The sequence below is a fragment of the Ranitomeya variabilis genome, chromosome 6 (genome assembly GCF_051348905.1).
Source record: "Ranitomeya variabilis isolate aRanVar5 chromosome 6, aRanVar5.hap1, whole genome shotgun sequence".
NCBI lineage: Eukaryota > Metazoa > Chordata > Amphibia > Anura > Dendrobatidae > Ranitomeya > Ranitomeya variabilis.
The window spans coordinates 90,282,980-90,427,158 of record NC_135237.1 but is presented as its reverse complement, the minus strand read 5'-3'; the positions used below and the strand labels follow the sequence as shown (position 1 = coordinate 90,427,158).

The 144,179-nt window shown below is 43.7% G+C and overlaps 1 protein-coding gene across 1 annotated transcript; it reads right to left on the bottom strand.

Moving 5' to 3' along the window:
• Positions 1–29,777: 29,777 nt before the first annotated feature.
• NPY (neuropeptide Y) lies at positions 29,778–112,909 on the bottom strand. The gene is made up of 4 exons (XM_077271873.1): positions 112,752–112,909; positions 112,019–112,206; positions 106,672–106,752; positions 29,778–30,284 (listed from the first exon to the last, which is right to left on the bottom strand). Exons 1-4 carry the CDS (start codon positions 112,869–112,871, stop codon positions 30,260–30,262), a joined length of 414 nt encoding a protein of 137 aa, XP_077127988.1. The 5' UTR covers positions 112,872–112,909; the 3' UTR covers positions 29,778–30,259.
• Between the last annotated feature and the right edge of the window lie 31,270 nt (positions 112,910–144,179).

Below are 144,179 nucleotides of genomic sequence, written 5' to 3'. Positions count from 1 at the left end.
TGGAGCTGAATTAAATTTTTTGTGAAAAAAAGTTAAATGTTCATTTTTATTTACCATTCCAAAAATTCCAGTGAAACACCTGAAAGGTTAATAAACGTCTTGAATGTGGTTTTGAGCACCTTGAGGGGTGCAGTTTTTAGAATGGTGTCACACTTGGGTATTTTCTATCATATAGACCCCTCAAAATGACTTCACATGAGATGTGGTCCCTAAAAAAAAATGGTGTTGTAAAAATGAGAACTTGCTGGTCAATTTTTAACCCTTATAACTCCCTAAAAAAAAAAATGTGGTTCCAAAATTGTGCTGATGTAAAGTAGACAAGTGGGAAATGTTACTTATTAAGTATTTTGTGTGACATATCTCTGTGATTTAATTGCATAAAAATTCAAAGTTGGAAAATTGTGAAATTTTCAACATTTTTGCCAAATTTCCGTTTTTTTCACAAATACACGCAGGTAATCTCAAATAAATTTTACCACTATCATGAAGTACTATATGTCACGAGAAAACAATGTCAGAATCACCGGAATCCGTTGAAGCGTTCCAGAGTTATAACCTCATAACGGGACAGTGGTCATAGTTTTAAAAATTGGCCTGGTCATTAACGTGCAAACCACCCTTGGGGGTAAAGGGGTTAACCCTAGAACGCATATTGGGGGCCTTTTAGGCCCCCATGCTTACATTTTTGCTATTATCTGCAAAATTACTTTAGTTAGAATTTTGAAACTCCAGGTATTCCTCAAGTATGTCGTTGTTGATGATTTCCAGTTGTTCATATAATTTTTTTCATAGGCATTATGGTGTAACAATGCTTGTTTGGTGAAAACTACATCTGTATGAATTGGGGGCCTTTTAGGTCCCCGCTATTTTTATCATGTTCTCAGTAGTGTTTGTGTCTCAAGTTACTTTATTTGTACTCAGTAATGCTGGTGGAGGGGCCAGGGTGTGGATAATAACATGTGAGGATGTCATGTGATTTTTGGAGGGAGTGATAAGGCCATGACTAGTGTTGAGCGATACCGTCCGATACTTGAAAGTATCGGTATCGGAAAGTATCGGCCGATACCGGCAAAATATCGGATCCAATCCGATACCGATACCCGATACCAATACAAGTCAATGGGACTCATGTATCGGACGGTATCCTGTATGGTTCCCAGGGTCTGAAGGAGAGGAAACTCTCCTTCAGGCCCTGGGAACCATATAAATGTGTAAAAGAAAGAATTAAAATAAAAAATATCGCTATACTCACCTCTCCGACGCAGCCGGGACTTCAGCGAGGGAACCGGCAGCGTTGTTTGTTTAAAATTCGCGCTATTACTTGGTTACGTGAATTCCCGGCTTGTGATTGGTCAGGTCGGCCATGTTGCCGGGACGCGGACCAATCACAGCAAGCCGTGACGAAATTACGTCACGGCTTGCTGTGATTGGTCCGCGTCCCGGCAATATGGCCGCCCTGACCAATCACAAGCCGTGACGTCACGGGAGGCTGGACACGCGCTCATTTTAAAATGGGCGCGTGTCCAGCCTCCCGTGACGTCACGGCTTGTGATTGGTTGCGCCGCGGTCAACCAATCACAAGTCGGGAGGCTGGACGCGCTCATTTTAAAATGGGCGCGTGTCCAGCCTCCCGTGACGTCACGGCTTGTGATTGGTTGCGCCGCGGTCAACCAATCACAAGCCGGGAGGCTGGACGCGCTCATTTTAAAATGGGCGCGTGTCCAGCCTCCCGTGACGTCACGGCTTGTGATTGGTTGCGCCGCGGTCAACCAATCACAAGCCGGGAGGCTGGACGCGCTCATTTTAAAATGGGCGCGTGTCCAGCCTCCCGTGACGTCACGGCTTGTGATTGGTTGCGCCGCGGTCAACCAATCACAAGCCGGGAGGCTGGACGCGCTCATTTTAAAATGGGCGCGTGTCCAGCCTCCCGTGACGTCACGGCTTGTGATTGGTCAGGGCGGCCATATTGCCGGGACGCGGACCAATCACAGCAAGCCGTGACGTAATTTCGTCACGGCTTGCTGTGATTGGTCCGCGTCCCGGCAACGTGGCCGACCTGACCAATCACAAGCCGGGAATTCACGTAACCAAGTAATAGCGCGAATTTTAAACAAACAACGCTGCCGGTTCCCTCGCTGAAGTCCCGGCTGCGTCGGAGAGGTGAGTATAGCGATATTTTTTATTTTAATTCTCTCTTTTACACATTTTAACATTAATGTTGTTGCGATACCCGATACCCGATACCACAAGAGTATCGGAATCCCGGTATCGGAATTCCGATACAGCAAGTATCGGCCGATACCCGATACTTGCAGCATCGGAATGCTCAACACTAGCCATGACATCACCTCAGGTCCTTCGGAACACAGTAATGAGCTGTGTATAGAGTAGTGAGGACAGTATACACTGTGATGATAAGCGAACTCGTGCAGCGAGGTTTGAAACAGACAAATTAGCCCCTATCAGTTATATCTGGAACATATTTATCAAAAATTGCACAAAACTTTACAATCCTAGTACTAATGTTACTGTAGATGAGCAACTTGTACCGTTCAGAGGATGCTGCAAGTTCATACAATACATGCCCAGCAAGCCAGCCAAGTACGGAATAAAAATCTTCTGGATGTGTGATTCTGCAAATTATTATGGCCTAAATGGCGTAATCTACTGTGGCAAAGAGGTTGGTGCACCAGTACAGAAGGATCTGGGGTCTGAAATAGTCAAAACTCTTGCTGTTCCAATATTCAATTCAGGTAGAAACATTACCATGGACAATTATTTCACCAATGTTGAACTAGGCAATTTTCTGCTTGCAAAAGCTATTACACTTGTTGGTACTATAAAGCAAAACAGACGAGAAATTCCAGAAGCACTGAAACACAATCGTCAGCGAGCACTTTATGAGAGTGTCTTTGGATTCAATAACAAAGCGACTTTGGTATCTTACAAGGCGAAGAAGGAGAAATCTGTAATTTTACTCAGTACCATGCATCACGATTAGTGTTGAGCGATACCGTCCGATACTTGAAAGTATCGGTATCGGAAAGTATTGGCCGATACCGGCAAAGTATCGGATCTGATCCGATACCGATACCCGATACCAATACAAGTGAATGGGACTCAAGTATCGGAAGGTATCCCTGATGGTTCCCAGGGTCTGAAGGAGAGGAAACTCTCCTTCAGGCCCTGGGATCCATATTAATGTGTAAAATAAAGAATTAAAATAAAAAATATTGATATACTCACCTCTCCGACGCAGCCTGGACCTTACTGCTGTGAACCGGCAGCCTTCTTTGCTTAAAATGAGCGCCTTCAGTACCTTCCATGACGTCACGGCTTCTGATTGGTCGCGTGCCGCTCATGTGACCGCCATGCGACCAATCACAAGCCGTGACGTCATCCCTCAGGTCCTAAATTCCTAGAAGGGAATTTAGGACCTGAGGGATGACGTCGCGGCTTGTGATTGGTCGCGTGGCGGTCACAAGAGTGGCACGCGACCAATCAGAAGCCATGACGTCATGGAAGGTGCTGAACGCGCTCATTTTAAGCAAAGAAGGCTGCCGGTTACTACCAGGGCGCGTCAGAGGGTGAGTATATCCCTATTTTTTATTTTAATTCTTTATTTTTTACATGGATATGGATCCCAGGGCCTGAAGGAGAGTTTTCTCTCCTTCAGACCCTGGGAACCATACACTGGGAACTTCCGATTCCCGATACCACAAAAGTATCGGATCTCGGTATCGGAATTCCGATACAGCAAATATCGGCCGATACCCGATACTTGTGGTATCGGAATGCTCAACACTAATCACAATTGCAGTGTTGACAGCAATGACAAAAAATTGAAACCAGAAATCATCCTGCATTACAATACAACAAAAGAAGGTGTAGATAAAATGGATGAAATGGTGGGAGAATATTCGTGTAAGAGGCAAACAAAACGATGGCCTGTAGTACTATTTTCAAATATGCTTGATGTAGCAGCCCTAAATTCATTCATTATTTATACAGAAACTCATCCGGAATTTCATGCACAGAGGACAGGACAGGAGACGCATATTCTTGAAGGACCTTTGTCATGAACTTGTAATGCCTCACATGATAGAGCGAAGCGATTTGAAATGCTTGCCAAAGCAAACTAAAGAAGCAATGAAACGGTGTGGCGTACAGTTTCAGATTATTCCAGAGCCAGGAGAAAGAAAACGAAAGCGTTGTTTCATGTGTCCAAGAAACATAGAGAGGAAAACTGAGCGATATTGTTCCACTTGTAAGGAAACTGTTTGCAAAGAACACTCTTCTGAAAAAATAACATGTCAGAATTGTTTGGAAGACTAATATAATAGAAAAGAAAGTTAGAATAAAAATGTAGCTGCAGCTAGTTTGCTATAGATTTCTATGCGTTTTTGTGTGTTTTCATGTCTTTGTGTGAAATTTGGGAAAAAAAAGATTTTTTGGTGTTTTCTGTGAAAAATTATAATTAAAATGTTGTCCACTATTCATATTTTATTGAGCAATTTTGAAATAAACTTGTGAAAGTTATTTAAGTGTGTTTTTCTACATTATGTGCATGGGGGCCTAACAGGCCCCCAATATGTTAATATGTATATTTTTAACGTCATGCGTTCTAAGGTTAAATAATTAAAATAACAGTATGGGGACCCCTCTATTCTTGATAACCAGCCTTGGTAACACTGACAGCTGAGGGCTGCAGCCAGCAGCTGTCAGTTTTGCCTGGCTGGTTATCAAGAATGATGCCACTTTTCCTGGTGTCTACTCCTAAATTGTTCTGTTTTGTCAGCTGTTGAACCTCCTTGAAGGTGTTGGCTATGCATTTGGTTTTGCCTCCCATTGAATTGAATGGTGTTCGGCGAACTGTTCGGCAAACATGAACATCGGGAAGTTCGGCGAACATAGCAGAACCAATTATTAAAAGGTTCGCTCATCTCTAGAGATGAGCAGCATTTGCCACCTCCTCACTGGAGAGAGCAGAAATTCAAACTTACTGATGCCTCCTCTCCATCCTAGCCACTGATAGGGGGCTTTGGTGGATATTACAGTATACTGTAGAGGAGCAGTGATGGACATCATACTGTGTGGGTGACTATGGGGACCATTATACTGTTACAGGGCTATCTTACTATGTGGGGTTGCTGTGGTGGACATCATACTATATATGGGGTGCTGAGGTAGACATATTGATTATGGCATGCTGTGGTGACAACATACTGTATATGGAGGCTTCTGATGGAAATCATTTTCTATTTGGGGCTGTGGGGACATGATGCTATGTGGGCAGCTGTGAAGGACATCATACTGTATATTGTGGGGCTGTTGCGGTTATCATACTGTGTCGGGGTTAGTGGTAGACATCACACTGCATATAGGGGCTGTGGTGACCATACTGTATGAGCTGTGTGGGGTTTGTTTGTTTGTTTTTTTGTACTAACCCCATGAATTTACCATATATTTTGTATAACACTCTAATTAACATTTAATGTTTTTAACCACAGTTATTCAATCCTTGCCAAAAGGGACTGGACAAGAATTGATAAATAGGCAGACATGCAAAAAACCTAATGCAACAGCAACATGGAAGGCTATATTGGTGTGGTGTGTTTGGGTGTCAGATTGGTTTAACATAAACAAAACCTGTGGAAAAACAGACATGCAGTTTAATGTATATATATTTTTTTATTATTTTTTTTAAGTAACCGAAAAGCTAGGTAGCTAGGTGCATAATGCAAAACGCAGCAGCTGGCGGCAGTATAGATGTGGTGGGTATGGTTGTCAAGTTGTAAATAGAGGCATGCCAAAAATCTTGTCTATGACATGTGTTGTAAGGCTGACCGTGGCAGTTAAAAGTCTGAATTTTGAGGATTTTTTTTCTTTGTATTTTTAAACAATTATTCCCCTCTCCACAAAAAGGATTACACAACAAATGCGAAACCTCAGTAAGTAAGCAAGCGCAACTTCTCTAACTGACATTTATTTATTTTTTTTTCTGTAAAACGTATTGTGCTTTTTTGCTGCTTTCTAGTGCAATAAAAAGAGAAGAATAAAATGTGAAGTGAAGATCCTGCAGGACAAATGCCAACTCCACCATATCACTGATCGATCACGCCAAGTCTGGCCCTGCTGCTGGCACCTCGCCTATCTCAACTGAATCTTTGTTTTATTCATAGATTACTACACTTATCTTCTTCACTGTTGCAGTAATACAACAAATTCTTTTCTGGAGTGTTAGTCCAATGTTATATTGTTTTCTCCCCATCTATCTATTACTGTGCTTTGAGCTCTGATGTACTTTCACTATCCTGAATCCCCGTGGACTGGTGGACCTACCCACTGCCCCCACGGGAACTACACTATTGGATTCATTTAAAACTACAGCTCTTCTTCAAAATACAAACAGCCCTTGCATTCTTATGTTAACAGAAAAATAAAAAAAGTTATGGCTGGAAGAAAGGGAGGAAAAACTAAGTCGTAAAAATGAAAACTGGTTGCGTCCATATGGCGTTAAACACTTGGTATGAAACCTAAGTGCTAATATATCAATGCAAAATTATAGGATTATCATAGATCATATCCATTGTCCAAACTATATAGTTTGTAAAGATTAATTGGAATTAATAATGTAAAATCATCATAATTTATGTGGAATGCTCTATTATTTATTTTTTTATTGTTTCATTAACGGTGCATAAAATATAAAAAATGAATAACCCAGAGATCACACTTTGGACATTGGTTCAACTGTGCCAGAATGCAAACTGCTTCTTACATGAAAATAATGAAACCTGTTAACTTGCAGTATTGGAAGTAATAGGAAATGAACAATGAATTTCTTACAATTGTAACAAAACTTCCAGGTAGATTATGCAAAAAGCAAAGAAATATAAATGAGTTAAAAGGTGAACTCTTTATCTATATTACTATGGATTAAGATTTTACCCTTTTGCTCATTTCTATTTCTCGAGTCAGTGGATGTAATTAAATCATTTTTTCATGATCGTTTTTGACACCTGCTGGTGATATGCGTGTAAATTGTATCACAGTAAATACAGTGTTATACAAATGATAAGAAAGGACAGAGACCTAGAATTATGCAAAAAATGTAAAAGAATAAGTTGAAAAATTGCAAAACACAGAGCTGCAAAATGCAAAATTTACCTAGCTCAGCCTCACCTCTTTAAACAGATCCCTCAATCCCCAGTTTTTTAGGAATCAGATTTAGGGTACGTGTCCACGGTCAGGATGGCCGGCGGTATCGCCGGAGCGGCGCCCCCTTTCTGGGACGCGATGATGCCGGATGTGTTAACTGTACACATCTGGGATCATCGAACCCTCGCATAGCGCCCTGTGATATTACTTGCGGCGACGCAGCGTCGCCGCAGGTAGCACGGACATGCTGCGATCTGAAAAGACGCATGTCCGGAGACGCAGGGAAGTCGGATGCGTGTTTCCACGCATAGTGGACACGGGATTTCATAAAATCCCCTCCACTATGCTGGAACATCTGGACGCTGCGTGTTTGACGCTGCAGCTCTGCGCAGCGTCAAACAAGCAGCGTTTTCTGACTGTGGACACATACCCTAAAAGGACCATTCCTCAGGAATACTGCTAAATGACTCATTCTTATCCTGTGCATTAGTCCATGGTACCTGTGTGACTATATGGACCATAGGTTACTGTTGGCTTTTTTGTTTACACACATAATACACTTCACTGAACTAAAATTAAGTTACTACTACATTTTCATTACATTTATATAAATCCCTCTTCATCATGAATTTTGGGACGTTTAATTCTTAAGAAGGTAAATAGTGTAAGGCGAGAAATTAGGAAAATTTGGTCATATATGACATTCCTCATTTAAGCAATGTTTAATTTTGATGGGAAAAGAAATGTGCATCCATAAAACATAATGCCAAGAGACAAAGAAAACCCTATATTAAGGGTTACCAATCTAACTCAAGAAGAGGTGCGAAACCAGCTAAATAAGATTAAAATAGGTAAATCTCCGGGTCCGAATGGCATACACCTACGAGTACTAAGAGAACTAAGTAATGTAATAGACAAGTCATTATTTCTTATATTTAGGGACTCTATGGCGACGGGGTCTATTCCAAAGGACTGGCGCATAGCAAATGTGGTGCCAATATTCAAACAGGGCTGTAAAAGTGAACCTGGAAATTATAGGCCAGTAAGTCTAACCTCTATTGTTGGTAAAATATTTGAAGGATTTCTGAGCGATGTTATTCTGGATTATCAGCATGGGTTTATGAGGAATTGCTCCTGTCAAACCAATCTAATCAGTTTTTATGAAGAGGTAAGCTATAGACTGGACCAAAGTGAGTCATTGGACGTAGTATATCTTGATTTTTCCAAAGCATTTGATACTGTGCCACACAAGAGGTTGGTACACAAAATGAGAATGCTGGGTCTGGGGCAAAATGTGTATGAATGGGTACGTAACTGGCTTAGTGATAGAAAGTAGAGGGTAGTTATAAATGGTATATTCTCTAACTGGGTCGCTATGACCAGTGGGGTACTGCAGGGGTCGGTGTTGGGACCTATTCTCTTCAACGCATTTATTAACGATCTGGTAGAAGGTTTACACAGTAAAATATCGATATTTGCAGATGATACAAAACTACATAAAGCAGTCAGTACAAGAGAAGATAGTATTCTGCTACAGATGGATCTGGATAAATTAGAAACTTGGGCCGAGAGGTGGCAGATGTGGTTTAACAATGATAAATATAAGGTTATACACATGGGAAGAAGGAATCAATATCACCATTACACACTGAATGGGAAACCACTGGGTAAATCTGACATGGAGAAGGACTTGGGGATCGTAGTTAATAATAAACTTACCTGGAGCAGCCAGTGCCAGGCAGCAGCTGCCAAGGCAAACAGGATCATGGGGTGCATTAAAAGAGATCTGGATACACATGAGGAGAGCATTATACTGCCTCTGTACAAATCCCTGGTTAGACCGCACATGGAATACTGTGTACAGTTTTGGGTACAGGAAGGATATAATGTAACTAGACTAAGTACAAATGAGGGCAACAAAATTAATAAAGGGGATGGAGGAACTACAATACCCAGAGAGATTAGAAAAATTAGGATTATTTAGTCTAGAAAAAAGACGACTGAGATCTAATAACCATGTGTAAGTATATAAGGGGACAATACAAATATCTCTCCGAGGATCTGTTTATACCAAGGAAGGTGACAGTCACAAGGGGGCATTCTCTGCGTCTGGAGGAGAGAAGGTTTTTCCACCAACATAGAAGAGGATTCTTTACTGTTAGGGCAGTGAGAGTCTGGAATTCCCTGCTTGAGGAGGTGGTGATGGCGAACTCAGTCGAGGGGTTCAAGAGAGGCCTGGATATCTTCCTGGAGCGTACAAATATTGTATCTTACAGTTATTAGGGTCTTTAGAAGGACGAAGATCTGTGGATTTATTCTGACGGAATATAGGCTGAACTGCAGGGACAAATATCTTTTTTCAGCCATGCTAACTATGTTACTATGTTACTATAGGGAAAAAAATAAAAATCCTTATCTTATATGGCAGGGGCGAATTAAATGTAATCTGGGCTTCAGACATTCAATTTCTTGTTGGTCCCTGAGTCACCTGATGTGTAAAGTAATGGGTCACCTATTGGGATAGGTCACATGTCCCAAGTTATTTCATGAACACACTGTTGCTCCGAAGCATGCTTGAGATGCAACAAAAGTGTGGAGATATATATTTTTTTCAAGTTGCATTGCCCTACATATGGCATTTAACTGCTAAAAATATAGTATATAGTAAGGAAGGGCACAATATAATTAGAGACTGCACAACGTAATAAGGGATGGAACTAAACATAATAAAATGTCCATAGGCATATAAGGTGGTAGAAGTTATGCATAAAGGGAAAATCTGCTAACAGGTTTTAATATATAATTTTCCATTGTTTGTCACACCCATTTAATTACCCAACATGTCGGTGCCTTTCCCCTCCCACCTATTTACTGCAAAGAAATAAGGAAAAAAAATGACTCCACTCCTAACCTTCCTGAACAGTACCTCGTTTTCAGAAGCCCATATTTGTCCTTATTATAATGTTCCCCTTTTAGGCGCCATATGAAAGTAGAAAGGTTAAAATCTGTTGCTGATTTTCTTGAGGAAAACTTTGTCACTGATGACTGGTACTCTTGGGGGATTATACTTTGAAGGGAATATTTGATGGGAAATGTTGAAGTCAATTAAGTATATATTCTGGAGGGATCTGGGGTTGTACTCTAAGAAAATTTGGAGCTGGCACTATGAAGGAAATCTATTAATGTGCAGCATTGTTGAAAATCTGTATGTGGTACTTATGGGGTATCTGGGCCACTGTTGTGGCATCTCAGACTATGACGCCTAATGAGCATCTGAAACACACATTGTTAATAAAAAAAATTCAAGAAATTTCAAATAGGAAAAATATATCTTTGTATGGTGTTAGCCAGTAGAGAGAAAAATATTCAAAACTGAGAGTGCTCTTTTAATGGTGAACTGAAAATATGATAACGAACAGCAAGCTTCTGAGAGTACGCAGGTCTTTTTACCAGGTCTCTTCATTAGGTTTGGTATGTCTGATGAAGTGACTGGTGTAACCTCGAAAGCTTGATGTCAGTTAACCATTAAAAGGTATCAAACAAATAGTAAAATTAAAGAAAAAAAAGTAGCATGGAGTTAGGAAGCAAACATTTATTTTACTTGAGGCAGATTTGGAACATAGAACCCATAGTGAAGACAAAAAGATGAATTCTCAAGTTGTGTTCCTCAGTAAACCAAATCACATTACTGCTGGTGATTTCATTCATCAACGTTCCGGAAGCAAAATTGTGTAATCCAGAATGAGTAAATATACAGTTTTTTGTATAGTATAATTTTTAGAGATTCTTGGCTGACCAACCCTCTCCTGTCCCAGAACTCCCTAAATGGTCTTCATAAATCTAGTTGTCTCAGAATGACATCTTCAATTGCCAAATTCCAATGCCAACCAGATTTCTGATACCAGAATCAACAAGCCATAAATTGACTCTTTTTTGTAGTATCATTTGGATGTCCATGTAAAAAGTGGATAGACTGGGTTCGTCAAAGCAGCAGCCAGATTTAGTAGCTTTCTGTTTAGGAACATGTAGGGTGATCTTCCACTATGACATTCAGGAACCCAATAGAATATATGGAAAGAAGTTGTCCCAGAGAAACAACTATAAATGTAAAACTGGACATACAAAATAGAAGATGTTAATCTTATATTGGTTGACATTGCATCCTTTGACCAAATGCCTGTTATGCATAGCAATGTGCATTATAAATATGATTATTGTAATAAACAATATATGTATCAGGGCTGAAAAAGGAGCATTATTCTGTTTTCTATATCTTTCGTCCTATGAATTTAACGAATGTCCATAGATGACTAGTCAACGTCATTACTGGTCAGTCCTTTATAACTGCTATGATTTTGTATATGACTGGTTGTTATCTGGGGAGCCCAGCATGACCACTACATCAAGCATACGTTATATGCCAGCAATATTCATGTGTCTTTATATGTGATAGTTTATCTTATTTATTGTCGCTCATGACCCAGGAAATCTGTTGTAAACCACAGCTGAAAATATATTTCACAACACTGGTTCCCAATTTCTGTAAACTTTAAGGCTTACACATTGTAAAACGGTAACAGCCAACACATGAACACATCCATGTGCATTAAGGAATGCAAAATACTTCTGGCCGAGGAAGATAAGCCAGTCAATTTAAGAAATTTATTTCAACCCGTTACATAAGTAGAAGTCATTTCAAATGTAGATTAAAATTAACCTCAAAGTGTTGAATTTACAGATTACATTTCTTACACCAAGCTAATTTCTCTGTCATCAGAATAATGGATTTCTTATCTTCATTTTATTTAAACACAATCCCGGGAGCTAATGACGCTATTTTCAGCCATGGCTCTAAAAGAATGAATATCATTACTAATTGACCTGTTTACGAGTGCTGACGGTAATCTGTCTTTGTTTTAAGCCAGTGTTGAATATTTATAGATGGGACGGTATCTGAATGATGCAGACTCCATTGTTTCCTCCATTCAGAAGGGTTGCTGTAGTCCCTTCTACAAGTTCTAAGGGAATCGTGATGTGAAAGGATTTTGATGTGCCAGTTCATTCAAGAATCATCATTTTTCTGAATTAAAACTTAAACTATAAGAGCAGAAGCTACTTTCTAAATGTAATATTATATAAACTACTATACTTCTAAAATCAAACTGTGCCGGTCCAGTACACTGTGGGACATCATTTAGACTAAATCAGCCATTTCTTATGAGCCAATAATAGAAGAATTAAACTTTTACAGGATTGGCTGAACTTCACCAGCGGGACCGGCACCCTCCATACAGTTTCCAACCTCCAGCGTTGGAATGCACGGCATGGTGAGCTCAATATCCCTCCTCTTTTTATAGGATTGCTTGATCCCGATTATCTGGTGGCATATACTGTACATGCTGGCAATCACCTGACAATATAGCAAAATTATTATTAGTTGGGTAATTAGATTTTTATGCATATATAAAAATGATCGTTATCGGCAGCACATTGCCATGTATAAACAGGTCATGTGCTGCCAATAATATATATTGAAAGATGGTATTACTGTGTATAATATCCCTATCATTGCTTATTGGCCATATAGACAGACCACAATATGAGTGACAAACAACATGAAAATAATCAATCAACATTTATGACTAGCCTGATATCACCCTGACAGCTTACAGTGAGCACAAATTAAAGAAAAATACATATACCAATATGTACATATTGGTGTTATTAAATAGTCTTTCAAGAAGTATTTTTAAAACCAAGCCACACTAAAGACCTTTTCACATAGGACGAATATTATTGCTCTGTGTAAATATACCAGCGACCAGACAAGAGATGAGCAAACACTTGTTTTTCAACTTAAAGTGATTGTCCACTACTAGGACAACCCCTTCTGAAACTAAATATTTGGCCCCATTAAATTAATAAAGCGTATACTCACCTCCTGTGCCGGTGCTGTTCCCACGCTGTTGGCACTCGTTCTCCCCAGTACTGTGTTGCGGTGTTGTGAAACATGACGCCGGCGTCCAGTCAATGTTGGCATCACTGTCTCCATCTTCGAACAAACTGAACATGAAAAGGCAGTGCAGGCTGCAGCTGATCACTGGCTTCCTTGTCATGTTCAGTTTGTCCGAAGGCAGAGACAGTGACGCCAACGCTGACTGGACGCCGGAATCACATGTCACAACACCGCATCACAGCCTCGAAGAGAGTGAGTGCCTACACCACGGGAACGGCGCCGGCATGGGAGGTGAGTATAAGCTTTACTATTTTATCGGGGCTGAACATTTAGTTTAAGAAGGGGTTGTCTTGTCGGCACTAGAAATATGCAAATCAAATTTGAGTTGAATTTTATGCCATTTTTTGGTCCTGTCGAAGTTGAACAATTTGCAATTAGATTTGTGTGAATTGCCCCAATTAATATTAGCTGATTTTTTACCAGTTTGAAAAAAAATTGCATCATCATACAAGGCTTACATGACTCCTGCGTGACTGCTCGATCTTCAACCAAAATGGCTTGCAGCTATCACATCACATGGTATAACGCAGCTAATCATTAGAGACTATCTCAGCTTGTATAAAAGTAGAGGCAGGGAATGCAGCAGCAATTTTAGGGAGATTTAAGATCGTGAGAGTTCATCATTTCAGCAATAGAGATAGAAATAGAAAGTTCTAAAGAACTGGACAACTACTCCAGGCAGTAATGTGTTGTACAACTACAGCACTGACACTGAAGAAAATGAGAGTAGTAGTCTGTCAATAACTCAGACATTCAATTTATAGTCGGAGAGAGAGATAGGAGAGGTGAAAGCAGCTTGAAAGACAATGGATAGAGTCCTAGGAAACCGCATATCATTACGTATGTCTTTTCAGCACATTGGAGGCTTTGCAGTAAGAATAATTTGAATGTCAAAAGATTCGATAATTTCTAGTCGGCACCACATTCAATTGAGTAAACCAGTGTAGTGTATTTGGGAATATATGTCTACAGTGGGGGAAATAAGTATTTGATCCTTGCTGTTTTTGTAAGTTTGCCCTCTGACAAAGACATGAAAAGTCTATAATTTTAAGGGTAGGTTAATTTTTACATTGAGAGATAGAATATAAAAAATAAAATCCAGAAAATCACATTGTATAAATTATATAAATTTATTTGCATTTTGCAGTGAGAATTAAGCATTTGATCCCCTACCCACCATCAAGAGTTCTTGCTCATGCAGACCAGAAAGATACTCCTAATCAACTCATTATCTGCATTAAAGACAGGTTTCTTACATAGTCACCTTTATAAAAGACTCCTGTCCACAGACTCAATTAAACAGTCAGAATCTAACCTCTACTTCATGGGCAAGACCAAAGAGCTTTCTAAGGATGTCAGGGACAAGATGATAGACCTGCACAAAGCTGGAATTGGCTATGAAACCATAAGTAAGATGCTAAGTGAGAAGGAGACAACTGTTGGTGCAATAGTAAGAACATGGAAGAAATACAAAATGACTGTCAATCGACATCGATCTGGGGCACAATGTAAAATCTCACCTCATGGGGTATCCTTTATCATGAGGAAGGTGAGAGATCAGCCTAAAACTACATGGGGGGGATCTTGTTAATGATCTCAAGGCAGCTGGGAATAAACCAAAACAAGAAAAAGAGACATGCAAAACTGCAGGGATCATCCAATATTCAAAATTTTATTAAGTCATAGTCCTTAAACCACACCACTCACAATATAAAAACATTTAAAATACATAAAACACAACCAAAAGTCTACCCAAGAGAATAGTGGGAAGACAGATCTATACACACAGGAGCGGACCCTTTTATATATATACCTCCATACTTATAATATAGCAAATAAATTTCCCTGAAACAAATATAGTAAGACTAGATTGGTACCCAATATATGAGCATACAAAATTCACTAGCTGAGACAATACAGCCAATTAGTCCTGTCTTAATCACTCAGACTACCAGTAAAGTGCCACAGCTAAATATAAGAAACATCAGAGATCAAAAAAAGTTATGGTTAACTGGCTGTAAAAGCAATATTATAGATCTAGTGGCAAATCCTGCTTCTGGTACAGAATATACATAGATTCCTAATGGACATGCTCATACCATGAGGGTGGCCAGGGAGGCTGGAATAAAGAGAAAAAGGGGACCGAATCCTGCGTGGTCGACCCGACGCGTGTCGTCACTACTGTGACTTCATCAGGGGTAGGTATAGTGCGGTAAACATAGGACCCCAATATATATAGTACTCACAATTTATTATTCATAATGCAGCTGTAGCTAAAGAGCACGCCGTCAGACATGCCAGTTCCTTCAGCGTCCCGGAAGTTGCTACTGCGCATAGTCAGGCGTTGTCAAGGAGACTCTGCAGTGCATGTAACACTGCGCAGGCGCCGTTTTACAGCTAAAAATAGTGCTGATAGATATAACGGCTCCTACGGCATACAACGATCCGCTAAGCGCATAACTAAGTGTTGCCAGGGAAACCCTATAATGCACATCTCATTGCGCAAGCGCTCCCACTAATATAAGATTATAGACGAACATGTTAACAAATATACCGGCTCCTGCGGCATGCCGGAAATTACTGCAGCGCATCGTGAGATGTTGTCATGGATACCTGGCCACGCATGTTACACAGCGCAGGCGCTCCCACTTAGAGAATTTAGGTATAGCCTTCCCCAATCCAAAAATGTACGAGACTGGCTACCTCCAAAATGGAAAAACAATGTCCTGAATTATCCCATCAGCGTTTTTTGGGAAGATTTTTTACTGAAGGCGGACTCCATAATAATTGCACATGGTAAAAAAAAGGCAGCTGGGACCACAGTCACCAAGAAAACCATTGGTAACACATTACGCCGTAAAGGTTTAATATCCTGCAGTGCCCGCAAGGTCCCCCTGCTCAAGAAGACACATGTGCAGACCCATCTGAAGTTTGCCAATGAATCTGGATGATTCTGTGAGTGATTGCTGTGGTCAGATGAGACAAAAATTGAGGTCTTTGGCATTAACTCAACTCGCCGTGTTTGGAGGAAGAGAAATACTGCCTATGACCCAAAGAACACTGTCCCACTGTCAAACATGGAGGTGGAAACATTATGTTTTGGGGGTTTTCCTCTGTTAAAGTGCACAGGACTACTTCACTGCATCAATTGGAGAATGGATGGAGCCATGTACCATAAAATCCTGAGTGACAACTTCCTTACTTCCACGAGGACATTAAAAATGGGTCATGGCTGGGTCTTCCAGCAAAACAATAACCCAAACATACAGCCAAGGCAACAAAGGAGTGGCTCAAAAAGAAGCACATTAAGGTCATGGAGTGGCTTAGCCAGTTTCCAGACCTTAATCTCATAGAAAACTTATGGAGGGAGTTGAAGCTCCGAGTTGTCAAGCGACAGCCTCAAAATCTTAATGATTTAGAGATGATTTACAAAGAGAAGTGGACCAAAATTCCTCCTGACGTGTGCAAACCTCATCATCAACTACAAAAAACGTCTGACTGCTGTGCTTGTCAACAAGGGTTTTGCCACCAAGTATTAAGTCTTGTTTGCCAGAGGGATCAAATACTTATTTCTCACTGCAAAATGCAAATAAATGTATATAATTTATACAATGTGATTTTCTGGATTTTATTTTTGATATTCTATTTCTCAATGCTAAGGTTAACCTACCCTTAAAATTATAAACTGTTCATGTCTTTGTCAGAGGGCAAACTTACAAAATCAGCAAGGGATCAATTAGTTATTTCCTTCACTGTATATTTTTGATAACATGTGACTCTTTACATGCCTGGACTGATCCACTTACCCATATGATGTGGGCTTTTTTAATGAATACAATAAAGACTAATTTTTATAGTTTTTTTTTTTGCTTGGTTTTTACACTTAATCAGACCATGTTTATTTTATCTTGGATTTTCTTTTGCAATACTAGAAGGCCCTAGCCGAACAATTAGTACCAACATTTCCATCTGACAACGCTGGCTGCAGAGGTCATAGATCCTTGGGCAACCAGGGAAGAGAGGCGAGGGAAACACACACAAGGTTTAACAGAGGCAGGGAAACACTTTCAAAGGTCTGGGACAGTTTCATTAGACCTTCCTAGTGCCCAGGGCCTTATTTGCGGGGTAGTCTCACAAAGAGGGAATAATTTCCATGTGCCCCTTCCCACCCAAAAAAGGGTATGCTGTCCGTGATTTCTTCTTTTTTCTTGTCCTCCTCCTCCTCCACCATATCAACAGGGTCTTCAGACGGCCCTCACTCGTAATTTTTGGAGGTTCAGCAGGTGGCCCTTGCTCTCTTTTAAGTTTTCCAGGGTGTGTATGATGATCTCCATCATAATTTTTACAGGATGTTTCTGAGGCCTACCTCTACAATTCTCTTAGGCTACTTTCACACTAGCGTCGTACGACGCATGTCGCAATGCGACGTTGCGACGTACCGACGCATACTGTGCAAGCGCCGCACAACGGGGGCAGAGGAAGCAGTTTTTCAACGCATCCGCTGCCCCATTGTGAGGTGCGGGGAGGCGGGGGCGGAGTTCCGGCCGCACATGCGCGGTCGGAAAAGACGGTCTCGACGCACCAAAAAACGTTACATGCAACATTTTTTGGTGGCGACGGACCGACGCAACACGACGCAACCGTCGCATGACAGTTGCGACGTGTGGCAATGCATCGCACTGTGTCGCTAATGCAAGTCTATGGAGAAAAAACGCATCCTGCAAGCACTTTTGCAGGATGCGTTTTTTCTACAAAACGACGCATAGCGACGTGCAGTGCACGACGCTAGTGTGAAAGTAGCCTTACATATACAGCTCTGGCAAAGACCACTGCTAAATGTTCAGTTTGTCTGATTTTTCTCTTTATAGGTATATTTTTGAGTAAATTGTTCTTTTATTCTATAAACTTCTGACAACATGTCTCTGAATTTTCAAACAATAATTTGGGTATTTTTTTCTGACAAAGAAAAATGGTCAAAATTAAAAAAAACAGTGCTTTCAGACCTCAAATAATGCAAAGAAAGCAAGTTCATAATCATTTAGAAACAGCAATACTAATGTTTTAACTTAGGAAGAGTTCAGAAATCAATATTTTGTGGAATAACCATGATTTTTAATCGCAGCTTTAATTAAGCAGTTTTTCTTTGTTTGATGGCTTGTGACTATCCATCATCCTCTTGATTACATTCCAGAAGTTTTTAATGGGGTTTAGGTCTGGAGATTGGGCTACCCATGACAGGGTTTTGATGTGGTGGTCTCTTAATTTTTGCCAGAGCTGTATATGTATACCCTCCAGAGGTTAATCTTTTTCAGCCCTTCGGTTCGGGGGGATATCACGGTGGCCTGACCCGGTACGTGGCCCTTTTGAGGGGTGTCCAATTATCATACCGCTGCTGCCGCCTCCTCGCTCGCTCCCGGCCTCTGCTTCTCATGCGCGAGCGCATACCAGGTTCAGTGCTGCGCGTGTGCACTTCTGATCTTCTGTCGGCGCTCCTCTTCGTCTCCTCTATGGTCCTGGAGGACTAGTACCCGGAAGTCGATACTCCTTATTGTCCTCTCTATGGTTCTGGAGGTCTGTTACCCGGAAGTGCTACCCTGCCTTTAGGTATTTAAACTGCTTCCTGCCGTCCCTCTGTGCCTGGTTATCATTTGTTCCTTCAGGTGTTCCTGGCTGCTCTTAGTCTCTGTGAAGTTCGTTTTCCCTCTGACTTTGGGTTTATCCTGTCTTTCCTGAATCCTGCTAGCCTCTACGTTCCCTCAGTTCCTCCGCCAGTCCCTGCACTGCTGCAGTTTTCCCACCAGTCCTGTGTCTCTGCAGTACTCACCTATCCTGTGGTCCTACTATCTCCGCCTCTTCTTGGTCTTCTCCCGTCCTGGTCCTCCAGCTTCCATGGCGATAGTCCCTCACGGGCCTGCCCCTAACTCTCCCTGTATAGGGGGAGGTCTACCTGGTCAGCTCGTCCGTGAGGGGTTCGTCGTCGCGGTCTAGAGGGTCCACTTTCCGTTTTCCCTCTTTGAATCGTCACACTCACAATAGGACTGCACTCGGATGACATCTGAGTGCGGCCTGATTCTTACAGCATAACACCAATTAAAGGTGAAGTTTGTCTAGTGTTCGTGACGCCACCTGTGGTATTCGGTCAGGGTGACCGACGCTGCTAGGGGTCCGCTCGGGTGATGGAGTGGCAGCTAGATGGTATACCTTCCCACAGGTGAAGTATGTCCCCAGGGCTTCCCAGATGTGTTGGTGGTGATGGTGGACGACGTAAGGGGTAGTGAATAACGACACAAGGTTACAGTCTCTTTACCTTTTACTGAAGACTTCAGCATCCACAGCCCAGAGTACCGATCACAGGGCAGGCAGAGTCCGGCCGGTCTGAAGGCAAATCCAGAGTTCTCTTATCCAGGTGGAAATCAGTAGCCTTCCTACTAGCACCTGTGTGTTGTAGTACTTCCCTGCTGAGCACCATGGGATAGTCCTCACAACCTTTGTAGATATTCTAAATGTTACTTCTTCCTCACTGTCCCCCAGATGGTATGGATAGGACAAACCCGTTTGACTGATGGCCTGAGGCTTGTTTATAGGGACCCTAGAGACGCCCTGACCCCCACAATTTGTCACTGTCTTCATAGGTATTAAGGTCGGGCAGCCAACTTGGAATTGACTGTCCTGCCGGTCTCTGAAGTAATGCGTAGAGTCAATTACTCCCTCGGTGTTCCGGCCACCGGCTACGTGCCTCAGAAGGAGGCAGCCTTTACAGGGCAGAACTCCTCCCGGTGTTTTCTCCTTGTGCTGTGACTTCATTTCTCACTCTCTACAACATAATTCTCTTCGTGTCCTTTCTTAGGATGCTGCCGCACGTGGGGCAGGCGCAGCTCCGCGTCTTTCTGTCTCGTGCTAGGCCTCTGCCAGGATCCCACCCCTGACAGGGACCCTCTGTCTGTAGCTCAGATGTTCCTCCTTTCCCCCTGTCTGCCTGACAGGTGTTGCCTGGGCTGAGCCCAGTCAGCTTCTCACTGACTAGATGTTACCTGGGCAAAGCCCAGTCTGCTTCTGCCTACCTTCCTATCCAACCCACCAGTTTTACCCTGCTGTGAGGAGTGCCCTACTAGATAGGAGCATAGCTCCCCCTGGTGGTTTGGAGTGTGAAGTGTGTTATGATGCTGTGATACCTGGAAAGATGAGCTCCTTTATTACCTTCAGACGTAATATCACTCCCCCTGGTGGAAGAATAATATTACTGCAGCAACCAGGACTCTGGGGCGCTGCACATACTCTTTACCAGTCTAGGCATCCACCTCCTTAAAAATGGGAAAAAAATATTTTCTGAGGCCCTCCTCTTTATGTCTTCCAGGGTGTATTGCATGCCCTCCTAATTTTTGGCAGCCCTTGTACTTACTGCATAGCCTTTACCAATCTAGGAGTCCAACTACCTAATAATTTTAACTCAATGTTTCAGAGGCCCTCCTCTACATGTCTTCCAGGGTGTATTGCATTCCCTCCTTCTAATTTTTGGCATCCCCTGCACTTAATGCATAGACTTTTTGAGTCTGAGTCCCACTACCTAACAATTTTAACTGAATGTTTAAGAGGCCCTCCTTTATTTCTAATACAGGGTGTATCGAAGTTCCTCTTCCTTCTAATTTTTGGCAGTTCTTGCACTGTCTGGATAGGCTTTGTGAGTTTCAAAATCCCTCCTTCATAAATTAAATAGTATGTGTCTGACGATGTCACACACACCATATGCCCAGATAAGATTGTAAACTGTTAAAATTATATTTACCGATGGGTGTAGTTTTATTTCCCTTCTCTACTATGTCATCTACTGTAGTCATAGGTGACAGGGAAATACTGTGAAAGATGGCTCGGCTATTGAGGGGCTTGTGGAGTCTTTTTTATTTTTTATTTTAACCCCTTAACGACCACCTATACGCCTTTTAACGGCGGTATTTAAGGGTACGCCGTTAATTAACATTGCTGTGGAAAAAGTGTATAGCGCTCCCCAGAGTTGGATTTTCTCAGGGGTCTTGGCTTCGGGTTTTTACCAACCCTGGTTTTGCAATCACTGTTATTAACAGTATAATGGCGACTGCAAAAAAAAAGGCCGATGTGCCATTTAATTTCTCTCTCCTCTGGGAAAAAATGGCGGCGCATGCGCAGTGCATCCGCCGAGATCTGCCGGCCGGCACCAGTAGGAAGATTTTTCCTATTGGTTAATTTTAGTCACTGTGATAGACCCTATCACAGTGATCAAAATAAAAAAATAAAAATAAACCCTCCCTTTATCACCCCCTTAGTTAGGGAAAAATACTAAAATAAAGAAAATATATTTATTTCCATTTTCCAATTAGGGTTACAGTTGGGCTAAAGTGAGTTGGGCTAAACTTAGGGTTAGGGTTGGGGGCTAAAGTTAGGGTTAGAGTTGGGGCTAAAGTTAGGGTTAGAGTTAGGATTAGGGTTAGGGTTGGGATTAGGGTTAAGGTTGGGTATAGGGTTAGGGTTGGAATTAGGGTTACGTTTGGGATCAGGGTTAGGTTTGGGATTATGGTCATGGTTAGGGTTGGGATTAGGGTTAGGAGTGTGTTGGGATTAGGTTTGGGATTAGGGTTAGATTTGTGGTAAGGTTTATGGTTAGGGTTGGGATTAGGATTAGGGTTGTGTTGGGTAAGGGTTTTGATTAGGGTTATGGTTAGGGTTGGGATTAGGGTTAGGAATGTGTTGGGGTTAGGGTTCTGATTAGGATTATGGTTGGGATTAGGGTTAGGGGTGTGTTGGGGTTAGGGTTTTGATTAGGGTTATGGTTAGGGTTAAGATTAGGGTTAGGGGTGTGTTGGGTTAGGGTTGTGATTAGGATTATGGTTAGGGTTGGGATTAGGGTTAGGGGTTTGTTGAGGTTATGGTTGTGATTAGGGTTATGGTTAGGGTTGGGATTAGGGTTGGAGTTAGAATTGGGGGATTTCTACTGTTTAGGTACATCAGGGGGACTCCAAACACGACATGGCTCCACCATTGATTCCAGCCAATTTTTGCGTTCAAAAAGTCAAATGGTGCTCCCTCCATTCTTAGCTCTGCCGTGCCCCCAAACAGTGGTTTACCCCCACATATGGGGCATAAGCATACTCAGGGCAAATTGGACAACAACTCTTGGGGTCCAGTTTCTCCTGTTACCCTTGGGAAAATAAAAAAATTAGGGTTAAAAAATCATTTTTGTGGAAAAAAAGATTTCTTATTTTCATGGCTCTGTGTTAAAATCTTCTGTGAAGCACTTGGGGGTTCAAAGTGCTCACCAGATATCTAGATAAGCTCCTTGGGGAATCTGGTTTCCAAAATGGGGTCAATTGTGGGGGGTTTCTACTATTTAGGCACATCAGGGGCTCTGCAAATGCAACATGACACCCGCAGACCATTCTATCAAAGTCTGCATTCCAAATCGGTGCTCCTTCCCTTCCGAGCTCTACCATGCGCCCAAACAGTGCCCCCCCCCACATTTGGGGTATCAGCGTACTCAGGACAAATTTCACAACAACTTTCCTGGTCCAATTTCTCCTGTTACCCTTGTGAAAGTAAAAATTTGAGGGTGAAAAATCATTTTTGTGGAAAAAATCCGATTTTTTATTTTCACGGCTCTACGTTATAAACTTGTGTGAAGCATTTGGGGGTTCAAAGTGCTCACCACACATCTAGAAAAGTTCCTTAAGGGGTCTAGTTTCCAAAATGGTGTCAGTTGTAGGGGGTTTCCACTGTTTAGGCACATCAGGGGCTCTCCAAACGCGACATGGCATCCGATCTCAATTCCAGCCAATTCTGCATTGAAAAAGTCAAACGGCGCTCCTTCCCTTCTGAGCTCTGCCTTGCACCCAAACAGTGGTTTACCCCCACATATGGGTATCGGCGTACTCAGGACAAATTGCACAACATCTTTGGTGGTCTAATTTCTCCTGCTATCCTTGTGAAAATAAAAATGTGGGGGCAAAAATCTTATTTTTGGGGAAAAATATGATTTTTTATCTTCACAGCTCTACGTTGTAAACTTCTGTGAAGCACCTGGGGGTTCAAAGTTCTCACCACACATCTAGATAAGTTCCTTAAGGGGTCGCCTAGTTTCCAAAATGGTGTCACTTGTGAGAGGTTTCCACTTTTTAGGCACATCAGGGGCTCTCCAAACTCGACACGGTGTCCAATCTCAATTCCAGCCAATTCTGCATTGAAAAAGTCAAACGGCACTCCTTCTCTTCCAAGCTCTGCCGTGCGCACATACAGTGATTTACACCCACATATGGGGTATCGGCATATTCAGGAGAAATTGAACAACAAATTTTGTGGTTCATTTTTTATTTTTACACTTTGGTTCTGAAGTAAAATGTTTGTAAAAAAAAAGGTAAATGTAAATTTTTTCCTTCCACATTGCTTCAGTTCATGTGAAGCATGTAAAGGGTTAATAAACTTCTTGAATGTGGTTTTGAGCACCTTGAGGGGTGTAGTTTTAGAATGGTGTCACGTTTGGGTATTTTCTGTCATATACACTCCTCAAAGTGACTTTAAATGTGAGACGGTCCCTAAAAAAATGGTTTTTGTAAATTTTGTTGTAAAAATAAGAAATTGCTGGTCAACTTTTAACCCTTTTAACTTCCAAACAAAAGAAAATGTGTTTCCAAAATTGTGCTGATGTAAAGTAAACATGTGGGAAATGTTATTTATTAACTATTTTGTGTGACATATCTCTCTGATTTAAGGGCATAAAAATTAAAAGTTTGAAAATTGCTAAGTTTTAAATTTTTTTGCCATATTTCCATTTTTTTCATAAATCAACACAAGTAGCATCGAAGAAATTGTACCACTAACCTGAAGTACAATATGTCCTAAAAATTTTTTTTCGAAATCACCAGGATCCATTAAAGCATTCCAGAGTTATAACCTCATAAATTGACAGTAGTCAAAATTGTAAAAATTGGCCTGGTCATTAAGCTGCAAATTGGCTCTGTCACTAAGGGATTAACATGCAAACAACCCAGGGGAGTAAAGGGGTTAAGAATATGTGCACACATTGAGTATTTGCATCAGACTTTTCTGCAGCAAAAAACAGTATTGGCTTGAAAAATGAAGAAAAACTGTTTGTTTTTGGATGCATTTTTAATGCATTTTTGCTTGTGCTTTTTCCCCATTGACATAAATGGATAGGAAACATTGCAAAAAACTTGACATGATGCAAATTTGACAAAACACTTTCATGATACAAAATATAAACAGCATGTGCATTTCAGAAATCTCATTCACTTTTCTACTATAAACCGCTACAAATATGCACTGAAAAATTGTGGAAAAATACAGCATGTTAAGCCATTTAGGGAGTTTTGCTCTGGTTTTCCCTATATAAGCTAAATCTAAGTTGTCCAGCAGTTCAGCAACCTGTTAATAAAAGCCCAACTCCCCAGCATATCCATGAAAAAACTTTTATAATCCTCCCATGCGATATCCTAATCAGGGCGGTCCAGTCTGATGAGTGTCACTGATCTGTGCTTGGTGCTGCCTCTATCCCCATATTCGCCCTCCCCTGCCTCAATTGAAGTGGTTGAGGTCCCTTATGTTAATCCACTGAGTCTGTTGTGCCTCGCTACTGAGCAAGGGCAGGAGAGACTGTGGATGACATTGGAGACATCAACCACATCAATCAATGCAGGCGGGCCAGGATGGCAGGGATAGAGGAGGTCCTGAGCACAGACCAGCAACATCCATTGGAGCGGACCGTGACTATTAGCACACTGCATGGGAGGAATGTATAAATGATTTTCTTAGATATGCAGTGAAGCAGGGCACTTATGAATAGGTTGCTGTTGAAGATGACTTAAAGGTGGTGGATTTAGTTTATATAGGGAAAAACTGGTGACAAGTTCCCTTTAAATTACTGTCTTACTTTTGGTGTTACAATTTTCAATGAATAAAAGAAATTTGATGAAGCAGTGAGGAAAAACCAACAGATTGTCCTTATATATTTGTCCATGTCAATTAATGTATTGTAACAATAATGCCTCCTTAAGGGTTTGTCCCAACAGCGCAAGCAGGAGCTCACCATGTCTGCAGCCTCACAACTTCTTGCTTGAGGTCAGCAACGTGGTTGATCGTTGTCCTGTTCACTCCTGTACACCACGGTTGTCAACCTGATTTTTTATTTTTTGTAGATATGTTATAAAAAATTACAGACCTCTAACCCTGTTTACAGCTATATTGGAGAACAGGGGCGGACATCCCATTAGTATAACATATGCAGCCACCCAAGGGCCCAAGAAGTAAGGGGTTTGTTGTTGTTTTTTACTCTACAAGCTACACAACTGATCCATGTAACAATGTGTGCACTATTTTCCAGATCAGTGAGCATATGAATTAAACTGTAATTTAAAGAGGATCTGTCACCAGGTCAAAATGGCCAGATTTTGCTCTTTTTTTTTGTCCAACTGCTCTCCTCAGCAATCCCCCCCCCCTTTTTTAAGACACTTTAAGTTCCAATGATGCAGGCCTTTTTATCAATTTTTTTATATTTACGGTGTCTACAAGGGGAAATTGCTCACAGGGCAATAATGCAAATCAAAGACACACCAACATGGAATACTGTGAGCACCGATCCCACGTAAAGACCATAAAATTCAGCACTAAATGAAAAAGCCCATATCTCTAGACCCGAATGTAGATTTAAGAAAAAACAACAAGAACAAATAATCGAGGGATCAGTGGGAATAAAATAGGAGCAAAAACTCAGTTTTGACCTGATAAGTCCTCTTTCATTTCTGCTTCTTTTTCCTCTCATGTCCTCTTTAAAGTGTCACATTTTTTGTGGATGTTTTGTATTGCATGTTTGTTTGGCGGGTCTCTGCTGAATGATACAGAGCTCCAGATCAGCTGTATACACATATTTAGTTGTTACCAACTTAGACATTTTTTGGATATGTCTAAAATTATATATATTTTGAACAGAGCCCTCGACCCCATCTTGAGGTCACTTAGAATGGAGAGTTGAAAGCGGCCACAGGCTTTTCCATTCACTTTTATAGGAGCTCTAAAATTAGCAGGTCATCATTTGGAAACCTGAGGGTCCATCCACATGAGCATACTTTCACTAATATACACTGCTCAAAAAATAAAAGGAACACTTAAACAACAGAATAAAACTCCAAGTAAATCAAACTTCTGTGAAATCAAACTATCCACTTAAGGTACCTTCACACGAAGCGACGCTGCAGCGATAGCGACAACGATGCCGATCGCTGCAGCGTCGCTGTTTGATCGCTGGAGAGCTGTCACACAGACCGCTCTCCAGCGACCAACGATGCCGAGGTCCCCGGGTAACCAGGGTAAACATCGGGTTGCTAAGCGCAGGGCCGCGCTTAGTAACCCGATGTATACCCTGGTTACCAGCGTAAAAGTAAAAAAAACAAACAGCACATACTTACATGCGTCCCCCAGCGTCTGCTTCCTGACACTGACTGAGCTCCGGCCCTAACAGCAGAGCGGTGACGTCACCGCTGTGCTTTCACTTTCACTTTAGGGCCAGCGCTCAGTAAGTGTCAGGAAGCAGACGCTGGGGGACGCATGTAAGTATGTGCTGTTTGTTTTTTTTTACTTTTACGCTGGTAACCAGGGTAAACATCGGGTTACTAAGCGCGGCCCTGCGCTTGGTAACCCGATGTTTACCCTGGTTACCAGTGTAAAACATCGCTGGTATCGTTGCTTTTGCTTTCAAACACAACGATACACAGCGATCGGACGACCAAATAAAGTTCTGGACTTTATTCAGCGACCAGCGACATCACAGCAGGATCCTGATCGCTGCTGCATGTCAAACGAAACGATATCGCTAGCCAGGACGCTGCAACGTCACGGATCGCTAGCGATGTCGTTTCGTGTGAAGGTACCTTTAGGAAGCAACACTGATTGACAATCAATTCCACATGCTGTTGTGCAAATGGAATAGACAACAGATGGAAATTATTGGCAATTATCAAGACACACTCAATAAAGGAGAGGTTCTGCAGGTGGGGACCACAGACCACATCTCAGTACCAATGCTTTCTGGCTGATGTTTTGGTCACTTTTGAATGTTCGTTGTGCTTTCACACTTGTGGTAGCATGAGACAGACTCTACATCTCACACAAGTGGCTCAGGTAGTGCAGCTCATCCAGGATGGCACCTCAATGCGAGCTGTGGCAAGAAGGTTTGCTGTGTCTGTCAGCGTAGTGTCCAGAGGATGGAGGCCCTACCAGGAGACAGGCCAGTACAGCAGGAGATGTGGAGGGGCCGTAGGAGGGCAACAACCCAGCAGCAGGACCGCTACCTCAGCCTTTGTGCAAGGAGGAACAGGAGGAGCACTGCCAGAGCCCTGCAAAATGACCTCCAGCAGGCCACAAATGTGACAGACATGACAGAGTCTGGAGACGCCTTGGAGAGCGATCTGCTGCCTGCAACATCCTTCAGCATGACCAGTTTGGCAGTGGGTCAGTAATGGTGTGGGGTAGCATTTCTTTGGAGGGTCGCACAGCCCTCCATGTGCTCGCCAGAGGTAGCCTGACTGCCATTAGGTACCGAGATGAGATCCTCAGACTCCTTGTGAGACCATATGCTGGTGCGGTTGGCACTGGGTTCCTCCTAATGCAGGACAATGCCAGACCTGATGTGGCTGGAGTGTGTCAGCAGTTCCTGCAAGATGAAGGCATTGAAGCTATGGACTGGCCCGCCCATTCCCCAGACCTGAATCAGATTGAACACATCTGGGATATCATGTCTCGCACCATCCACGAACGTCACTTTGCACCACAGACTGTCCAGGAGTTGGAGGATGCTTTAGTCCAGGTGTGGGAGGAGATCCCTCAGGAGACCATCCACTGCCTCATCAGTTCTATGCCCAGGCATTGTAGGGAGGTCATGCAGGAACACAGAGGCCACACACTACTTAGCATCATTCCATTGTCTTGAGCCATTTCCACTGAAGTTAGATCAGCCTGTAATTTGATTTTCCACTTTGTTTTTGAGTGTCATTTCGAATCCAGACCTCCACGGGATATAAATTGTGATTTACATTGATCATTTTTATGTTTTATTGTTCTCAACGCATTCCACTATGGAATGAATAAAGATTTGCAACTGGAATATTTCATTCAGTGATATCTAGGATGAGCTATTTGAGTGTTCCCTTTATTTTTTTGAGCAGTGTATATATATACAGCTCTGGCAAAAATTAAGAGACCACTGCAAAATGCTCAGTTTGTCTGATTTTTCTCTTTATAGATATATTTTTGAGTAAAATGTAAATTGTTCTTTTATTCTATAAACTTCTGATGACATGTCTCCGAATTTCCAAGCAATAAATTTTGAATTTGTTTTCTGAAAAGGAGAAATAGTCAAAATAAAAAAAAAATACAGTGCTTTCAGACCTCAAATAATGCAAAGAAAACAAGTTCATAATCATTTAGAAACAACAATACTAATGTTTTAACTCATGAAGACTTCAGAAATCACTTTGTTGTGGAATAACCATGATTTTTAATCACAGCTTTCATTCGTCTTGGCATTCTTTCCACCAGTCTTTCACACTGCTTCTGGTGCAAAAATTAAAGCAGCTCTTCTTTGTTTGAAGGCTTGTGACTATCCATCATCATCATCTCGATTACATTCCAGAGGTTTTCAATGGGGTTCAGGTCTGGAGATTGGGCTGCCCATGACAGGGTTTTGATGTGGGGGTCTCTTAATTTTTGCCAGAGCTGTATATATGATGTATATTAGTATTTTTCAAATCTGAAGTAAAGAGCACTAATTAGCATGAAATCTCAAAGACAAATATTAGCAAAAAATAAAATACCGTATTTTCTGGCGTATAAGACGACTTTTTAACCCCTAAAAATTGTCCCAAAAGTCGGGGGTCGTCTTATACGCCGGGTACGGCTTGTGCAGGGAGCAATCCTGGATGTTCCCAGGGTCTGAAGGAGAGGAAACTCTCCTTCAGGCCCTGGGATCCATATTCATGTAAAAAATAAAGAATAAAAATAAAAAATATGTATATACTCACCCCTCCGAGAAGCCTGGCTGTCACCACTGCAAGCGTCTGCCTCCGTTCCTAAGAATTGCAGAGCGTGAAGGACCTTCGATGACGTCACGGTCAGGTGACCGGTCACATGAGCGGTCACGGACCAATCACAGGACTGCGACGTCATCGAGGGTCCTTCATGCTCTGCAATTCTTAGGAATGGAGGCAGACGCTTGCAGCAGTGACAGCCAGGCTTCTCGGAGAGGTGAGTATATACATATTTTTTATTTTTATTCTTTATTTTTAACATGAATATGGATCCCAGGGCCTGAAGGAGAGTCTCCTCTCCTTCAGACCCTGGAAACCACACGCCGTATAAGATGACTGGGCGTATAAGATGACCCCCGTCTTATACAGCGGGCATATCCCAAATTCCATATTTTATATGGAAAAGTTGGGGGTCGTCTTATACGCCCAGTCGTCTTATACACCAGAAAATACGGTACTTATAAAACAGATTTGGTGACTTTCAAGCCTAATGTCATCTCAAAGGATATTACACGTAAAAAAAATACTTTATTTTGGGGCAGTTTTTGAAAAGGGTTTTAAAGGTTTTTATTTTGCTAAATTGTTTGACATAATTACCATTAACATACAGTATCTTACTTTGTTCCACAGAAAAGATACACATGATGGAGGAAATCCAGTCATTGATGTTACATTAGTGGACTGAAATGGATGATATTTGATCACATCTGTAGATTCATTTAACCTTTTCACTTCCAGAAGTGTTACAGCAAACATCCCTTTGATGTACTTCGTCTGCATCAGCACCCACGAGATAGGTCTCTTTAGTTTCTTTGTTGCACTTTCTGAGCACAAATTCTTTATTTCAACAATAGATATCTTTATACAAATGTAGTGGAGGAATAAAACAATTCTACAGAATTCAGCAAATGTCTGCATGCATTGGTCTTATTTTTGGAGGGTTGATAAAAGTCTGATTTGTCATATAGCAATGAAATGTGAATCAAAAACTTTGAAAAAGATTGATGATGGGGTTCCATTTTCATCACCACATAGGAGGGTCTTCAAATCTGAAACATATAAAAACAGAGTTACATTTTTTATTGCTGAATTGAGTTGTGTAACACCATTAACTAAATACAAGGTGAAGCAAATTTGGGAAACACCTTGATATCTTTTAGATAATTTTCAGATTGATTCAAGAGCATGGCACTGGAGTGCAGTGCATGTGCCCCAAGAGAATTGGTGCTGGAGGCACTTAGGGACAGTTGATTACAGAACAAGAATTCAATTTACGCACATCATTTTGCCCCCCCCCCCCCCCCACCTCCAGGACGGCAAGTGCAAAACCTATACAGAGCTCAACAATAGAATGACTGTGACATAGGCTCGTGTGCTCTGTATAAGCAGCAACCAAGATGAAAGAGTACTCGGTATAATGATTATACTGAGCACTGTCGCCTATGCAGAGTGTTCTGCTGTGCTACTGCCCAGGCAGCAACAGAGATACTGAATAACAGGATTGGTGTCTCTTATTAAATAAAGACTAAGGCCCTGATTCATAAAGACCAGTGTTTTCACGCCAATCTTGATGAGGTAGGATGCTGGAGTCAGACACTCCTGATTCATCAAGAGGCATGTCTGAAAGTGGCATGTGCCTGCATCTGCACCTCAAAACAACATCTTACTCCATTCAGTGACGGGAGAAAGATTTGTGGAGTAGCAAAGGCCGCCACTCGTCATGGATATGACAAGTGAGGGTGGTCACTTCCACGCCCTGCCACAGTTCCTCCCACTTTGACAGTGCTGGGTGAAAATAATGTGAGAATGGCAAAAGTTGCAAAGGATTTCTGTCTTAGAAGCTTTGATGAATCAGGCCCTAAGAGTGAAGACTGTAATAAGCAATGAGTGAGGCAGCAGAGGGCACTATTCTCAAGGCACACTGGGGTAGCAAGTGGCACTATGCTCAATAGGGGCAATAAACTCAGGGTGCGCTCAGTATTCACGTGCAGTCCAGCATATCAATCTAGCTGTCGATTACATTTAGACTTGGGGGGCACAAAATACTTCCTTTGGCTGACCACTGGCAGGGAAGTGCTAACCAGCCACTGTGCCATGGTCAGGTAATTAGATAGAGGTCAGTCAAGGTCAGCAAATTTAAGATTTGAGGGATTTTAATCCATGACGATGTAGTGTGTTACTAACGGTAATGTTTGAGACTGTGGTCCCAGCTCTCTTCAGGTCATTGATCAGGTCATCTCATGTAGTTCTGGGCTGATTCCTGACCTTTCTCAGAATCATCTTTACCCCACGAGGCGAGATCTTGCATGGAGCTTCAGACTGAGGAAGATTGACATTGTCATCTTATGTTTCTTCCATTTTCTAATAATTGAGCCAACAGTTGTTGCCTTCTCACCAAGCTGCTTGCCTATTGTTCTGTAGCCCAGCCTTATGAAGGTTTACAATTTTGGCCCTGATGTCCTTAGACAGCTCTTTGGTCTTGGCCATGGTGGACAGGTTGGAGTGTGATTGATTGAGTGTGTGGACAGGTGTCTTTTATACAGATAACAAGTTCAAACAGATGCAATTAATAAAAGTAATGAGTGCAGAGTAGGAGGGCTTCATAAAGAAAACCTACCAGGTCTGTGAGAGACAGAATTCTTGCTAGTTGGTAGATAAGAAAATACCTATTTCATGCAATAAAATGCAAATTAGTTATGTAAAAATCATGCGATGTGATTTTCTGTTTTTTATTTTTAGATTCTGTCTCTCACAGTTGAAATGTACCTACGATAAAAATTACAGACCTCTCCATTCTTTGTAGGTGGGAAAACGTGCAAAAACGGCAGTTCATCAAATACTTTTTTGCCTACGGTGTCAGACACTGGCTGTATGATTTCATCCATGCATGTTTAACTTTTAAATACTGCGGAGTTTCAGAGAAAAACATACATTAAAAGCTGCCGGGCACCGAGCCACATGAGAGATTAGCATGACATGTGGGTCCTTCTGTCGTGACAGGTGTTTCTCTGCATGCATGTATAGGGAGAAATCTGTTATTGCAGGGCAGTGGATGGCAAGAAGCCGCTGGGGACTCGCCTGTCCAACCCAACTTGTCTCCCGAACTGCTTTTAAAATATGCTTTTCTCTGAAACGCTGCAGCATTTCAGCATTAAACATACATGGCTGAAATCATACAGTCATGGTCTGGGACATGCTCCCCATCTTTAATGCAGCATGTATCAGCTGTTAGGTTCTCTTTAATACAAGTTCTATACTTTCAAATTGCATTGAGATCTTGACTTCTGACTCACAGCGGTCATTGCTTTATAATTACTGATAGATTTCAGCTGGCGTCATGACTTTACATGGATTTTTGAACCTCTCTTTCTTCGTGTACAATACTTTTTCCCTGTTTCGTTTCTCATTATTACACAACTTACTTTGTGCACATCTATGGTTTGATTTCTTTGCCTGTATGGATTGGATGGGTTGTTACCGACATCGGGTGAAAATTTCATGTCAATAGCCCCTTTAGAAATATATTTACTTAGAAAATTGGTGACGTGATAAATACGTACGGTATTTCACTCGCTAGATGTCATGGCTCCGTTATAAAAGGAACCCATGACACAAATGAGAAGCGAGATCTATCCTTTGCTATTGTTTGTTATGGTTATGGGGATGCCGTTTGTTGCTTGATAAATTATATTTAAAATACGGAGTTCTCATTTTTGGTGACCCAAAATTAATTTACTTTTATTAATTATATAATAGTGATAATTATATCATAACATGCATTGACTTAGTTGGTCTTGTGGAGTGACATGACTGCGTGTAGAGACGCATGTCATGACGTTGTAAGGAGTTAGACCGGACCGCGGGGACCTGCATGCCGGATCCGGAACTGAAAGAGCTGCATCTTCTGATCCCGAGGAGAAGCCTGAGTGGGGCGGACCCTTATGTGGGAAATATATGATAGAAGGAACCATTTTCGGAGGAATGAATATAGGAGGTGATAAACTAACAGATGGTAAATTAATTACGTAATAGGCCTGTCTTTTAGATGTGTATTTAAGGCACAATTAAAATAGTGAGCATTAGAAATTAACCTGATTATCTGGGGGCGCCACATCGTGTGTTAGGGTGCCAACCTCCACTGTCAGGTAGGGCACAGATCATTTAGGATCTGAACAGGGTCCTCTAGGCATTTGCCATTTTCCCCTTGGTCCGTGGTGTCCCTATTGTCGGCCCACCTACACCCAGCCCTTATTTTTGTTGGTGTTAGTTTTATATTTGAATTTTTAGAATTGATTAAATATTAAAAGGTTAAATAAAGGTATTTTTAAGGGTTTTTTTCTTTTTTGGTTGTCTATCTGGGGAAGTACAATCCAGTGAACTGGTGCAGCATGAAAAAGATTTAATACAAAATATATACTGTATATACAAATACATATACAAATGTCTTACTAGCTTATCTCAGATTTGCAAAATAATCTGTCTGTACATACCGTAATTAAACAATATATTAGAAATTTATATCGTTAATACCCTTATTGAAATCTATGACTCCTGCAACTCATTGTGATGCCTTATACACACTGATAATTTATGGATTCTTGATCAGATACATATTGCAGTGTCTGCAGCCTGTGCTTTGCCCATTACTCTAACAACAAATTTATAAAGAGACAAGTATTTTTTTCTGGTGTATAATTATATTCAGTAAACCCTTTAAGTTATCATATTCTACATGGGATTTGCGGGTGTTTTGTTTTATTTTTCAAGGGGCAATTATAGTGCTATGAAAAATGTCATAATGTACAGGAAAAGCCTGTGAACTTGGCCTTAGCCTGGTGGTTGCAATACAGTGATTAATCCAGTAAATTGTTCAAGAGTGAACATGCATCCATTAATTATTGAACTTATGTTTGTTTTAGTGTAAAACGATAGTGAGCGCCAAGTAAGTGATGCCAATCGGATTCAGGGCCGGTGACCACAGTACCACCGCACTGGTCTCCAGAAGTGAATATTCCATGTTAAAGCTGTAAATACATAACTGTAAGGCGGTGTGAAGCTGCTGTACTTGCAAACACATTGTCCATGGTATTACCTTCTAAGAGCATATTTTATGCTCATCAATTATTCACAGATGTGTGTATTAAAAGTAAGTTGTAAAGCGCTGCGGAATATGTTGGCGCTATATAAATAAAATTATTATTATTATTATTATTATAAGGATTTTTTATTTTTATAATAAGAACATATTTCTAGGATCTTGAATTCTGCTCATGACCCCAATTGTATTATTTGGAAAACCACTTAGAAATTGATCTCTCTCCGAAATAAAACAACTTTGTTGGGATTTCAGCAAAAATTTAGTTACCTTTAACACTGTATTGGATTTTATTCTCTGCTATTACAACTCATGTATCACAACCTGCGCGGGAGGGTGGCCAGCCATCACCAGCCTTTATGTCAGTTGGATGTGCCAACTCCCTACACTGCAATTCACGCCACCGACCAATCAGAGGCCAGATGATGACGTTGGCGTGTCCGTCATGAGGGCACATGGCAGTAACGTTATGCGCAACTTGTGGTTGGTACAGCATAGTCAGCTGCTGCTTTTGCATCCACTAGATAAGAGGACGCCACACGTCATGGGAGTGGGGAAAGGTAAGAAGAATTGTTCACTTTTTATGTTTTGAGATGAAAGAAGAACATTTTTTTACAGGAAGGAGCTCAGGGTGGGGGACAATATACCAGCAAGCGGCTCACAATGGGGAACATTATACCAGGAAGGGTCCCAACATGGGGAATATTATTACATAAGGGGTGAAAACTTATGTCTTTAGAGGATCTAAATCTCTACAAGGGTCCATACATCTGTCCAACATGCAATGGGAACCCAGGTCCAAATTTTGCACCAAAGCCAATCGGATTCTAGTTACACCACTGCATGTACATATTGTTATTATGGCCCTGAACAGTTTATTTGGCTCTTAAAAGAAGATTGCATTGATATGTAGCTCATTCGTGGACTTTCAGGATGGCATTGAATGCCATTCTTGGAAATAAATATGAGACTCATGTAAGCACAAATAATACATTTATGATCATTAGCAGAAAAATCAGTACATTCTGCCATTAAAAAGTTTGCTGTAGATGCAATGCCTAACAACTACCATTAATTACACTGGCTTACTTTACTTAGAGTTACTATATGAAGGTCCATTGCTATTAAAGAGGACTTTTCACCAAATTTTTCATGTTGAGCTGGACACAGGATGCAATAGTGGCTGCAGAGTAGAATAAAACTTTTCTGTTTATTTTTTATCTGCAGAGATATTGGCAATTCAAGTAATCATCACCTTGAGTTAACTTTACTTCCAAGTGGGTGTTATCAGATACTTTTAGCTGGGGGTGTATGTCTTTCCCCTGGTATGAGTTGTTTTCTCATAACTTTTGTTAAATCCAAGTGGATGTTATCTCATTGGGTACCAAATGTTTGATTGCCAATATCTCCGAAACAAAGGGTTGAAATAAAGAACAAACAGAAATGTTTTACTCCATTCTGCAGCCCCTATTACATCTTGTGTCCAGTTCAACATGAAAAATTTGGTGAAAGATTCTACAGGTCTGCAATCTATTTCTACACAACAATTTGTATTATAGACCGGAGAGGCAGTCACAGTCCTTACAGCTCTCCAGGCTAAAGTCTTAACTTTCTAAATCTGACTACTATCTACCGTACACTTGTTTTGAGGAATTAAATTATGTAATTGACAGTGCCAGTGGAGTGGTCTCCCTGGTATAGAGCCCTGAGGTTGGACTCAGGTAAATCTGCACAGTCTGATTCCTCATATCTCCCACATGGCCTCAAAAAATGAATTAACCATTGAATGAGTGAGTGAGTCTGGTGGTAATGAAAAGGTCCATGACTGAGGGTTCCCTCTGAGGAAAGAAATTATGAGGCCATCTCAAGTTTTTTCATCCACAAAGGACACCGGACGCAGTTTTTAAATAAAGTTTTCAACTCTTTTCAAAATTAGAAAATTGCTTACGATACCCCCAAAAATAATCTACAGGGGTGCCCCTTATGTAATGCTGCTGTGCTGTGTGGACTCCATGAGCATGGCTTTGACTATGCTGACCCACATTATTAGCCAGATCCTGGAACATTCCCAAGAGACCTTGCAATTAGTCAGCAAGCTGCATGATTAGGTCATTTTTTTTAAAAAGGCTGTTATATTATGTTATTATGCTATGTTATGTGCAGGAATAGCTACGGTACTCTGTAGTGACTCGTATCGGACCAGTAAAAGCGCAGTCACAGGCGCACCACTACTAGCCAAATCCTTAAGGGTCAGTATATTCTTCACCCACTGCCGAAAGGAAGGGGAGCTTTAAAGAGCCCTTCTCAGACTACTGTGGCAAGATAGCTGGCATCTGGTGACATGGACGATGTGGAGTCAGGTACAAGAGTAAAGCTGGCAAAAAAACTCAAATGAAAACAAAGGGAAACCTCAGAGCAATAGCTAATAAAGAGTAACCATTAACAACCATTATCAACTTCTGAGAAGCAACTAGAGCTTAACCTGGAAGCGCTCACCACCATACGCCTATGCAAGGTGACTGAACAAACAGCACTGAAACTAATTACAGTAGAATAAGGTTTTAAATAGTCAGCCCAAATCTGAGGATAATGATCAGGTGATGCATTCCTCTTAGTCAGGTCCAGGGAGCCAGTGACTGCTCACCTGCACAGCAGGGTTCACACATTATGACCAATGTTTAACAATAGGCAAGGCAGTGTCCTGCATTGTTTGGCAACTGGGAGACGCAGGGTTCCATGTCTCCGGGGCTGCAAAAACAGTGGGAGGCACGGTGTCCTGTGTTCCCACATTGCTCACCTCTTCCACACACGAGGTACCACTGTATGTAATTACACCACCCAAGTGCGCGCTAGCTCCGCCACCGGCGAAGACAGACACTGCGGAGCAGTCTGTAAACCAGAGGAGGCCGATTGCATCCATGGCAGGCCGATTGCATCCATGGCAGGCATTCCTAACTGAATGATGGGTAAGTGGGCACTGATCCTTCAGTGACAATTCTGGTCAGAAGCTCCATCGTGCTACAACACGTCAATGGTCTGGCAGAGTTTATTCGAAGTCTACAACATTAATATACAATTGACTTACATAAAATCTCAAGAAAGTCAGTCCAAAATAAAATGCTTATGATTTCTCTTCAGGAGTCTCCTTGTTTTCTTGAAATTTTTGAACTACAAAATGTTTTTCAATTATCTTTAGGGCTCATTCAAAGAAGTCTATTAAATGTTCATGTGCTGCACCCATTATAGCCATTGTGCTACTGCACATGGACAATATTCCACACAAACCATCAGTTTGCATGGAAAAAATTGCAGCATACACTATTACTAGTGCATGTAAATGGCAGACAGCTCCTGCACTTGTTTGATGTAAAGGATGAGCACATAGAGCTGCACACAGAGCTAGTCACATCCGCAATTTGTGGACATGACTGGCTTGAGTTTTTGTACAGCTATCTAAACCTGGGCTTAAAGTTCTGTTACATTAGTAACACATTTTTTCTGATGTTTTTCAAGTATTATAGAATTTTTTTTGGATATAAATGACAGTCAGAAATGCCATATCCAGAGTATGCTGCACTTAAAAATGGATGAAAAAAAAAAAGTCAGAAAGTTTGGTAATGAAAATTGCTTGCACACTTCAGTCAGTAAACCAAATTATAAGTGGTAGTCATCTGATTTCTACATGTTTTTTTCCAGCTTCCTGATAGGGAACTGAGGGGAGGTAGTGGGCAACAGTGTTCAGTGTTGGGAATCTTGGTCTGAAATGATTCATCAAGTCTGGCATTGTTCACGTTCAGTGTTGTGCGCCAATGTTAGGGCATGTTAGGTTAGGCTATGGGTTGAACTAGATGGACTTTAAAGTCTTCCTTCAACCTTAATAACTATGTTACAATGTTGCTATGTAATGTGCACTTTACGCCAAAAATCTTACTACAGTCAGAGACTGGAATCAAATTTCTGGTGTAACATACAGCTTGTTATAAATTAAATTAGGCTGTGGCGTCATGACCCCGTTCTGTCCCACTTCGGTAAAACTGGCATGAAAGCTCCAAAAAAGTTGGAGATTCAGAAGCCTCTGCTGATGCGACGGTGTGGAACTTCCAAGGACAATGTGATTGACAGCTGGCTTCCACAGTTAGAGGCAGTGACGATCTGGCTGTCAATCAGAGTAATCTCGACATCGACAGAGCAGACTGGAAAAGAAGCTTCCAATATAGACATGACATCAGCAGAGGCTTCTGAATCCCCAGCAGGAGCGATCTGTGACCGCTCTGTGCAGAGGAAGAATGGCGCCAGGCACAACCAGCTGCTAAGTTGAAATTACCTGCCTGTTAGTGGTTAGGTAAGTTTTTGTGTTTTTACAAGATATTAAAAGTCTGAACATAGGAACAGTAAGTCATTTTCAAGTGAAAATTAATAGAACCATTCTTTTGATTGTTTTGTTAGCATTTTTGCAGCCATTATTTTAAGCACACCCGCTCTAGAAATGTAAAAATAAAGTCAAAGTGTGGACATACCACAACACAGAAGTAAGTCGTTCCTTTTGGTAGCACCTGACCAATAGTGAGAAAAACAAACACGAAAAACTAAATAAAAAAATGCAAGTCAATCCAACATTAACCCCTTCACCCCCAAAGCCTTTTTTAACCTTCATGCCCAGGCCAAACTTTACTGTAATTGTTTGTGGGCGCCATGACGCACTGTGGGAGCCCCTGAGGTGCCAATACAGCAGAACCCCCCCAATAAGTGACCCCCATTTTAAAAACGACACCTCTCAATTAAGTCATCTATGGGTGCGGTGATCATATTGACACCACAGAATTTTATACCATTGGGCAGTGAAAAATAAATAATTACATTTTTTACCATCCAAATGGGTACCCATGGGACATGGGTAAAAATGGCACCAAAATTTATCTCACAATTTTTGTTGAATTTAGAAATACCCCATATGTGTGGCTGTACCGTACTGCTTAGCGATATGGAGAGACTCGGGAAGAATGGCTCACTACTTGCCTTGTGGGATGCAGATTTTCCTAGAATCGTTTGTAGACACCATATACAGAGCCCCTAAGAGCAGACTCCCCCTCAAGTGACCACATTTTGGAAATTAAACCCCTTTGGGAATTTATCTACAGATGTAGTGACGATTTTGACTCCATGGGTGTTTTCCAGAAACAAGCAGCAGTGGATGTTGCTGATTGAAAATTACAAACTGCCGCTATAGTGCCCAGTATGTTGTAGTGTCCAGTATGCTATGCCCAGCTTGTGCTTCTGTAGACACGCACCTGTATATTAGGCGGGCTCTCATTGCTGCGGAAATGCCAAACATGTGGATGCTACATGTGGTTTATGCACATTGGGGCTCAGAAGGGAGAAAGGCATTTGAATTTGGGAGTTCAGAATTCACTGGATATCTACGGGGGGGGGGGGGGCGAGTAGCCATTTAGCTTTTCCAGTGCCTTTGCACTGCCAGTAACGTGGAAGCCTCCTACATTTCTGCTACCAGGTAATGGACCTGACTGGGGATTTTCATTTTTTGTAAATTGATTTGAAACTTTTGTTGGGAACATTTTACATATCATTTTAGATAACATTTATCCAGCGCTCTACTCTGAGCACTTATAGTACAGACCAAAAGTTTGGACACACCTTCTCATTTAAAGATTTTTCTGTATTTTCAGGACTATGAAAATTGTACATTCACACTGAAGGCATCAAAACTATGAATTAACACACGCGGAATTATATACTTAACAAAAAAGTGTGAAACAACTGAAATTATGTCTTATATTCTAGGTTCTTCAAAGTAGCCACCTTTTGCTTTGATGACTGTTTTGCACACTCTTGGCATTCTCTTTTCAAGAGGTAGTCACCGGGAATGGTTTTCACTTCACAGTTGTGCTCTGTCAGGTTTAATAAGTGGGATTTCTTGCCTTATAAATGGTGATTAGACCATCAATTGTGTTGTGCAGAAGTCTGGTGGATACACAGCTGATAGTCCTACAGAAAGATTTTTCTGTATTTTCATGACTATGAAAATGTACATTTACACTGAAGGCATCAAAACTATGAATTAACACATGTGGAATTATATACTTAACAAAAAAGTGTGAAACAACTGAAATTATGTCTTATATTCTAGGTTCTTCAAAGTAGCCACCTTTTGCTTTGATGACTGCTGTGCACACTCTTGACATTCTCTTGATGAGCTACAACCATAAACGTTACATTTGGAGAAAGGTCATCAAGGCCAATGATGAAAGGAACACCATTCCTACTGTAAAGCACGGAGGTGGATTGATGTTTTGGGGATATGTGAGCTACAAAAGCACAGGAAACTTGGTCAAAGTTGAAGGAAAGATGAATGCAGCACGTTATCAGCAAATACTGGAGGCAAATTTGCAATCATCAGCCCGAAGCTGCGCATGGGACGTTCTTGGACCAAAACAAAAGGCTAAGTTGACCTGTCATTAGCTACAGTAGAACAAAGTGAAGGATCTGGAGTGGCTATCTCAGTCTCCTGACCTCAAAATCAATGAGCCACTCTGGGGAGATTTCAAGCGCACAGTTGATGCTAGACAGCCAGGAATTTATAGGAACTGGAGGCTTTTTGCCAAGAAGAGTGGGCAGCTTTACCATCTGAGAAAATAAAGAGCCTCATCCACAACTACCACAAAAGACTTCAAGCTGTCATTGATGTTAGAGCGGACAATACACAGTATTAGGAAATGGGGTATGTGAACTTTTGATTAGGGTCATTTGGATATTTTGGGTTGTCATTATGATTTAATAAGAGAAAGCACAGTAGTTTGACAATAAATGGCTTCACCCAACCACTAACCATGAGTGGAGAACAAGAGTTGGTGTTATCAATCATATTCTCTGAAAAAAGGCCAAGAAAGCAAAAATTCTGCCGGGATATGTAAACTTTTAAGCACAACTGTATCAGTGCTGTAGACACAAGTTAGTTGGATCATGCTCTGCATATGATCTAACTAGAACCTGGTGACCTGGATGCCATCATTACATCATTGTATCACCATGGTAATGATCGGGCCCCTGCAATGACATCGCGGGATGCCGATCGGAGGAGAGAGGGGGCGCCATCCCTCTGCCTGTCTTCTAAATTCTGCAATCGATATCGATTTCAACTTTTAGGGGATTAAACTGCAGAGCGTGCACCACTCCTGGCAGTGAGTGCCTGGTGGCAGCTGTGATATCAGCTGATTACCTGGCGGTGATCGTGTGTGCATAGCTAATGTGGTCGCAAAAGGGCCTGTATGTACCCAGTTCGTCCAAGGTCAGGAAGGGGTTAAAGGGAATCTGTTTCCAGTTTTTTGCCACCTAAACTGAGAGCAGCATGATGTAGAGACTGTGATTCCAGTGATGTGCCACATACTGGGCTGCTTGCTGTAGTTTTGCTAAAATTACTGTTTTATCCGCAGGACATTATCATTAGAGGACTAGTAAACCTCTTGTAATGTAATCCTTTGTATTTATGGCCTCTGATTAACCCCACCCAACCGATTGCCATTGTTCTGCCTATGCACAGTGTACAGAGCAAACTTATTTCTTATATGTAAATGAGCTGTGAAGATCTATGGGCCAGAGAATATTTCTCCTGAGATTATTTTTAATGAAAGGTGCGTTACCAAGGTGAGACATGCAATGACTGACAGTCTGCTCTCATAATCTCAAACAGCTCAGCAGTGAGATCAGAGCTAACACAGTACAGCAGAGCGAACACAGTACAGCAGAGCGAACACTGTACAGCAGAGCTAACACATAAGAAGTGAAGTTTATCTCATTACAAACATTTGCAGCAATACTTGTCCTCTCCTATTGTAGTCATCTGTGCTGCAGATGACTGGCTGATTATAACTAACACACTACAGAAGAGTTGAGCCTTGTAACATTACAAACACAACAAGCACATTTGCAGTTGTCTTCTCACAGAACTGTCAGCTCTGCTGTACCACCCACCTCCTACACTGGCTGCCTGTGAGATGGAAGCTGAAGCACTATGAGCGGACTGCAGCTGAAATGTTTTTGTAATGAGAGAAACTTCTTTTGGACTGCGTTAGTTCTGATCTCACTGCAGATCTGTGTGTGATTATGACAGCAGACTGTCAGTCATTACATGTCTCACACTGCTAACGCTCACTTTTAGTTAAAATAATCTCTGAAGGCAGATTCTCAGGCAGATCTAAGTCCAGCCCACAGATCTTAACATCTCATTTGCATGAAAGAAAACCGTGGATTTCGTCTTGAATGAAGCATCGAATCACAGACACAAAGGTATCACTTTATTCAACTTTCTATGACTTGTGTGCTCATATAGACAGCTTATAGAGGTTGATCCTACTGACAGATTCCCATTAATGTCAATGTTAGATTCCTAAAATTATTTGAAACTAGATCTGCCATCATCGTCATCATCATTCAACATGGACATTAACCACAGAAAAAAAACATTCACCAGAATGCTTCTCATTAAAAGACAAATGAATGTGTCATTTAATCTAAATATCTGTAGATTCTCCAGATTTCCACCTTAGCATATAATAAACCTTGGGTTTTTCTCGCACTGATCTTGACCTTTGGATGCACAGACCTGTCTTAAAGTGTCCATTAAGCTGTCTAATCCTCACTGATGATTAATAATTAAGAGTTGTGCTGCAACATATAACAACCTAGAGAAGGCAGCACCAGAATAACATAATGTCAGGCTTTAACGTAACAAATATATGCATAAAAAATTACATCAGCAATGTTTTTACAGATTGTTTTCCATTAACCTGTTACAAAAATTCTTCCTACAAGTATTATAATTATGGCTCCGAGCACTCATAGTGAAAAGTATTGATATGTTAAGTTCTGAGAAAAGATTACAGAGTCTGCCATGAATAATAATGATGCTCTTTTAGCTGAGACTACTGTAAATTACATCTTCTGAAAGATGGGATGCTTTAGTATGCCATTTTCCCATGAGATATTAGTTTATATATTTTTCCTAAAGCATTACACACTTATAGGGTCTCAAAGACCCCAATCATTGTAGCTATTTCCGACAGATAATTAACCAGTTACACATCCCGCTTCATCTACTTATCTGTGGCAATACACTTCATGACCCACAGCACAACCCCAAAAATTATTTTCCACTGCTACTGGGCAAAAGCCATGTTTCCTATACCAAATTGAGTCTACATACTCCTAATCCAAAGTCAGAATTGTTGTAACGCGTCAGGAAATTTTTTTCGTATGCATAAGTTTACCCAAATGTTTTAAGTACTTACAAGATTTACTTCAAGAGTTACCTGATCTGCATCAAAGTTTTCATAGTAAACAGTATATGAAAATGAAATGGAATGACAACATTTCCAAAAGTCTTACTTGAGTACTGTTAAAAGTGTTCCAGGCATCTGCCTTTGCGCTTGTGAGCAGTCATATGTGCCTGTTGCAAAAAACATTAGTAGTCCACCATCATGTTGGCATTCCAGGAGCCTTGATATCTGTTCTCCATTGTAGAAATATTTTTATGGCACCTCTCTCCATGATCTTCACTTATGTGTCCCAAATTGGGTGGAAAAAAGTCAAGATGGGAATGTACTAAATGCATTTTCAACGACATTCGGCAGACAAGTTGTTCATATGCTTTAAACTTTTACTAGCTCAGCATAGTTTTCAGCTCGTCTGTTCCCAACTAAGTTCTTCACTATTAGTGCAAATGTATCCCACGTTGCAAGTTCCAGAGGGTTATGATTTCTTCTGAATGTGTCATCATGCATTAGTTTGTTAATTTTGGGGCCAACAAAAATTCTGGCCTTTATTTTAGCCTCAATTTTCAGTGTGCTAAACTTCTCCCTCAAATACTGGAAACCATTTTTAATATGATCAATTGCAACTACAAAATGTTTTACTAAACCGATTGTAATGTGAAGAGGTGGAAGATAGACTTGAAATAGATGAATCAGTGATTTGTGTTGTGCAGCGCCCCAGAGTCCTGGTCGTTGCAGTACTGTGGCTCCGCCACTAAGGGGAGCTATGGTACGTCTGATGGCACTGAAGGAGTTCATCTGACCAGGTATCACAGACACCAATACATTTCACAGCCGGGCCTCCAGGGGGAGCTAAGGGTTCTATTCATTAGGCCACTCCTCACATACTGGTAAAACTGGGGGTCAGGCAGGAAGTTAGAACAGAAAGCTGACTGGGTTGGAACCAGGCAACACCTTGTGGCAGAGGGTGTTGTGGGAGAAGATTCGGTAGGGTCCCTGTCAGGGGTGGGATCCTGACAGAGGCCTGGCAACTTGAGAGAACGTAACGGGACCGTGCCTGCTCAGCATAGCGGCGGTGCCCAAGGAGGGATTGGAAGCGAGATAGATTGTGCTGAGTGAGAAACGAGATCAAAGCAAGAAGGAGAAAACCAGTAGGAGTCGTGCTGTGAGACCGAGGCAACATCCTACTGAGGCGCACAACCGGCGGCCGGAATGCCGAGGAAGTATTCATACACCTAGCTTCAAGCAATACTTCAAACCAACGGCAGGACAGTCAGTCATAGGCGGGCTGTCTCACCTAAATCACCTACGAAGACATAGGGGGCAACTTGTGGAGAGGGGCGACTCTAGGGTCCCGGAAGAGCTCCGAGCCTACCCGTCATACGGGTGCCGTCCTAACCGTAACATCAGGGAGGGACGGGAGATTTGCAGAACATCATCTAATCGAGTTGTGAGGGAACTTAAGAAACGGACACAACAGTTGTGGGGACTTTCCGTAAGCACAGCAGGGAAGGATCGCAACACATAGCGCTAGCAGGAAGGCACAGATTTCCACCTGCAAGGAGAACTCTGGAGGTGCCATTGGACCGGCCGGACTTGCGCAGCCTGGTTAACCGTATTCCGGATTGAGGACCCAGAGATCTTCAGTAAAGAGGTAAAGAGACTGCAACCTGGTGTCCTCGTTATTTACTGCACCGCACCACCACCACTATCCACATCTATCATTCACTGTACGCCCCTCAGCAGGGTCACGGACCGGGCCTAGCCACCATGACAACCCCAGAGCAGAGACTCAGAGGCCCGGTATCGGGTACCCCTCGGCCCTGCGGCAGTGGGGGCGCTACAGTTGTACATTGTACCGACAAACCACGTGCTTGACTCTGAGAGGCCATTGCCTCATTATGTAATGATTTCTGCCATCACGACTGTTCCATAGGCACAAGAAACACATATGCTTCATGTATCCTAACTGTAGGCCAAGCAGCAGAGCTACCACTTTCAGGTCAGCACAAATTTTCCATTTATGTTCTGAGAACTTGATCGTATTCAAAATTAACTACATGGGTCTCTTTCATTGCAACCACAGTAGCCAATGGAAGAGATGGTTTTTCTTTACCATTGTGCAACAAGAAAGCTTCAAATAATAATAATAATAATCTTTATTTATATAGCGCCAACATATTCCGCAGCGCTTTACAGTTTAACAGTTTCAAACACAACAGTCATAAGTAACAACGTTAACAATACAATAATTAAAGCAAAATAAGAGGACCCTGCTCGTGAGAGCTTACAATCTACAATGAGGTGGGGGAGCTACAAAGTACAGGTGTGTATTTACAATGATGTATTTACAATGATGGTCCAGCCATCTTCAGGGGGTGGGGGATAGATGGGGATAGTGAATGGGCTACACACACACAAATATATAATGAGTTTGATTAGTGAATGTGGTAGGCCGCTCTGAACAAATGTGTTTTGAGGGAGCGCCTAAAATTATGCAAATTGTGGATGGTCCTAATATCTTGAGGCAGAGCATTCCAGAGGATTGGTGCAGCACGGGAGAAGTCTTGGAGTCGGGAGTGGGAGGCACGGATTAGTGCAGAGGTAAGTCGGAAGTCATTTGCAGAGCGCAGAGGTCGGTTAGACCAATAGACAGAAATGAGGGAGGAGATGTAAGGGGGTGCCGCACTGTGGAGAGCTATGTGGGTGAGAACAAGTCATTTGAATTGTATCCTGTAATGAATGGGCAGCCAGTGTAATGACTGTCGAAGAGCGGACGCGTCCGAGTAACGATTAGCCAGATAGACGATCCTGGCTGCTGCATTAAGGATGGACTGGAGAGGGGAAAGTCGCGTGACGGGGAGGCCAATTAATAGAGCTTTACAGTAGTCCAGGTGGCAGTGGATCAGGGTGACAGTGAGGGTTTTTGTTGTTTCCATGGTGAGAAAAGGGCGGATTCTAGAGATGTTCTTTAGGTGTAAGAGGCACGAGCGGGCAAGAGATTGTATATGGGAGGTGAAGGAGAGATCGGAGTCAAACATAACAACCAGACAGCGCGCCTGCTTCCGGGGTGTTATTATGGTGCCACCCACGGAGAGGGAAATGTCAGATTTAGAGAGGTTAGTAGATGGCGGGAGCAGAAGAAGTTCAGTTTTGGAGAGGTTGAGTTTCAGATAGAAAGCGGCCAGAGTCTATGAATAACCTCCATTCATCGGGAACATGTGTACCATTTAACTTCATCTTTAGACCATTTACATCAGTATAGAAACAGACATTGCCTTCCATTGCATAGTACTCAGCCAAATTGGTGTGTCGATGACGAAAGTGTGACATTGTGATACCTCAGTGTGGCAAATTCCATTCCCACAGTCTAGAAGCTAGCAGCTCTGGCTTTTCTTTAGATAATGACAGATCACTTACTAGATCATCTAAATATGATTGGCTGAGCAAGTATGGCTGACCCTCCGTTTTGTTCTGGATTCATCAGTTTCAATTTCCGTTCCTGCTGCGGGAAAATCAGGCACTGGATTCTCTACATCGTGTGATACTGGTTTGAGAGCAGACAGAGTCAGAATACACAATTTGTGACTTATTTCTCTTTCAATATTCAGCGATTTTAGTCATGCAAAAATAACAGTCTGAATGGTGATTTTTCTGCTCATGCCAAACCATCGGCACTGCAAAGGCCATTACTTTCCTTTTACTATTCAACCGCAGTGTAACCAGAGTAACACAGTGTAATAAACATGATGTGCCCAGCTTTTCTCTTGATCTCCAATTTGACAGTCAAAGAAATACTTGTAAGCAATACGCACTCGCTTTTGTCAGATTCTTGCACTGATCATAAGTTGTGTATTTGCCGCATATGTAGCAGAAATTGTCCAGATTGTTAACACATTTGCATCTATCCATCTTAAATTTCAAAATTCATAGTGCAGCGCCCCAGAGTCCTGGTCTTTGCAGTACTGACGCTCCGCCACTAAGGGAAGTGATGGTACGTCTGATGGCACTAAAGGAGTTCACCTGACCAGGTATCACAGTCACACATTACACTTCACACTCTGGCCTCCAGGGGGAGCAAAGGGTTCTATGTATTAGGCCACTCCTCACAATCTGGTAAAACTGGGGGTTGGATAGGAAGTTAGTCAGAAGCTGACTGGGTTTGATCCAGGCAACATCCTGTGGCAGAGGGTGTTGCAGGGGAAGATTCAGGGGGGTCCCTGTCAAAGGTGGGATCCTGACAGAGGCCTAGCGAAAAGGACAGATCGTTACGGAACCGCGCCTGCACCTGATTGCGGTGGTATCTTAAGAAAGGATAAGAAGCGAGGTTTATTGTGGAGAAGTGAGAAACGAGATCACAGCACAAAGGAGGATAGAACCAGTAGGAGTCGTGCCTTAAGATCGTGGCAACATCCTACTGAGGCACGTAGCCGGTGGCCAGAACGCCGAGGAAGTATTGGGCTCCAAGCATTACTTCAAACATCGGCAGGGCAGTTGACTTTAGATTGGCTGTCTCACCTAAATCACCTAAGCAGACATAAGAGGCAATTGTGGGAGAGGGGCAACTCTAGGGTCCCAGAAGAACTCCAGGCCTACCCGTCATACGGGTGCGTCCTAGCCATATCATCTGGGGGACGGAGAAGAACATCAGAACAGAAAAGAGAGTTGTGAGAAAGAACATCAGAAACAGACACAACAGTTGTGAGGACTATCCCGTGGTGCTCAGCAGGGAGGTACTACAACACACAGGTGCTAGAAGGTAGGCACTGATTTCCACCTGCAAAGGGAACTCTGGATGTGCCTTCAGACCGGCCGGTCTCAGCCAGCCCTGTTAGCAGTGCTCTGGATTGTGGACCCTGAAGCCTTCAGTAAAGAGGTAAAGAGACTGCAACCCTGTGTCCTCGTTATTCATCGCGACTTGCACCACGCACCACCATCACACCTTTCATTGGACGCCCCTTAGCAGGGTCACGGACCGGGTCTAGCCACCGTGACAACCCCAGGATCGAGACAGAGAGGCCCGGTACTGAGTACCCTGAGGCCCTGCATCTGGGGGCGCTCCAACTTGGTGTCATGAACAGGATCTACTTAAGCCTGAAGAATCAGGTCATGTGTGCCTTGGAACTGTGTCTGAATTGTGCTTGAACTGTGATTTATTGCAAAGACTGTGCATTGCTGATTCTCGCCAAAACTGTCACCATTGCAGCGCCATGAGGAGCGCAGAGGAAGAAGAAGGGCGTGCCATGGGAGGAGACTATCAAAGCGGCGCCAAAAGTGGCGACCGCCCCCTCCGATTACTGCTGCAAGATGATGACCTGCCCCGAAGCAGAGAAGAACCGCCCCCCCGATTGCAATGGCGGGAACCAAGAGAAGAAGGAGCCCCACCTCGGAGAAATGGCGGAGCCAGGTGCATGTGCAGCTACCGACCTCGAGACCGCGAAGGTGACCAGCAAGTACCTGAACGACGACGGAGGGATCCCGGATTATCCCCACCGGCCAGAAGCGGGTCCGAACTCGCCACAGCTGAAGGACCTGAACTTCTCGGAGCCGCAGGAGGGGGAGCTGAGTCAACCTATCCCGGACATGGAACCAGCCGATGCGAAGCAATGGAAGTCGGAGTTGTGCCAGGAGGACGCCTTGGAAGAGCCGCGGTCCGGGCCGCAGCCGACTCCAGTGTCCTCGTCAGTGGAACAGATCGGCATTGGTGGAACCACATCAGACGCAGGTATGGAAATCGCCCCTGCTCTCCCGACCGATCCTGCTCCCATGACTGCTCCCCGTCCCGACAATGACCGATTCTTCTCCCCTGAGCTGGTGGTGATAACCCCCGACACTATGGAAAAGCTGGTGCCTCCGTTACCGACAACTATGGGAGAACCACTAGATGTGAGCTCGGAGGGGGTGATCTTCCAGTGGGATACCCCAAGGATTGGGCCAGACCGGGCCAGGCAGGAGGGCCTCAGCATTGCTGTGCTCACCTGGGAATAGTATAAAAAATGCTTAATTCTGCACTGGAAGAACCGAAAGGAGACTGAGCAAAGTGACCCACCGAAAGTACAAAACCTAAAGACTGCACATGGTAAGAAGGACTTGGTAAAACGGGGGACTGTACTAGCCTTTCACCCGAAACGGGGTTGGGGCTCTATACAAGAACCGGGACTGCCGACTGAAATCTTCCTTACCAGCTACAATGTGAAGACCCCGTTCCGCAATAGATGTGACAATCAGCTACTATGCAGAGGGGACCAGGTGACCTACACTCACCACCGGAGTGCGCAGGGGTGGTGCGCTCGAGACGTCCAACGATGCGAGCCGACAGTAGCGCCACCTGCTTTCCCGACTATGACTAACCCTGATTTGACAAATTCTACCACTCTCACTACGGTGTGAATTATCGCCGCTACTGAACTTGCAACCAAAGCTGACATCCGAATCCAGACGCCGGGTGACCTGACCGCACCTGGGAGACAAACCAATGACACCGACCCCGCATCAGCCGAGAACAAAGAACCGTAGCCCTAGCGGTCAGGAGGTGTTCGCCACCAGCTGATGCAGTGTAACCTACTGTGAGAATAGACCTCGGAGCCATGAGGATGTAAATAGTTAACTGTTTGTTTCCCTGCTTTTTGCTGCTAATACCCGACCAGGGTTGTCCTTAAGGGGATCCCTTTGTTTACCCAGGATCCCTATTGTTTTTGCTTTTTGTTTTTGCTTTTGTTCATCTCTGTTTTAAAGACTGCCGAATCATGGATGGTGAATGGTTCACAAACTGTGTTGTAAATAGTTTGCACCTTCTTAAAGGTGCCCCCTACTGGTTTTACGAAAAGGAGAGCTTTTTGAAGAGACTGTTCTTGAATACAGCGCAGAAGTTCTTGCCTTAAACGGACTTGCAGAAAGAGAGTCTGCACTACTTCAAAGAGAATTGAGTCCCTCTTAAAGGGAATGTTCATATGTTGCATTTAAGTATAATGTTACTTTAAGAATGTTGAATGATAATAGATAGTGTGTAGTTATTTAAAATAGAAAATATTTAATGATGTTACTAGAGATTGAGGACAGGAAAGAGTTGAAAGCCGAATTTCAATGAAAGTGAACCCGTAGGGGTTAGTGAGTCCTCCTGAAAACTATAGAGAGATGGTTGATTGATCTTATACTGTGAATAAAGCTTGCAAAAAGAAAAGAGGCAGTAGGCCCGGACGAGTAGCCAGGCGATCCTGCATGTTCCAAAATCAGAGAGTAAAGAGAAAATATTGCATAGAAAAGAAAAATAAAGATAAAGTTAATTTATATTCTAGAGTTTTATGGTAAGCCTTTAGTGGGTTCAGCTTATACGCCCTTAAAGGAAAAGTTAAATTATTGTTCCAGAATTTGCACTTAGTAGATAGAATACCCGGCTGGGTAAAGATGGTTATTTATAGACAGTCATTTAATTAGTGTTATTTAAAAACTTTAAATATGTTTCTGTTTGCAACGTTCAAGTGTCCTCACCTCCCATAAAGGGAAGCACTGTTAAATTTACTTGTTCATTGCATTTCAAAATTTTGTATGTCTTTTACTAACATGTATTGTTGTTCTTCTTCCCAGTCCGGGAGTACTGGATTTAACCGGGGGGGAGTGCAGCGCCCCAGAGTCCTGGAAGTTGCAGTACTGACGCTCCGCCACTAAGGGGAGTGATGGTACGTCTGATGGCACTAAAGGAGTTCACCTGACCAGGTATCACAGTCACACATTACACTTCACACTCTGGCCTCCAGGGGGAGCAAAGGGTTCTATGTATTAGGCCACTCCTCACAATCTGGTAAAACTGGGGGTTGGATAGGAAGTTAGTCAGAAGCTGACTGGGTTTGATCCAGGCAACATCCTGTGGCAGAGGGTGTTGCAGGGAAAGATTCTGGTGGGTCCCTGTCAGGGGTGGGATCCTGACAGAGGCCTAGCGAAAAGGACAGATCGTTACGGAACCACGCCTGCACCTGATTGCGGCGGTATCTTAAGAAAGGATAAGAAGCGAGGTTTATTGTGGAGAAGTGAGAAACGAGATCACAGAACAAAGGAGAATAGAACCAGTAGGAGTCGTGCCTTAAGATCACGGCAACATCCTACTGAGGCGCGTAGCCGGTGGCCGGAATGCCGAGGAAGTATTGGGCTCCAAGCATTACTTCAAACAGCGGCAGGGCAGTTGACTTTAGATTGGCTGTCTCACCTAAATCAGACATAGGAGGCAATTGTGGGAGAGGGGCGACTCTAGGGTCCCGGAAGAACTCCAGGCCTACCCGTCATACCGGTGCGTCCTAGCCATATCATCTGGGGGACGGAGAAGAACATCAGAACAGAAACGAAAGATGTGAGAAAGAACATCAGAAACAGACACAACAGTTGTGAGGACTATCCCGTGGTGCTCAGCAGGGAGGTACTACAACACACAGGCGCTAGAAGGTAGGCACTGATTTCCACCTGCAAAGGGAACTCTGGATGTGCCTTTGTGAAGGAACAAATTATGAAAGGTTCTCCATTTTGTGCTAGATTCTCCATTTTGTGTTTTTGACTCCATTTTCTTGTTGCTTAAAGATAAATTCTGTTATTTAATTAGGTAAAAGGTTACAGCTGCCATGAAGTAACTTTATCTTGTTCACAAGCCTGGTATGCAACTAGGCTATTGTTCATAATTGGTATAAAGACCTTGAGTCTTCTGTCTCGAGCCAGATAAGAGATTCGGGGGTGTATCACTATACAAGACTGAGGCATCTGTTAGAAAAACACATACTGTGCCAAAAAGACATGACTATATCTGTAGTTTCCATTTTTCCTGTATTCTCATGGGTTAAGTTTTTCCTACATTCTTATAGGTTAAGAACTGTGAGCGTGTTCTTATGCTGATTGGTTGAAGTATAATTTCTGTGACAATGAAAACTGATATACAAAATAAACGGAGGACAGAGATCAGCTCGATCCCCCATACAGAGACACACGTCTCCGTCTGGTCATTTTCAGTTGCCGGCAACACCTTGTATATTAATTTGGAAATCACTGGGTTAACCGTGAAGGATCAATTTAAATCCTCCCTCAACAGTTGGCGCTTAACGTGGGGCTCCAAGCAGGAACGCCTCTGCCGCCCGGAGGACAACAAGACAAAGGACCCTCGGACCGGACACAGGCACTGGAAAATTGGGACTGATCATCCCCCACAACAACCACGGTAAGTTGGCAGTTATACTGTTCAGACTGACCGTTTGGTGTGGTTTTCCTGTGTTTGTTGCTGCAAAGAGGATCTGAGGTTTGTCCCCGGAGGTGGGATGATTCTTGGGTGGAATCATATAGAGGTGTAGTTCCGTTGGAAGCCCAGTGCTCGAACCGTACCTCATAAGGGACGAACACCCCGGATTGACCAGTGATGTAATTCTCTTTATAGTCAAAATATCCTGAATTCCTGATCACTGTTAGAATCAGGCGCGGTGAGGTGATCGAAGATTGGGTAGGATGCATAACTCAGGAATCATATATTTATGTATTTCCAGGGGTGTCCGGAGGGTTAAGTCTAAGACGCCCTCCTCCTTTCACTGAGTACCGCGTTTTTGGGTTGTCCCAGCGGGGGACAGAGAGAGACCCAGTGGAATAAAACCGTAAGGCCGTCGGTATTATGCACAACTAAGAAGGATATTTAGCTCTAAAGGAGAATCCGTTTTTGTGGAAGGAAAAGAAGTCTTTGAAGTTGTATTATGAATCTGATATTGTTAGCCCAAAAAATGGGGAAAATATTCTCAATTATAGGTTTTTCTAAGGTGTTCTGGTATGTGAATTGTGTGATGAAGGTTTCGTAGAAATTAATTAAGTCTAAGAACTGCTATATTTTGTGTCTGTGTTTGTCTTTGGAATATCCGATGGGAGGGGTCGCGTAGCTGCGCTATTGCTTGTCTCTTTTCTCTGTGTAGAGGAATGCTGTGATCTCTCTTGTCTCTGTGTCCTTGGAATGGAGAGAGCACATACTGTAATGGTGTTCTCTGTATTTTCTCTGGTAGATCTGTGTCTTGTTTAAAGCGACAACATTGTTTTTAAGTATAAAGAAATATTATAATCTGGAATTTGAAAGTGAAATCTAGTGTCTAGTTTTGGAAGGAAATTTGTAAGTGACTGGTAAAAGCAAGTTGAGTGGTTGATATATAGCAAATTGAGGATCAACAGAGAAAATGAATTCTGATTGTTTTTTGCTACATTGAAAAATGAAAGCTGTCTACTCCTATGATAAAGTCTGGATGTTTTGTGGTGCAGGAAGGTAATGAGAAAGCGTTTGAGAATAATGTGTCAGAAAGACAAACAATTAAAAATGATGATCTGGAACAGGGGGTCTCCCTGCTTGATGATAAGGTCCCTCCCCAGCCCCATGTCAATTCTCAGATCAAGAGCTTGTTTTAATTAGAGTAGATGACAGACCCAATAAATATACTCTTATAAAACCTAACCCTGTGGGACCTTTCCCTGAAGTTACTGCTCAGTTCGTAATCTCTCCCTCATGTCCGGTAAATTTACTGGGGGCAGATTTATTATCACAGTTCCGCTCCAGAATACAATTCCAAGATGATGGTCAGATGGTCCTTACGTTATATAACCCCTATGCAGATGAATATAATGAGATCTGTATCCTACATGCCCTTCCCACAGTTATGATGGTCCTGATAGACCCAGATTCTCCCCCAATAATGCCTGTAGAACCAGTAAAAGTGTTTCTCAAACCTGGTGCCCCTTTTCCCAAAGTCCATCAGTACCCTTTGAAACATGATCAGGAGCAGTGCCTCAAGGGGCAAATACAAACGTTACTCGATAATGGTGTCCTGGTACCCTGTGTTTCCCCATGTAACACGCCCTTGTTTCCCGTTAAGAAAAAGACCCCACCCGGCCAACCCCCTGTGTACCGGCTGGTACAAGATCTACAGGCATTTAATGCAGTTACTGTTCCAGAAACTCCGGTGCCTAATCCACATACTCTTTTGTCCCAGATATCTCAGGATGCTGCTTGGTTCACAGTTATTGACCTTGCCAATGTCTTCTTCAGCATTCCATTACACCCAGATTGCCAGTTTCTGTTTGCTTTCACTTATCAGGGATGACAATTGACGCGGACAGTTATGCCACAGGGGGCCCAAAAAGAAGTCCCAATCAGTTTGCAAAAAAAATATGGGAGAGTGTCTTTTACCCTGGCAGTTAGAACACCCATATGTCACGCTGCTTCAGTATGTGGATAATCTTTTGTTGTGTGCACAGACAGAGCAGGAAACCATTGTTGCCACTGTTAGTTTTCTCAAGTATCTGGCAGATCTGAACTGTCGGGTTTCGGCCTCGAAATTTCGGTTCTGCCTTGGTCAAGTGATATTTTTGGGTCACTGTCTCCTTCAGGGTGCCAGACACCTCACAAAAGGAAGAAAAATAGCCGTCAGCTCCCTTCCTTTACCAAAAGATGAGACTGAACGCCAGCGTTTTCTTGGACTATGTACTTATTGTTGTCAGTGGATACCGGACGCATCCCGTATAATGCAACCTTTCTACAATGCCCTGAAAGACGGTTCAAGATATGCTGATGATTTTGGCAGATTCCACCCGGATACGCTGTTACTACGGAAGATACTGTAGTGCACGCAGCTGCACTCCCTCCCTCACTGTCAGCACAAGAAGTAGAACTTCAGGCCCTGTCTACTGCATGTGTTCTGGCCAAAGACAGGTGGGCTAATATATACACGGACTCACAGTATGCATTTGGTATTGCTCATGATTTAGGAGCCCTATGGGCCAATCGAGGGTTTATTACCACCGCAGGGACTCCAGTGAAGAATTCTGAAGCTGTTAAAACCCTCATGGACTCAATCAAATTACCCACTGATGGTCCATACCCCACACGATGTATATAGTATCCCTAACCAAGTATAATCTAGCCACATGTCCATGACCAGACAGCTGCGACTTCGGTGTGCTATTCTCATGCCTACTAATGTGACTTTGAAAAGGTGCACTGTCCTAAACCCCGTTACTCTTCTCCTAGTTCCTATGGATCCAAAGGGGGGAGGAGTAGGTGACATGAAAAAGGACACTCTTTTTCTTTCTAAAAAGGATCCAGAGGAACAAGATTAGGTTTCCAAACCATATGATGTCTAGAATTGATGTCTCAGGAAACGGCTGGTCTCTAGTGTGTCTATTCTAATGCTGATTTTGAGCTTTTTGTACATGGATCCTGTCACCAAGATGACCAAGGACGCTACTGTACCAGATATGCTGTGGTCTCAGAACATGAGGTAATCAAGGCAGAGTCAATGCCAGCTCATATGTCTGCACAAGAAGCAGAAGCTCAAGGCGCTTACAGAAGCGTGCAAACTAGCAGAAGGTAAGACTGTAAATATCTACACTGATTCCAGGTATGCTTTTGGCATTGCACACGATTATGGGCCTATCTGGAGAGCCAGGGCTTTCCTGACAGCAAATGGCCACCCCATTAAACGTGCTGAGGCAGTCCAGCAACTTATGAATGCACTACAGCTTCCCACCCAAGCAGGCATCATAAAGGTAAAGGCACATACCAAAGGCACTGATGGACGGACAAAAGGGTAACGCACTGGCAGACCAGGCTGCCAAGAAAGCAGCAAGCACTCCTGTGGCCTCTAGAGTACATCACCTAGACACCCCACCATCTCCACTTGTGTTGAAAGACATCTTAGCCCAGTTACAAGAACAGGCAAGTAAGGAGGAGAAAAATAGGTGGCAAAGGATAGGGGCTTGCTCTGATACCGTCACTGGGCTATGGGGGAGGGGTGAAAAGGTCTGCCTACCACAGGTACTGTACCCAATGATGGCACAGGTTCTGCACGAGAATGTGCACCACTCGAAGACGGCCATGTGTGACACCCTACAGAAACAATGGATTGCCCCCGAGTTTTCCACCTGCGCAGAAAGGCAGGTACAGAGCTGCATGATATGTGCCACACATAATCAGAGTAGGACAGTGAAAACCCCATCCAAGCACACTCCCCGGCCCTTTAACCAATTCCAGAGACTGCAGATTGATTAAATTCAGTTACCCAGGGTAGGGACGTATGAGTATGTGTTGGTCTGCATTGATTTATTTTCAGGTTGGCCAGAAGCCTACCCAGTTGCCAAAGCTACGGCTAAGACAACGGCGAAGAAACTGATGGCTGAGATCATATGCAGGTATGGAGTTCCTGAAGTCATTGAAAGCGATCAGGGTTCCCATTTTACTGGAGAGATCATGTCAGAGGTAATGGCAGCACTGGGGGTAAGTCAAGCATTGCATACTCCATCCGCAGAGTAGTGGAAGAGTGGAGAGACTAAATGGAACTCTTAAGCTTAAAATCCAGAAGGCAATGACAGAGACTGGTAAACCATGGACAGAATGCCTTCCTCTAGCTTTGTTTTCAGTAAGATATACCCCAAACAGGAAGACAGGACTGTCACCGTATGAGATTCTGTTTGGCAGGAGCCCCAATCTTGAATGTTTCTTTCCACAACAGTTGCAGCTCAAGTACCAGGACTTGACTAGCTATGTGCAGGCCTTACATGGACACTTTGCCAAAGTGCATTTAACTGTCTTCAGTTCTCTTCCAGACCCAGACAAGGTTCCTGGACACCATCCCTTTGTGCCAGGAGACCTGGTGTATGTGAAAAAGTTTGTGTGCAGAGATTGTCTCCAGACAAGATTTGAAGGACTCCACACAGTGATCCTGGTCACCCCCCACTGCAGTAAAACTTGAAGGAAAGAGCACCTGGATTCACGCTTCACACTGTAAAAGAGACCGAACCAGTGTTTAGTCACAGTAGTGACTGAAGGGAAATGTTGCTGTTGTTTTTGATCCTGGAACTGAGGGCCATCCTTGCCCCTACCTCTTCGGCCCCTATTGTAAATAAGAATTCTGGCCCCACTATTCTCTGGGTAAACCAAACAGCCCCAGTGAATATCTGGCGATTTGATTTCTGTGATGTAGTCAAGTGCCTTGAGACTGGACGGGTGGTAGAGGGAATCATCCAGTTTTATATATGTGTTACCAGAAATGACAACAATAACTGTTATTATTGGGCAGATGCTGCCTGGAATACGGGAGATGATTGGGGATATAAATCTAGTGAAGCCATGTTCCCAAGGATGGGACGGGTAGGAGTCTTCGTGAGAGAATGCATCTAACAGCCCTTCTGCAACCACTTAGGGGCTGTAAATGGGGTAAAAGTTGTCACCCCCTTCTCCTAAATCTCGAAAGCCCCCAATCTGCTGATCTGCAGACGTTTGTACTAGGAAGGCATTTTAATTATGTATTTAGTAGTGGATACCATGGGAATTTAGGCCATATACAGCTCCAGGATATTAGTTTCAGACCAACCAAGGACCCTGTTACCAGTACACCTAAAACAGGCCCAGGTGAGCGTTTGCAACATGTAGTTGTTAATGAAGTGATACCCATTCCAGGTCTCAGTTGGCAAGAGGTTTTCTCCATAGAAACACAAACAGCCCCAAGGAAAAACCTATGGTTAGAATGGGTGAGATACAATGTAAGAGTCCAGAATATCTCTGTAGGATGTATTGCTTGTGCTGCTGCGAATACACACCTATACACACATGCATTGCTTTTCCCTGATGACAACACCACTGCCTGTGTCATGAATTTGTTGAAAGGTTTGAAGTCCACTGATTGCCCAGATTATGTCCCACTAATTCATAAGGAACCTAAACTAAAGGTCCCAGGAGAAGTAACCGTATTAGCTGACAATTACACCTGTTATAATTCCCACGACACCACAGGTACACTAGTAGGGATCTTCAAGACAAGTTTCTGCAAATAAAACAGTCCTCTAGATACTGATTTGCTAATTAAAGATACACAATATATGTACACCAAAGATACCTGATGAACCTACCAGAAAGAGGAGAAGTTTTGACCAGCTCCACATGAGTTATGAAGAAGATCCACTAGTGTATATTGATGCCATTGGAGTGCCAAGGGGGGTGCCTGACCAGTTTAAAGCCCAGAACCAGATTTATGCCGGCATTGCTTCTATAATCCCACAGGTGCAGATTAATAAAAATGTTGAATGGATCAAATATATATATATTACAGTGAACAAAGATTTGTCAATTATAGCTGTGATGCCTTCCAGGGTATAGTTGAGGATTTGGGCCCTAACACTTGTATGACCCGTGCTGCAACCCGACCTAAGAGAATTACACTGAATCCTGTCCAGACAAGATCACATGCAGTGATATAAGAAGCTGACACAGGATTGTGGTTGGTGGATAGTGGGGACATTAACTTTTGGGAGTAGGCTGACAGTAATCCTTTTGGGAAGGAGCTGTAGACCAGCATGTCATGTCGCCCCCACCACCAGAGAACCAACCACATCAGGTAGGGCAAGACAGATACAGGAGTATTATCCCTGGAGGCCCTCTGACTAGCTAGCTATGCAAAAACAATTGGCTGACCCTGAGAACCAACCTTTCTCATTTTACAAACAAATAATGACAATATGATAGATGTATAAGTACACCTGGGCAGGCCTAGGTAGTTAGTGAAAGCAATCTCGACTGGCACCTTCCTCAATCAAGAAGTAGACCCACCAGAGTACGATGGTACTGATCCAAGGGAGATCCCTAAGTATGTCCCCCTCAAGAGAGTAGACAAAACCCCCCATTCTCAAATGATGCTAAGAGATTTAGTTTAGGGACAGTGGGAGAACTCCATGTGAGGTTAGTGAAGGGTTCAGCTGCCTGGAGGCCTCTCGCTAGGGGAGAGTTTCTGAGGTGTCTGGATGAAGAAATCCACCTCCCCTTTTCCCATCACATGGACAGTCTCGAAGGATCTTTCTTTAAGGGAAAAAAACTTAGTGTTTAGGGGGGATTGTCAAGGTGAAAATATATTTTCTTATATACTTTTTGTACTGCTATATCTTAGACTGTGAAATAATAAGATTTTTCCCTCGCTTGTAGATATTAATGAAACTGTATTTAAAATGGCTGGTAACATGGCACCAGTCATGTGAAGACCAGTACCCCTCGAGCTTAGAGCTCGGGATAGTATCTCTGATGCTGGACATTAATTAACAAAATTTATCTAGGGGGGAATGTGAAGGAACAAATTATGAAAGGTTCTCCATTTTGTGCTAGATTCTCCATTTTGTGTTTTTGACTCCATTTTCTTGTTGCTTAAAGATAAATTCTGTTATTTAATTAGGTAAAAGGTTACAGCTGCCATGAAGTAACTTTATCTTGTTCACAAGCCTGGAATGCAACTAGGCTATTGTTCATAATTGGTATAAAGACCTTGAGTCTTCTGTCTCGAGCCAGATAAGAGATTCGGGGGTGTATCACTATACAAGACTGAGGCATCTGTTAGAAAAACACATACTGTGCCAAAAAGACATGACTATATCTGTAGTTTCCATTTTTCCTGTATTCTCATGGGTTAAGTTTTTCCTACATTCTTATAGGTTAAGAACTGTGAGCGTGTTCTTATGCTGATTGGTTGAAGTATAATTTCTGTGACAATGAAAACTGATATACAAAATAAACGGAGGACAGAGATCAGCTCGATCCCCCATACAGAGACACACGTCTCCGTCTGGTCATTTTCAGTTGCCGGCAACACCTTGTATATTAATTTGGAAATCACTGGGTTAACCGTGAAGGATCAATTTAAATCCTCCCTCAACACCTTCGGACCGGCCGGTCTCAGCCAGGCCTGTTAGCAGTGCTCTGGATTGCGGACCCTGAAGCCTTCAGTAAAGAGGTAAAGAGACTGCAACCCTGTGTCCTCGTTATTCATCACGACTTGCACCACGCACCACCATCACACCTTTCATTGGACGCCCCTTAGCAGGGTCACGGACCGGGTCTAGCCACCGTGACAACCCCAGGACCGAGACAGAGAGGCCCGGTACTGAGTACCCCACGACCCTGCGTCTGGGGGCGCTCCAATAGCATGATAACAGATCACTTTATCCAACTCTGCCTAGCTTGCCTTATGTCCTTACTGCTGACATAAGCCGATAGACCTGTCTGAGAGCAGCCGAACAGGTCCGGGAGTGTATGACTGAAAATCTGGACGTGTCAGAATCATATTCAGAAACAGGAAGTTCGATTTTGTATAAATCACATGTTTTTCTCTCAGTAGCAAATTCACTGTAGAGCAGATAGTGAAACAGTAGTAACATACAGAAGATTTGGGCAGGAACTGTAGACTTGTGTAAAGTGAAGATTTTTTCATCTTTTTAAGTGTCAGCACGACTTTCCAGAGAATGTCATAAGATGATCTTTATGAGATGAGACTCCCACAAGATGCTATGATAATATATGTAACTGACCATTTAATCCCTTCAGTTTTAGCTCCGATCAGGGAATAAAAAATGAGCAGTTTCTTATGGCCACTACAGGGGTTGCCAACAAGACTATCCTAAATTAAAATGGACCAACATTATTTAGATGTGACTTAGAGCATTTTGCTTGAACTACGGCAGTCTTAAGCTGACTCTGCAATGGGGTGTTATTGAATTGCTGCATATTATTAGGCCATGATATGTGGTGATGAGATTATGCAGATTGTATTTGGCAATTTTATGCTATCTCTGATGTAGTAGTTAGACATTATAAGAATTATAATGATGAGCACAAATGCTCGTTACTCAAGTTAGCCGAGGGTGCTCGGGGGTGCATTGTGTAGCGCGGGAGCTCAAGTGACATGTTCAAGTCCCCGCAGCCACATGTTTCACAGCTGTTTGACAGACACAAAACATGTGGGGATAGCCTGACAAACATGGGCATAGTTCTTAAGACCGAGTTTAAGAATGCAATAGTTGTTCAAAACGCGTCCGGTTTCACCTCCTGGCACCCCTTAACCCCAATCATGCCTATGCCTAGGAATATTTTAGTGTTGCCATATCTATTTTAATCATGAAATAAAATGATTTGATTTTATGGATTGAAGCTGGACTCACTACCTTCACGAGCAATACCAACGTCTGGCGGAGATGAGACTCCGAGCTTCCCCACATCAGAATCTTACCTGGTTTACATCAGGGGTGAGCTGAATTTTTTCATCACTTGCACTCATCGCTACTTGTAACTGTATGGAAGAATGTTTTAGTCACTGTCACAGATTTTTTAAAATCTTGATCCTGATTTATGTCACTTTATCCAGTTGATATATACCATGAAATGCTTGTTACATATGATTTGAACAGCAAAGATTGTGGATTAGTATCAATAGGATTGGCAAGTCAAAAAAATCCTGCATTAAATTTCTTTTTAAAAAGTACCAAGTATAGGAAATTGACAAAACATCTCAGTCACTTCTTTTTTAAAGGGTTTCTACAATAAATATAATAATAAAATAAATAATACACATTTAAATATTTAACATTTTTGAAATACGCAAAAATATACACTTTATCTAGTACACTCTGTCATCAATTTACAAATGGCAACTGCCATGACACTCAGTAGGACTGCATGAAGCATGAGACAGACGCACTAAAACTATCAGGCTGATTGAGATGGATGTTCATTCTCAGGCAGCTAAAGAAGGGAGTTTATCTTCTCCTTTAGTGCAGTCAGTGTCCTGTCAGGTTGACTGAACAGAGGAATGTGTGTTCATGATGTCTGACCTGAAGCTGGTCTGATGTGACCTCTGTCTCCTGCTTCCACTCCTACTCCTACTATGCACTACTCCTATTAGGTGTCCTTTGAACCCTAGGACTGGGTGTAATTGGTGATAGCTACCATCTTAGAATCCTGACAGAGTGCAGTAGATAAAGCAGGAAAGATAAATATCTTTGTACCATGTTAGCCAGCAGATAGAAAAATATTTAGAATTGAGAGTCGTTAGTGGCTGATACCTTTTAATGGCTAACTGAAATTTTTTTAACAAATTGCAAGCTTTCGAGACTACTCAGGTCTCTTCAGCAGGCATAGACTAATACAAAATTTGAAGAATCACATATTTATACACAACACAGCACAGAAATAATGCAATAGATAAGACATGTGGCATGAAGCAGAACTATCATTATGGGAGAGGGATAAACAGTTGTGTCCATAAATATTGGGACAGTTCATAGATAAGGAGTGTGAAAGTTTTATTGTCCTCTGTTTGGGGTCTGGTTCTGTGTTGTGATGCCCCCAGAAGGTCTGAGGAGCACATTCCTTAATTGATGTAAAAAAGTAATAAATCCATGTGACACATTCATTCCTGCACTGAGTGTGTGAAAGGTTGTCATGAGTTTATACTCCTAGACCCTTCTGTCTCTCTGAGATTTGAATTTACCTTTTCATACACGTAATTTCATTTCTATGGTGCTGTGATCAGGGAGACAAAAATATTTGGCCACAGGTAGATCCATTCTTTTATCTCTTATTGTGTGGTGATGAGAATTCATCCTTGTTCTCAGTTTTTGCCCTGTCTCCCCTACATACAGACCCCCAGCTGGACATTTGGTACATATAATTAGGTACACCACATTAGATGTGATGCAGCTGAAAGTACCTGGGATCTTGTAGTCCTGATGTGAATTGGGGATCCTTATCTTGTCCGTGGTCATTATAAATGGACATGTTATACATTTTGTCTGGTTGCAAGAAAAGGTTCCTATAGCCGTTGGAGACGACAGGGTGCTTCTGACAATGATGCATCTTAGATTTGGGGGCTGCATGAAACACAGTAGTGGGGGTCTGAAATTATGAATTGTAATCGGCCATCTTTTTGTAGTAAAGGTTGTAATTTCCATGCAGCTCCCCTTAGCACTTCCAGATTTGGATTGTAGGTGACTACTTGAGGCAACTGGTTATTTTCTTCTTTAGCTTTGTAATGTAGAAGATGATTCCTTGATATTCTGGTGGCTCTTGTAATTTGGTTTTCAATTGTTCTTGGATGGTAGCCCTGATTCAAAAAGGTCTTTCTGAGGTGACCAAGGTGTTTGTCTCTATCTATGGGGTTGGAACATTTACGATTGTATCTGATGGCTTGGCCATAGACAATAGTTTATATGTTTTGGATGGAAACTGTCCCATTTAAGATATGTTGGATGGTTGATTGGCTTCTGATACAGGGATGTCTCTATTTCATTGTTCTGTAGCTTAATGATGGTGTCCAAAAAGTTAATTTTAGTACAGGAGTAGTTGAGTGTTAAGTTGATGGTGGGATGAAATTGATTAAACTGTTCATGGAACCTCTTTAGCTGTGTCTCAGACTCCGTCCAGATGATTAAAATATCATCAATGTAGCGGTAGTAGGCCAGAGGCCTGATGGGACATGAGGACAAAAATTCACTTTCAAGCTTTGCCATGAAAAGATTTGCATACCGTGGAGCCATTTTACTTCCAATTCTTGTACCAGTCTCCTGTAGATATAGCTTGTCATAAAATTCAAAGTAATTGTGGGTGAGGATGAATTTTGTAATTTTCACCACAGAATCAGCATCAGTACCTGTTGTGAAATTGGATTTTGGGCTCCCCCGGTGGCCACTGGTGGAATTGAACTTGTGTGCATCATCCCCTCTGTTCACCTGTTCCCATCAGGATGTGGGAGTCGCTATTTAACCTTGCTCCTCTGTCACTTCCATGCCGGTCAACATTGTAATCAGAAGCCTTTCTGTGCATGTTCCTGCTACCAGACAACTTCCAGCTAAGTCGGACTTTTGTCCTTGTTTGTTTTTTGCATTTTGTTCCAGTTCACAGCTGCAGTTTCGTTTCTGTGTCTGGAAAGCTCTTGTGATCTGAAATTGCCACTCTGATGTTATGAGTTAATACTAGAGTCTTAAAGTAATTTCAGGATGGTGTATTGATAGGGTTTTCAGCTGACCATGAAAGTACCCTTTCTGTCTTCCTGCTATCTAGTAAGCGGACCTCGATTTTGCTAAACCTATTTTCATACTACGTTTGTCATTTTCATCTTAAATCACCGCCAATATATGTGGGGGCCTCTGTCTGCCTTTCGGGGAAATTTCTCTAGAGGTGAGCCAGGACTATATTTTCCTCTGCCAGGATTAGTTAGTCCTCCGGCCGGCGCTGGGCGTCTAGGGATAAAACGCAGGCTACGCTACCCGGCTACTGTTAGTTGTGCGGCAGGTTTAGTTCATGGTCAGTTTAAGTTTCCATCCTTCCAAGAGCTAGTTCCTATGTATGCTGGGCTATGTTCTCTTGCCATTGAGAACCATAACAGTTTGACCGGCCCACAAAGGGTTAAATTAATTGGCAGAGAAAGGAGAGAAAAAAGAAGTCTGCTGAAAAATTTTTTTTTTTTTTTTTCCTTCAGTTCTGAGTGTGCTTTCAATTGAATCACTTGCAAGTCTGCCTATATTGCAGCCTTCCTCTCTCTCTCTCTTTCTAATCCTGGAATGGCTCTGTGTTCACCTGTTTAAAATGGATATTCAGAGTTTAGCTGCAGGTTTGAATAATCTCACCACGAAAGTTCAAAATTTACAAGATTTTGTTGTTCATGTTCCTATATCTGAACCTAGAATTCCTTTGCCTGAATTTTTTTAGGGGAATAGATCTTGCTTTCAAAATTTCAAAAATAATTGCAAGTTGTTTTTGTCCCTGAAATCTCGCTCTGCTGGAGATCCTGCTCAGCAGGTCAGGATTGTGATTTCCTTGCTCCGGGGCGACCCTCAAGATTGGGCTTTTGCATTGGCTCCAGGGGATCCTGCGTTGCTCAATGTGGATGCGTTTTTTCTGGCCTTGGGGTTGCTTTATGAGGAACCTCATTTAGAGCTTCAGGCGGAAAAAGCCTTGATGTCCCTATCTCAGGGGCAAGATGAAGTTGAAATATACTGCCAAAAATTCCGTAAATGGTCTGTCTGTGCTTACTCAGTGGAATGAGTGCGCCCTGGCGGCGAATTTCAGAGAGGGTCTCTCTGATGCCGTTAAGGATGTTATGGTGGGGTTCCCTGTGCCTGCGGGTCTGAATGAGTCCATGACAATGGCTATCCAGATCGATAGACGTCTGCGGGAGCGCAAACCTGTGCACCATTTGGCGGTGTCTACTGAGAAGACGCCAGAGAATATGCAATGTGATAGAATTCTGTCCAGAAGCGAACGGCAGAATTTTAGACGAAAAAATGGGTTGTGCTTTTATTGTGGTGATTCAACTCATGTTATATCAGCATGCTCTAAGCGTACTAAGAAGCTTGATAAGTCAGTTTCAATTGGCACTTTTCAGTCTAAGTTTATTCTATCTGTGACCCTGATTTGTTCTTTATCATCTATTACCGCGGATGCCTATGTCGACTCTGGCGCCGCTTTGAGTCTTATGGATTGGTCCTTTGCCAAACGCTGTGGGTATGATTTAGAGCCTCTTGAAACTCCTATACCTCTGAAGGGGATTGACTCCACCCCATTGGCTAGTAATAAACCACAATACTGGACACAAGTAACTATGCGAATTAATCCGGATCATCAGGAGATTGTTCGCTTTCTTGTGCTGTATAATCTACATGATGTATTGGTGCTTGGATTGCCATGGCTGCAATCTCATAACCCAGTCCTCGACTGGAACGCTATGTCTGTGTTAAGCTGGGGATGTAAGGGGATGCATGGGGACGTACCTTTGGTTTCCATTTCGTCATCTATTCCCTCTGAGATTCCTGAATTCTTGTCTGACTATCGTGACGTTTTTGAAGAACCTAAGCTTGGTTCATTACCTCCGCACCGGGAGTGCGATTGTGCCATAGATTTGATTCCGGGTAGTAAATACCCTAAGGGTCGTTTATTTAATCTGTCTGTGCCTGAACATGCTGCTATGCGAGAATATATAAAGGAGTCCTTGGAAAAGGGACATATTCGTCCTTCGTCATCTCCCTTAGGAGCCGGTTTTTTCTTTGTGTCTAAGAAAGATGGCTCTTTGAGGCCGTGTATTGATTATCGGCTTTTGAATAAAATCACGGTTAAATATCAATATCCGTTGCCACTGCTGACTGATTTGTTTGCTCGCATAAAGGGGGCCAAGTGGTTCTCTAAGATAGATCTCCGTGGGGCGTATAATTTGGTGCGAATTAAGCAGGGGGATGAGTGGAAAACCGCATTTAATACGCCCGAGGGCCACTTTGAGTATTTGGTGATGCCTTTTGGCCTTTCAAATGCCCCTTCAGTCTTTCAGTCCTTTATGCATGACATTTTCCGTGATTATTTGGATAAATTTATGATCGTGTATCTGGATGATATTCTGATTTTTTCGGATGACTGGGACTCTCATGTCCAGCAGGTCAGGAGGGTTTTTCAGGTTTTGCGGTCTAATTCCTTGTGTGTGAAGGGTTCTAAGTGCGTTTTTGGGGTTCAAAAGATTTCCTTCTTGGGATACATTTTTTCCCCCTCTTCCATCGAGATGGATCCTGTCAAGGTTCGGGCTATTTGTGATTGGACGCAACCCTCTTCTCTTAAGAGTCTTCAGAAATTTTTGGGCTTTGCTAACTTTTATCGTCGATTTATTGCTGGTTTTTCTGATGTTGTTAAACCATTGACTGATTTGACTAAGAAGGGTGCTGATGTTGCTGATTGGTCCCCTGCTGCTGTGGAGGCCTTTCGGGAGCTTAAGCGCCGCTTTTCTTCCGCCCCTGTGTTGCGTCAGCCTGATGTTGCTCTTCCTTTTCAGGTTGAGGTCGACGCTTCTGAAATCGGAGCTGGGGCGGTTTTGTCGCAGAGAGGTTCCGACTGCTCCGTGATGAAACCTTGTGCTTTTTTTTCTCGTAAATTTTCGCCCGCCGAGCGGAATTATGATATTGGGAATCGGGAGCTTTTGGCCATGAAGTGGGCTTTTGAGGAGTGGCGTCATTGGCTTGAGGGGGCTAGACATCAGGTGGTGGTATTGACCGACCACAAAAATTTAATTTATCTTGAGTCCGCCAGACGCCTGAATCCTAGACAGGCGCGCTGGTCGTTGTTTTTCTCTCGGTTTAATTTTGTGGTGTCATACCTACCGGGTTCTAAGAATGTTAAGGCGGATGCCCTTTCTAGGAGTTTTGAGCCTGACTCCCCTGGTAATTCTGAACCTACAGGTATCCTTAAGGATGGAGTGATATTGTCTGCCGTTTCTCCAGACCTGCGGCGGGCCTTGCAGGATTTTCAGGCGGATAGACCTGATCGTTGCCCACCTGGTAGACTGTTTGTTCCTGATGATTGGACCAGTAAAGTCATTTCTGAGGTTCATTCTTCTGCGTTGGCAGGTCATCCTGGAATCTTTGGTACCAGGGATTTGGTGGCAAGGTCCTTCTGGTGGCCTTCCCTGTCACGAGATGTACGAGGCTTTGTGCAGTCTTGTGACGTTTGTGCTCGGGCCAAGCCTTGTTGTTCTCGGGCTAGTGGATTGTTGTTGCCCTTGCCTATCCCGAAGAGGCCTTGGACGCACATCTCGATGGATTTTATTTCGGATCTTCCTGTTTCTCAGAAGATGTCTGTCATCTGGGTGGTGTGTGACCGTTTCTCTAAGATGGTCCATTTGGTTCCCCTGCCTAAGTTGCCTTCTTCTTCCGAGTTGGTTCCTCTGTTTTTTCAAAATGTGGTTCGTTTGCATGGTATTCCGGAGAATATCGTTTCTGACAGAGGAACCCAATTCGTGTCTAGATTTTGGCGGGCATTCTGTGCTAGGATGGGCATAGATTTGTCTTTCTCGTCTGCTTTCCATCCTCAGACTAATGGCCAGACCGAGCGGACGAATCAGACTTTGGAGACATATTTGAGGTGTTTTGTGTCTGCAGATCAGGATGATTGGGTTGCTTTTTTGCCTTTAGCGGAGTTTGCCCTCAATAATCGGGCCAGCTCTGCCACCTTGGTGTCTCCTTTTTTCTGTAATTCGGGGTTTCATCCTCGATTTTCCTCCGGTCAGGTGGAATCTTCGGATTGTCCTGGAGTGGATGCTGTGGTGGAGAGGTTGCATCAGATTTGGGGGCAGGTGGTGGACAATTTGAAGTTGTCCCAGGAGAAGACTCAGCTTTTTGCCAACCGCCGGCGTCGGGTTGGTCCTCGGCTTTGTGTCGGGGACTTGGTGTGGTTGTCTTCTCGTTTTGTCCCTATGAGGGTTTCTTCTCCTAAGTTTAAGCCTCGGTTCATCGGCCCGTACAAGATATTGGAGATTCTTAACCCTGTGTCCTTGCGTTTGGACCTCCCTGCATCTTTTTCTATTCATAATGTTTTTCATCGGTCATTGTTGCGCAGGTATGAGGTACCGGTTGTGCCTTGCGTTGAGCCTCCTGCTCCGGTGTTGGTTGAGGGCGAGTTGGAGTACGTTGTGGAAAAAATCTTGGACTCCCGTGTTTCCAGACGGAAACTCCAGTATCTGGTCAAATGGAAGGGATACGGTCAGGAGGATAATTCTTGGGTGACTGCCTCTGATGTTCATGCCTCCGATCTGGTCCGTGCCTTTCATAGGGCTCATCCTGATCGCCCTGGTGGTTCTGGTGAGGGTTCGGTGCCCCCTCCTTGAGGGGGGGGTACTGTTGTGAAATTGGATTTTGGGCTCCCCCGGTGGCCACTGGTGGAATTGAACTTGTGTGCATCATCCCCTCTGTTCACCTGTTCCCATCAGGATGTGGGAGTCGCTATTTAACCTTGCTCCTCTGTCACTTCCATGCCGGTCAACATTGTAATCAGAAGCCTTTCTGTGCATGTTCCTGCTACCAGACAACTTCCAGCTAAGTCGGACTTTTGTCCTTGTTTGTTTTTTGCATTTTGTTCCAGTTCACAGCTGCAGTTTCGTTTCTGTGTCTGGAAAGCTCTTGTGATCTGAAATTGCCACTCTGATGTTATGAGTTAATACTAGAGTCTTAAAGTAATTTCAGGATGGTGTATTGATAGGGTTTTCAGCTGACCATGAAAGTACCCTTTCTGTCTTCCTGCTATCTAGTAAGCGGACCTCGATTTTGCTAAACCTATTTTCATACTACGTTTGTCATTTTCATCTTAAATCACCGCCAATATATGTGGGGGCCTCTGTCTGCCTTTCGGGGAAATTTCTCTAGAGGTGAGCCAGGACTATATTTTCCTCTGCCAGGATTAGTTAGTCCTCCGGCCGGCGCTGGGCGTCTAGGGATAAAACGCAGGCTACGCTACCCGGCTACTGTTAGTTGTGCGGCAGGTTTAGTTCATGGTCAGTTTAAGTTTCCATCCTTCCAAGAGCTAGTTCCTATGTATGCTGGGCTATGTTCTCTTGCCATTGAGAACCATAACAAGTACCTGTGTTTTCCATGAAGACTTTGCAGGCATTTAATCCATCCTGATGTGGGATAATAGAATACAAAGATTCCACAAGCATGGTGGCCAGAATGGTTCCTTCTGGTAGAGGACCTATTCCTGCCCTTACTGAACAGGTATACGGATGAGTAGAGGGTATTCTTAAACCACTGGTAAAGGATACCCTCAGCTACAAAACTGACCTATTGAAAAAACTAGCAGCAATAGGTCCTCTACCTGAAGGAATCATCCTGGCAAAAAGACAGGGCAAAAATTTAGAACAAGGATGAATTCTCATCGCCACACAATAACAGAAAAAAGAATGGATCTACCAGTGGCCAAATATTTTTGTCTCCCTGATCACAGATCCATAGAAATGAAATTACTTGTATTAAAAGGTAACTTCAAATCTCAGAGAGTCTGAAGGGTCTGGGAGTATAAACTCATGACAACCTTTGACACGCTTAGTGCAGGAATGAATGTGTCACATGGATTTATTACTTTTTTACATCAATTAAGGAATTTGCTCCTCAGATCTTGTGGTGACATCACAACACAGAACCAGACCCCAATCAGAGGACAATAAAACATTCACACTTCTTATCTATGAACTGTTCCAATGTTTATGGACACAACTGTTTATCCCTCTCCCATAATGATAGTTCTGCTTAACATCACTTGTCTTATCTATTGCATTATTTCTGTGCTGTGATGTGTATAAATACGTGATTCTTCAGATTTTGTTTTAGTTTATGCCTGCTGAAGAGACATGAGTAGTCTTGAAAGCTTGCTATTTGTTACCATCGTTTCAGTTAGCCATTAAAAGGTATAAACCACTGAGGACTCTCAATTCTAAATATTTTTGTAGATAAAGCATACCATTTTGCTATATAAAGGTATTTAGGAAAAAAAATATTATTTAAATGTGCATTTTTTAATTAATTAATTTATTTTTGTTCATTTCTCAGAGAACGCCTTTAAAATTTTTCTTGTCTCATGTTGCCATCAAAATTAAATAAATAGTTCTATCTTCTGCCAAAAGATCAGCTATTTCCTCCTTCTCATTTCATATAATTCTGGTAAATAAACTGCTGACAAGTTAGCTGACTGCAGATGGAACCTCTTCAACTACTCTGTCTGCAAAAGGGTATCGAGAACATAAAGTCCTACCCATAGCTTAGCCCCATCCCACTAACCATTCTGACAGGTTTAAAATGAAAGACATTTTAAGAAAGTAACAAGATTTCTACAAGACCACTTGTTTTACGAACATGTTAAAAATCTTGCAGTTGAATAGATTGTGAAGCCAAGTTTACTTTTGTGTTTACTTTGACAACACATTGAACTCATTAAGTGAAAGACCCAATCACTATTCCATCGAAGCTTTAAGTCAGTGGTCCACCACTTTTCTGATCTTGAAAGCCAAAGTCCGCTAGGAAAGAGAGTTGCGAGCCACATTCAACTCCGAGAGAGGGTCATGAGTAGTGTTGAGCATTCCGATACTGCAAGTATCGGGTATCGGCCGATACTTGCTGTATCGGAATTTCCGATACCGAGATCCGATATTTTTGTGATATCGGGTATCGGGTATCGCAACAACATTAATGTAATAATGTGTAAAAAAGAGAATTAAAATAAAAAATATCGCTATACTCACCTGTCCGACGCAGCCGGGACCTCAGCGAGGGAACCGGCAGCGTTGTTTGTTTAAATTTCGCGCTTTTACTTGGTTACGTGAAGTCCCGGCTTGTGATTGGTCAGGGCGGCCATGTTGCCGGGACGCGGACCAATCACAGCAAGCCGTGACGAAATTACGTCACGGCTTGCTGTGATTGGTCCGCGTCCCGGCAACATGGCCGCCATTAACCAATCACAAGCCGTGACGTCACGGGAGGCTGGACATGCGCGTATTTTGAAAAGCGCGCGTGTCCAGCCTCCAGTGACGTCCCGGCAACATGGCCGCCATTAACCAATCACAAGCCGGGACGTCACGGGAGGCTGGACATGCGCGTATTTTGAAAAGCGCGCGTGTCCAGCCTCCCGTGACGTCACGGCTTGTGATTGGTTAATGGCGGCCATGTTGCCGGGACGCGGACCAATCACAGCAAGCCGTGACGTAATTTCGTCACGGCTTGCTGTGATTGGTCCGCGTCCCGGCAACATGGCGCCGTGACCAATCATAAGCCGGGACGTCACTGGAGGCTGGACACGCGCGCTTTTCAAAATACGCGCATGTCCAGCCTCCCGTGACGTCACGGCTTGTGATTGGTTAATGGCGGCCATGTTGCCGGGACGCGGACCAATCACAGCAAGCCGTGACGTAATTTCGTCACGGCTTGCTGTGATTGGTCCGCGTCCCGGCAACATGGCCGCCCTGACCAATCACAAGCCGGGACCTCACGTAACCAAGTAAAAGCGCGAATTTTAAACAAACAACGCTGCCGGTTCCCTCGCTGAGGTCCCGGCTGCGTCGGACAGGTGAGTATAGCAATATTTTTTATTTTAATTCTTTATTTTACACATTAATATGGTTCCCAGGGCCTGAAGGAGAGTTTCCTCTCCTTCAGACCCTGGGAACCATCAGGAATACCGTCCGATACCTGAGTCCCATTGACTTGTATTGGTATCGGGTATCGGTATCGGATTGGATCCGATACTTTGCCGGTATCGGCCGATACTTTCCGATACCGATACTTTCAAGTATCGGACGGTATCGCTCAACACTAGTCATGAGCCACATCTAGCTCCCGCCCCCCTCACAGTAGTGGCAACCAAAACTTCCATTTCTTGTATAATGATAACCAAAGCTTTTTCACAGAAATCACCCTGAAGCAGAATACCAATTTCCACTGGCTGACACAGACAGAAAAGGGCCCCTGTGCAAGGACAATATATGGGCCCTTTGCAGTCCAATAGCTCATCATCATACACAATTCCACCTGTATTGGAGACCTCTTGGGTCCCTGTGAAGCCAGCTGCACAGGTTGAACCAATGATATGTCCACCCCTGCCAAGATTTAGGGTTCCCACAATGCCCCTATTCAATATTCTTGCATCAAGCACTCCCAACACACTGCCGCATCCAGCTTCAACCACCTCCTCTGACAAGTAGTATCATACTGTTTCCAAAGTACCATATTTAATTTATCTGTAAACCTCTAAGACCAGCATATGTGCATCCAGATTTGCACTTCTGTGCACAGTTACTCACAAAAGTCACCATTTTGAGATGTGCTCCACCTGTTTGCTAGATCTGGAAATAAAGCACCAAGCTGGCAAATAGTCACGAGCCACAAATCATGGGAACGCGAGCCACACGGGGGCCAGGTTGGGGACCCCTGCTCTAAGGTCTGTAAATAATAGAGTTAAAAATTCCAAACTGTGCAGACTGTTATTGGGCTGGTGGATCCTAATTAGTATATATATATTTTTAACTGTTTTCATCCCAGAGTGTATATCTAAGCATATGTGCATATAATGTCTTTTCCAGGCAAGTCCGCTCTAAAACCGACATATAAAATCTCCCCAGTAATATTCAAAAACACAATATAACAACATGAATTTCTATGTCGAAAAGACGCAAAAAGGTTCAAAGAAGTGACTTTTCCAATCTTCTGGAAGATGCCACAAACTAAATAAAAAAGTCTTTAGGGAGCCCAAAAAGACAGATGACGCAGGGTGTCTTTTGTAGTGTTTTAAAAACACAGAAAAAAATGCTGGTGTTTCTTGAAAAACTCCATAGGTTCGCCCTTGTTTATTAGACGTCATGTGCACATACCCATAAAGGGAACACTTGACCCAATCACTGGCAGGAATATGAAATGTTCAAAGTGAATATTTCGGCATGCATTTTATTTTAAAGGGAACCTGTTGAGTGATTTATGCTGCCCAAACCACGACAGCATGAAATGGGAACGGGCTTCTCAATTGTTGACATCTATGCTTTACTGTGAAATACAGTTCAATGAAGTTTAATCAGCAGACGAGAATGAGTAGACAAGTCACTGTGGTGGGCGCCCACCAGCCCCTCCCCAGGTCACTTACCTAAATTGATAGGTCTTTCCCTATACACACAGGAAAGATCTGTCAATCAACCAGAGCCAGCAGGGAGAAGTAAGTGGGGATCCGTCCTGGTGACTACTCTCCTGTTCTTTTGTAAAAAGCCTCTGTCATATATCCTACACCACCTTATCTGAGGGTAACACAGGATATATAAGCTTGGAAATACAGTATATGTTTTCTATTATTTGATTTATCATTCTTAGAAAAAAACAGTTGAGTTCTGCTGTCTCTGCCCACACATTAATTGTCAGCTCTCTTTAAACATATGCAGGAAAAGCTATCAAATTAAGGAGGCAGTACTCAGACTTTTCTCATGAGTCTATTGTCTGTCACTTAAACAGCATTTTTATAAGGAAATGAGATGATAAGAAAATGAGTTGAATATTAAAAAGTTATATACCTACAAGTTACGGTAAGTGTATCTACCGAAAAGAACTGCTTTATGCCAAATATTGACAACTTCACAATCCCGTTGGGTCTGACTGATTTGAGTCAATAACAGAATTGTGAGGAGCCCCATCTGAATAAAGCGAAAGTTGAGCATGTCCTTCTCTGCTGCATTTATTCTTTATGGGACGGATAGGAAAAGTTACAGTACAGCACTCAGCAAATCCAGTAGCCGTATAGAGAATGAATGAAGCGGAGATGGCCAGGACGCACGAGCTCCTCTACATTCAGATGAGGCTCCTTAGAGCCCTGTTCTCGAGATTGGTGTGACTCCATGTTGTCATACCCTAAGTAGTCCTAATGTTATGCTCCATCCTATGGAAAGAGGAATAATTTCAAAATGTAATATAAACCCTGTAGCAGCACATAATGAATGCAATTCAAGGGTTTGGGAGTGCAATGTAAATGCCCAAAGAAAAACAGGCTCCCGACATGTTCAGAGTCTCCTGAACAGATTGACATATCTCTCTATGAGGCTGTTGAGTTTGGTTCAGAAAACCTGCAACTGTTCTGGAATTCACAGTCTGACTATGAATGTCGGATAAGTGAAACCAGCCTCACATAGCTCTGCTGTCTATACATTGCAAACACTGCTCCACTATGCACACATTTATTGTCACATTAGGTGGGAAATGGGAATGTATGTAATGTGTCCACAGTGTAGATGTATTTGCAGTGTGTAGACAGCAGAGCTATATGTGCGTGTAATACATAAGTAACAGAAGTGCGCATGCAATACCATTAGGCACCCGCACAAATATGGTGGCGTGGCACGGAGAGCATATCCAAAATTTGCTCTGGGGTAGATGGAATTCTAGTTATGCACCTTCCCTTTAATCTCATAGATTGTCATTTGTTTCTCTGCTAAAATTACTGGCATGACATAAATCCCTTATTCCATCCATCTCATCCCATTGACCATAAGCAAATTTCTCTAGCACTTATTATGATCCAAATGTTATGAACATCGATATGTATAGGGGAAAATAGATATGTACAGGTCCTTCTCAAAAAATTAGCATATAGTGTTAAATTTCATTATTTACCATAATGTAATGATTACAATTAAACTTTCATATATTATAGATTCATTATCCACCAACTGAAATTTGTCAGGTCTTTTATTGTTTTAATACTGATGATTTTGGCCTACAACTCCTGATAACCCAAAAAACCTGTCTCAATAAATTAGCATATTTCACCCGTCCAATCAAATAAAAGTGTTTTTTAATAACAAACAAAAAAACCATCAAATAATAATGTTCAGTTATGCACTCAATAGTTGGTCGGGAATCATTTGGCAGAAATGACTGCTTCAATGCGGCGTGGCATGGAGGCAATCAGCCTGTGACACTCCTGAGATGTTATGGAGGCCCAGGATGCTTCAATAGCGGCCTTAAGCTCATCCAGAGTGTTGGGTCTTGCGTCTCTCAACTTTCTCTTCACAATATCCCACAGATTCTCTATGGGGTTCAGGTCAGGAGAGTTGGCAGGCCAATTGAGCACAGTAATACCATGGTCAGTAAACCATTTACCAGTGGTTTTGGCACTGTGAGCAGGTGCCAGGTCGTGCTGAAAAATGAAATCTTCATCTCCATAAAGCATTTCAGCCGATGGAAGCATGAAGTGCTCCAAAATCTCCTGATAGCTAGCTGCATTGACCCTGCCCTTGATGAAACACAGTGGACCAACACCAGCAGCTGACATGGCACCCCACACCATCACTGACTGTGGGTACTTGACACTGGACTTCAGGCATTTTGGCATTTCCTTCTCCCCAGTCTTCCTCCAGACTCTGGCATCTTGATTTCCGAATGACATGCAAAATTTGCTTTCATCAGAAAAAAGTACTTGGGACCACTTAGCAACAGTCCAGTGCTGCTTCTCTGTAGCCCAGGTCAGGCGCTTCTGCCGCTGTTTCTGGTTCAAAAGTGGCTTAACCTGGGGAATGCGGCACCTGTAGCCCATTTCCTGCACACGCCTGTGCACGGTGGCTCTGGATGTTTCCACACCAGACTCAGTCCACTGCTTCCTCAGGTTCCCCAAGGTCTGGAATCGGTCCTTCTCCACAATCTTCCTCAGGGTCCGGTCACCTCTTCTCGTTGTACAGCGTTTTCTGCCACATTGTTTCCTTCCAACAGACTTACCATTGAGGTGCCTTGATACAGCACTCTGGGAACAGCCTATTTGTTGAGAAATTTCTTTCTGGGTCTTACCCTCTTGCTTGAGGGTGTCAATGATGGCCTTCTTGACATCTGTCAGGTCGCTAGTCTTACCCATGATGGGGGTTTTGAGTAATGAACCAGGCAGGGAGTTTTTAAAAGCCTCAGGTATCTTTTGCATGTGTTTAGAGTTAATTAGTTGATTCAGAAGATTAGGGTAATAGGTCGTTTAGAGAACCTTTTCTTGATATGCTAATTTATTGAGACAGGTTTTTTGGGTTATCAGGAGTTGTAGGCCAAAATCATCAGTATTAAAACAATAAAAGACCTGACAAATTTCAGTTGGTGGATAATGAATCTATAATATATGAAAGTTTAATTGTAATCATTACATTATGGTAAATAATGAAATTTAACACTATATGCTAATTTTTTGAGAAGGACCTGTATTTAAGAAAGGTTGTACAAAAAATATAAATTGTGGGCTTACAAAAAACAAAACCCTAAAGTTTTGTACTGTTGTAAAATTATTATCTTATTTTAATTTTGCAGATGCTATATACACTACGTCCTTCATTTTCTTTGCTTTTTGACAGAATGTTTGGGATGAAGATAATAGCGTCACTACCCAATGTGGTTATGAAGTCAAATGGGTAAATTATGTGATGGAGCATTGAGTGGTTTTGTTGTGTAAGTAGGAGATGACTGAGTTTTATATTTTAGCTTGCCATGCCAATAAATTGATGATTGTTTCATTCTATGTAATTGATTAAATATTCATTATGGTATCCAAAAATCTGACATCAAGTGTTTAGGGTATGTGCACACGTATTGTGGAGGACTGCGGATTTTTACGCAGCGGATTTGGGAAAACCGCAGGGCAAAACCACTGCGTTTTTTCCTGCGGATTTAGCGCGGTTTCTATTGCGGATTCCGCTGCGGGTTTACCCCTGCAGTTTTCTATTGGAGCAGGTGTAAACCCGCAGCAGAATCCGCAGAAAGAATTGACATGCTGCGGAATGTAAACCGCTGCGCTTCCGCTCGTTTTTTTCCGCAGCATGTGCACTGCGGATTTCGTTTCCCATAGGTTTACATTATACTGTAAATGCATGGGAAACTGCTGTGGATCCGCAGCTGCGGAAACGCTGCGGATCCGCAGCAAAATCCACAGCGTGTGCACATAGCCTTAATGTTCTTGCAGTGCCACCACCAGGAAACTAAAGCATTACAGAGTTCCTATAGAAAGGTGCCCTTTGTTTTAGCTCTCCTAGCTGACTATGAAAATAGGATTATAAACAGGGAAGATCTCGGTTATGAATATCATAACAATGTATTTGAAAATGTATTTTGGAAATAAGACAATCCCTCTAATTTTATACGTAAATGATATAATTAAATAGAGGGTTGCCCATACTGTTTGTAAATCTAGAAAAATTATCAAAGACAAAAGATATACATATGTCCATACAGTTGTGATATGTGTAATGTTCATGTTAGTAGATGAATGTGAAGCGCCCCCACCGCCGCAGGGCCGAGGGGTACCCGGTACCGGGCCTCTGAGTCTCTGCTCTGGGGTTGTCACGGTGGCTAGACCCGGTCCATGACCCTGCTGAGGGGCGTACAGTGAATGATAGATATGGATGGTGGTCGTGGTGCGGTGTAGTGCCGGTTGCAGTAAATAACGAGGACACCAGGTTGCAGTCTCTTTACCTCTTTACTGAAGATCTCTGGGTCCTCAGTCCGGAATACGGTTCACCAGGCCGCGCAAGTCCGGCCGGTCCAATGGCACCTCCAGAGTTCTCTTTGCAGGTGGAAATCTGTGCCTTCCCGCTAGCGCTATGTGTTGTGGTCCTCCCCTGCTGTGCTTACGGGATAGTACCCCACAACTGTTGTGTCTGTTTCTTAAGTTCCCTCACAACTCGTTCGGATGATGTTCTTCTCCTCCGTCCCTCCCTGATGTTCTGGTTAGGACGGCACCCGTATGACGAGTAGGCTCGGAGCTCTTCCGGGACCCTAGAGTCGCCCCTCTCCTAGTGCGCCCCCCATGTCTTCATAGGTGATGTATGTTAGACAGCCCACCTGAGACTGACTGTCCTGCCGTGGTTTGAAGTATTGCTTGAAGCTAGATATATAAATACTTCCTCGGCGTTCCGGCCGCCGGTTGTGCGCCTCAGTAGGATGTTGCCTCGGTCTTACAGCACGACTCCTACTGGTATTTCTCCTTTTGCTTTGATCTCGTTTCTCACTCAGCACAATATATCTCGCTTCTGATCCTTTCTTAGGGCACCGCCGCTATACTGAGCAGGCACGGTCCCGTGACGCTCTTCCTTGTTGCCAGGCCTCTGTCAGGGTCCCAAACCTGACAGGGACCGTACCGAATCTTCCCCCCACAACACCCTCTGCCACAAGGTGTTGCCTGGTTCCAACCCAGTCAGCTTTCTGACTAACTTCCTGCCTGACCCCCAGTTTACCCACTGTGGTGAGGACTGGCCTAATAAATAGCACCCTTAGCTCCCCCTGGAGGCCCGACTGTGAAATGTATTGGTGTATGTGATACCTGGTCAGATGAACTCCTTCAGTGCCATCAGACGTACCATAGCCCCCCTTAGCGGCGGAGCCACAGTACTGCAATGACCAGGACTCTGGGGCGCTGCACTCCCCCCCGGTTAAATCCAGTACTCCGGGACTGGGAAGAAAACAACAATACAGGTTAGCAAAAAGACATACAATTTTTGTGAGTGCAATAACAGTAAGCATATTTAAACAGGCTTCCCTTTATGGGAGGTGAGGACACTTGAACGTTACAAAACATGGTTAAATATTATAGCAACATGCTATAGACAACTTTCTTTTACCCAACCGGGTATTCTACTTAGTGCAAAATTGTTGAACAATAATGTAACATTGCCTTTAAGGATGTACACTCTGTTGTGAATTAGACTTTTGGCTCCCTCTTGTGGTTACTAGTGATATGACTCTGGGATTTTCTTCCCTCAGTTTGCACCCACCTGGGTCGTTAGTCCAGGGGTGTTGCTATATAAACTTCCTGGATCCTTAGTCCAGTGCCTGGCATCGTTGTAATCAGATCCTTTCTGTTTGCTCCTATCTGCTGGTCCTGGTTCGTGCAAAATTAAGCTAAGTCTTGCTTCTCTGATTTTTGGGTTATTTGCTTGCTCTCATTTTTGTCCAGCTTGTACTAATGTGATTCCTGACCTTGCTGGAAGCTCTAGGGTGCTGGTGTTCTCCCCCCGGGCCGTTAGTTGGTTCGGGGGTTCTTGAATTTCCAGCGTGGATATTTTTGATAGGGTTTTTGCTGACCATATAAGTTATCTTACTATATTCTGCTATTAGCTAGTGGGCCTCTCTTTGCTAAATACCTAGCTCATTCTTACGTTTGTCTTTTCCTCTTACCTCACCGTTATTATTTGTTGGGGGCTTGTATCCAACTTCTGGGGTCTTTTCTCTGGAGGCAAGAAAGGTCTTTCTTTTCCCTTCTAGGGTTAGTTAGTTCTCCGGCTGGCGCGAGACGTCTAGAATCAACGTAGGCACGTTCCCCGGCTGCTGTTATTTGTGGTGCTAGGATTAGATATATGGTCAGCCCAGTTACCACTGCCCTATGAGCTGGTTTTTGTGTTTGCAGACTTAGTAATTATTTCTGAGACCCTCTGCCATTGGGGTCATAACAGTATGCCAGGCCAACATTGAATGTTTAATGCATTGCAGAAGTGGGATATAAGAAAGGAAATTCTGAGTTGTTTTTCTTCTTCTTTCCTCTCTTTCTCCCCTTTACCTTTGAGTGGCTTGTGCTTGCTGCAGACATGAATGTCCAGACCTTGATTACAAGTGTAGACCAGCTTGCTGCTCGTGTGCAGGGCATACAAGATTTTGTTACCAGTAGTCCTATGTCTGAACCTAAAATACCTATTCCTGAACTGTTTTCTGGAGACCGATTTAGGTTTAGGAATTTCAAGAATAATTGTAAATTGTTTCTTTCTCTGAGACCCCGTTCATCTGGAGATTCAGCTCAGCAAGTTAAAATTGTTATTTCTTTTTTACGGGGCGACCCTCAGGATTGGGCTTTCTCGCTAGCGCCAGGAGATCCGGCATTGGCAAATATTGATGCGTTTTTTCTGGCGCTCGGATTGCTTTACGAGGAACCCAATCTTGAAGTTCAGGCAGAAAAAGCCTTGCTGGCTATTTCTCAGGGCCAGGATGATGCTGAAGTGTATTGCCAAAAATTTCGGAAATGGTCCGTGCTTACTCAGTGGAATGAATGTGCTCTGGCCGCAAATTTCAGAAATGGCCTTTCTGAAGCCATTAAGAATGTGATGGTGGGTTTCCCCATTCCTACAAGTCTGAATGATTCCATGGCGCTGGCTATTCAAATTGACCGGCGTTTGCGGGAGCGCAAAACCGCTAATCCTCTGGTGGTGTTGTCTGAACAAACACCTGATTTAATGCAATGTGATAGAATTCAGACTAGAAATGAGCGGAAAAATCATAGACGTCAGAAGGGGTTGTGTTTTTACTGTGGTGATTCTACACATGTTATATCAGCATGCTCTAAACGCCTAACAAGGGTTGTTAGTCCTGTCGCCATTGGTAATTTGCAACCTAAATTTATTTTGTCTGTGACTTTAATTTGCTCATTGTCCTCTTACCCTGTTATGGCGTTTGTGGATTCAGGTGCTGCCCTGAGTCTTATGGATCTGTCATTTGCTAAGCGCTGTGGTTTTGTTCTTGAACCGTTGGTAAATCCTATTCCTCTTAGAGGTATTGATGCTACGCCATTGGCGGAAAATAAACCGCAGTTTTGGACGCAGGTAACCATGTGCATGACTCCTGAACATCGGGAGGTGATTCGTTTTCTTGTTCTGCATAAAATGCATGATTTGGTCGTTTTGGGTTTGCCATGGTTACAGACCCACAATCCAGTCTTGGATTGGAAGGCAATGTCTGTGTCAAGTTGGGGTTGTCAGGGAATTCATTGCGATTCCCCGTCGGTGTCTATTGCTTCCTCTACTCCTTCGGAAGTTCCTGAGTATTTGTCTGATTATCAGGATGTATTCAGCGAGTCCAGATCCAGTGCTCTGCCTCCTCATAGGGACTGTGACTGCGCCATAGATTTGATTCCAGGTAGTAAATTTCCTAAGGGAAGATTATTTAATCTGTCTGTACCTGAGCATGCCGCAATGCGTTCGTATATCAAGGAGTCTCTGGAGAAGGGGCATATCCGTCCATCCTCTTCCCCTCTTGGTGCGGGATTCTTTTTTGTGGCCAAGAAGGACGGATCTTTGAGACCTTGTATTGACTATCGGCTTCTGAATAAAATCACTGTTAAATTTCAGTATCCTTTGCCTCTGTTGTCGGACTTGTTTGCCCGGATCAAAGGTGCCAAGTGGTTCACCAAGATAGATCTTCGTGGTGCGTACAACCTTGTGCGCATTAAGCAAGGAGATGAATGGAAGACTGCATTTAATACGCCCGAAGGTCATTTTGAGTACTTGGTGATGCCTTTTGGGCTCTCTAATGCTCCCTCAGTGTTTCAGTCCATTATGCATGATATTTTCCGGAAGTATCTGGATAAATTTATGATTGTTTATCTGGATGATATTCTGGTTTTCTCTGAAGATTGGGACTCACATGTGGAGCAGGTCAGGATGGTGTTTCAGGTTTTGCGTGAGAATGCTTTGTTTGTTAAGGGCTCAAAGTGTCTCTTTGGAGTACAGAAGGTTCCCTTTTTGGGGTTTATCTTCTCCCCTTCTGCTGTGGAGATGGACCCAGTCAAGGTCCGAGCTATTCATGAGTGGACTCAACCCACGTCAGTTAAGAGTCTTCAGAAGTTCTTGGGTTTTGCTAACTTCTACCGTCGTTTTATCGCTAATTTTTCTAGCGTTGTTAAACCTTTGACGGATATGACCAAGAAAGGTTCTGATGTTGCTAACTGGGCTCCTGCGGCCGTGGAGGCGTTCCAGGAGTTGAAACGCCGGTTTACTTCGGCGCCTGTTTTGTGCCAGCCTGATGTCTCACTTCCCTTTCAGGTTGAAGTGGATGCTTCTGAGATTGGGGCAGGGGCCGTTTTGTCACAGAGAGGCCCTGGTTGCTCGGTAATGAGACCATGTGCTTTCTTCTCTAGGAAGTTTTCGCCTGCTGAGCGGAATTATGATGTTGGCAATCGGGAGTTGCTGGCCATGAAGTGGGCATTTGAGGAGTGGCGTCATTGGCTCGAGGGTGCTAAGTATCGTGTGGTGGTCTTGACTGATCACAAAAATTTGATGTATCTCGAGTCTGCTAAACGCCTGAATCCTAGACAGGCCCGCTGGTCATTGTTTTTCTCCCGTTTTGACTTTGTGGTCTCGTATTTACCAGGTTCAAAGAATGTGAAGGCTGATGCTCTTTCAAGGAGCTTTGTGCCTGACTCTCCTGGAGTCGCAGAACCAGTTGGTATTCTTAAAGAGGGAGTTATCTTGTCAGCCATTTCTCCTGATTTGCGACGCGTGTTGCAGAGATTTCAGGCTGGTAGACCTGACTCTTGTCCACCTGACAGACTGTTTGTTCCTGATAAGTGGACCAGCAGAGTCATTTCCGAGGTTCATTCCTCGGTGTTGGCAGGTCATCCGGGAATTTTTGGCACCAGAGATCTGGTGGCTAGGTCCTTTTGGTGGCCTTCCTTGTCACGGGATGTGCGGTCATTTGTGCAGTCCTGTGGGACTTGTGCTTGAGCTAAGCCTTGCTGTTCTCGTGCCAGCGGGTTGCTCTTGCCCTTGCCTGTCCCGAAGAGGCCTTGGACACACATTTCCATGGATTTCATTTCTGATCTCCCGGTGTCTCAGGGTATGTCTGTCATCTGGGTGGTATGTGATCGCTTTTCTAAAATGGTCCATTTGGTGCCTTTGCCTAAGCTGCCTTCCTCTTTCGATCTGGTTCCTGTGCTCTTTCAGAATGTGGTTCGTTTACACGGCATCCCTGAGAATATTGTGTCTGACAGAGGATCCCAGTTTGTTTCCAGGTTCTGGCGATCCTTTTGTGCTAGGATGGGCATTGATTTGTCGTTCTCGTCTGCCTTTCATCCTCAGACTAATGGACAAACGGAGCGAACTAATCAGACTCTGGAGGCTTATTTGAGGTGTTTTGTTTCGGCAGATCAGGATGATTGGGTGACCTTCTTGCCGTTGGCTGAGTTTGCCCTTAATAATCGGGCTAGTTCCGCTACTTTGGTTTCGCCATTTTTCTGCAACTCTGGTTTCCATCCTCGTTTTTCCTCGGGACATGTGGAGCCTTCTGACTGTTCTGGGGTAGATTCTGTGGTGGATAGGTTGCAGCAGATCTGGAATCATGTGGTGGACAACTTAAAATTGTCACAGGAGAAGGCTCAGCATTTTGCCAACCGCCGCCGCGGTGTGGGTCCCCGACTTCGTGTTGGGGATTTGGTGTGGCTGTCTTCTCGATTTGTTCCTATGAAGGTCTCCTCTCCTAAATTTAAGCCTCGCTTCATTGGTCCTTACAAGATATTGGAAATCCTTAATCCAGTGTCCTTTCGCTTGGATCTTCCGGTGTCGTTTGCCATTCACAACGTGTTCCATAGGTCTTTGTTGCGATGCTACATTGTGCCTGTGGTTCCTTCTGCTGAGCCTCCTGCTCCGGTGTTGGTTGAGGGCGAGTTGGAGTACGTGGTGGAGAAGATCTTGGATTCTCGTCTCTCCAGACGGAGGCTTCAGTATCTGGTCAAGTGGAAGGGTTATGGTCAGGAGGATAATTCCTGGGTGGTTGCCTCTGATGTGCATGCGGCCGATTTAGTTCGTGCCTTTCACGCTGCTCATCCTGATCGCCCTGGTGGTCTTGGTGAGGGTTCGGTGACCCCTCCTTAAGGGGGGGTACTGTTGTGAATTAGACTTTTTGGCTCCCTCTTGTGGTTTCTAGTGATATGACTCTGGGATTTTCTTCCCTCAGTTTGCACCCACCTGGGTCGTTAGTCCAGGGGTGTTGCTATATAAACTTCCTGGATCCTTAGTCCAGTGCCTGACATCGTTGTAATCAGATCCTTTCTGTTTGCTCCTATCTGCTGGTCCTGGTTCGTGCAAAATTAAGCTAAGTCTTGCTTCTTTGATTTTTGGGTTATTTGCTTGCTCTCATTTTTGTCCAGCTTGTACTAATGTGATTCCTGACCTTGCTGGAAGCTCTAGGGGGCTGGTGTTCTCCCCCCGGGCTGTTAGTCGGTTCGGGGGTTCTTGAATTTCCAGCATGGATATTTTTGATAGGGTTTTTGCTGACCATATAAGTAGTGTTGAGCATTCCGATACCGCAAGTATCGGGTATCGGCCGATACTTGCGGGTATCGGAATTCCGATACCGAGATCCGATACTTTTGTGGTATCGGGTATCGGTATCGAAACAACATTAATGTAAAAATGTGTAAAAGAAAGAATTAAAATAAAAAATATTACTATACTCACCTCTCCGATGCAGCCTGCACTTTACCGAGGGAAGCGGCAGCGTTCTTTGTTTAAAATTCGCGCTTTTCTTTCCTTTACGTGAAGTCCCGGCTTGTGATTGGTTGCGTCGCAGTCACATGGGCGACGCAACCAATCACAGCAAGCCGTGACGTAATTTCAGGTCCTTAAGGATTTTAAAATTACGTCCCGGCTTTGTGATTGGTTGCGTCGCAGTCACATGGGCGACGCAACCAATCACAGCAAGCCGTGACGTATTTTCAGGCCCTTAAGGATTTTAAAATTACGTCCCGGCTTTGTGATTGGTTGCGTCGCAGTCACATGGGCGACGCAACCAATCACAAGCCGTGACGTCATGGGAGGCTGGACACGCGCGCATTTTAAAATGCGCGCTTGTCCAGCCTCCCGTGACGTCCCGGCTTGTGATTGGTTGCATCGCGGTCAACCAATCACAAGCCAGGAGGCTGGACACGCGCGCATTTTAAAATGCGCGCTTGTCCAGCCTCCCGTGACGTCCCGGCTTGTGATTGGTTGCATCGCGGTCAACCAATCACAAGCCGGGAGGCTGGACACGCGCGCATTTTAAAATGCGCGCGTGTCCAGCCTCCCGGCTTGTGATTGGTTGACCGCGATGCAACCAATCACAAGCCGGGACGTCACGGGAGGCTGGACAAGCGCGCATTTTAAAATGCGCGCGTGTCCAGCCTCCCGTGACGTCACGGCTTGTTATTGGTTGCGTCGCCCATGTGACTGCGACGCAACCAATCACAAAGCCGGGATGTAATTTTAAAATCCTTAAGGGCCTGAAATTACGTCACGGCTTGCTGTGATTGGTTGCGTCGCCCATGTGACTGCGACGCAACCAATCACAAAGCCGGGACGTAATTTTAAAATCCTTAAGGACCTGAAATTACGTCACGGCTTGCTGTGATTGGTTGCGTCGCCCATGTGACTGCTACGCAACCAATCACAAAGCCGGGACTTCACGTAAGGAAAGAAAAGCGCGAATTTTAAGCAAACAACGCTGCCGGTTCCCTCGGAGAGGTGAGTATAGCAATATTTTTTATTTTAATTCTTTCTTTTACACATTAATATGGTTCCCAGGGCCTGAGGGAGAGTTTCCTCTCCTTCAGACCCTGAGAACCATCAGGAATACCGTCCGATACTTGAGTCCCATTGACTTGTATTGGTATCGGGTATCGGTATCGGATTGGATCCGATACTTTGCCGGTATCGGCCGATACTTTCCGATACCGATACTTTCAAGTATCGGACGGTATCGCTCAACACTACATATAAGTTATCTTACTATATTCTGCTATTAGCTAGTGGACCTCTCTTTGCTAAATACCTAGCTCATTCTTACGTTTGTCTTTTCCTCTTACCTCACCGTTATTATTTGTTGGGGGCTTGTATCCAACTTCTGGGGTCTTTTCTCTGGAGGCAAGAAAGGTCTTTCTTTTCCCTTCTATGGTTAGTTAGTTCTCCGGCTGGCGCGAGACGTCTAGAATCAACGTAGGCACGTTCCCCGGCTGCTGTTATTTGTGGTGCTAGGATTAGATATATGGTCAGCCCAGTTACCACTGCCCTATGAGCTGGTTTTTGTGTTTGCAGACTTAGTAATTATTTCTGAGACCCTCTGCCATTGGGGTCATAACAACACTCTAAATCCACTAAAGACCTTCTTATAACACATTATAAGGCATTTAACTTCATACTCCTTCTTTAAATCTGCAGGACCGCCTGTCCTAGATGCTCCAGACCTACTGCCTCTCCTTTCTTTACAGGACCGCCCCTTTCAGCCCGGGCCTACTGTCTTTTTAACTACTATACACAGTATAGAACATAACATTACTTTCAGTTTGAAATCACTGAGTCATCCCTGTATGGCTCCTAAGAGGACTCACTGACTAACCCCGTACGGGTTCACTTTCTGTCCTCATCTTTCTATCAATGTTATCAAACATTTCTTACAATTTAACTAGCTAGTTACATTTAACTCTTACATATCAGCAGCATTACTTTCTCTTTTAAGACATCATTATCATTTTACTGTTTTAAGGCAGTATTACTCATAAGTACACAGGTGAACATCCCCTTTAAGAGGGGATCAAGTCTTTATGAGGTAGCACATCTTCTCAAGCTACCAGTCCATACTCAGCAAAGGCTCCGGTGCGGTATCTTCGCAAAGAGTCCTCCTTTAAGTAAAACCAGTAGGCTTCACCTGGCAGGTGGCCATCTGCGGCCCAGGCAGGTCGGACTCCAAGTTCACTCCCGCGGCCAGGTGCACCCCGTGGGTTCGGGTCTTCTGCACGACCAGGTCGTGCGCTGCAATAAGGGTATGTGTGGGCCGATGAATAATGCTGGCAGCAGCGGCGGCGGCAGCGGCGGCTTCAGCGGCGAGCTCCTCCCCCTCAGTGCGGGATACCGCCAGAACGGCGGTGCAGCGCTGCATATCCCGGGCCCACCAGCTACTCCCTTTTAGGTGCCGGCGGTACGTGACCACATCCCCCGGCTTCAGGAAGGACTTGGCGCCATCCCCGCACAGGCAGGGCTCCACTTCATCCCGGGTGATGTGGACTCTCAGGGTTGTCCCGATCTCCTGCATGAAGCCCTTTCCCGTCTGGGGCAGGTAGACGATCACGACGCCCCACTTCGGCAGGGAGCCCTTCAGCAGTTCTCCGCGCGCCTCCAGCTCCACTTCTCGCTGGAACTCTGCGATCAGGTGGTTTCGATATTCCCACCAGGGGAAGGGCCCGAGGTCATGCCCCCCCGGTGCATTGGTGCCAGACGGCGGGGACACTGGGACATCACTGGTCGCAACAGTGGCCGGGCCATGTGCAGGGGTGAGGTGGCCTCCCCGGGGGTCGTGGCACTGGGTACCTTCACTTGCGGTAGCTCCTCCTGCGCCGCTCCCCTCTCCTGTGGTTGGCGTATGAACCGGGGACCGTCCAGGCATGGGATGCCCCATCGGCAGCTCCCAAGGATACAAGTCCTCCAGCGGGGGCATATCGGAGTAATCCACTGGTGACGGGGTCGATGCGGGGCCATTCTTTTCTGCAGGCCTTCCCTGGTCTCCAGTTCCACCTCATCTGAGTCATAGTTTCGTTTCTTCGGTCTCCGCCCGCCATAGAAGATCAAGAGGCGGATCTCTCCTGTCGACGGACCCGCCCTTAGAATGCAACAATATTTAGACTGGGCGGTCATTGTCCTTCGCGCTCTTCAGCTTGTCTACGCCCACTCCACGCCCCTCTTTTTCTCCTACGCTCTCCTCAGCGCTATAATGGCGGCGGATTTTGGCGGCAAGTGGCACAGCACAGCCTTTGTAATAAAGTACAGTAAATCACAGTTCCAAGGCACACATGACCTGATTCTTCAGGCTTAAGTAGATCCTGTTCGTGACGCCAAGTTGAAGCGCTCCCACCGCCGCAGGGCCGAGGGGTACCCGGTACCGGGCCTCTGAGTCTCTGCTCTGGGGTTGTCACGGTGGCTAGACCCGGTCCGTGACCCTGCTGAGGGGCGTACAGTGAATGATAGATATGGATGGTGGTCGTGGTGCGGTGTAGTGCCGGTCGCAGTAAATAACGAGGACACCAGGTTGCAGTCTCTTTACCTCTTTACTGAAGATCTCTGGGTCCTCAGTCCGGAATACGGTTCACCAGGCCGCGCAAGTCCGGCCGGTCCAATGGCACCTCCAGAGTTCTCTTTGCAGGTGGAAATCTGTGCCTTCCCGCTAGCGCTATGTGTTGTGGTCCTCCCCTGCTGTGCTTACGGGATAGTACCCACAACTGTTGTGTCTGTTTCTTAAGTTCCCTCACAACTCGTTCGGATGATGTTCTTCTCCTCCGTCCCTCCCTGATGTTCTGGTTAGGACGGCACCCGTATGACGAGTAGGCTCGGAGCTCTTCCGGGACCCTAGAGTCGCCCCTCTCCTAGTGCGCCCCCCATGTCTTCATAGGTGATGTATGTTAGACAGCCCGCCTGAGACTGACTGTCCTGCCGTGGTTTGAAGTATTGCTTGAAGCTAGATATATAAATACTTCCTCGGCGTTCCGGCCGCCGGTTGTGCGCCTCAGTAGGATGTTGCCTCGGTCTTACAGCACGACTCCTACTGGTATTTCTCCTTTTGCTTTGATCTCGTTTCTCACTCAGCACAATATATCTCGCTTCTGATCCTTTCTTAGGGCACCACCGCTATACTGAGCAGGCACGGTCCCGTGACGCTCTTCCTTGTTGCCAGGCCTCTGTCAGGGTCCCAAACCTGACAGGGACCCTACCGAATCTTCCCCCCACAACACCCTCTGCCACAAGGTGTTGCCTGGTTCCAACCCAGTCAGCTTTCTGACTAACTTCCTGCCTGACCCCAAGTTTACCCACTGTGGTGAGGAGTGGCCTAATAAATAGCACCCTTAGCTCCCCCTGGAGGCCCGACTGTGAAATGTATTGGTGTATGTGATACCTGGTCAGATGAACTCCTTCAGTGCCATCAGACGTACCATAGCCCCCCTTAGCGGCGGAGCCACAGTACTGCAATGACCAGGACTCTGGGGCGCTGCAAATGATTGAATGTATCATAAAAAATGTATACATATACAGTACAGACCAAAAGTTTGGACACCCCTTCTCATTTAAAGATTTTTCTGTATTTTCATGACTATGAAAATTGTACATTCACACTGAAGGCATCAAACCTATGAATTAACACATGTTGAATTAGATACTTAACAAAAAAGTGTGAAACAATTGAAAATATGTCTTATATTCTAGGTTCTTCAATGTAGCCACCTTTTGCTTTGATGACTGCTTTGCACACTCTTGGCATTCTCTTGGTGAGCTTCAAGAGGTAGTCACCGGGAATGGTCTTCCAACAATCTTGAAGGAGTTCCCAGAGATGCTTAGCACTAGTTGGCCCTTTTGCCTTCACTCTGCGGTCCAGCTCACCCCAAAGCATCTCAATTGGATTCAGGTCTGGTGACTGTAGAGGCCAGGTCATCTGGCGTAGCACCCCATCACTCTCCTTCTTGGTCAAATAGCCCTTACACAGCCTGGAGGTGTGTTTGGAGTAATTTTCCTGTTGAAAAATAAATTATGGTCCAACTAAATGGAAACCGGATGGAATAGCATGCCGCTTCAAGATGCTGTGGTAGCCATGCTGGTTCAGTATGCCTTCAATTTTGAATAAATCCCCTACAGTGTCACCAGCAAAGCACCCCCACACCATCACACCTCCTCCTCCATGCTTCACGGTGGGAACCAGGCATGTAGAGTCCATCCGTTCACCTTTTATGCGTCGCACAAAGACATGGTGGTTGGAACCAAAGATCTCAAATTTGGACTCATCAGACCAAAGCACAGATTTACACTGGTCTAATGTCCATTCCTTGTGTTCTTTAGCCCCAAAAAGTCTCTTCTGCTTATTGCCTGTCCTGTGCAGTGGTTTCCTAGCAGCTATTTTACCATGAAGGCCTGCTGCACAAAGTCTCCTCTTAACAGTTGTTGTAGAGATGTGTCTGCTGCTAGAACTCTGTGTGGCATTGAACTGGACTCTAATCTGAGCTTCTGTTAACCTGCGATTTCTGAGGCTGGTGACTCGGATAAACTCATCCTCAGAAGCAGAGGTGACTCTTAATCTTCCTTTTCTGGGGCGGTCCTTATGTGAGCTAGTTTCTTTGTAGCGCTTGATGGTTTTTGCAATTGCACTTGGGGACACTTTCAAAGTTTTCCCAATTTTCGGACTGACTGACCTTCATTTCTTAAAGTATTGATGGCCACTCATTTTTCTTTAGCTGCTTTTTTCTTGCCAAAATACAAATTCTGACAGTCTATTCAGTAGGACTATCAGCTGTGTATCCACCAGACTTCTGCTCAACACAACTGATAGTCCCAACCCCATTTATAAGGCAACAAATCCCACTTATTAAACCTGACAGGGCACACCTGTGAAGTGAAAACCATTCCCAGTGACTACCTCTTGAAGCTCATCAAGAGAATGCCAAGAGTGTGCAAAGCAGTCATCAAAGCAAAAGGTGGCTACTTTGAAGAACCTATAATATAAGACATATTTTCAGTTGTTTCACACTTTTTGTCAAGTATATAATTCCACATGTGATAATTCATCATTTTAATGCCTTCAGTGTGAATTTACAATTTTCATAGTCATGAAAATACAGAAAAATCTTTAAATGAGAAAGTGTGTCCAAACATTTGGTCTATACTGTATGTATTGAACAAAAAAATACACTGAGGCAATAGTGTGAGGCAAAATTGCAAAGATGGATCAAATTGAGTGCGCTGCTGCACGTAGAGAAGCGAATCGCATACGGATGCGTAACCTGCATCTTAATGAAACAGAAGATGAACTGTCGAAGAACTGTTGATGCAGCCCAACAGAGGGCGGCCAGAGCAAGAGAAACGAATGAAGTAACTGAATCACGTAGAGCATCTAATGCTGCACGACAACAAGCGACAAGCAATGCACGCAGTGATACACATATTTCCAAAAAAAAGAGAACAAGATAAAATATGTGTCCAAAATGCAAGAGCCGATCAACAACGGCAAGTTACATTTGCCGCTAGAGGACTTCTCAATCAAATGGATGAGACACATATTGAAGAGCACTATGCTGGCGAACTGACATTTCGATGTCAGTTCTGCCAATCTAAAAATTTCAAAGACGAAATGGCGCAGGACAAAACATTCCCTTCCTGCTGCAAGAGAGGGCACATCCAATTACGTCCCATTCGTATGGATGATCAATTAGTCAAGTTGATGAAAGGAGAGCATCAGCTCACTTGCTTTGGCATTAATGGGAGCACAAGTGGCACCACCTCCTGGGCATGGTCCATACTGTTTTCGAATTCATGGACAAATTTACCACAGAACTGTCCCATTGCATCCCGCTCTGGGTAGTACTCCCAAGTTTGCCCAGATTTATATCTTGGACAGTGAAGAAGCATTAAGTACAAGAAGTCAAGCAAATCAAAAGTGCCTCCCAGCACTACTATCATCTCTTGGAGAGAAAATGAAAGCAATTAACCCACTCACAAGAGCCTTCACAATGATGAGGGTGAATTTGAAATAGAGGAAGAGAGGATTGCTGAATTAGAAAATTGCCATCCACTTGAACTAACAATGTCAATTATAAATGACTACAACGATGACTAGAGGCGCTACAATGCACGAAGATGCAATGAAGTAGCTATAATTTATCAAAATGCAATAGGTGAACCCCCATTTAATAGAGACATCAGAGTTCACCTCAAAAGTGAAAACCAAACTGTTCAAATCAGCTTTCTTCACAGAAAGTGTGATGCAATTACATATCAACTTCTATTCCCATATGGGGACAGTGGATGGACAATAAATTTGACAGCTCCAATTGCCCTAAGTGTGCAACATCAAGGAATTGGTGACATTCATCTACTATCCATACCAGTGGATCAAGATCGACAAGAAAAAATCACCCTGTTGCAGTACTATGCATACAGGCTTGCCATTCGTGACAAGTTCAATCCCCTTTTAAATGCTGGGAAGTTGATGCAACAATTTATCGTTGACAGTTACGTCAAAATTGAATCCGACAGGATCAAATATATAAAACAAAATCAAAAGGCATTACGTGTCAACAGTTATGCCAGCATTATGGATCACATCCATAATGCTGCATTACACCAAGGGCTAAAAGCTGGGACACCAGTAATTTTACTGTCCACTTTCATTGGAAGCCAATCAATGTTGAGATATGTGCTTCAATAAAAATTATGAAATATCTTTTCAAATATGTATACAAAGGACAGGACTGTGCCAATATCAAGTTTGATACATTAAACTGGAATGAACCAGCCATGTACCTAGATTCTCGGTATATAAGCATCCCTGAGGGCATGTGGAGAATCAGAAAAAATAAAATGCATGATGCTTCACATACCATTAAAAGGCTTGCTGTTCACCTTGAAAACATGCAGCAAGTGTTTTTCAAAGATGGTAATGTGGATATGGTTATTTCGGACTCAAAAGACTCTACTCTGCAGGCTTATTTTCAGCTAAACAGAGTTGACGCTTCTGCCCGTCAGTATTTGTACAGTGAAATCACTGAACACTATATGTCTGGGATAGAAATGCTGTGCCAGAAGGATGGAAAAAATGACAGGCTCAATTTGGGAAAACAATTGCCTGAATGTATACAGTCTCTTTAACAGATGGTGAGCTGTATTACCTAAGACTCCTTTTATTTCACGTAAGAGGAGCAAAGTCTTATGCTGACTTAAGGACTGTCAATGGAGTCGTACATGACACGTATAAAAATGCATGCATTTCTCTTCATATTTAGAAAGATGATTCCCAATGGGAAGACGGTATAACGGATGCAATCGTTTTCCAAATGCCGTACCAACTTTGCACATTATTTGCTATAATTTGTGTATATGGGGAACCAGCTAAACCATTGGCATTATGGCAAAAATATAAAACCGAATTTATGGAGGATTACACCAGGCGGTATACTCCAGAAATTGCTGAGCAACTGGCTCTTTGTGATATTAATGAAGTGCTCTTAAGCAATAAAAAGTCCTGTGCTGACTACGGATTGTCACCTCCAGTAAATGTTACAGATGAAATACTGGACCAACTGAATTATGCTGTAATAAAGCAGGAAGCTGAGCTATTGAAAGCTATGCTTAATGAAGCTCAGAAATCAGCTTTCGATGCAAATATGCAAGCAGTCAATGCTGCATCACAGCCAGACGACACTAGCTCACACTGTTTTTTTCTGGATGGCCCAGGAGGCAGTGGGAAGGTATTTTTGTACAATGCTCAGTAGCCTCCACTGTTTGGCGACTACATTACTACAAAACTGTAGCACCTACCATTCCAAGTTTGGCCTTGGAATTACAACAAATGGGACCACAGTGTCAAAAATTATGCCAACCTCACTTCAAGCAAAGGAGCTTAGGGAGTCATCTGTTGTTGTTTGGGATGAAGTAACAATGACTCCCTGTTTTAATATGTGTCACCTGTTGGAAGTAGCGATCCTACAAGTCACAATCAACCCTTTAACGAGTCGTGCAATATGACTTAGGATAAAAGCCAAATCAGCATCTCAATTCGCAGACACGGTGTTTCGGGCTGTTGGCCCTCGTCAGTGTGAAGCATGAGAACTAATTTGGCTAGGTGAGAGGCTCTGGACTGGGGTCTAAGGGGTAACGTTTCTCCTTATGGAGAGTGACATACCATCTCTGGCTTGTCAAGGTAAGGAGGCTTATTCGCCGTGCAATGCTCCTCTGGGAAATATAATATGCAAATTGCCTCTTCTGAGAAAAAGAGGACTTAAACTCTGTAGCGCCACCTGTTGGAAGTAGCGATCCAACAAGTCACAATCAACCCTTGACGAGGGCCAACAGCCTGAAACACCGTGTCTGCGAATTGAGATACTGATTTGGCTTTTATCCTAAGTCATATTGCACGACTCGTTAAAGGGTTGATTGTGACTTGTAGGATCGCTACTTCCAACAGGTGGCGCTACAGAGTTTAAGTCCTCTTTTTCTCAGAAGAGGCAATTTGCATATTATATTTCCCAGAGGAGCATTGCACGGCGAATAAGCCTCTTTACCTTGACAAGCCAGAGATGGTATGTCACTCTCCATAAGGAGAAACGTTACCCCTTACATCACAGTTTTAATATGAACGCTGTGGATAATTTGTTCCAAGACATATGTGGAAAAAAAAGACCATTTGGTGGAAAGGTTTTCATAAATGATGGTGACTTTCGTCAAACCCTACCAATGGTGGAACGTGGAAAAAGAGCCCAAATTGTACAGTCCACCATTAAATACTCAAAATCCTGGAATCAGTTTTCATGGTTCCAGTTACAACAGAATATGAGAACGTCTCAGGACGAAGTTGAGTACAACTCATAGTTATTGAAACTTGGCAATGGAGAGTTGTCAAATGTATATGGTCTACCAGAAGACACAATTGAAATCCCAAATTTTTTTTATTGAAGAGGGTGATTTAATTACAGCTATTTTTGGTGACTCAATTGAGATTACCGATGCAGCGGTAGAAGCAATTGCCAATTAAGCAATTCTTACACCATTGAATGATGACATTCAAGCCTTGAATGACAAAATTCTTAGTCAAGTTCAAGGTGAACACTCAACATATCGCTCCGTCGACACAATTGCGGAAGAGGAGGGTGTGATTCTCACAGATTACCCTGTAGAGTTTCTTAACTCTTTGAATCCCACAGGGATGCCTCCTCATGAACTAAAGCTGAAACCAGGAGCTGAAATTATGCTCCTGCGTAATCTTAACAGAAAGTGTGGCCTTTGTAATGGGACAAGGCTTTATGTGAAAAGCTTAAATGCAAATGTTATTCATGCCGTTTCTTTAAATGGAAAAGCAAAGGGTCAGACAGATGTTATTCCAAGAATTGACCTGATTTCCAAAGATAAAAACTTGCCAGTCCAGATGCGACGGCCTCAGTTTCCTGTCATATTGGCTTTTGCAATGACCATCAATAAATCTCAGGGACAGTCCTTGGATATTGTAGGAATTTATTTGCCTCTCCCAGTGTTTTCACATGGGCAGTTATATGTGGCTTTCTCCAGGGGAAGGAAAAGCCAACAAATAAGGGTCAAAATATTTGAGACACAGAAGCAAGGTAAACTTACTCCTAACGCATACAAATGGTTTACTGTCAACTGTGTGTACAAAGAAGTCTTTTATTAAACTTTTTAACAATTGCAAAAGCCAAAACATTTTGTACACAAAAGCAGGACTAACTCCTAGCCGCGGTCTGCGGACCAAACATTGGGCATGGGCAGGGCCTTGGGGGCAGATCCCAAGTGCGCTAAACCATGTGAAATAGCTTACGCTCAGGAACATTGAGGAATAGCGCTATCGGATAACTCTACCCATTCATTTCCTTTAGGAATAGGGCTATGGGATAGCTCTACCCATTCACTTTCTTCATGGATAGCACTATCGGATAGCTTTACCCGAACAGTATTAACTACAGAGCTTTTTCATACACAAGGTAGGAGTGGCAGGAGAGGTATACCAAGTATTTATGTTTGCTATCAGTCTGCACATACACTCACCGGCCACTTTATTAGGTACACCTGTCCAACTTCTTGTTAACACTTAATTTCTAATCAGCCAATCACATGGCGGCAACTCAGTGCATTTAGGCATGTAGACATGGTCAAGACAATCTCCTGCAGTTCAAACCGAGCATTAGTATGGGGAAGAAAGGTGATTTGAGTGCCTTTGAACGTGGCATGGTTGTTGGTGCCAGAAGGGCTGGTCTGAGTATTTCAGAAACTGCTGATCTACTGGGATTTTCACGCACAACCATCTCTAGGGTTTACAGAGAATGGTCCGAAAAAGAAAAAAAATCCAGTGAGCGGCAGTTCTGTGGGCGGAAATGCCTTGTTGATGCCAGAGGTCAGAGGAGAATGGGCAGACTGGTTCGAGCTGATAGAAAGGCAACAGTGACTCAAATCGCCACCCGTTACAACCAAGGTAGGCCTAAGAGCATCTCTGAACGCACAGTGCGTCGAACTTTGAGACAGATGGGCTACAGCAGCAGAAGACCACACCGGGTACCACTCCTTTCAGCTAAGAACAGGAAACTGAGGCTACAATTTGTACAAGCTCATCGAAATTGGACAGTAGAAGATTGGAAAAACGTTGCTTGGTCTGATGAGTCTCGATTTCTGCTGCGACATTCGGATGGTAGGGTCAGAATTTGGCGTAAACAACATGAAAGCATGGATCCATCCTGCCTTGTATGGAGCATCTTTGGGATGTGCAGCCGACAAATCTGCGGCAACTGTGTGATGCCATCATGTCAATATGGACCAAAATCTCTGAGGAATGCTTCCAGCACCTTGTTGAATCTATGCCACGAAGAATTGAGGCAGTTCTGAAGGCAAAAGGGGGTCCAACCCGTTACTAGCATGGTGTACCTAATAAAGTGGCCGGTGAGTGTACACCAGTCTGGTGCGTGGGTACACCCCATTGCGGGGTCAGTCTGCTGCGTGGTTACACCCCATTGCGTGGTTCATAATCACAGCATGCGCCCGAAGGGCGAGCAATCACTTGTAAGAAAGAAAAAGAAACCATGATCCGGTCATATCAATGTATAAAAATAAGTTTTATTACAAAACAATAGATATTATAAGCAGTGGATATGCAATGAAAGCTAAAGGAGGCACATATAATGAGAAAGGATTAATAATGAAGAAAAATAGAATAATAATATGGAAAATATGAGAAAAAAAGGGGACCTAATGTCAGATGATATGCCTGTATGTTTAGTCTATATAGTATAGTAAGAGTACTATGTATGTAACTCTATAGGACAATATGATGGAAACAAGTAATTAGATGCTAATTCATGAGTTGGTTAATCTAATCAGGTTATCAGCATTCAGGCATGACTATACATATTGAAGTGAAAAAAATCCCATATAGGTCCTTTTGTGCTAGTCAAATGTGCTACATCTGATCTCAATGTCCACGTATAGCCATGACTCATGTATTGTGCATAATAAAGTGCAAGTCAATCATTACTAGTGTATTGTAGGATTGAGTAGTCTTGAAAGCTTGCAATTTGTTACCATCTTTTCAGTTAGCCATTAAAAGGTATCAACCACTGAGGACTCTCAATTCTAAATATTTTTGTAGGATTTAATAATCCCTATATGGAGACACACAAATCGATCATGGACAAAAAATGGCAATCTGATAGAGCAAAAATACAAATATAATACAAAATATAATAGAGGGTTATGTATACCTGAGCCTGCAGCCCAGGCTGCATCCATGATATACGCCCACCCGATGCGCGTTTCGGCATATATTGTGGATGTAGCTGGAGGCTACTGGCCACAGGCTCAGGTATACACCCCCATCTATTATATTTTGTATGTATTTTAATATTTGGGGTTAAATGTTGATATCCACTTTGGGTCTATCAGATTGCCATTTTTGGTCATGATCTTTAGCTTTCATTGCATATCCACTGCTTACAATAACTATTGTTTCATAATAATATTTATTTTTATACATTGATATGATTGGATCTCAGTTTCTTTTTTATTCCAAAAAAACTGCTTAAAATGTTTTAAAATTTCATTTATTGAGCAAAACTTTTTCAGCTTTTTGGGTTTATACTCCAGCTTTGACAATTTTTTGAAAAGTGGGCAAGGCTTAGTGAAAAGGGGCACGGGCATGCATAGCCCATCCAACCATACTTATCAAGAATCCCTGAGTGGTCCACTTTTCTTTTGCTGCCGCACACCAGCTATAAGATGTACCAAATTTATTAAGAGGTAAATGGATACCTCTTAATGAATTTGTCATATCTTACTGCAGCGCGCACTTCATCATGAAAAATGCCAGTCTCGATGAATCGGGGCCATAATCTTGTAGAAAGTCGGCTGAGAAAACAGAGATAATTTTCTGCTAATCTGTCCCACTTTCAGCTAAAGGATGGCTCAAGGGTTAAGCTTAACCAAGGGAGATGGATTAATGATTTTACAGACTGGGCAGAGAAAGGAAGCTTCTGCCCTAGCCAGTTATCTTACAGCCAGACACATTAACAGTGCAGAGGAGGGGGACATGGCTACTCCTCTGGACACAAAGATTTCTTTATACAGTATATTTCCTAGTGATCATAATATGAGGTAAACAGGACTTAAAGTGAATTTTGCCACTAGGTTTCTGCTATGTAATCTGAGAGCATCATAATGTAGGGATAATGTAGCTTCTTGCTGTAGTTTTGATAAAATCACTGTTTTCTCTGCTGCATATTTACCAATTTTCTGAATGCTGAGCTCTCTATAACCCTACCCACACCACTGATTGGCAGCTTACACTGTGCAGAGGCAGAAAGCTGCCAATCAGTGGTGGGGGCGGGTGCACAGAACAGGAGAACTACATACATGAGAAAAGTATCATTCTAGTGATAATCTCCTGCTGATAAAACAAAATGTTTTATTGAAACTACACTAAGCAGTGACAGCTCTGAAATCAGGGTCTCTGTCCTATATCATGCTGCTCTCAGATTAAATATAAAAAACCTGCTGACAAATTCCCTTTAAAAATTGATGAGGTAATGGTGGAAGTGATAGGATTTTTTTTTCAGGCATTTAGACTTTAGGGTTCCTATGAAATTATAAAAATGTATATAAAAAGTATTTAGTCTGCGGGTCATGTGAAGATCGTAGTATTCGAGTTTCATCAAAACTTTCCAAAATGGAGTTTCATTCACAACACAATACTAATATAAGTAACAATTGGATTCCATACATTAATCATAACTTACAGTTACTAATTATCCGCAACCAAAACAGAAGTCAAAATCAGTGTCCAGATGGCATATAAAACAGCTCATTTACTATAAGTCTCTTATATAACTTATTATTACTGCAAATAGCTGACATGATTGGAAAAACACTGGTACCATAATATAAAAAAAGGACTTGCAGAAAGCATGTAAACATTTTATGCTTGATAATTTCACATTGTGAAGAAACCAAGTGGCCAAATGTGAGAGTGAGTGCAAAAGAAAAAAAGCTTTTGTATTATAGTTTGAAGTATTACAGTGCTGAATTCCATAGACTCGAGCTGTGGCACCGTGATGATGTAGGTGGGGTGGGGAGGTGACTTAACGACTAAATGACCACTATAAGTACAGCAAACTGCAGCAACCAAATAGCGCAAGCTAATATAATAAACTTTGTAATGTATTTTATCAGACAAATCTGCTTTTTACTCCACCTATGACACACTTCTTCCCCTTCCCTATGCCCTGTGCCTCCGGAACTCATCATCCACTCTGCAAAACAACTAAAATTCATCTTGGTTAATGCAGGATGGACTACCAACACAATGACATGTCAGGTTACAACTAGCTATTAAAACCTACAGAGAGAGAGGAAAAGGCAATAAGAGTGAGAAGCAGAGTGGGAAAGTAAGCACAAACAGAACAGTATGATTGTGCTGCAGTTAGTGAATGATGAATGATTCAGCTTATCCTAGTGCTGGATTCACAGCTACAGTCCTCAGTATTGCTATATATTTTTCAACTAGACTGCTTCTTCTACTCATGTACATGTTATAACAAAGAAAGATGTGCAACAAATTCCTCTTTTTCGGTGTCTTGTGTATGGGAGGGATCATAGCAACTAATTTCTACCCACTAGCTTAGAAGAACTGAAAATTAGAGATCGGTGAACCCGAATAGTAAAGTTCAGGGTCCATACCAAACACCCACCTTTTGGGCACAGATACTGAACACGGACTTCTCCAGGGTTTGGCATCCCAAACATCGGATGTTTTCCACACTGTCATCTGCATGACAGCTCAAGAAAGATCGGTGGCTCTGCTCAGTGGCAAAATTATTACCACCAGTCAGAGCGATGTGGCTCCCACGCTGTGACAGCATGATAATCAGCATGGCAAAACTGACAGCTGTGGGCAGCAACCTACAGCTGTCAGCTATGTCATGGCTGGTTATGAAGAACAGAGGGTTCCCCATGCCGTTTTTTTTTAATTATTTAGATAAATAATTAAAAAATAGAGTGCTAAAGCTGACAGCTGGGAGCTGATATTCTCAGGCTGGTAAGGGGCCATGGATATTACTCCCCCAGCCTGAAAATAGCAGCCCGCTGTCACTCCAGAAAAGGCACATATAGTTAATCTCCCCCCGCTTACCTTGATGACATCACTGCTGGTCACACTCGCAGCAGCTCATTCTCAGCCTTAACGATCGCATCTTGGCACCGTCCAGGTTGAAAACCATTTATAGCATTCATGGATTACGGCATTGGATTGTATGTGGGACAGTTGAGAGATATAGTTGCTTTTTATTTTTGTTTTTTTACAGGAGACCAGGGTTTCAAAGGAATGGGCGTTAGGTGAGTATTATTGTTTATTATTTTCTGCTTTTTACAGCGGACAAGGGTTTCAATGGAATGGGCGTAAGGTGAGTATAAGTTTGCTTTTTAATTTTAAATAAAAATTAAAACTGTGTATTTTTATTTTGATTAAAGGACTTTATTCTGGATGTATGTTTATTTACAATCTGACTATAGGATTAGTAATGGAGAGGCATCTTATAGATGCCTCTCCATTACTAATCCATGGACTTGATGTCACCTGACAATACAAATGTGACATCAACCCCACAAATGTTAACCCCACTTGTCACTGCTACAGGGCAAATGGTAAGAGATGGACAAAGTGCCAGAATTGGCTCATGTAATATATGTACCTTTTCTGTGTTGGCTGAAGGCTGCTATTTTTAGGGTGAGGGTCAATATTCACGGCCAATTACCAGCCTGAGAATACCAGCCCCAAGCTGCCTGATTTAACTTGGCTGGTTTTAAAAAATAGGGGGACCCCATGCCGTTTTATTTATTTATTTATTTAAATAATTTTAAAAATGGCATGGGGACCCCTCTATTCTTGATATCAAACCCTTATAAAGCTGATAGCTGAGTGTTGTAGGCTGCAGCTGTCAGTTTTGCCATGCTAGTTACCAAAAATATTTATATATTTGTAGCGCAGGCACTGGCTGCATCAGCCGACACCTGCTCTCACTATAATCAGTGACAGCAGGCGTAGGCTGATTAGTAGTCCCATCAGCCCAACACCTGTGACAGAAGGTAAACTTTTTACCCCCGGCTCACACTGTCATCTCTCAGTGTGGGAACCGCAGTGCTCTGACTGGCAGTAATGATCTTACCGTCGATCAGAGCCAGTGTTTGCCACACTGTCATGCAGATGACAGCGTGGCAAACAATGGATGTTCTGCCCCCATTCATGTGAATGAGGTCCGGGTTCTGGTACCCGAACCAAACTTTTTTATCTCTTTGGTCAGACCCGAACATTCACAGGTTCACTCATCACTACTGAAAATTTGAGATAGGGCCTGCAGAGAGGAAAACTGGTTAAAATGCAGCCTAGTTATATAATGACCAGAAATAGTGTTGATCCTCATGTACACACACGACAATTTACACTGAAAAAATATCTGAAATGACAGGTAATAGATATCAAAAGGTAAACAATTTGAAAGTACTCAAAGGCAAGTCAGAAGATGTACAAAGACAGCAGTGGACTAACTGTAGTCACATTTGTAAAAGAATATATAAAGGACCTTAAATTTGATATTGTTTCTTTTATAGCCTGTAGAAAGTATGATACAATACAAAAATATAGATAAATGAAGGACTTAATTGACAAATTAGTTTTTGTTTAAGGCTGACCAAGATAAATAAAACACTTTTGCTGTTTTGCCTGCAAACAGTGCTACACTTTTCTTTAGGCTACGTTCACACAACAGAACTTTGGTCAATATTTCCCATCAGTATTTGTAAGCCAAAACCAAGTATGGAACAATTAGAGAAAAAGTATAATAAAAACACGTCACCACTAGTGTTGAGCATTCCTATACCGCAAGTATCGGGTATCGGCCGATACTTGCGGTATTGGAATTCCGATACCGAGATCCGATACTTTTGTGGTATCGGGAATCGGAATCGGAAGTTCCCAGTGTATGGTTCCCAGGGTCTGAAGGAGAGGAAACTCTCCTTCAGGCCCTGGGATCCATATCCATGTAAAAAATAAAGAATAAAAATAAAAAATAGGGATATACTCACCCTCTGACGCGCCCTGGTAGTAACCGGCAGCCTGCTTTGCTGAAAATGAGCGCGTTCAGCACCTTCCATGACGTCACGGCTTCTGATTGGTCGCGTGCCGCTCATGTGACTGCCACGCGACCAATCACAAGCCGCGACGTCATCCCTCAGGTCCTAAATTCCCGTCTAGGAATTTAGGACATGAGGGATGACGTCACGGCTTCTGATTGGTCGCGTGGCGGTCACATGAGCGGCACGCGACCAATCAGAAGCCGTGACGTCATGGAAGGTACTGAACGCGCTCATTTTAAGCAAAGAAGGCTGCCGGTTCACAGCAGTAAGGTCCAGGCTGCATCGGAGAGGTGAGTATATCAATATTTTTTATTTTAATTCTTTATTTTATACATTCATATGGATCCCAGGGCCTGAAGGAAAGTTTCCTCTCCTTCAGACCCTGGGAACCATCAGGGATACCGTCCGATACTTGAGTCCCATTGACTTGTATTGGTATCGGGTATCGGTATCGGCGAGATCCGATACTTTGCCGGTATCGGCCGATACTTTCCGATACCGATACTTTCAAGTATCGGACGGTATCGCTCAACACTAGTCACCACCTCTGTATTTTTCACCCACTCCTGGTTTTGACTTACAAATACTGATGTGAAATACTGATCAAATTCTGAATGTATGAACATGGTCTTAAGGCTGTATCTGGTATTGCAGCTCTATTCATTTTAATGCAACGTCAGACATTGTTCATGAATAAGGGTGGCACGGCTTCTGACTTAAAAAAGGAGACCCTTCATTCTTATGCTGGACAGACTTTTTTGACATTCAGCATATCGAATTCTGAGCATATCCCCTGTAATTACATTCATAGGTAGTGTTATAAAAAACAGATATCAGAAAATGGTAGAAATATTCTTGCTTCCTTATTAGGTTAACTGATAATACATAATTTCATAAATGCTTTATCCTTCTGCTCTATATTATGGCAAATACTCTTGTTATGAAAATTGCCCGATTTTTCATGTAAAAAGAAGAAAATTAAAAAGGCATGATCAATTTTCTTGTAGTTTTGTCTATTTAGAGAGACGGGAATGTTCCAGTTTATTTTTTGCATGCACAAGTGGCTTCTAGACTGGGACTGAATGCATCAGGAATGTCAACTGTTAGGATACATTGGGTATGACTGTGTGACATATTGGTTATCTCAGTTTGCAGCTTTATAAAACTAGACTGATATGAACTGACGTAAATATGGCGCTGGCACATTCCATTAATATTTGCAGATGTCTTTAACCTCCAGCAATCTCTTTTATTATGGTAATAACTCTTATCCCCTTAGATACGTTTCTTTCTGACTCAATCTTAAGTGCTGACCATAGCTAACTAGTTTTAGAAACCAGAGAGGATATACAAAAGATGTCTTACATGCTGAGAAATATGTTACTTTGGAGACCAAGCGAGATTATACACGGTTTAACTGGGAAATACTGCAAACAAAATCTATTTAACTCGTCTCCAAAACTAAGAGCCTGAACGGTTCTAATCTAAAGTTTGCACCCAGCATAAGCCATTCAGCCATGAAGGATGCACAGATGGGCAAACCTCATTTCACTCTGTCGGATCACGTCACTGGCCTTCAGCAAAGGTGCGAGACAATCATCTGTATTGTTAAAAGGGTTGTGCGGTCCAAATCGATAAGTCTGCAGTCACTCTTATGAATCCATCCAGCGCGCGCACTGTGCACGGCAGGGATTCGCCAGTTTCTGAGCCGGGACCGAAGGTTATGTAGACGGGGCAAAACAAGTGTATGGAGCGAGGACTTTACTAGATGAGCTCGGTCGGGAGTATGCGTAACAGAAACCAGCCAATCCCCGCAGCGCTCAGTTAATGCACTGGGGGGGACTCATAAGTCTACAGTCATGCAGAGTGACTGGAGACTTATTGATTTGGAAGGGAAAACCCTTTTATAACATTTCGCAACGTTCTCAGTTGTTTCATTTGGAGTACTCTCTGTATGGATAATGATGGACCTGTGAATGGATCTAGTCTTCATCATTTTTTTTATTTATGACATTGTTTTAGCATATATTATCATTTGTTTTATCTTTAAAGTCAAAAGGTTAGAGTTATTTTTTATTTTTATAGTTTTATTTGTTCGTACCGTATTTTTGTTCTCTTCTTGTTGTATATTATTGTTTAATGAAAATAAATATAATTTGAGTGAAAAAAAGGTCAATGGGAGATGGACAGGATAGCAAGGTGGCTCAGTGGTTAGCACAGTTGCTTTTCAGCTGTTGAGATCCTAGGTTTCAAGCCCCACCAAGGTATCATACAGCATCGAGAATAAATTTAAAATATAACTTTTAATTATATCATTAAAAACTACCTTATATAGAATTAGTGATCAAGTGCAGGTGCAGTATAAAAAATTCACTTATCCACTATATGTCCAGCTGGACCAAATAATATAGGTATACCAATGTCCCTTTTAGAAGACACCCTATATCATACAAAAAATAATCAGTTCCAATTCTGGTCAACATTTAGATTAGATACCAGATCACATAAATTCATAGACCGTGAGATTAGATCAAAAGAATCCAATGTTAAATCCATAAAGCACTTATCACGGTCTCCATGTGGACATGCTTGCTTGGGTACATATGTCAAATTCCACAGTGTTTATCAAACAAAATAATTAGGAACGATCTCACCCATCAGCAGTTCAGGTACCGTCGTTATTTTCTCAACAGCCGGTTTCCATAGGAGTGGGGCACTCTCAACCTGTTATGCCCTGTAAAGGCTAATACGGCCCTGTCCCCAATAACTCCCGCCCTTACAAGGGCAGTCCACAGCTGACCCTTACAACATCAGCCCTACTTGTCCCTGTGTGTCCCAACGCGTTTCATCAATTCTTAGAATCATCAGGGGAAGTCCACACTCTGTTAGGGTACATAGCTATTTCTAGAAGAAACGGGGGTTCTCTCTCTCTGACTCTCAGGCTGTCAATGGTCACCATGGTCAGCCTGAGAGTCAGAGAGAGAGAACCCCCATTTCTTCTAGAAATAGCTATGTACCCTAACAGAGTGTGGACTTCCCCTGATGATTCTAAGAATTGATGAAATGCGTTGGGACACACAGGGACAAGTAGGGCTGATGTTGTAAGGGTCAGCTGTGGACTGCCCTTGTAAGGGCGGGAGTTATTGGGGACAGGGCCGTATTAGCCTTTACAGGGCATAACAGGTTGAGAGTGCCCCACTCCTATGGAAACCGGCTGTTGAGAAAATAACGACGGTACCTGAACTGCTGATGGGTGAGATCGTTCCTAATTATTTTGTTTGATAAACACTGTGGAATTTGACATATGTACCCAAGCAAGCATGTCCACATGGAGACCGTGATAAGTGCTTTATGGATTTAGCATTGGATTCTTTTGATCTAATCTCACGGTCTATGAATTTATGTGATCTGGTATCCAATCTAGATGTTGACCAGAATTGGAACTGATTATTTTTTGTATGATATAGGTTGTCTTCTAAAAGGGACATTGGTATACCTATATTATTTGGTCCAGCTGGACATATAGTGGATAAGTGAATTTTTTATACTGCACCTGCACTTGATCACTAATTCTATATAAGGTAGTTTTTAATGATATAATTAAAAGTTATATTTTAAATTTATTCTTGATGCTGTATGATATTTAAAGGAGAGAGAAATTTGGGCCTTGACCCTATATTACGGTGTAAGTCCCACCAAGGACAACATCTGCAAGGAGTTTGTATGTTCTCCCCGTGTTTGCGTGCATTTCCTTTGGGTTCTTTAGTTTCCTCCCACACTCCAAAGACATACTGATAGGGAATCTAGACTGTGAGCCCCAATGGGAACAGTGATGATAATATCTCTCTAACGTGCTGTGGAATAATGGCGCTGTATGAGCAATGCATAATATAAATATAATATATAATAGATTGTACAATAATGTCAATTTGTCATTAGTTCTTCAATCACTTTAGAATAGTCAATAAATTATGTTTTGCACACAGTCTTGTAATTCTGCAATTACTAAAACTCTTCTTACCGAGATCGTGGAATGTTTTCTGTGCTTTCTCTCCACCAAACATCTGACAGCATTGCTTCAGGATTAGATCTCTTCCCATATCTGATAAACCAAAAGCAGAGTTATAATACCACAAGTTTAGAGGTAGTTGTGAAATGGAAAAAATATGAAGCCTTACAACTGAAGAAAATGACGTTTTCGCTTCTACTGGTCTAAAAAAATCAAATCTTCAAAGATTATTTTACTGTAAAACAACATCAAATATATATATATGTATATATATATATACAGTATATCAGTATGGATATATCTATCTATCCATCTATCTATCTATATATATTTATTTATATATACACATGTATATATATAATTCATGCAACTTTATTTTTTTGGAAAATGAGATGCATTTACTGTAATTTGATGACTTAATGATACGTACATGTATATCAATATTGTTGCAATCGACTGTAGTCCAGAAGGGTAAAATATGTTGCTACAGATATTATATATGAGATGCCATAGTATTTTCCAAAAAATAAAAACAGCGTTCTAGCTGTGATGAGGATTAATGGGACATTTGGGTACAGTATAGGGGGGCTTGCCACCAAACCCCTCTATCTTAGGCAGGATATTTGGATAGGACAGTGACCTGAATCTAATCTTCTACTAGAAATGTATCAACGCCTGTTATTTAATGACTTGATAAAGAGACTACAAGGGCAAATGCCGCAAACTCATCTCTCTCTGACTACATCTGATCTGAATCTACACTTCAGTGAAAGAAATCCTATCTGATCCTATGTCAAAAGAAAATTCTAAATATGGCAATATAATAATCGAGATTCAATAAAATGTTTCAAATCTGAGATAAATTTGATGCATATAATATTTCCAAATATCGTACAATACTTTGTTGTGCAGTTGATACATAAAGAAGTAGTGAATGACTATTAATTTCTAGTCTGGCAATGGGTATTTGTATATATTTGTGTCATTACAATCAATACTTCACCACATATCCCATTTATTATAATGCATGGCACTTGACTATTGATTATACTGATTATATTAACCATTTGCATCCCCTTCATCAGTTAGTCTTTCACATTATTACCATTGCTAAGCGATATATCTGCCTGTTTTATCATTACATTAAGTGCTCATGTCAAATGATAAAATAAAAGTAAATTCCAATATTTTCACAAAAAATTGTATTTTCCAAGGCAATAATATAAAGAAAATGGGCCGTAATGGTTATACCCAAAGGCTGCTTTTTTTATCTAAAGTAGTTGAGACGACTGGAATGTAAAAATGTCATCTGATTATGATAATGAATACTTTTCAGAAGTGAGAAATTTAATGCACCAAGTAAAAGACTTGACATGTCTATTGTTAATATATTTCACTAACTGCCAGACTGCAGCAAACACACGCTCAATGCCACTTGTCAGATTACAATGAAGACCAAAATGAGACATGGGGTGTCTTAATTATTTATGTACGGATGTAGCGGAGCTGAATTTGTCATTGAATTATTAAATATATATACAGGTTTACGATGCACATTTTTCTATTTCTATAGAAAGATTTCTACCTGCTTTGAAGCTTTAAGAAGTCACTTGGCTTTTAAGGACTAACTTGGCTTTCTTCACAACTTTTCTCCCTTGTTCTGTCTTCGGAGTTTGCTTTTTGCATAATCATCTGGGTGTTAAATGCCCTGGAGAGCTATCATCATCTATTGGATGCTCTGTCAGCCTCTGTCTCTACATAATGGGATGCTTAGAAATGTGACTAAAGCTTAGCCTAAAATTGGGGACAATGTCTTTACATGTTTCAGTGCTCTCAGGCACTTCTGACTTTCCACAATGTGCCATTTTCTCCCCTGTATTTTTTAGTCAGCTCATCGCAGTGTTTCGCTAGCGGAGTGTCACAATGCATAAATCTCCATTGCTTCGCTTCATCACTTTCCACTAATCATTTCAGAATCCTCAGAAAAATCCCAGAAAAACTAGTTTACTCAAATGAAGTATATGGCATGCCAAATCATCACATCAGAGCAATTATATAGGGAATTAATATATCCCACCCCCTCCTACAGTTCATACAGTGGTATATATCATTTATCCCCACCTCTTATGATATGTAGCATATATCTCTTATAATATTTTCTGCATAATTACCTATATCTGATATCCGTCCGATGCTTACCGAGCTATTAGAGTATATAATCCCATCTCTTATGACATATTCCAAATGTATATAGAATATGTTGCGTGTTAACCAAACTATTACCATTTTTGCTGTATACCCAACCAGTTCCTGTCATGTATGCCATACATCCACCTAAATCCTAAAATATATACTGTAGAATCACCTAGGTCTTGAGGCATGCTCCATATTCACGCCTAATGCTTAGAATAATTTTACCCAACTGCTATTGGGTGAATAATGAATATTCACCCACTTGCTATAATATATACCATATATCCACCTAAATCTTATATTCTATTTATTAACCCATCTCTTAAAGTATATTCCATATCTATACCCAATACTTATACTATGTACTGTGTATTGATCCATCTATTAAAGCATAAACTGTATATTCATCTCTTCATGTAACTCATACCATATATACACCCAACTCTTATACATTGTATATACTGTATGCACCTACTGTTCATGTATATAGGCACATTTACCATAACTCAGATTGCCTACTTTGCCTGATTTGTCCTCATGTTATGATTTTAACTAATATGGAGTAAAGATCAAGTTTTTATCAAGAACCTGCTGCCTTGGTGCCTTGGGTTCACTGAATTTCTACATTGTTTTTGGACCTGGTGGGAGGCCCTGCCGAGCTAAGCACAAGGTTGGTCAATGGTGCATATGAATCTACTATTGGACAGATAATGGCTTCTGTAACGTCAAATGATCATAATCCTCTTAGAAGCCAAGATCACCTTCTGTGTCAGGTTATCAAGATGGTGTGTTATTTGTCAAGTTAAACTTGGCCACATCTGTATCTGTATCCAACTAATATAATATAGACTGTATATCCACCAAACTTGTATAATGTATATTATATATCTACAAAACTCATATACTTTATATCCATTCACCTATTATATCATCCACTCCTATTATATATATTGTACCTCCATCCAGCTCTTATAGTATATACTGAATTTGTACATAAGGACATTAGTGCTAGAGAATCACACTTGTAAGACCCAGATCTTACAATATACACCATATAGCCAACAACTCTTACATTATACACTGTCTATCCATCCACCTATTATATAATGTAATTTATTGCATTTTCAACCACCTCTTATTAAATATACCAAATGTCCACTTAACCTGTGTTAGAAGTGGATAGATGTCTCTATAGTAGATATGTACTATATATCCCTTATATCCATCCACCAATAAAGTCTTAAATGCCACTGCTTTAATGCACATTGTTTATCCAGTCAGTTCTTCTAATATACACTTGATATCACCCATCATATCATACATTCCTCCACTTCATAGTTTATACTATGTTTCCATCCATCTCTTATCTTATGCCATATATTTACCCACTTCTTTCAGAATATACTTTAATTTTCTAAACCTCTATATAGTATATATTCACCTTCTTTTTAACTCTTATACTGCTTATCCAACCACATATTATTGCATATATCATATATATCTACCTACCTGCTATAATTTATAATTTATATTCACCCACCTTTAGCATATAATTCGTATGTTCACCCATCTCTATTAGTATATACTGTATACACCCCAGTCCGCACCTCCTATAATATCTTCTGTACCTCTGTATACTCGTATCTCATATACTATATGTTCCCCCAGCTATTCTAGTTTATATTGTGAATTCATACATTTCATAAAGTGTATCTGTATGCAAATTAATCCAATGCAGGTTAATGTGTATATGTATATATATACATTAGAAAAAGTTAGCCCATGGCTAAAGGCAAGGAGAATACACTGTTGTATTAATAGAGCATGAGCTGCATTTAGAACTAAATTGTTAATTCTTTACATGATGTGTGCCAAGTGAACATGTTACTTCTGCTCTATTTGAAGTATTCTTATATCTGTGCCTAACATTCTATGTAAACCTACTGCAATACGCTAAATTGGTGATTATCACACTGCATAGCCTCCGAGAATTAATGACAAAGTCAGCTCTGCTATGTTTCACTTCGAGTTTTAGAAGTATGTGCTGAAGTTATTCCCATCAAGTAAAATTATCTATTATCTATCTATCTATCTATCTATCTATCTATCTATCTATCTATCTATCTATCTATCTATCTATCTATCTATATCTCATATCAATCTATAGCTCATATCTATCTATTATCTATCCCTATCTATCTCTCTATTCATCTAGCTTTCTGGTACAAAAAAAAACGAAGACAGCTTCAGCGATGTTTGAAACGTCACTGAAGTCCCTATGGGCTATTAAACCACCATTATTTTTTCTAAAAAAGGAGTGCTGTCTTCATTTTATACTATATTTATTGAGGATTGGTCTATGCCTGGAAGGTCTGGCACCCAGTTTTTATGTACTTCTTGCTAGTTCTGCTTTTAAACTTTTCTTTTCTATCTATATCCATCCATCCATCCATCCATCCATCTAATATATATCTATCTATTTATCTTATCACATATCTATCTATTCACATATCTATCTATCTATCCATCTATCCATCCATCTAATATATATCTATCTATTTATCTTATCACATATCTATCTATTCACATATCTATCTATCTATCCATCTATCCATCCATCTAATATCTATCTATTTATCTTATCACATATCTATCTATTCACATATCTATCTATCTATCTATCTATCTATCTATCTATCTATCTATCTATCTATCTGTCTATCCATCCATCTAATATCTATCTATCTATTTATCTTATCACATATCTATCTATCTATACAATTTCAAAGAAGCCAATGGAGTTACAGATCGTTTGCAGATTATTATCTTTGCTGTTCGTTTTGATAATCTTTGTTTTAAAATATAGATGTAGCAAAGCCGAGATTGCAATTTAAATCCTAAAAAGAAAATCAAGGAGACAAGGGAGCTATCATGTGTGATATTGTTATAGAGACTGTAATGTAATATTTGATATCCTAACATATATTCTGCGGTTTAAGAAAAGAATGCCGGTGATTACATTGCACACATGATGTAACCCCCCCCAAAAAATCCTGACCTCAGCTACAGCCTTCTATTGTTGGTACTCTATAAAGACATCATATATCTTATAATTCAGTGCACACTATTCTCTCCAATAAAAAAAAAATAATAATGAACAGTGTACCTTTGCCTTGTTATAAGGTTTATATAGTGCCTCAGTGCTGAGTAGTATTTGGCCATGTCCTCTGCTGGTGCGTCCTCTCCAGGGTTGTCAGGTTTTGATGGGTAAGCCTCTGCAAATGTCCCCAAGCAGATCAGCAAGGATAGACCTATAGTCAGCACTGACATCCACAACCTCATGCTTCCCTGCATCTGGGATAAAAAAAACACAGAATCAGAACTTCAACAAGTGACAAGCCCTTCATACCGTGCGCTGATACCCCTGCATGAGACATATTTGCTTACATTTTTCTTATTGTAAAATTGCTGAATTTGTGATGAACACTTCTGAGTTAAGAAATTAAAGTAGGTGGCATAAAATACATCAGTTTAGGTGAAACTGAGGTCTGCTACATCTAAAAAACTTAGTTCTGCTCCATCTTTACAGGCATCAGCTTTAACTTTATAGAATAAAGACTCTTCCTATGTGTTGACGTGACATATGGTGATGATGGTTCAGATCTGTTACCCTACAATTTTATAGCAGAACAATCTGCACCAAAACAAGCTGCGTTAGCTACCGTAGTTTTCTTTCATATTATATTTCTTTTATATTTCAGTAATTTTCAGCAATAAAAACACAAATTATTTGTAATATGCATGTAAAGCGATAACATCAAACTCACAAAGAGGAAAGTAAGAGGACAACGAGGAGCTGGAGCCTGATCAGCACTGAGGACAGCTCCCTGAGTACTTACACTGACTGGGGAATGTGTCTTCTCTCCGATCTTCCAGTTGCCTGACTGTCTTCTTAGGTGTCTTCTCTGTAATAAGACTTTGTTCTCCCTAATACCCAGCTTGAGACGGCTCTCTGCCATACTGAGGCTTTTATAGTCTTTCTTCTACAGGAGGGGCTTTGGGGGGGTATAATAGTGGATGACTAAAAACCTACTATCTCCTCCTACCTCTGAGCAGTAAGCACGTCACTAATAGGTGAGACCTTGCAGACATGGGTCATGTATAAAGGGAGGGAAATTATGCCTTTTATTGTTTGATTTGTCAAAATGAGTTATGACTGAAAATTGGAAATATTTAATACAATATAAAAGATGCGCGTCCCCCAGTGACGTCCCCTCACGTACCTCTGAGCATAACCCCAACCTGATTCTACGTACATTTTAATTTTATTTTAAAAGCTGCTATTGTGTGCAATGGAAAGATTTTCTAGGCGTTCACCCCTCCTGTTACTAACCATTAGCATATCATGCAGCTGCAGCAGTTGAGAAACCTATTACTATTGCAAATCTCACACAAACTTACACGTATAGACGATGACGAGTCTCTGACTCATCAGAAGGCGAGTGGAAGATTTGGACTTAGAGAATGATTGATTTTGAACTTTGCGGTGACACAGGGGCAGAAATGTCGAAGCCGTATATAGATTGGAACTATAAAGTATTTACTTATAGGGAGGTGTCTGTGAGGATGAAATGCGGGCTGTATTCCTCCCGTAGATCAGATATAGAGTTTATGTCTAAATATAAATGTTATAGGCGATGAGCTTGTATTTTTGTTTTTAAATTTTAGTAAAATATTCACTCCCAGAAAACTCAAGATGTCGAGGATTCTCATAAAGCTTTATTATACATTATGGCTTTTTCCACATGGGATTGAATTGAGAAACCTGTTTGTGCGAGGTGGAGGGTGATCAGGAACTTTGTATTTATAATATATGTATAATATATGGCCAGAGGAAATGATCTTTATATTTCTAATATTGTCTAGTTTAAATACATTACTGGCTGTATATAAACATGTACAGTATGTAGCAGAGACTAGGGAACAAAAAAGCCCAATAGGGTCATATCTGATAATCAAGGATAGTGAGGTGAATGAGGTGCTCACTCAATTCGGTTGTGTAAAACACAACGATTGTTGTGATTCAGAATTGTTAGCTGCTGCAACTCCACAGGCTAAAAAAGCTATAAAGTGCCAAGAAGGAATAAGTGCGTCCTCTGCGCTGCTGATAAAAATCCAAAGATTCCAGAATTGGTAGCCATGCTGTTTACTATCAATGCGTTTCCAAGACATCTGACTTCTTCATTGGGAAAAAAACAAAACTCAAGTTTGTGTTTTTTTCCTGATGAAGAAGTCGGATGACTTTGAAATGCATTGATAATAATATTGCTACCAATCCTGTCTCTTGGAATCTTTCTTTGGATTTTTATCAGCAGCGTAGAGGAGCCACCTATACAACCATATAGACAATCCATGCAACTTCAGTGGAACTACTAGCAAGAGAGACAAGTCTTCTTCCTGTCTCAAATTTAGGAGGGTAATGGACTTTTATTATTTTTGCATATGGGGCTAACAACTAACAGGCAGGTAGTTGCTAGCTATGGCCTTTTCTTTCTGGAGCCGGTATCTGCTCGCTCAGATTGGTCACTGACAACTCCTGCCGGCGACTGTGCAGTTTCAGCTGACATAACGTTGACAAAGGCACCTTCTCTTCCTCTCTACTCTGTTGTTGGGTTCTTTCTGCTACCTAACTGCAAGGAGAAGGCTGTCTATCAGCATGACATCTCTTTCGATGAGATGTGAAATTAAGCAGCAAAATTGCTGTTAGATCGTCACCACGCGGAACAGGCTGGTAGATAGCCATTACGTGGCTGGTAGTAAATAGCTACGTGCACAAAAATAATAACTATCCTGGATAACCTCTTTACTTGGTATTGAGAATCAGCACCGGAGTATGGTCTCCAGATGTGTTGCATTCTAGAAAAAAAAAAGTGGAAAATGACCTCAAGTCATAAGAATCAGACAGTGTTACCAGGAATTCCTGGGTTAGGTGACCTCAATAGAATCAGACAGTGTTACCAGGAATTCCTGGGTTAGGTGACCTCAATCTGCACCCAAAAGGCCCTAATTTTTATCTTGACTATGGAGTACTACTTTCTTTTCTGCCATTATTTAATTTTCTATCAAGACAATAAGGTCTCTTGACTCACATTTCGGTCAACATTGCCACTAATACTTCGTGTTTTTCACCTTGGGGAAAGTCATCCAGGCTGTGTGATGTTGGAGGTAGGGGAAAGGGTGTTATTATTTGTCGGATGCACTTACATACAGTGAAGGAAATAATTATTTGATCCCTTGCTGATTTTGTAAGTTTGCCCACTGATAAATTTAACATTGAGAGATAAAATATCAAAAATAAAATACAGAAAATCACATTGTATAAATTATAAAAATGTATTTGCATTTTGCAGTGAGAAATAAGTATTTGATTCCTCTGGCAAACAAATCTTAATATTTGGTGGCAAAACCCTTGTTGGCAAGCACAGCAGTCAGACATTTTTTGCAGTTGATGATGAGGTTTGCGCACATGTCAGGAGGAATTTTGGTCCACTCCTCTTTGCAGATCATCTTTAAATCATTAAGATTTTGAGGCTGTCGCTTGGCAACTCAGAGCTTCAACTCCCTCCATAAGTTTTCTATGGGATTTAGGTCTGGAGACTGGCTAGGCCACTCCATGACCTTAATGTGCTTCTTTTTGAGCCACTCCTTTGTTGCCTTGGCTGTATGTTTTTGGTCATTGTCTTGATGGAATATCCAGCCATGACCCATTTTTTAATGTCTTGGCGGAGGGAAGGAGGTTGTCATTCAGGATTTTACGGTACATGGCTCCATCCATTCTCCCATTGATGTGGTGAAGTAGTCCTGTGCCCTTAGCAGAGAAACACCCCCAAAACATAAGGCTTCTACCTCCATGCTTGACAGTGGGGATGGTGATCTTTGGGTCATAGGCAGCATTTCTCTTCCTCCAAACACAGCGAGTTGCGTTAATGCCAAAGATATCAATTTTGTATCTCATCTGACCACAAAACCTTCTCACAATCCCTCACAGAATCATCCAGGTGTTCATTGGCAAACTTCAGACAGGCCTGCACATGTGCCTTCTTGAGCAGGGGGACCTTGCGGGCACTGCAGGATTTTAAACCTTTACGGTGTAATGTGTTACCAATGGTTTTCTTGGTGACTGTGATCCCAGCTGCCATGAGATCATTGACAATTTCCCCCCATGTAGTTTGAGGCTGGTCTCTCACCTACCTCATTATCAAGAATTCCCCACAAGGTGAGATTTTGTATGGTGCTCCAGCTCGATGGCAATTGACAGTCTTTTTGTATTTCTTCCATTTTCTTACTTTTGCACCAACAGTTGTCTCTTCACCCAGCGTCTTATGTATGGTTTTGTAGCCATTCCAGCTTTGTGCAGGTGTATGATCTTGTCCCTGACATCCTTATAAAGCTCTTTGGTCTTGCCCATGTTGTAGAGGTTAGAGTCTGATTGATTAATTGAGTCTGTGGACAGGACTCTTTTATAAAGGTGACTATAAGTGATGAGCGAGTGTACTGGTTGCTCGGGTTTTCCCGAGCAAGCTCGGGTGGTCTTCAAGTATTTGTAACTGCTCGGAGATTTAGTTTTTCGTTGCCTCAGATGCATGATTTACAGCTGATAGACAGCTTGAATACATGTGAGGATTCCCTAGCAACCAGGCAACCCCCACATGTACTCAGGCTGGCTAGCAGCCGTAAATCATGCAGCTGCATCAACAAAAACTTAATCTCCGAGCAGTTACAAATACTCAGAGACCACCCGAGCAACGAGTACACTCACTCATCACTAGTGACTATGTAAGACAGCGGTCTTTAATGCAGGTAACAAGTTGATTAGGAGCATCTAACTGGTCTGTAGGAGCCAGAACTCATAATGATTGGTAGGGGATCAAATACTTATTTCTCCCTGCAAAATGCAAATAAATTGATATAGTTTATACAATGTGAATTTCTGGATTTAATTTTTGATAGTCTATCTCTCAATGTTAATCCCTTTACTCCCAAGGGTGGGCCAATTTTTACAATTCTGACCACTGTCCCTTTATGAGGTTATAACTCTGGAATGCTTCAATGGATTCTGATGATTCTGACAATGTTTTCTCCTGACATATTGTACTTCATGATAGTGGTAAAATTTCTTTGCTATTACCTGCGTTTATTTGTGAAAAAAATGGAAATTTGGCTAAAAAGATTTGGAAATTTCGCAATTTTCCAAATTTGAATTTTTATGCCCTTAAATCAAAGAGATATGTCACTCAAAATACTTAATAAGCAACATTTCCCACATGTCTACTTTACATCAGCACAATTTTGGAACCAACATTTTTTTTGTTATGGAGTTATAAGGGTTAAAAGTTGACCAGCAATTTCTCATTTTTACAACACCATTTTTTTTAGGGACCACATCACATTTGAAGTCACTTTGAGAGGTCTACATGATAGAAAATACCCCAAAATGACACCATTCTAAAAACTGCACATCTCAAGGTGCTCAAAACCACATTCAAGAAGTTTATTAACCCTTCAGGTGCTTCACAGGAATTTTTGGAATGTTTAAAAAAAAACTAACATTTAACTTTTCTTCACAAAAAATGTACTTCAGCTCCAATTTGTTTTATTTACCAAGGGTAACAGGAGAAATTAGACCCCAAAAGTTGTTGCACAATTTGTCCTCAGTACGCTGATACCCCATATGTGGGGGTAAACCACTGTTTGGGCGCATAGCAGAGCTCGGAAGGGAGGAAGCGCCGTTTGACTTTTCAATGCAAAATTGACTGGAATTGAGATGGGGCGCCATGTTGCGTTTGGAGAGCCCCTGATGTGCCTAAACATTGAAACCCCCCACAAATGACACCATTTTGGAAAGTAGACCCCTAAGGAACTTTTCTAGATGTGTGGTGATCACTTTGATCCACCAAGTGCTTCACAGAAGTTTAGAATGCAGAGCCGTAAAAATAAAAAATCATATTTTTTCACAAAAATTATCTTTTTTGCCCCCAATTTTTTATTTTCCTAAGGGTAACAGAAAAAATTGGATGCCAAAAGTTGTTGTTCAATTTGTCCTGAGTACGCTGATACCCCATATGTGGGGGTTAACCACTGTTTGGGCGCATAGCAGAGCTTGGAAGGAAAGGAGCGCTGTTTGACTTTTCAATGCAAAATTTACTGGAATTGAGATAGGACACCATGTTGAGTTTGGAGAGCCCCTGATGTGCCTAAACATTGAAACCCCCCACAAGTGACACCATTTTGGAAAGAAGACCCCCTAAGGAACTTATCCAGATGTGTGGTGAGCACTTTGACCCACCAAGTGCTTCACAGAAGTTTATAATGCAGAGCCGTAAAAATAAAAAATCATATTTTTTAACAAAATTGATCATTTTGCCCCCAATTTTTTATTTTCCTAAGGGTAACAGAAGAAATTGGATGCCAAAAGTTGTTGTGCAATTTGTCCTGAGTACGCTGATACCCCATATGTGGGATGTGGGAGTAAACCACTGTTTGGGTGCATAGCTGAGCTCGGAAGGGAAGGAGTGCCGTTTGGAATGCAGACTTAGATGGATTGGTCTGCAGGCGTCAAGTTGCATTTGCAGAGCCCCTGATGTACCTAAACAGTAGAACCCCCCCCAAGTGACCCCATATTGGAAACTAGACCCCCCCAAGGAACTTATCTAGATGTGTTGTGAGAACTATGAACCCCCAAGTGTTTCACTACAGTTTATAACGCAAAGCTGTGAAAATAAAAAATATTTTTTTTCCACAAAAATTATTTTTAAGCCCTTTGTTTTGTATTTTCCCAAGGGTAACACGAGAAATTGGACCCCAAAAGTTGTTGTCCAATTTTTTCTGAGTACGCTGATAACCCATATGTTGGGGTAAACCCCTGTTTGGGTGCATGGGAGAGGTCGGAAGGGAAGGAGCACTGTTTTACTTTTTCAACGCAGAATTTGCTGGAATTGAGATCGGACGCCATGTCGCGTTTGGAGAGCCCCTGGTGTGCCTAAACAGTGGAAACCCCCCAATTCTAACTGAAACACTAACCCAAATACACCCTTAACCCTAATCCCAACCCTAACTATAACCCTAACCACACCCCTAACCCGAACATGCCCCTAACCATAATCCCAACCACACCCCTAACCCTAACACACCCCTAACCCTAATCCCAACCCTAACAACACCCCTTACTCCAACACACCCCTAACCCTAATCCCAACACTAATCCCAACCGTAAATGTAATCCAAACCCTAACTTTAGCCCCAACCCTAACCCTAACTTTAGCACCAACCCTAACTTTAGCCCCAACCCTAACCCTAACTTTAGCCCCAACCCTAACCCTATCTTTAGCCCCAACCCTAACTTTAGCCCCAACCCTAACCATAACTTTAGCCCCAACCCTAACCCTAACTGTAGCCCCAACCCTAACTGTAGGCCTAACCCTAACTTTAGCCCCAACCCTAACCCTAATGGGAAAATGGAAATAAATAAATTTAATTTTTTTTTAATATTTTTCCCTAACTAAGGTGGTGATGAATGGGGGTTTGATTTACTTTTATAGTATTTTTTTTTATAGGCAGCTGTTACACACTAAAAGACGCTTTTTATTGCAAAAAATAGTTTTTGCGTCTCCACATTTTGAGAGCTATAATTTTTCCATATTTTGGTTCACAGAGTCACGTGAGGTCTTGTTTTTTGCGGGACGAGTTGACGTTTTTATTGGAATCATTTTTGGGCATGTGACATTTTTTGATCGCTATTTATTCTGATTTTGTGAGGCAGAATGACCAAAAACCAGCTATTTATGAATTTCTTTTTTGAGAGGCGTTTATACCGTTACATGTTTGGTAAAATTGATAAAGCAGTTTTATTCTTCGGGTCAGTACAATTACAATGATACCTCATTTATATCATTTTTTTATGTTTTGGCACTTCCATATGATAAAAACTATTTTATATAAAAAATTATTATTTTTGCATCGCTTTATTCTGAGAATTATAACTTTTTTATTTTTTCACTGATGACGCTGTCTGGCAGCTCGTTGTTTGCAGGACAAGATGACGTTTTCAGCGGTACCAAGGCTATTTATAGCCGTCTTTTTGATCGCATGTTATTCCACTTTTTGTTCGGTGGTATCATAATAAAGTGTCGTTTTTTGCCTAGTTTTTTGTAAATATTATTTTTTTTACTTTTTTACATTGTCCCAGGGGGACATCATGGTATAGCGACAGATCGCTGATCTGACACTTTGCAATGCACTCTGTCAGATCAACAATCTGACAGGCACTGCAGGGAGGCTTGCTGGCACCTGCTTTGAGCAGGCTCTTGCATGCCACCTCCCTGCAGGATCTGGAAGGAGCCCTGCGTCCATTTTGGATCTGGGACCTGCAGGTAGGAGACGCTCAGTACAACGCAATGACATCGCATTGTACCGAGGGTCTCAGGGAAGCACGCAGGGAGCCCCCTCCCAGGGGTTAATCTGCCGGATGTCAGCTGCGATAGTCAGCTGACACCCGGCCGTGATCGGCCGTGCTCCCCCCGTGAGCGCGGCCGATCGCGTTAGACGTACTATCCCGTCGGTGGTCATATGGGCCCGTACCACCTCGAGATAATACGTCTAATGTCAGAAACGGGTTAAAATTATAGACTGTTCATGCCTTTGTCAGTGGGCAAACTTACAAAATCAGCAAGGAATCAAATACTTATTTCCTTCACTGTAGGTGCTGGACAGCCTGCCTGATGTAATTGTGATGAATATCTTGAGGAATAGGCTGGTAGCCTGCACATAACTCTGTGACTAGCATATTACAGTTGCTTTGTGTGCATTTAGTATATAAAGCATTTACCCCTCATGGATGATAGATACTGCAGGTGTGTGAGTGGATGTCAGTCAGTGCTATGGGCCTGTGTTGCCCCCATCATGTCTGCATCCTGCAGTAGACTAGTATTTTAACCATATATTGGTAAGTATGAATGTGGAATACTGGTGTAAATCTAGTAAATTATTCACTAAGGTTCCGAGTTTCTTTGCATGATGACTTTGTTACATGCTATTTTTCTGCATTAATGTGTGATTGATTACAGCAGCTGTAATGCATATTATGGACATTACTTTACAATATTAAATTCCTTAAACCCAGCGTCACTTTTTGACAACATCCGCTAAGTAAATAGTGTAAATATAGAAATATGGATCTTTACTATTGAGAGATGGGCTCCTGTAAGTGGAGGTGACCCTTACATTCAGAATTGTGTCTGTTTCTTTTAACCAGAGAGAAGTCCATGTTCAAAGCCCAGATGGCTGTTACAAAGTTAATGCTGAGATGTTACGGAACTTGTCTGTTTCCATGGGCAACCAGGAGAATTTTGAAAGCGGTTATAAATTTGAATAGAGAAAATGAGAGGAAATTACTTAACAATCCGTACAAGCTTGGTGTCTGTTATTCAACTTAATAAATAGTTCTACATTCAATAGTTACTAAAAAGTGATTTCATACTTTTATTAGTTTATAGCAGGATTAGTTTATTGCTGTCCTATCAGTCACTGACTTATTTTCAGGACTCTATCTCCTTCCTGCTCAGAAGGATACTGTAGCAGGTAGATTATGGGGAATCTGGCAATTCATTCAACCTAATGCAACTGTACAAAACAAAATGAGCAAAAACCCCTGCTGTAACTAAATAAGTAAAACGCAAGTGCACTTAAATGACTCAGGGTTCTTGGTAATACGGTTTTTGATCCAAAATAGCATAAAAGCCATCCTACCATCGTCAAGGTAACACTGATCGGGACGGTCCTACGCTGTCTAATATTATAAACCTTACCATGGTCAGAGTTGACCTCAGTGTTTGAATAAGGGCAGACAAAAGGATCAGGTCCCAATCTATGGACACCAGTCTGAGGAAGCTTTTAAATGTAATTACCAGCTCAGAAAAGGGAGGCTCAATTTTTGTGTTTTTCTTTGCAAATTGCCTCTTCAGAGAAAAAGAGGACTTTAACTCTATAGCGCCACCTGTTGTAAGTAGCAATCCTACAAGTCACAATCAACTCTTTAACTAGTCATGCAGTATGACTTAGGATAAAAGCCAAATCAGTATCTCAATTTGCAGACACGGTGTTTCGAGCTGTTGGCCCTCGTCACTGCGAAGCATGAGAACTAATTTGGCTAGGTGAGAGGCTCTGGACTGGGGTCTAAGGGTAAGGTTTCTCCTTGTGGAGAGTGACATACCAGCTCTGGCTTGTCAAGGTAAGGAGGCTTATTCACCGTGCAATGCTCCTCTGGGAAATGTAATATGCAAATTGCCTCTTCAGAGAAAAGAGGACTTACACTTTATAGCGCCACCTGTGTTTTTCTTTGTATTTTTGCATTTTGTGCAAGCCGGAGTGAGGCCTCCCTGTTTCTGAGCTGGAAACTACTGTACATAAAGCTTCCCCAGACTTGTGTTCACTGGTTGGGACCCGGTCCGTTTGTCTGCCCTTATTCACACACTGAGGTCAACACTGACACATGGTAAGGTTTTTAATATTAGACAGCGTAGGACTGTCCCGATCAGGGTTACGTTGTTGATGGTGGGATGGCTTTTATGTTATTTTTTATCAAAAACAGTATTACTAAGAACCCTGAGTTATTTAAATGCACTTTTGCTTTTTACTGCAGCCAGTCTTCTTTTTTGGGCTCAGGCATTACCGATTGATGCAGTCGGGACCATATTCCTGAGCATGCTGAACAGACAATACCTGAGATGGTGGATTTCCCAATTAAGAACTCAAGATGAAGTGCCACATAGGAGAGCCTAGTGGATAGGAAAAAAAAATTGAAAAGGACATATCCATGCATTATCTTAACAGTTTAGGAGATCATAAAAGCTATGGAGATTGCAAGCTAAGCCCTGGCTCAAAAAGTGACAACACTATGCAAGGCCTAGGGAACATATCTAAATTATAAACGGCAGGGAATGTCAAAGGCAAAATGTTATTAATCGATTAAACTTGAAAAAAGGGAACAAACAATTCAAACAAAAGGAAGGTAACAATGTATTTAGAACAAAAAAACAAAAACGGAACATAGAGAATTAATACATACCGTAATGTAAGTAAAAGGTGCTCCTCTGCGGAAATACACTTGCGCATCTTGGTGTCCTTGAAGGTGATCCCAGGGTGCACAGTCCGACAATACTGGTAGAACTTGTCAGGATGGCTGCTTAGTGAAGCATACAGACGGTGGAAATGCCCTTTAGTCAGCCATCGCCTCAGTGGCAGATGTACCCACATTTGTCTCCGCCTCCTGGATAAGGCTCCCCAAAACGTTGGGACAAAACCCAGTGGAAAAGAACCGGCTCAGTTGTGTTGAAAGTAAGCCTGTCTGACATGTTTAACACAAAGCAGCAATACCAAAACACCAGCATGGACTCTAATGCAAAGATGGGAGGGTATAACTTGTTGAGGAGCCAAGAAATATGGTCCTTGATTAGGTTTTTATTTATTTCAGGCCATTTATCCATTTTATGTCCATTTTGCAAGTCAGCGAGAAAGTTCAAGCCATACGCATGTCATACGGATGTCATACGGATACATAGATGTGAGGAAATTGCATCACAACATTAAAAACGCATTATACATGGATGACCATATGGAGAACACTCGTGTGACTCTCGGCAGGGAGACTCGGACCGATTTTTCATACGGTAAGTGTGACCTTAGCCTTAGGCTCAGAGAGGAGCTGTGAGTTGAGGCAGTGGAAGTGCTTTGTCCTGCCCTGTGCACTTAGTCTACGTTCACATTTGCGGTCTGCGCCGCAGCGTCGGGCGCAGCAGCGTCGCCGCATGCGTCATGCGCCCCTATATTTAACATGGGGGCGCATGGACATGCGGCGCACTTGCGTTTTGCGCCGCATGCGTCACTGCGGCGCACGCGTCCGGGCGCAGAGGACGCAGCAAGTTGCATTTTTGCTGCGTCCAAAATCAATCAAAAAAAGGACGCATGCGGCGCAAAACGCAGCGTTGTGCATGCGTTTTGCTGCGTTTTTGTTTGCGTTGTGCGTTGCGTCGCCGACGCTGCGGCGCACAACGCAAATGTGAACGTAGCCTTACAGGAAATGTCTTAATTATGCCATTTTCTTGCTGCAGATTTTACACCAGAAGACTCAAGAGTCAATTTAAACCTGGAATTTATGATAAATAAAAATAAATAGACACAAATATAACAGGAAGAGTGCTCATGTGATCCGTGAAATGCTGAAAGGTGAATGGATTGTAATTTCTCTAATGTCCTGGGTGAGTGAATGTAGCGCTTGCAGGTTTCTATGTTAAGATTGTGACAGCACTATTATCCATATTATCATTACATGTTTATATGTCATGAAATATGCAAATAATTATTTGAAATCTCTTTATGAAATTCTTTATTTAGTAATATTTATGTCTTCTTAAAGATCAGGTATTGTTGGCTAAATGCAGCACATTGCTACAAACTGCACTGATTGCACTGTCCATCTGAGAAAAATGGTATGATTGTGCTAATCATGAGACTCTAATCAGAGTTTGATCAGAGTTTGATCAGGGTGGGATCCGTTTTTTCTTGGATGTGTAGAATAAAAAAAAAAAAGTTTTGGAAAGTTTGTGGAAAATCGGACTGCACTCAGATATCATCCAGATGAGGTCTGATATTTTTCATGGACCCATAAACTTGAAAACTCAAGTGCGATCTGATATCAGAGGCAAATTGTGCATGCTGCAAATCTTTTCCTTGGTCCGCTCAGTCCCAGGAAAAAAATCAGACGTGCACACCCTCATTGAATAATATTGGATCAAGTGCGATTGATGTTTTGACTGATTCCACTCAGATCGAAACTACGGTCATTTTCATGAGCCTTTACTCACATTTCCATGCTTGAACATAATGTTCCCGTAATCTTGTAGCAGTTGCACACTGTAACCAGACGATAAGTACACACTGCTGGTGTCACTGATAAATCCACAATTACCAACGTTTGTGTTGGAGGAATTAGGATGTGTAAATCCTGCATCCAGTGTTGTTGCAAAATAAAGGGATTCAAGGAAATATGTTAGCGGTAGTGTTGAGCGATACCTTCCGATATCGGAAAGTATCGGTATCGGAAAGTATCGGCCGATACCGTCAAAGTATCGGATCTAATCCGATACCGATACCCGATCCCAATGCAAGTCAATGGGACGAAAATATCGGAATTAAAATAAACCCTTTATAAACTTGTAGGTTCATTCTACATGAAGGAAAACAACTAAGAATAATGTAGGATGTATTGGGGGACGTGGCGGAGACATTAAAGGCACAGAGGTTTAGCCCAATGTAATAGAATAGCAGGATTTTGTTTTGTTTTTTATGACGTTCGGCGGTAGAAAGATTTTGAGTATGTTAATTTTTTTTTATTTTGTCAGATATTGATGTTTCACTACTTCCACGCCCTTCACCTTCTTTTTTACTTCTCCCACACTTTCTTCTTCATTATCTTCATCATCAGCTTCTTTGACATCAACTTCTTCACCTTATTCATCTTCTTCTTCATCTTCTACCTATTATTTTTTTGGTTACATTGTTCATATTCTTTTTATTTTACTATTATCTTCATCATATTCTACTTCTTCATCATATTCTTATTTGTGACAGGCATTCCCGTAGTTGTTATCTATAAAAGTTTGAAGATTACACCTTCCGTTCTGCCTGTCACAAAACAGTTACATTTGTCCGCGTTCAGTTTGGCCTGCAGCATCAGGCTTTATCCAGGGGCACCACGAGGAGGAACGGACTCACCCCCATACACTGCTTAGTCTTCTTCTGCTTATAATTTGGATAATATTTTTTGCTCTGATATTTAGTCTTATGCTTAATGTTCTTCTGCTCTTTGTTCTGCAGCCTCTTGTTCTTCTGCTTCTCGGTCTTCCAGGTCGTCGTCGTCTCCAGGGTCGTCGTCTCCGGGGTCATCGTCATCGGGGTGGTCTTCAGGGTCGTCGTCTCCGGGGTCGTCGTCATCGGGGTGGTCTTCAGGGTCATCGTCTCCAGGGTCGTCGTCATCACGGTGGTTGTCGTCTCTGGTGTCGTCGTCATCTTAGGGGTGGTCTTCCGGGTCATCGTGTTTAGTCTCTTGAACTTGGAAATGTAGCAGAAGGTACAAGAAGGCTGAGAAAATGCCGAGAACCAGCTGATGGAACTGGAACTCGGATGGCTACCCGAAGGTCCAAGAGCCAATGGAACTACCGAGGACCAGCTGACGTTACTGGAACCCGGTTACTAAGCAGGAGGTACCCGTGCCTGAAAGCACTACCAAGGACCACCTGACGTTGGTGGAACTCGGATACCCAGAGGGAGGCACCTAAGCCAAAGGCTCTGCCCGGAACCAGCTGACGGTACTGGAACCAGGATGGGGAGCAGAAGGTACAAGAGCAAAAGACACTGCCGAGAACCAGCTGACGGTGCTGGAACCCAGATGGGTAGCCGAAGGTCCAAGAGCCAATGGAACTACCGAGGACCAGCTGACGTTACTGGAACCCGGTTACTAAGCAGGAGGTACCCGTGCCTGAAAGCACTACCAAGGACCACCTGACGTTGGTGGAACTCGGATACCCAGAGGGAGGCAACTAAGCCAAAGGCTCTGCCCGGAACCAGCTGACGGTACTGGAACCAGGATGGGGAGCAGAAGGTACAAGAGCAAGTGTCTGCGTGGCTTTTGCAGGACACGATGCCGGCTGCACAGCAGGGGAACAGCTGGCGGTGCTGAACCCCACTGACACATTGGCTGGTGTTTTTCTCTGTGCAGCTAGCAGTACCGGGCCCCAACTGGCGGTGTTAGAGCCCGGGGTCAGCAGGAGGAGGAGAGGGAGCAGAGTGTAGGCTGAAGCCTGCACTGGCGGCAGCTTTGGGTCTGTTGTGTCTGCGTGGCAGTTGCAGGACACGCTGCCGGCTGCACAGCAGGGGAACAGCTGGCGGTGCTGAACCCCACTGACACATTGGCTGGTGTTTTTCTCTGTGCAGCTAGCAGTACCGGGCCCCAACTGGCGGTGTTGGAGCCCGGGCTCTGCAGGGGGAGCAGAGTGTAGGCCGAAGCCTAATTGAACCAATTTCAAAGGTAACCTTTAACCCCCCCTCAGGGGTTACAAAGTAGAAGAGCCACAGCTTATGCAGCAGTAGTGCTGCACAAGTCAAAGGTTGCTCTTTTAATTTTGCTCCTTGCACACGCTGAATGAAACACGTATAACATTTAGCCCTTTATACAGTCAAACTGTGTTGGAGGCGCGAGTTCCCTTTGTAATGAGACGCAGCACAGATGTCAAGAATCCCACCTTGGTGCTGGGTGCAGCCTCCTGAGCGTTGTTATTTGCTGTACAGGAGTCTGCGCTGTCGTGTTATCCCCTGGCCTAGCGCTGTTAGCGCTGCCCATCTTCTGACATCATTTAATGTCGGCCGGTGCGGTTCGCGATGACCATGAATCCCAGCCCCGCAGTGTCTTAACATTGTTAAAACACTGCGGGGCTGGGATTCATGGCCTGGCGCAGCACATATGTTCGCCTCTCACACTCGGGTCCTTACACCCGCTTCAGACTGTGCGGCGTCAGCTGATCCCTTATCGCATGCCACGGCCATGAAGCCGCACAGTCTGAAGAAGGCGGAAGGAGATGAGGGACAGGCGAACTGATGCACTGCTCATGCCCATCAGTCACACCCTCGCAGTTCCAAGAAATAAGACACTGAGGGGCGTTGTGTGGGTCAGGGCGGCCGCAGAGGCACAGGCAGCCAAACAATGATGCCAGAAGACGGGCAGCGCTACCAAGGGGGTTGCAGCGTGTCATTACAAAGGAAAGTCACACCACCGGGACGGTTAAATGGTCACACAGAGGACACATTTTAGACGTGTTTTCAGTTCCACATGTGCGAGGAGAATACGTTTATGAGCCACCTTGCACACATGCAGCATTACCGCTGTACAAGGTGGCCTTAAAAACGTACAAACGCCTGGGGGAGGGGGGACAGGTTCCCTTCAATTTCAGTTCTTGTGTCTGCGTGGCTTTTGCAGGACACGATGCCGGCTGCACAGCAGGGGAACAGCTGGCGGTGCTGAACCCCACTGACACATTGGCTGGTGTTTTTCTCTGTGCAGCTAGCAGTACCGGGCCCCAACTGGCGGTGTTAGAGCCCGGGGTCAGCAGGAGGAGGAGAGGGAGCAGAGTGTAGGCCGAAGCCTGCACTGGCGGCAGCTTTGGGTCTGTTGTGTCTGCGTGGCAGTTGCAGGACACGCTGCCGGCTGCACAGCAGGGGAACAGCTGGCGGTGCTGAACCCCACTGACACATTGGCTGGTGTTTTTCTCTGTGCAGCTAGCAGTACCGGGCCCCAACTGGCGGTGTTGGAGCCCGGGCTCTGCAGGGGGAGCAGAGTGTAGGCCGAAGCCTAATTGAACCAATTTCAAAGGTAACCTTTAACCCCCCCTCAGGGGTTACAAAGTAGAAGAGCCACAGCTTATGCAGCAGTAGTGCTGCACAAGTCAAAGGTTGCTCTTTTAATTTTGCTCCTTGCACACGCTGAATGAAACACGTATAACATTTAGCCCTTTATACAGTCAAACTGTGTTGGAGGCGCGAGTTCCCTTTGTAATGAGACGCAGCACAGATGTCAAGAATCCCACCTTGGTGCTGGGTGCAGCCTCCTGAGTGTTGTTATTTGCTGTACAGGAGTCTGCGCTGTCGTGTTATCCCCTGGCCTAGCGCTGTTAGCGCTGCCCATCTTCTGACATCATTTAATGTCGGCCGGTGCGGTTCGCGATGACCATGAATCCCAGCCCCGCAGTGTCTTAACATTGTTAAAACACTGCGGGGCTGGGATTCATGGCCTGGCGCAGCACATATGTTCGCCTCTCACACTCGGGTCCTTACACCCGCTTCAGACTGTGCGGCGTCAGCTGATCCCTTATCGCATGCCACGGCCATGAAGCCGCACAGTCTGAAGAAGGCGGAAGGAGATGAGGGACAGGCGAACTGATGCACTGCTCATGCCCATCAATCACACCCTCGCAGTCCCAAGAAATAAGACACCGAGGGGCGTTGTGTGGGTCAGGGCGGCCGCAGAGGCGCAGGCAGCCAAACAATGATGCCAGAAGACGGGCAGCGCTACCAAGGGGGTTGCAGCGTGTCATTACAAAGGAAAGTCACACCACCGGGACGGTTAAATGGTCACACAGAGGACACATTTTAGACGTCTTTTCAGTTCCACATGTGCGAGGAGAATACGTTTATGAGCCACCTTGCACACATGCAGCATTACCGCTGTACAAGGTGGCCTTAAAAACGTACAAACGCCTGGGGGAGGGGGGACAGGTTCCCTTCAATTTCAGTTCTTGTGTCTGCGTGGCTTTTGCAGGACACGATGCCGGCTGCACAGCAGGGGAACAGCTGGCGGTGCTGAACCCCACTGACACATTGGCTGGTGTTTTTCTCTGTGCAGCTAGCAGTACCGGGCCCCAACTGGCGGTGTTAGAGCCCGGGGTCAGCAGGAGGAGGAGAGGGAGCAGAGTGTAGGCCGAAGCCTGCACTGGCAGCAGCTTTGGGTCTGTTGTGTCTGCGTGGCAGTTGCAGGACACGCTGCCGGCTGCACAGCAGGGGAACAGCTGGCGGTGCTGAACCCCACTGACACATTGGCTGGTGTTTTTCTCTGTGCAGCTAGCAGTACCGGGCCCCAACTGGCGGTGTTAGAGCCCGGGGTCAGCAGGAGGAGGAGAGGGAGCAGAGTGTAGGCCGAAGCCTGCACTGGCGGCAGCTTTGGGTCTGTTGTGTCTGCGTGGCAGTTGCAGGACACGCTGCCGGCTGCACAGCAGGGGAACAGCTGGCGGTGCTGAACCCCACTGACAAATTGGCTGGTGTTTTTCTCTGTGCAGCTAGCAGTACCGGGCCCCAACTGGCGGTGTTGGAGCCCGGGCTCTGCAGGGGGAGCAGAGTGTAGGCCGAAGCCTAATTGAACCAATTTCAAAGGTAACCTTTAACCCCCCCTCAGGGGTTACAAAGTAGAAGAGCCACAGCTTATGCAGCAGTAGTGCTGCACAAGTCAAAGGTTGCTCTTTTAATTTTGCTCCTTGCACACGCTGAATGAAACACGTATAACATTTAGCCCTTTATACAGTCAAACTGTGTTGGAGGCGCGAGTTCCCTTTGTAATGAGACGCAGCACAGATGTCAAGAATCCCACCTTGGTGCTGGGTGCAGCCTCCTGAGCGTTGTTATTTGCTGTACAGGAGTCTGCACTGTCGTGTTATCCCCTGGCCTAGCGCTGTTAGCGCTGCCCATCTTCTGACATCATTTAATGTCGGCCGGTGCGGTTCGCGATGACCATGAATCAAGCCCCGCAGTGTCTTAACATTGTTAAAACACTGCGGGGCTGGGATTCATGGCCTGGCGCAGCACATATGTTCGCCTCTCACACTCGGGTCCTTACACCCGCTTCAGACTGTGCGGCGTCAGCTAATCCCTTATCGCATGCCACGGCCATGAAGCCGCACAGTCTGAAGAAGGCGGAAGGAGATGAGGGACAGGCGAACTGATGCACTGCTCATGCCCATCAATCACACCCTCGCAGTCCCAAGAAATAAGACACCGAGGGGCGTTGTGTGGGTCAGGGCGGCCGCAGAGGCGCAGGCAGCCAAACAATGATGCCAGAAGACGGGCAGCGCTACCAAGGGGGTTGCAGCGTGTCATTACAAAGGAAAGTCACACCACCGGGACGGTTAAATGGTCACACAGAGGACACATTTTAGACGTCTTTTCAGTTCCACATGTGCGAGGAGAATACGTTTATGAGCCACCTTGCACACATGCAGCATTACCGCTGTACAAGGTGGCCTTAAAAACGTACAAACGCCTGGGGGAGGGGGGACAGGTTCCCTTCAATTTCAGTTCTTGTGTCTGCGTGGCTTTTGCAGGACACGATGCCGGCTGCACAGCAGGGGAACAGCTGGCGGTGCTGAACCCCACTGACACATTGGCTGGTGTTTTTCTCTGTGCAGCTAGCAGTACCGGGCCCCAACTGGCGGTGTTAGAGCCCGGGGTCAGCAGGAGGAGGAGAGGGAGCAGAGTGTAGGCCGAAGCCTGCACTGGCGGCAGCTTTGGGTCTGTTGTGTCTGCGTGGCAGTTGCAGGACACGCTGCCGGCTGCACAGCAGGGGAACAGCTGGCGGTGCTGAACCCCACTGACACATTGGCTGGTGTTTTTCTCTGTGCAGCTAGCAGTACCGGGCCCCAACTGGCGGTGTTGGAGCCCGGGCTCTGCAGGGGGAGCAGAGTGTAGGCCGAAGCCTAATTGAACCAATTTCAAAGGTAACCTTTAACCCCCCCTCAGGGGTTACAAAGTAGAAGAGCCACAGCTTATGCAGCAGTAGTGCTGCACAAGTCAAAGGTTGCTCTTTTAATTTTGCTCCTTGCACACGCTGAATGAAACACGTATAACATTTAGCCCTTTATACAGTCAAACTGTGTTGGAGGCGCGAGTTCCCTTTGTAATGAGACGCAGCACAGATGTCAAGAATCCCACCTTGGTGCTGGGTGCAGCCTCCTGAGCGTTGTTATTTGCTGTACAGGAGTCTGCGCTGTTGTGTTATCCCCTGGCCTAGCGCTGTTAGCGCTGCCCATCTTCTGACATCATTTAATGTCGGCCGGTGCGGTTCGCGATGACCATGAATCCCAGCCCCGCAGTGTCTTAACATTGTTAAAACACTGCGGGGCTGGGATTCATGGCCTGGCGCAGCGCATATGTTCGCCTCTCACACTCGGGTCCTTACACCCGCTTCAGACTGTGCGGCGTCAGCTGATCCCTTATCGCATGCCACGGCCATGAAGACGCACAGTCCGAAGAAGGCGGAAGGAGATGAGGGACAGGCGAAGAAATGCACCGTTCATGCCCATCAATCACACCCTCGCAGTCCAAATAAATAAGACACCGAGGGGCGTTGTGTGGGGCAAGGCGGCCGCAGAGGCGCAGGCAGCCAAACAATGATGCCAGAAGACGGGCAGCGCTACCAAGGAGCTTGTTGCGTGTCAATACAAAGGAAAATCACACCTGAGGGACGTTTTAATGGTCGCAGAGGACTCATTTTTAGACGTGTTCACTTCAACATGGGCAAGGAGAATAAGTTTCTGAGCCACCTTGCACACATGCAGCATTACTGTCGTACAAGGTGGCTGTAAAACGTAAAAACGCCTGGGGGAGGGGGGACAGGTTTCCTTCAATTTCAGTTCTTGTGTCTGCGTGGCTGTTGCAGGACACGTTGCCGGCTACACAGCAGGGGAACAGCTGGCGGTGCTGAACCCCACTGACACATTGGCTGGCGTTTGACTCTGTGCAGCTAGCACATCTGGGCCCCAACTGGCGGTGTTAGAGGCCAGGGTCAGCAGGAGGAGGAGAGGGAGCAGAGTGTAGGCCGAAGCCTGCACTGGAGCAAGTTGAAAGGGAAACTTTAACCCCCCCCCAGGCGTTTGTAGCTGAAAGAGCCATCGTGTACAGCACTAATGCTGGAAAAGGTAAACTTAGCTCTTTTAATTATGGTCCTTGCACATGCTGAACCTAACACTTATAAAAAGTGTCCCCTCCTACCGTGATACCGTCCGGTAGGTGGAACTTTCCTTTGTGATGTGACGCAGCACAGCCGTCATTCTTACCCCCTTGGCGCCGTGCGCCGCCTCCTCAGCGTTGTTTGAATCAGTCCCGGAGCCTGTGCTGTTAGGTTAGCCCTTGGCCATGCACACATTTTGCGCTGCCCGTCTTCTGACATCATTTGGTGTCAGGCTGGCTGCGCCTGTGCGGCCGCGCTGGCCGAGAGCCCGCCTCGTACTGTCTTCTGATTTAATCCCACTGGGGGCCTGAGATCCATGGACATGCGCAGTGCATATCTGAACCTCCACCTCTCACTCATCTCCCTATGGCTTCTTCAGACTGTGCGGTGTCACGGCCGTGGCATGCTATTAGGGACCAGCTGACACCGCACAGTTTGAAGAAGCCGTAGGGAGATGAGTGAGAGGTGGAGGTTCAGATATGCACTGCGCATGTCCATGGATCTCAGGCCCCCAGTGGGATTAAATCAGAAGACAGTACGAGGCGGGCTCTCGGCCAGGGCGGCCGCACAGGCGCAGCCAGCCTGACACCAAATGATGTCAGAAGACGGGCAGCGCAAAATGTGTGCATGGCCAAGGGCTAACCTAACAGCGCAGGCTCCGGGACTGATTCAAACAACGCTGAGAAGGCGGCGCACGGCGCCAAGGGGGTAAGAATGACGGCTGTGCTGCGTCACATCACAAAGGAAAGTTCCACCAACCGGACGGTATCACGGTAGGAGGGGACACTTTTCATAAGTGTTAGATTCAGCATGTGCAAGGAGCACCACGAAAAGAGGCACTTTTTCCCTTTGCATCATTACTGCCGCACAAGGTGGCTCCTTCAGTAACAAACGCCTGGGGGGGGGGGACAGGTTCCCTTTAATTTAACTTGTTGTGCCTGCGTGGCGGTCGCAGTACACGTTGCCGTATACACAGCAGGGGAACAGCTGGCGGTGCTAAACCCCACTAACACATTGGCGAGGTGTTTGGCTCTGTGCGGACAGCACTTCTGGACAACAACTTGCGGTGTTGGAGCCCAGGGACAGGTGGAGGAGGAGGAGGTGGAGGAGGTAGGAGGAGGTAGGAGGGATTGCCACACACACAGCAGGGGAACAGCTGACATTACTGAACCCCAATAACAGAGGAGGGACTGTTGACTGCGTACAGCACTACTGGACGGCAACTAGCGGTGTTGGAGCCCAGGGACAGGTGGAGGAGGAGGAGGTGGAGGAGGTAGGAGGGATTGCCACACACACAGCAGGGGAACAGCTGACGTTACTGAACCCCAATAACAGAGGAGGGACTGTTGGGACTGTGCGGACAGCACTTCTGGACGGCAACTAGCGGTGTTGGAGCCCAGGGACAGGTGGAGGAGGAGGAGGTGGAGGAGGTAGGAGGGATTGCCACACACACAGCAGGGGAACAGCTGACGTTACTGAACCCTAATAACAGAGGAGGGACTGTTGACTGTGCGTACAGCACTACTGGACGGCAACTAGCGGTGTTGGAGCCCAGGGACAGGTGGAGGAGGAGGAGGTGGAGGAGGTAGGAGGGATTGCCACACACACAGCAGGGGAACAGCTGACGTTACTGAACCCCAATAACAGAGGAGGGACTGTTGACTGTGCGTACAGCACTACTGGACGGCAACTAGCGGTGTTGGAGCCCAGGGACAGGTGGAGGAGGAGGAGGTGGAGGAGGTAGGAGGGATTGCCACACACACAGCAGGGGAACACGTCATGGTTCCCAATGGCAAGGGAACGTAAGAAACATATAAATAACGAACGAGCTCTCGGGTGATGGAAACTCGAGTTGACCGTGAGCTAAATCTACCACACAACTAATAGTAGCCAGGGAGCATACCTACGGCTTCCTATATGCCACGCGCCAGCCAGAGGACTAACTACGCCTGGTAGAGGAAGAAACAGACCTGGCTTACCTCTAGGGAAATACCCCAAAAGATGATAGCAGCCCCCCGCATGTAATAACGGTGAATTAAGAGGAAAAGACATACACAGTATGAAAGTAGATTTAGCAAAGAGAGGTCCACTTACTAGATAGCAGAAAGATACAAAAGAGGACTTCACGGTCAACTGAAAACCCTTTCAAAAACCATCCTGAAATCACTTTAAGACTCCTGTGTCAACTCATGACACAGGAGTGGCAATTTCAGCCCGCAAGAGCTTCCAGCTACAGAGAATTACAAAAACTGCAAACTGGACAAAAGATACAAAACAAAAGGACAAAGTCCACTTAGCTGATCAGCAGACTAGTAGCAGGAACATGCAACCGAAGGCTCTGGTTACAATGATGACCGGCAAGGAAATGACTGGCGAGCAAGGCTAAATAGGAAACTCCCAAACGCTGATGGAAGCAGGTGAACAGAAGCAGCAAAGTGCAAACAAGTCACCAATACCACCAGCAACCACCAGGGGAGCCCAAAAAGCGGATACACAACAGTACCCTCCTCTTAAGGAGGGGGCACCGAACCCTCACAAGAACCGCCAGGGCGATCTGGATGAGCCCTATGAAAGGCACGAACCAAATCCGAGGCATGAACATCAGAGGCAGTTACCCAAGAATTATCTTCCTGACCATAGCCCTTCCATTTAACCAGATATTGAAGTCTCCGTCTGGAAATACGGGAGTCCAAGATCTTTTCTACCACGTACTCCAATTCACCCTCCACCAGCACAGGAGCAGGAGGTTCAGTAGAAGGAACCACCGGTACCTCATATCTCCGCAACAGCGACCGATGGAACACATTATGGATAGCGAAAGATGCCGGGAGGTCCAAACGAAAGGAGACAGGGTTAAGAATCTCCAAAATCCTATAAGGACCGATGAACCGAGGCTTAAATTTAGGAGAAGAAACCCTCATAGGGACAAAACGGGAAGACAACCACACCAAGTCCCCAACACGAAGGTGGGGGCCAACACGACGACGGCGGTTAGCAAACTGCTGAGTCCTCTCCTGGGACAATTCCAAATTATCCACCACTTGTCCCCAAATCTGATGCAACCGATCCACTACCGCATCCACTCCAGGACAATCCGAAGATTCAACCTGACCAGATGAAAAACGCGGATGAAACCCTGAATTGCAAAAGAAAGGAGAAACCAAAGTGGCAGAACTAGCCCGATTATTAAGAGCAAACTCCGCCAACGGCAGAAAGGCAACCCAATCATCCTGATCCGCAGACACAAAACACCTCAAATAAGTCTCCAAAGTTTGATTAGTTTGTTCCGTCTGGCCATTGGTTTGAGGATGGAATGCAGACGAAAAAGACAAATCAATGCCCAACCTGGCACAGACTGCCCGCCAAAATCTAGACACGAACTGGGTACCCCTGTCAGAAACGATGTTTTCCGGAATACCATGCAAGCGAACCACATTTTGAAAAAACAGAGGGACCAACTCAGATGAGGAAGGCAACTTAGGCAATTGCACCAAATGAACCATTTTAGAAAAACGGTCACACACCACCCAGATGACAGACATCTTCTGAGAAACAGGGAGGTCCGAGATAAAGTCCATAGAGATGTGCGTCCAAGGCCTCTTCGGAATAGGCAAGGGCAACAACAACCCACTAGCCCTAGAACAACAAGGCTTGGCCCGAGCACACACATCGCAAGACTGCACAAAAACACGCACATCTCGAGACAGGGAAGGCCACCAGAAGGATCTAGCCACCAAATCTCTGGTGCCAAAAATTCCCGGATGACCTGCCAGAGTAGAAGAATGAACTTCCGAGATGACTCTAGTGGTCCACTCGTCAGGAACAAACAGTCTACCAGACGGACAACGATCAGGTCTATCCGCCTGAAATTCTTGCAAAGCACGTCGCAAATCTGGAGAGACAGCAGACAAAACCACTCCATCCTTAAGGACACCAGCAGGTTCAGAATTCCCAGGAGAGTCAGGCTCAAAACTCCTAGAAAGAGCATCTGCCTTCACATTCCTAGAACCCGGTAAGTACGAGACCACAAAATTAAACCGGGAAAAGAACAACGACCAACGTGCCTGTCTAGGATTCAGGCGCCTGGCAGACTCCAAATAAATTAAATTCTTGTGATCAGTCAAAACTACCACCTGATGTTTGGCACCCTCAAGCCAATGACGCCACTCCTCAAATGCCCACTTCATGGCCAAAAGCTCCCGATTACCAACATCATAGTTTCGCTCGGCGGCCGAAAATTTTCGCGAAAAGAACGCACAAGGTCTCATCACTGAGCAGTCGGAACTTTTCTGCGACAAAACCGCCCCCGCTCCGATCTCGGAAGCATCGACCTCAACCTGAAAGGGAAGAGAAACATCAGGCTGGCGCAACACAGGTGCAGACAAAAAGCGGCGCTTAAGCTCCCGAAAGGCCTCCACGGCAGCAGGGGACCAATTGGCAACATCAGCACCCTTTTTAGTCAAATCCGTCAGAGGTTTAGCAACGCCAGAAAAACCAGCTATAAATCGACGATAAAAATTAGCAAAGCCCAAGAATTTCTGGAGACTCTTCAGAGAAGTAGGCTGCGTCCAGTCGTAAATAGCCCGAACCTTGACAGGGTCCATCTCAATAGAAGAAGGGGAAAAAATGTACCCCAAAAAGGAAATTTTTTGAACCCCAAAAACACACTTTGAACCCTTTACACACAAAGAATTCTCCCGCAAAACCTGAAAAACCCTCCTGACCTGCTGAACATGAGACTCCCAGTCATCAGAAAAAATCAAAATATCATCCAAGTACACTATCATAAATTTATCCAAATATTCACGGAAAATATCATGCATTAAGGACTGAAAGACAGAAGGTGCATTAGAAAGGCCAAAAGGCATTACCAAATACTCAAAATGGCCCTCAGGCGTATTAAATGCGGTTTTCCACTCATCCCCCTGCTTAATTCGCACCAAATTATACGCCCCACGAAGATCAATCTTAGAGAACCACTTAGCCCCCCTTATGCGAGCAAACAAATCAGTCAGCAAAGGCAACGGATACTGATATTTGACTGTAATTTTATTCAGGAGTCGATAATCAATACAAGGCCTCAGAGAGCCATCCTTTTTAGAGACAAAGAAAAAACCGGCTCCTAAAGGTGATGAAGAAGGACGAATATGTCCCTTTTCCAGGGACTCCTTAATATACTCGCGCATAGCAGCATGTTCAGGTACAGATAGGTTAAACAAACGACCCTTTGGAAATTTACTGCCAGGAATCAGATCTATGGCGCAATCACAATCCCTGTGAGGAGGGAGTGAACCAATTTTAGGCTCTTCAAAAATATCACGATAATCAGACAAAAATGCCGGAATCTCAGATGGAATAGATGACGAAATGGACACCAAAGGAGTGTCCCCATGAGCCCCCCGACATCCCCAGCTTAACACAGACATAGCTTTCCAGTCAAGGACTGGGTTATGAGACTGTAACCATGGTAATCCAAGCACCAAAACATCATGTAAATTGTACAACACAAGGAAGCGAATCACCTCCTGATGGTCTGGAGTCATACGCATAGTCACTTGCGTCCAGAACTGTGGTTTATTACAAGCCAAAGGTGTAGAATCAATACCCTTCAGAGGTATAGGGACTTCCAGAGGCTCTAAATCAATCCCACAGCGCCTGGCAAAGGACCAGTCCATAAGACTCAGAGCGGCGCCAGAGTCCACATAGGCATCCACGGTAATAACTGATAATGAACAAATCAAGGTTACAGACAAAATAAATTTGGACTGTAAAGTGCCAATTGAAATAGACTTGTCAACCTTCCTAGTACGTTTAGAGCATGCCGATATAACATGAGCAGAATCACCACAATAGAAGCATAACCCATTTTTACGCCTATAATTCTGCCGCTCGCTTCTGGACATAATTCTGTCACATTGCATTTTCTCTGGCATCTCTTCAGAAGATACTGCCAAATGGTGCACGGGTTTGCTCTCCTGCAAACGCCGATCAATCTGAATTGCCAATGTCATGGACTCATTCAGACCTGTAGGCGCAGGGAACCCGACCATAACATCTTTAACGGCATCAGAAAGGCCCTCTCTGAAATTTGCCGCTAAGGCGCACTCATTCCACTGAGTAAGCACAGACCATTTACGAAATTTTTGGCAGTATATCTCAGCTTCATCTTGCCCTTGAGATAGGGCTATCAAAGCTTTTTCAGCTTGAATCTCCAAATTAGGTTCCTCATAAAGCAACCCTAAAGCCAGGAAAAACGCATTCACATTGAGCAACGCAGGATCCCCTGGTGCCAATGAAAATGCCCAATTTTGAGGGTCACCTCGCAGCAAAGAAATTACAATCTTAACCTGCTGGACAGGATCTCCTGAGGAGTCAGGTCTGAGAGAAAGGAACAATTTACAATTATATTTGAAATTCAAAAACCGAGATCTATCTCCGGAAAACACCTCTGGTGTAGGGATTTTAGGTTCAGAAATAGGAGTATGCATAACAAAATCTTGTAAATTTTGAACCTTCGTAGCAAGATTATTTAAACCTGCAGCCAAACTCTGAGGATCCATCTTTAAACAGGTGAGCTCAGAGCCATTCAAGGATTATAAGGAGAGAAAGGCAAAGGCAGTAATTAGAGCTGAAATACAACTGATCCAACTATGGAGCAAGAATAGGGAAAAGGAAGAAAAAAAAAAAAAAATTTTTTACAGACTTCTTTTTTCTCTCCTTTCTTCTGCCAATAAGTTTTAACTTGGGCCGGTCATACTGTCATGGTTCCCAATGGCAAGGGAACGTAAGAAACATATAAATAACGAACGAGCTCTCGGGTGATGGAAACTCGAGTTGACCGTGAGCAAAATCTACCACACAACTAATAGTAGCCAGGGAGCATACCTACGGCTTCCTATATGCCACGCGCCAGCCGGAGGACTAACTACGCCTGGTAGAGGAAGAAACAGACCTGGCTTACCTCTAGGGAAATACCCCAAAAGATGATAGCAGCCCCCCGCATGTAATAACGGTGAATTAAGAGGAAAAGACATACACAGTATGAAAGTAGATTTAGCAAAGAGAGGTCCACTTACTAGATAGCAGGAAGATACAAAAGAGGACTTCACGGTCAACTGAAAACCCTTTCAAAAACCATCCTGAAATTACTTTAAGACTCCTGTGTCAACTCATGACACAGGAGTGGCAATTTCAGCCCGCAAGAGCTTCCAGCTACAGAGAATTACAAAAACTGCAAACTGGACAAAAGATACAAAACAAAAGGACAAAGTCCACTTAGCTGATCAGCAGACTAGTAGCAGGAACATGCAACCGAAGGCTCTGGTTACAATGATGACCGGCAAGGAAATGACTGGAGAGCAAGGCTAAATAGGAAACTCCCAAACGCTGATGGAAGCAGGTGAACAGAAGCAGCAAAGTGCAAACAAGTCACCAATACCACCAGCAACCACCAGGGGAGCCCAAAAAGCGGATACACAACAGGAACAGCTGACGTTACTGAACCCCAATAACAGAGGAGGGACTGTTGGGACTGTGCGGACAGCACTTCTGGACGGCAACTAGCGGTGTTGGAGCCCAGGGACAGGTGGAGGAGGAGGAGGTGGAGGAGGTAGGAGGGATTGCCACACACACAGCAGGGGAACAGCTGACGTTACTGAACCCCAATAACAGAGGAGGGACTGTTGACTGTGCGTACAGCACTACTGGACGGCAACTAGCGGTGTTGGAGCCCAGGGACAGGTGGAGGAGGAGGAGGTGGAGGAGGTAGGAGGGATTGCCACACACACAGCAGGGGAACAGCTGATGTTACTGAACCCCAATAACAGAGGAGGGACTGTTGGGACTGTGCTGACAGCACTTCTGGACGGCAACTAGCGGTGTTGGAGCCCAGGGACAGGTGGAGGAGGAGGAGGTGGAGGAGGTAGGAGGGATTGCCACACACACAGCAGGGGAACAGCTGACGTTACTGAACCCCAATAACAGAGGAGGGACTCTTGGGACTGTGCGTACAGCACTACTGGACGGCAACTAGCGGTGTTGGAGCCCAGGGACAGGTGGAGGAGGAGGAGGTGGAGGAGGTAGGAGGGATTGCCACACACACAGCAGGGGAACAGCTGACGTTACTGAACCCCAATAACAGAGGAGGGACTGTTGACTGTGCGTACAGCACTACCAGGCAACAACTAGCGGTGTTGGAGCCCAGGGACAGGAGGAGAAGCAGAGGAACACAATGTAGGCCGAAGCCTGATTGGAGAAAGTCGAAAGGGAACCTTTAACCCCCCCCAAGGCGTTTGTAGCTGAAAGAGCCAGCTTGTGCAGCAAAAAAGATGCAAAAGGAAAAGGTGGCTCTTTTCATGATGCTCCTTGCAAACACAGAACTAAACACTTATAAAATGTGTCCCCTGATACCGTGTGACCGTCCCGGAGGTGGGACTTTCCTTTGTAATATGACGCAGCACAGCCGTCATTCTTACCCCCCCGGCGCCGTGCCCCAGCTCCTCAGCGTTGTTTGATTCCGTCCCGTAGCCTGCGCTGTTATGTTATCCCTTGGCCAGGCACACTTAGCGCTGCCCATCTTCTGACATCATTTGGTGTCAGGCTGGCTGCGCCTGTGCGGCCGCGCTGGCCGAGAGCCCGCCTCGCAGTGTCTTCTGATTTAATCCCACCGCGGGCCTGAGATCCGTGGCCATGCGCAGTGCATATCCTCGCCTCTCACTCCCCTCCCTACGGCTTCTTAAGACTGTGCGGTGTCATGGCCGTGGCATGCTATTAGGGACCAGCTGACACCGCACAGTCTGAAGAAGCCGTAGGGAGATGAGTGAGAGGTGGAGGTTCAGATATGCACTGCGCATGTCCATGGATCTCAGGCCCCCAGTGGGATTAAATCAGAAGACACTGCGAGGCGGGCTCTCGGCCAGCGCGGCCGCACAGGCGCAGCCATCCTGACACCAAATGATGTCAGAAGACGGGCAGCGCTAAGTATGCCTGGCCAAGGGATAACTTAACAGCGCAGGCTCCGGGACGGAATCAAACAACGCTGAGGAGCCGGGGCACGGCGCCAAGGGGGTAGGAATGATGGCTGTGCTGCGTCATATTACGAAGGAAAGTCCCACCTCCGGGACGGTTTTACGGTATCAGTGGACACATTTTATAAGTGTTAAGTTCTGCGTGTGCAAGGAGCTAAACAAAAATAGCTACCTTTTCCTTGTGCAGCATTACTGCTGTACAAGGTGGCTCTTTCAGTAACAAACGCCTTGGGGGGGGACAGGTTCCCTTACATTTCAGTTGTTGTGTCAGCGTGGTGGTCGCAGGACACATTGCCGGCTACACAGCTGGGGATCAGCTGACGTTACTGAAACCCAATAACACTGGGTCGTATGTTTTGACTGTGCAGACGGCACTTCTGAGCCTCAACTGGCGGTGTTGGAGCCCAGGAATTTAAGTTCAGGTGGTAGAAAGATGAACACAACAGGAGACCTGGATACTGTAGACAGTCACTAGTGTTGAGCGATACCGTCCGATACTTGAAAGTATCGGTATCGGAAAGTATCGGCCGATACCGTCACAGTATCGGAATCCAATCCGATACCGATACCCGATACCAATACAAGTCAATGGGACTCATGTATCGGACGGTATCCCTGATGGTTCCCAGGGTCTGAAGGAGAGGAAACTCTCCTTCAGGCCCTGGGAACCATATAAATGTGTAAAAGAAAGAATTAAAATAAAAAATATCGCTATACTCACCTGTCCGACGCAGCCGGGACTTCAGCGAGGGAACCGGCAGCGTTGTTTGTTTAAAAATCGCGCTATTACTTGGTTACGTGAATTCCCGGCTTGTGATTGGTCAGGTCGGCCATGTTGCCGGGACGCGGACCAATCACAGCAAGCCGTGACGAAATTACGTCACGGCTTGCTGTGATTGGTCCGCGTCCCGGCAATATGGCCGCCCTGACCAATCACAAGCCGGGACGTCACGGGAGGCTGGACACGCGCTCATTTTAAAATGGGCGCGTGTCCAGCCTCCCGTGACGTCACGGCTTGTGATTGGTTGCGCCGCGATCAACCAATCACAAGCCGGGAGGCTGGACGCGCTCATTTTGAAATGGGCGCGTGTCCAGCCTCCCGTGACGTCACGGCTTGTGATTGGTTGCGCCGCGATCAACCAATCACAAGCCGGGAGGCTGGACGCGCTCATTTTGAAATGGGCGCGTGTCCAGCCTCCCGGCTTGTGATTGGTTGACCGCGACGCAACCAATCACAAGCCGTGACGTCACGGGAGGCTGGACACGCGCCCTTTTTAAAATGAGCGCGTTTCCATCCTCCCGTGACGTCACGGCTTGTGATTGGTTAATGGCGGCCATGTTGCCGGGACGCGGACCAATCACAGCAAGCCGTGACGTATTTTCGTCACGGCTTGCTGTGATTGGTCCGCGGCCCGGCAACATGGCCGCCCTGACCAATCACAAGCCGGGACTTCGCGTAACCATGTAAAAGCGGGAATTTTAAACAAACAACGCTGCCGGTTCCTGCGCTGAGGTCCCGGCTGCGTCGGACAGGTGAGTATAGCGATATTTTTTATTTTAATTCTCTATTTTACACATTTTAACATTAATGTTGTTCCGATACCCGATACCCGATACCACAAGAGTATCGGAATCCCGGTATCGGAATTCCGATACAGCAAGTATCGGCCGATACCCGATACTTGCAGCATCGGAATGCTCAACACTAACAGTCACCTAATTATTTAATCAGGAAGAGGAGTGGCAAATTCCTGCGAGATCCAGGCCTTGTTCATTTTCAGGAAAGTAAGCCGGTCAACGTTATCGGAGGATAGTCGCATGCGACGCTCAGTTAGTACACCACCTGCAGCACTAAAGACACGTTCCGATAATACACTGGCCGCAGGGCAAGACAGCACCTCCAATGCATACTGGCTTAGCTCTGGCCATGTATCCAGCTTTGAGACCCAAAACTTGAAAGGGGAAGAGCCGTCTGGGAGTACAGCAAGAGGGCAAGACATGTAGTCTGTCACCATCTGACGGAACCGTTGCCTCCTGCTGACTGGAGCCGTCTGTGATGGTGTAGACTTTTGTGGCGGGCACAGAAAACTGTGCCACAGTTGGGCCATACTGGTCTTGCCTTGGGCAGAGGCACTGCTTCTGCTCCCTCTTTGTGCAGAGCCTCCACCACTGCCTGGACGCACTGAGCTGCTTTGGAATGCACTAGCAGCACTTCTCTCAGTTGGAATGGAGAAGATGATGGAATTGACCAGTGTGTCTTGGTACTCCCGCATTTTTCGCTCCCGGTTCAACGATGTGATGAGGCTTTCTACGTTGTCCCGGTAGCGAGGATCGAGGAGGGTGAACACCCAATAATCAGACATGTTGAGAATGTGGGCGATGCGGCGGTCGTTTCTCAGGCACTGCAGCATGTAATCCACCATGTGCTGCAGACTGCCAACTGCCCAAGAAACGCTGTCCCCTGCTGGAGGCGTGATCTCTGCCCGCTCGTCATCACCCCACCCTCGCTGTACACACTGAGTACTGGACAATTGTGTAACTCCCTCCTCTGGACGGATGTCTTCCTCCTCCATTGACTCCTCCTCATCCTCCTCACAACCTGTCCCCTGCCTACGCGTTTGTGAGGAACCACGTGGCGCTGACTGTCCAGAAGATGATGGAAATGCTGAATCCTCATCCTCCACCTCTTCCACAACATCATC

What these genes read in the sequence shown, in the direction of transcription:
- NPY (XM_077271873.1), bottom strand. Translation starts at nt 112,871, where the DNA reads ATGGCAGAGAGCCGTCTCAAGCTGGGTATTAGGGAGAACAAAGTCTTA. An exon ending in AACCTTATAACAAGGCAAAG is followed by an intron (nt 106,753 to 112,018) that starts GTACACTGTTCA and finishes TTGGTTTATCAG; the next exon opens with ATATGGGAAGAGATCTAATC. An exon ending in GAAAACATTCCACGATCTCG is followed by an intron (nt 30,285 to 106,671) that starts GTAAGAAGAGTT and finishes TATATGTTTCAG; the next exon opens with ATTTGAAGACCCTCCTATGT.